The 131,677-nt window shown below is 36.7% G+C and overlaps 12 protein-coding genes, 1 long non-coding RNA gene, 1 other non-coding gene and 1 pseudogene across 35 annotated transcripts; 5 read left to right on the top strand and 10 right to left on the bottom strand.

Moving 5' to 3' along the window:
• Window positions 1-7,094: 7,094 nt before the first annotated feature.
• Window positions 7,095-8,073, bottom strand: LOC147938303 (uncharacterized; annotated as a pseudogene).
• A 4,066-nt stretch (window positions 8,074-12,139) lies between these two features.
• LOC104772992 (lipoxygenase 2, chloroplastic) lies at window positions 12,140-16,099 on the bottom strand. Its single transcript, XM_010497545.3, has 7 exons — window positions 15,528-16,099; window positions 14,606-15,433; window positions 14,417-14,502; window positions 13,867-13,977; window positions 13,460-13,761; window positions 13,085-13,351; window positions 12,140-12,989 (listed from the first exon to the last, which is right to left on the bottom strand). Exons 1-7 carry the CDS (start codon window positions 15,865-15,867, stop codon window positions 12,230-12,232), a joined length of 2,694 nt encoding a protein of 897 aa, XP_010495847.2. The 5' UTR covers window positions 15,868-16,099; the 3' UTR covers window positions 12,140-12,229.
• Window positions 16,100-25,176: 9,077 nt separating this feature from the next.
• Window positions 25,177-29,527, bottom strand: LOC104772994 (lipoxygenase 2, chloroplastic-like). Its single transcript, XM_087467100.1, has 7 exons — window positions 28,914-29,527; window positions 27,767-28,585; window positions 27,589-27,674; window positions 26,909-27,019; window positions 26,529-26,830; window positions 26,143-26,409; window positions 25,177-26,040 (listed from the first exon to the last, which is right to left on the bottom strand). Exons 1-7 carry the CDS (start codon window positions 29,263-29,265, stop codon window positions 25,281-25,283), a joined length of 2,697 nt encoding a protein of 898 aa, XP_087323226.1. The 5' UTR covers window positions 29,266-29,527; the 3' UTR covers window positions 25,177-25,280.
• A 16,916-nt stretch (window positions 29,528-46,443) lies between these two features.
• On the bottom strand, window positions 46,444-47,191 carry LOC104772991 (transcription factor TCP16-like). The gene has a single exon (XM_010497544.3). It carries the CDS (start codon window positions 47,137-47,139, stop codon window positions 46,579-46,581), a length of 561 nt encoding a protein of 186 aa, XP_010495846.2. The 5' UTR covers window positions 47,140-47,191; the 3' UTR covers window positions 46,444-46,578.
• A 1,379-nt stretch (window positions 47,192-48,570) lies between these two features.
• Window positions 48,571-51,715, bottom strand: LOC104772990 (phosphatidylinositol N-acetylglucosaminyltransferase subunit A). 12 transcript variants are annotated; one of them, XR_015566950.1, is made up of 10 exons: window positions 51,567-51,701; window positions 51,297-51,449; window positions 51,050-51,120; window positions 50,007-50,579; window positions 49,755-49,909; window positions 49,565-49,646; window positions 49,364-49,480; window positions 49,168-49,271; window positions 48,990-49,080; window positions 48,571-48,908 (listed from the first exon to the last, which is right to left on the bottom strand). XR_015566950.1 is itself a non-coding variant. In XM_087467275.1 (10 exons), exons 2-10 carry the CDS (start codon window positions 51,319-51,321, stop codon window positions 48,804-48,806), a joined length of 1,332 nt encoding a protein of 443 aa, XP_087323401.1. In that variant the 5' UTR covers window positions 51,322-51,449; window positions 51,567-51,701; the 3' UTR covers window positions 48,571-48,803. The 12 variants fall into 12 exon arrangements, 5 of the variants coding, with proteins under 5 accessions (XP_087323401.1, XP_087323402.1, XP_010495845.1 ...); XR_015566951.1 differs by having other exon boundaries at window positions 49,578-49,657; window positions 51,050-51,176; window positions 51,567-51,640; XM_087467275.1 differs by having other exon boundaries at window positions 49,567-49,657.
• A 6,864-nt stretch (window positions 51,716-58,579) lies between these two features.
• Window positions 58,580-66,071, top strand: LOC147938302 (uncharacterized). The gene is made up of 6 exons (XM_087465579.1): window positions 58,580-58,948; window positions 58,997-59,186; window positions 59,564-59,824; window positions 59,971-60,535; window positions 65,112-65,195; window positions 65,663-66,071. Exons 1-6 carry the CDS (start codon window positions 58,580-58,582, stop codon window positions 66,069-66,071), a joined length of 1,878 nt encoding a protein of 625 aa, XP_087321705.1.
• LOC147938301 (zinc finger BED domain-containing protein DAYSLEEPER-like) lies at window positions 66,024-67,362 on the top strand. Its single transcript, XM_087463790.1, has 3 exons — window positions 66,024-66,753; window positions 66,851-67,181; window positions 67,258-67,362. Exons 1-3 carry the CDS (start codon window positions 66,205-66,207, stop codon window positions 67,317-67,319), a joined length of 942 nt encoding a protein of 313 aa, XP_087319916.1. The 5' UTR covers window positions 66,024-66,204; the 3' UTR covers window positions 67,320-67,362.
• A 10,641-nt stretch (window positions 67,363-78,003) lies between these two features.
• On the bottom strand, window positions 78,004-78,110 carry LOC147938300 (small nucleolar RNA R71). The gene has a single exon (XR_015567582.1). It is a non-coding gene; the product is annotated as a small nucleolar RNA R71 (small nucleolar RNA).
• A 9,044-nt stretch (window positions 78,111-87,154) lies between these two features.
• On the bottom strand, window positions 87,155-90,655 carry LOC104773797 (putative syntaxin-131). Of its 11 annotated transcripts, none has more exons than XM_087466037.1 (14): window positions 90,397-90,655; window positions 89,462-89,831; window positions 89,311-89,361; window positions 89,135-89,212; window positions 88,903-89,037; window positions 88,653-88,783; window positions 88,454-88,559; window positions 88,251-88,339; window positions 88,098-88,171; window positions 87,979-88,021; window positions 87,827-87,887; window positions 87,704-87,729; window positions 87,548-87,625; window positions 87,155-87,447 (listed from the first exon to the last, which is right to left on the bottom strand). In XM_087466037.1, the coding sequence occupies exons 7-14, from the start codon at window positions 88,458-88,460 to the stop codon at window positions 87,310-87,312; spliced, it is 516 nt and encodes a 171-aa protein (XP_087322163.1). In that variant the 5' UTR covers window positions 88,461-88,559; window positions 88,653-88,783; window positions 88,903-89,037; window positions 89,135-89,212; window positions 89,311-89,361; window positions 89,462-89,831; window positions 90,397-90,655; the 3' UTR covers window positions 87,155-87,309. The 11 variants fall into 11 exon arrangements, 10 of the variants coding, with proteins under 10 accessions (XP_087322163.1, XP_087322167.1, XP_087322168.1 ...); XM_087466041.1 differs by having other exon boundaries at window positions 89,135-89,241; window positions 90,397-90,550; XM_087466042.1 differs by having other exon boundaries at window positions 88,931-89,037; window positions 89,462-89,901; window positions 90,269-90,541.
• Window positions 90,656-95,432: 4,777 nt separating this feature from the next.
• On the top strand, window positions 95,433-99,705 carry LOC104773796 (P-loop NTPase domain-containing protein LPA1 homolog 2). Its single transcript, XM_087465218.1, is given in 10 exon segments — window positions 95,433-95,552; window positions 95,677-95,737; window positions 95,844-95,995; window positions 96,542-96,837; window positions 97,391-97,472; window positions 97,649-98,041; window positions 98,146-98,865; window positions 98,948-99,067; window positions 99,170-99,529; window positions 99,531-99,705. Coding segments are annotated over 8 exon segments (2,145 nt in total). The 5' UTR covers window positions 95,433-95,552; window positions 95,677-95,737; window positions 95,844-95,845; the 3' UTR covers window positions 99,555-99,705.
• A 402-nt stretch (window positions 99,706-100,107) lies between these two features.
• On the bottom strand, window positions 100,108-107,874 carry LOC104773800 (phenylalanine--tRNA ligase alpha subunit, cytoplasmic-like). The gene is made up of 18 exons (XM_087464358.1): window positions 107,609-107,874; window positions 102,758-102,883; window positions 102,587-102,676; window positions 102,440-102,496; window positions 102,293-102,348; window positions 102,120-102,215; window positions 101,950-102,034; window positions 101,821-101,858; window positions 101,688-101,726; window positions 101,516-101,592; window positions 101,301-101,385; window positions 101,120-101,216; window positions 100,932-101,028; window positions 100,780-100,851; window positions 100,631-100,697; window positions 100,404-100,529; window positions 100,252-100,306; window positions 100,108-100,158 (listed from the first exon to the last, which is right to left on the bottom strand). Exons 1-18 carry the CDS (start codon window positions 107,759-107,761, stop codon window positions 100,108-100,110), a joined length of 1,467 nt encoding a protein of 488 aa, XP_087320484.1. The 5' UTR covers window positions 107,762-107,874.
• On the bottom strand, window positions 105,122-107,124 carry LOC147938299 (uncharacterized). The gene is made up of 2 exons (XR_015565795.1): window positions 106,279-107,124; window positions 105,122-106,044 (listed from the first exon to the last, which is right to left on the bottom strand). It is a non-coding gene; the product is annotated as an uncharacterized LOC147938299 (long non-coding RNA).
• Window positions 107,875-111,663: 3,789 nt separating the features above from the next.
• LOC104773794 (cytosolic sulfotransferase 5-like) lies at window positions 111,664-112,910 on the top strand. The gene has a single exon (XM_010498446.2). The coding sequence runs from the start codon at window positions 111,695-111,697 to the stop codon at window positions 112,685-112,687; it is 993 nt and encodes a 330-aa protein (XP_010496748.2). The 5' UTR covers window positions 111,664-111,694; the 3' UTR covers window positions 112,688-112,910.
• Window positions 112,911-116,006: 3,096 nt separating this feature from the next.
• LOC147938298 (uncharacterized) lies at window positions 116,007-116,629 on the top strand. The gene is made up of 2 exons (XM_087465578.1): window positions 116,007-116,048; window positions 116,162-116,629. Exons 1-2 carry the CDS (start codon window positions 116,007-116,009, stop codon window positions 116,627-116,629), a joined length of 510 nt encoding a protein of 169 aa, XP_087321704.1.
• A 565-nt stretch (window positions 116,630-117,194) lies between these two features.
• Window positions 117,195-118,512, bottom strand: LOC147938297 (uncharacterized). Its single transcript, XM_087465577.1, has 6 exons — window positions 118,378-118,512; window positions 118,027-118,291; window positions 117,747-117,822; window positions 117,516-117,658; window positions 117,352-117,436; window positions 117,195-117,264 (listed from the first exon to the last, which is right to left on the bottom strand). Exons 1-6 carry the CDS (start codon window positions 118,510-118,512, stop codon window positions 117,195-117,197), a joined length of 774 nt encoding a protein of 257 aa, XP_087321703.1.
• Between the last annotated feature and the right edge of the window lie 13,165 nt (window positions 118,513-131,677).

Raw genomic sequence — 131,677 nt, 5'->3', positions numbered from 1 at the left:
TAAAATGATCAAGATAAATAACATAATATTTATTCCCACTGATAATGGACACCGGAGAGGTCCAAACATCTGAATGAATAATTTCAAAAGGTGCAGAGACAGAAGAAAGAACTGAATCAAATGGTAATCTAGTGTGTTTCCCCAATTGGCATGCATGACAAAGAGGCATATCAATTTTAGAACTATTTATTAAACGAGAAGAAATAAGAGATTGAAGAGTAGTGTTTCCCAAATGTTCTAAATGGCGATGCCATAAGAGAGTATCAGGCACCGTTGCAAGCATGGCTTGTGGAGGTGATGAAAGAGAGGTGGCCGATGGTGGTGAATGGACCGAGTAGAGAGGACTACTGCTGTTACAGCGGAGTAGCAGGATCCGTGAAAGGTAGTCCTTAACACAAAAACTAAACGGGTCAAACTCGACATTAACAAGGTTATCGGTAGTGAATTTACGAACAGAAATAATAGATGGACACACAAGCACATTATGGAGATGAAGTGGTCGAGTTTTAGAGGGTAGAGAGGAATATCCAATGGCTTTGGTAGGAATAGAAGATCCATTACCGACAATAACCAATGGGGCGGAGCTCGAATTAGAAAGAGAATGAAGGGTACCTGGTTGGGCGGCTAGGTACGAGGTGGCTCTGGTATCCATGTACAAACTTGCATCGTTTGGGTCATGCATGGTCATGGTCCCAAAAGCAGCCGCAAGGTTGGCAGGGAGTTGGGTCGGTTGAGCCAAAAGAGCAAGTGACTGTGGTGAGTGGCCGAGGACCCCTGTCACAGAATAGGTGGTGGCAATGTGCGCCATCGGTGATCGTGGCATCAAGTGTTGTTGTGGCCAATGCGGTTATGGCGTCGGTGCGGTGAGCCAGGGTTGCTGCGTCTGCCATTGCGTGGGTTCAATGGCCAGTACGGTTGTGGCGAGGACTGACGTCCGCATCCCCTGCCTGAACCGCCAAGTCCGCGTCTGCGACCCCTGTTGTTGGTGCTGTCACGGTAGCCAGAGTAGTCTCGAGAATCCAAGTTGTGACCGTCACGGTGGTTGTTGTAGCGAGATCCAGAGTGTTGTTGACCATGGGAGGAGGCATAGAGAACGCTTGGAGATGAGGAATTGGCCGAGGTGGTCGCACCGGTACGAACCTGCTTAGAGAGACGACGTTCCTCCTCAACGAGCATGGATCTAGCGATGGAAAAGGAGGGGAATGGTTGGCGGTGTTTGATGATGTTAACAATGTTATCGAACTTCTCCGACAGACCGTTTAATATGTGCATGACAACAACGCAGTCAGTGATGGAGAGTCGACATTGGCGAGGAGATCAGAGAGGGTCTTGAGCTTCTGGCAGTAGTCATGAACCGACAAGTCACCGATAGTGAGAGATCTGAGTTCGTTGTCGAGCTGGATCGCGCGGGCCTCTTTGTTGTCGCGGAATAGGTTTTCGATGGACAGCCAGATGTCGCGGGCACTGCTTTGAGTTTTGAGGATGGTGTCGAGAAGGGAGGAGGAGATCGTACCATAGATCCACATCTTGATGATACTTTCACGTTCCTTCCAGATGGTGTCGTTAGCATTGGCAGGAGTAGAGGTGCCATCGAGATGCCCATAGACGCCAAAACTATAGCAGTGGGTCTTAAACAGTTCACGCCAAGCATCATAGTTTATTTTCTGCATATCAAGGACGAGAGGGATGTGTGACTTGATGTGAGTCACGGTGAAGACTTTGTCGAGTGGTTGGGCCATTGGAAAGAGCAGGGAAGAAGAACAAAACAGAGAGAAGAAGAAAGGAGAAAGAAGAAGAGAGACAAGAGAGATTGGGAAAGAAGGAGAAGAAGGAGGCGATTTTTTTTTTTAGGGTTTTTAGAATAATGGCTCAGATACCATGTTACTCAGTAAATTGTGAGTTGCCGTTCTATTCATTAGAGGTACAACATATATACAAGTATAGGAGAGTGCTCTCCAAGTATTAGCTATGCATAGATGGTAAGTGAATATTACATATTCCCTTAAGTATCAGAAAGCCCAAGAATTTGAATGTTTTTAGAGAAGTGTTACAAAAAGAAGGGTTGTTGTATGTATGCAGGCTCTAAAGGATGTTCATGCTGGATTATCATGATTTGCTTCTACTTCTACCGTATGTGAACAAAGTGAGAGAGTTGGATAATACCACCTTATATGCTTCTCGTACACTATTCTTCCTCAGCGATGATAGCACATTGAGGCCTATTGCCGTTGAGTTGACATGTCCCCAAAATATCAACAACCCCCAATAAAAGCAAGTCTTCACACCAGGCTATAATGAAACTTCATGCTGGCTATGGAGTATTGCTAAGACTCATGTTATTTCACATGACGCCGGCTATCACCAGCTCATTTTTCACTGGTATTAAATCTCTCATACGCAGGTTCTTTTTTTAACAGAAAATGGCTGGTCTCGGGCCAAAAAAAACTTAAATGCGCTTTGGAACTTTCGTTTTGACTGTAGAGATTGGCTCTTTTGATCTTTAGACTGTTGGAGTTTCAACATACGGGATAATGAAATATTAAAAATTACTACTGATTAGGAGGACTGGGACAATGAAACATCAAAAATTACTACACCACAATAGCAAGGCTGAAAATGAAGATGAAGAAATAAAATAGGAAAAGTGATTGCCAGCTACGTAAGTATATACTTAATCAATATTTTGATAATTATCTCCAATCAACATAGTGATCATAACGATATTAAATTCCAAGATAAACGAATGTGCACATGGTTGCAAAAGCTTATTGTGTGGTTAATTTGAAGGCATATTCATTGACGCAAATAATCTCATCAAATATTTTGTTTATATTGTGAATTCATTAATAAATAAAAAAAACTGTTCATAGATTAATAGGTAGTTGAACTTTTATTTTTTTGAAACAGCTTGGATAATAAAAATATATGCAACATAATAATGTTGATAATGTTATAAATCTGTGTTTGATTTTGTGGTGAATATAATAAATAAGTAGAGAGAAATTTATACCCGCAGAAGAATCGGGATACTGAATAAAGGAGAGATGATAGAGAGAGATTTCACTTCTTCTATAATTGCAGTTTTGAAATGTGTATTCGTATTGGTATGTTACAATGAACGATTCATCGTTCTATTTATAGAGGTAAAAAGAGAAGTTACAGTGCTTGCATAGTGACGATGGGCTCCACAAAAGTTACGTAATATTTTTCACATGTTCGCATCCATTTGTGGCTTTTGTGTTCTCCTTCTTTTATTGACTTTCGTAACACTCCCCCTTGGAGACCAGTGTCACTATGTCCCTTGTGTAATATTTTCTGTTGCCTCGTTAAAAACCTTTCTAGGAAAACCCAATGGGAAAAACCTAAGTAAGGTAAAAAGAGTACAACCTCGCAAGCTCCCCCTCGACTGATCAGGATCGCATCTTACAAGTCTTGTTGACAACGCATTCCAATGTTATGGACATGTTTCATGAACATAGTCGTGGGTAATGACTTTGTGAAGAGATCTGCAGAATTCTCGGATGATCGAACATATCTCACTTCAATGTCTTTATTCTTCACGAGTTATTGGGTGTATGAAAAGAACTTTGGAGGGATATGTTTGGTTCTATCACTTTTGATATACCCTTCCTTTGTTTGAGCAACACATGCAGCATTGTCTTCATATAAGATAGTTGGCTCTGTATTCTGATGAATTCTGCTACTTGATTTGATGTGTCGACTTATCGATCTTACCCACACACATTCTCTACTTGCTTCATCAAGTGCGATAATTTCAGCATGATTCGAAGAAATAGCTACGAGTGTCTGCTTCTGAGAACGCCATGAAATAGCGGTGCCTCCAATCGTGAACACATATCCTGTTTGTGAACGAGCTTTGTGTGGATCTGACAGATATCCTGCATCTGCAAAACCAATCATTTGACCATTTAAATTGTTAGGATAAAATAATCCTAAATCAATAGTCCCTTGAAGATAACGGAAGACATGTTTAATCCCATTCCAATGTCTTCGTGTAGGAGACGAACTGAATCTAGACAAAAAATTAATTGAAAATGAAATATTAGGTCGAGTGCAATTTGCAAGATACATAAGGGCTCCAATTGCACTTAGATATGGTACTTCAGGACCAAGTATCTCTTCATTTTCATCAGGTGGTCGGAAAGGATCACTCTCAACATTTAATGACCTAACAACCATTGGAGTACTAAGAGGAGTTGCCTTATCCATATTAAAACGTTTTAACACACTTTTAGTGTATGTGGATTGATGCACAAATATACCCTTTTGAGTATGCTCAATTTGTAGACCAAGACAAAACTTTGTCTGTCCGAGATCTTTCATCTCAAATTTCCCTTTTAAATAGTTTGTTGCTTTCTGTATTTCATCTTGAGTCCCGATTATAGTAAGATCATCAACATATACCGCGATTATCACAAATTCGGAGTTTGTTTTCTTAATGAAAACACATGGGCATAGAGGATCATTCACATATCCTTCTTTTGTTAAATGCTCACTGAGACGATTATACCACATACGTCCAGACTGCTTTAACTCATATAATGATCTTTGCAACTTTATTGCACATAACTCTTTGGATTTAGCTTTTAATGCTTCTGGCATATTAAATCCATCAGGAACTCTCATATAGATATCAGTATCTAATGATCCATATAAGTATGCTGTAACGACATCCATGAGACGCATCTCTAGGTTTTCGCCAGCTGCTAGACTCATTAGAAATCTAAACGTTATTGCATCCATAACGAGGGAATATGTTTCCTCATAATCAATCCCGGGTCTTTGAGAAAATCCTTGAGCTACAAGGCGAGCCTTATATCTTGTAATTTCATTTTTCTCATTTCGTTTTCTAAGGAATACCCACTTGTATCCAACTGGTCTCACATTTTCAGGCGTGAGTACAATAGGTCCGAATACATTTCGTTTATTAAGTGAGTCAAGTTCGACTTGTATTGCATCTTTCCATTTTGTCCAGTCATGTCTCTTTTGACATTCATATACAGACTTTGGTTCTGGATCCTCACTTTCCTCATCTATTTCCCTTGAAACAAGGTAAGAGAAAGTGTCATCAATATCATCGATTTTATTTCGATTCCATATCTTTCCAGTATGGATATAGTTGATAGAAATCTCATGATTTTCTTCAGGCTCATGATGCTCAATACTTTCATTAGACTCATGATTTGTTTCTTCCAAAATGCTTTATGCTATTTTTGGCATATCATGCTTTTCAGCTTCCTTTCGTTTTCTTGGATTTTTATCCTTAGAACCAACTGGTCTACCACGCTTTAAGCGTGTTTTAGACTCTTGTGTATTATCTGCTTTTCCACGTTCCTGTGGTATTTCAATTCTAGCAGGAACATTTGCAGCTGGTATATATGATTTAGTTACCGTTTTGGTATCAGCAATTGTATCAGGAAGTTGATTTGCAATACTCTGCATATGCATGATTCGTCGAACCTCTATGTCAGACTGCTTGGTAGGAGGATCAAGATGTAGCAAAGATGGTACACACCATTTGATATCTTTTCCTACTTGTTTATTTTCTCCCCCTAGAACCGAGAAAACTTTCTCATCAAAATGACAATCGGCAAAATGTGCCGTAAAGACATCACCAGTCTGTGGATCTAGGTATCTTATAATTGATGGAGAATCACAACCAATATATATACCCAACCTTCTTTGTGGTCCCATCTTGGTACATTGTGGAGGTGCTATAGGAACATATACCGCACAACCAAAAATCCTTAGATGGGCTATATTTGGTTCTCGACCAAATTCTAACTGCAAAGGGGAATACTTATGATATGCACTTGGTCTTATCCGAATAAGCGCTTCTGCATGCAAGATGGCATGTCCCCATACAGAGGTTGGAAGTTTTGATCTCATGATCAATGGTCTTGCAATCAATTGCAGACGTTTAATTAATGATTCCGCCAAACCATTTTGTGTATGAACATGAGCTACAGGATGTTCAACTTCAATTCCTGTTACCATGCAATAATCATTAAATGCTTGGGATGTGAATTCACCAGCATTGTCCAGTCTAACTCTCTTAATTGGATAATCAGAGAACTGAGCTCTTAATTTGATAATCTGAGTTAGAAATCTCGCAAATGCCAAATTTCGAGATGACAATAGACAAACATGTGACCATCTGCTAGATGCATCAATCAACACCATATAATAGTGGAATGGTCCACATGGTGGATGTATTGGTCCACATATATTGCCATGAATTCGTTCAAGGAACTTTGGTGATTCTTTATCAATTTTGGTTGGCGATGGTCTTATGATTAATTTTCCAAGAGAATACGCTTCACATGTCATTTTATTCCCCTGATATATCTCATTAATTTTCAGTGAATGACCATGTGAGCTTTCTATAATTTTTTGCATCATTGTAGTGCCTGGATGACCAAGGCGATCATGCCACAATGTGAAATCTTCTGGATTTCTTTTGATCACAAGATGCGATTCTATTACATCTATATACGTATGATGCAAACCAGAAGGAAGTTCTGGAAATTTTTCCAACACATGCCTTTTTCCAGATTTATTAGAAGTTATATACATACACTTCTTTCCATTCTCAGTGGCAGACTGAGTTTCATATCCTTGAAGGTATATGTCTTTGAAACTCAACAAATTCCTTTTAGAATTCGGAGAATATAAGGCATTATTTATGGAAAACTTTGTTCCATTAGGTAATACAAAATAAGCTTTGCCACTTCCTTCAATCAAGTCTGTAGGACCGGATATTGTATTGACAATAATTTTTGTTGGTTTTAACTCAAAGAAAAATCTCTTCTGTCTCAGAATAGTGTGTGTTTTTCCACTATCTGGTATACAAATTTCTTTGATATTTTTCCTTGTAATTGTTTTGTTTGAATCTTCATCCATTTCTGTAATAAAGATAAACGTTAATAATATAAGTAAATTTCATTCATAGAGAAACATATAATGGTTATACATTATCTTATTTTAAGAAACAACATTATTTTAAAACAACTGAAATACATAATACTTATATAATGGCATTACTGGAGACTATTAATCTCACTACAAGCATTTCAGTTATCCGCATGAGCGGTCTCGTCGAACTCGTTCACGAAGTCAGATGCATCGAGGTAAGATGTGCCCTCAAAATGCTCTGTGAGGTTCACTTCTTTCCCTTTTCCCTTTTGGAACTCTTTGAACAATTTGCAAAGATGTTCGGGGGTTCGACACACATGGGCCCAATGCCCTTTCGATCCACATCTATAACAGATGTTCTCAAACTTCTGTGCGTTACTTCCTTGGGACTTTTCCCTTAGGACCTTGTTCAGATCGAACCCATTTATAAGACCTCTTGTTTTGTGGGTGAAAAGATCTTCCACGTCCGTGATTAAATCGACGACCACGACCTCGATATGTTTGACTTCCTCTCTCCGGATTTTTCACATCCGTTGCATTTACTTCTGGAAATGCCTTTGCTCCCGTAGGGCGAGAGTTGTGGTTTTTGAGGAGAAGTTCATTATTCTTCTCCGCCAATATGAGAGTCACAATTAACTCAGAAAATCTCTTGTATCCGCAATTTCTATACATCTCTTGGAGAACTCGATGTTCTTTATGAAAAGTGAGGTAAGTTTTCTCGAGCATTTCAGCTTCGGTAATAGGCTTACCACAATATTTTAATTGCGATACAAACCTCAGCATAGAGGAATTATAATCCTCCACTTTTTCAAAGTCCTGGAATCTCAAATTTTTCCAGTCCTCTAATGCATGAGGAAGAGTTATTTCTCTCTGGTTGTCAAACCATTCTTTTAAACCTTGCCACAGCTCTGTTGGGTCTTTTATGTGCGCATAGTCATGCGTCACATTTTCATCGAGATGTTTTCTCAGGAATATTATTGCCTTGGCTTTATCTTTGGCAGGCGACATCTTTTCCAATTTTATGGTCTCCGACAATTCTTGCGACTCTAAATAGAGTTCCACATCTGTCGTCCATGCTATGTAGTTTGCTCCAGTAATTTTGAGAGCCGGAAACTTAAGCTTCTCAATGTTTGCCATTAGTTATCTAAACAAAAAAGCGAATAATATTATTAGCAAAATAATTTTATTTATTTTAGAATGCACCATTTATATTAATAATGCTAGCGATTACAAAGAACACAAATGCATAAAAAAGTAAACCAATGTTAATGGTAAACTCTTCGTGGGTAAATTCTCCAACGAAGAGACCATAAATACAAGTGATAATTGCAATTAAACAAATAATTAAAAACAAGCTAATCATTTTCCAAAATGAAAACTTAAACAACTTTCTTTAGAAAAATTTTACTAGGAGTGATGCGGTTTTAGATGAATGAAAGAGTAAAAATATGAGTGTATTTATAGATTGAAAATTACTGTTCATAGCCGTTTGAAAAGTGTAAGATTTTTGAAAATTTTTCTTTGTGACCGTTGGTGAAAAGTATTAAGCATAAAATAAATCATAAATTGAACAATCAATCAGTTCAAATTTAGCAATTTCAAATATATGTTAATATACAGGTGGCTGAGCCTCCTTATATATTAAATATTAATCATAATATAAATATAATTTAACGGCAATATTATGGTGACGGAGTCATCCACATAAGAACAGTAAATAAATTATGGTGACGGAGTCATCCACATTATCGGCGGCTGAGCCGTCCATTGTTATGGTGCGTGAAGCAGCCACTACAATAATTACTTATAGGGGCGGAATACCTCCCACTATAGTAACAGATAAATAATGGTGTTCTGAACAACCACTGGAAAATATATATATTTTTAACGAGGCGATGTACCGCCCGGTAGAATAACATATATAGTATAATAACATACATATTATAAATATATAATTATAACCCACCGTAGAATGATCGTGCTGATAACGTGTTATAAATAAGTGTTTGATTTTGTGGTGAATATAATAAATAAGTAGAGAGAAATTTATACCCGCAGAAGAATCGGGATATTGAATAAAGGAGAGACGAGAGAGAGATTTCACTTCTTCTATAATTGAAATTTTGAAATGTGTATTCGTATTGGTATGTTACAATGAACGATTCATTGTTCTATATATAGAGGTAAAAAGAGAAGTTACAGTGCTTGCATAATGATGATGGGCTCCACAGAAGTTACGTAATATTTTTCACATGTTCGCATCCATTTGTGATTTTTGTGTTCTTCTTTTATTGACTTTCGTAACAGATAATGTATTTTGACGAATACAAAAACCCATTTTCTTAATTATCTAAATTTCATATCCTAATCAATTATGAGAATTGAATAAGAAAGAAGTGATTTTGAAAGCACAAACGTCTTTTTGTTGATGTCGCACAATTTAAATTTATCATATCTCCACGCACAGACCATTGACACCATACGTATCTCTCTCAGTCTCATGAGAACCATATCTAGCTACGTAGTACCCTGGTCCACCTTCAACTCTATTCTTCTCATTTATTGTGTGTTTTAGCATTGGTTTTGTAGTGGTCCAGCTGAATATGACTGATAATGAAACAGTGAATAAAAAAAGAAACAAGAAATAACAGTAAGAGATATATACCTGTTAAGTTACGGCTTTTCACCTATTTTTGGCGCATCCTTCTGATAACTTCATTGGTGAGTTCTTTTTTGCTCCCAAGCTTATGATGTCTCTTGTTATGGTCCTTGTACTACCTCAAGTAGCTCTCCTCATGCCGGTGAAATGCTTAGCCATGACTATACTTTCAACATCTCCTAGTCTTAGTTTGACAGGGACCATCTCACCTTCCATTGAGATTCTCGTGGAAGAGTTATCGACATACCATGATCTCACATTTGCCATTTGCTTCTTAGCTAGTGACTCAAAGCTCTTTTGGATTAATGGTCAATGTAACCTATCTATCTTTGTTTGGCATTGAGAAATGCTTTTGTTTACCTTTGTTTTAGATTTTGGATTTATGTATCCCTCCTTTGTACTTGATATTATGTGAATGAAATCAAGTTGTTTGACGATTAATAGACCTTTTTGGTACTGATACGCAGTTCGAAAAAAATGGATATATAATTTTTAAAATAATACATGTGGGATCTAAATTTGTTATTAAACTTGTTATCGGGATCTAAATTCAAATATTTACATTTCAGTTGATGTTTTAATTTTAAAACATTTCTGTATTCACATATATGTATTTATTATTCAATTTTGTTTTACATAAAACTGAATTATTCATAGCTAAAAGTATATATTTAAACTAAGCTTATACATTTAATTTAAACCAAGAAAAAAAAAGCTTCTTAACATTAAAACCAACAAAAAAAAGCTTCTTAACATTTAAACCAAAAAAAAAAGTGATTAACAAGTGAGCCCTCAGGTTAAGGCAATTTAACAATCTTTCTTTAATCAGTGAAAACTTATTGCGGCTTTCGATTGTTATAGTTATCTCGATAAACAGGTCGATGTTATAGTCATGCTGATTTCTTTGTTCCTCCCTTGTAGAGCTGTCAAAATGGGCGGGCTGTCCATGATCTGCCCATGTCCAATTCATTATGGACAAGTCCATATTTGGAACGGGTTCAAATGGGCTTGGTCCGCTTTTGCCCACGGACAAAACTGGATGGACAGCATGGACATTGGACGGGCCATTGGTCAGAAAATTCTAAGTTAAAATCGATTTGGGGAAAATCTTAAAACCGTTTTTCACTTTCTTAAAATCAATTTGGGGAAACTTGTTCGGCGATATTCTCTGACGATACCATCTGATTTCTCTGGTGATACAATCGATTTCAGGTAAGAAACCCATCTGCTTCTCTGCATCTTTCAATTTGAGAGACCCATCTGCTTCTATGCTTCTTTTTTTTATTTTGAGGAGAGACCCATTTGAGATTTATGTTTCTTCCTTCCTTCTCTTCTTCTCTTTCGATTTTGGGAGAGACCCATTTGAGATTTATGTTGCTTAGTGTTGAGTGTTGAGTTCTCTTACTTTGAGTCATATGAGTCGTATCTGTTGATTCCTCTTCTTAGAGTTTTCTAATTGCTTGTAACTTGTAAGATTTCACATTGTTAAGATTTCATAAGACCTATTTGAGATTTATGTTTCTTCTCTTTCGATTTGTTGAATTATAGAATAACCATTGTTGAAACTTGGTTAGTACTGAAATAGTTATGTGTGTGCTTTGTTGTTTTCTGCAGTTTTAGAAGAAAAAGCTATTTTGGATTTGGCCAAGTTTGTGGTGGAGAAGGGTGTCCAAAATATGGGCATTAGTAGGCATGGTCCTTAATAGACCGGTCGTTAATGGACACAAACAGCTATTTATCCAAAATCAAATTAGACAATGTTGGACGGTCAAAATGGATGTGGACAGCCCATTTTGACAGCTCTATTTCCTTGAAACCGCTTTTGTCATTAAACCGACATCTCTCACAATATACTTTTGGAGATGATGTATATATTGGCTTCCCAACCGAATATGAGTGTGGTTATGCGGATCTTAAATGGTGCCTGTGATGTAGTAAGAGACGAGATATTGAAAGGATGGCCTCCTACATCAATGAAAATACTATTTGATGTGAATTCATGTGATACATATTACAAATTATTTCATCTCCTATGGAAGATAAAACCAGAATTTCATATACAAATAATATATTAAGCTCTCATTTCTTCAAATTCTAGAGATTTACTTTAGGGTTTTATCATGTTTTTTTTTTCTTTTTTTTTCTTTTGAAGTTTTGTTGTTCCGGTTTGTGTAATACGAGAGCCAACTAGTAGATAAATGACGTCACAATGAAATGCGTGTATTGCGTTAAAGGTTTGCAATAACAAAAAAAAATGCAATCTTAGGCTCACAAAAATCACATTCTTCTCACAAGAGCACGATTGACACAAGATACATAATCAAAGGCTACGATTACTGAAGTCATTTAACTAGTTAGCTTTTTTTTTTTTTTCTGTTTTGGTTCATTGATATAAGTTTATGTCAAATGTCAAAAAAGAAAATGACACATGTTGGTTTCTCAAATCTCATGCTGAGAAAATCTTACAAGATGTTCGAATACCTAAGAAAAAGCCAATCAACTCTAAAAACATTTGGTATTCTCTAGCAATTGAGACTTGAGATATTTATATAGAAAAGACAATGAATCATTTAGTTTATCTTTTTAAAAGACATACAGAAGAAGAAAGAAATGATGAGAAAGAAAACGTATAGATCAAATAGAAATACTGTAGGGAACACCCATTCCGGTAACACCAGCCTCAGACATGGGCTTCAAAAGCTCATACTTAACTACACCAGCTCCCGCTCTATTCTTTAGAGAAAGGGTCACATTTCTCTCATCTATCACTCCTTCTAGGTATTGGAGCCTGCCTTTAAAACGTTCATAAGCAGCAAATATAATAGGGTCGTTCGCCCAAGATGCTTCTGGGTATTCTCCGATGTACTCTTCGTCAGGTGAATGAGTTGATAAAAGATCCAAAGTGACCATCACTAGGGTCGCCTGCTTCTGAGATGGGTATGTATTAAGCATCACTTTTTCTGGCGTCTCATAAAACTCCTTTAGCTCTTCATCTGTTGGTTCTTCCACGGGCATTCTTATCCTTGTTGTGGTTGGTCGGTTGGGAAAGTATCCTCCATATCCATACTGTCCAAAATTCACAGCTGCATGGTGACCTGAGGCGACCCACGCAATCGTTGTTACCACACCAATCAAGTCATCTTGTGTTTCGAGGACAGGCCACCAAGGTTCGTCTTTCTTGTCACCGTGCCCTACGTTCCGCACTTCACTCCACCATCCTTGGAGTTCCTCGTCCGACTTGATCAGTTCTGCATCGGGATAATAGTGTTTCACATAGTCTGTCACCCATTCCTTAATTGAATCCCACAATATTAGACCGTCATTCGCAAATGGGTAGTCTGGTATCGTCAGGCGTAATCCATGTTTTGCGGTCTCATCTTCCTCAGCCATCCCCCTTGTATTGCAAATTTTTATATGTAATAAATATTTATTTCGCTTTGTAACTAAATTATAGTGGTAATATCTTTTCTTAAAATAAGCAAAACATACCTTCTGATGAGATCGGCAGGTAAGCCTTCCATGTCAAACCTCCATAATTTATCATAGACGTCTGAACTTAGCTCTACTGAATACTTCCCGGGCCAAAAACAAGTCTCAATGATTCCACCTGCATTAATAAGACTTTGGCGTGCACGAGCGTTGATCTCCATGGTGTAGCGGAAGTGAGGATGCAAAAGCCTGTAGATTGGATGCATGGCACTTAGTTGTCTATTTGCCGCTATTATGTATGGCTCCATACAACAGTGAGTCCTCAACCTGTAAATTTATCCATCTCTTACTAGTTATATCACATGCATGTAATGTAATAGATATATAACGTATATGAGGTGATATCTATTTTGAATTAAAGAGTGTTTTCAATACCAATGAGAAATAAGCTGGTGATAACCGGCGTCATGACATATAGCATGAGTCTTAGCAAGGCTCCACAGCCAGCATGAGGTAGCATCATAGCCTGGGGTGAAGACCTTCTTCCATTGAGGCTTGTTGATATTTGGGGGACATGTCAACTCAATGGCAACAGGCCTCAATGTGCTATCATCGCTGAGGAAGAATAGTGTTCGAGAAGCATATAAGGTGGTATTCTCCAACTCTCTCACTTTGTTCACATACGGTAGAAGCAAATCGTGATAGTCCAGCACGAACAATCTCTTATTCTTTAGAGCCTGTATGCATTACATGATACATTGATGATTCATCATTCATTATGAAAATAATCCTCTTTATACACAAACAGGCATTTTCTATGTAAAACATGTCAATAGTCTTACCTCGTCAACTGACATGTTTCCTTTAACTTCCTTTTCCACAATATCCCAAGTAATGAGTGAGGTGGGATCACCATAAATGGCCGGGTCTAGTGTGCTTTTCAACGGCCACTCCTGGATTTACCAACACGAGAAATTTATATTAACATCCTAGATATATATATGTGTTATTTTATATTTCTCTCTGTTTTTTTTTTCTTCTTTTGAATGGAAATATCCTCTGTTATTATTAAAGTTATTCCAAAGAAACAATTTATTATATATGGACCAAAAAAACCTTTAACATTAACCTTTGGTAAATGGAAGAAAATAATATTTTCAAGGTAGAAAATCAAAAATTATTAAAACTTAGTGTTTACTATGCAAATAAAAAGGAAGTCCTACTCTCAAAGGGTTAAACAAATAATTTTATCATTGGATATGAATCTAAATATAGAGTTTGAGTATGAATAATTTACAGTACCGTTGGAGAATAATTTCTAATTTAGCTTTAAATGATTAATTTTTCTAGCACCATGTTTAGAGTCAAAGGCATGTATTACGTGTAGCTTACTTTAACTAGTTCAATGCAATAAGGATTAAGGCCCGCAAGTGTCTGGCGAGCAAACTCGTGGTCTCGTAACCATGAAAATCCATCCCCTGAATCAACGTGAATGATATTAGAAAGTGAGTTTAGTCGCAACCTAGACAGTACAGAATTGGAATAATGTAATGGAAGATTCAAAAGGAGAGAGGTAGGTACTGTTAATGAGGACTGGGGCTTCAAACTGGAGAATATCATCGCGAGCTTCAGTAGCAGCTTTGATGAGTCTTGGGAGCAAAGGTAAAAGGCCAGCATCTTTAGGAAGCTCAATGCCTTCTTCAAAGAGATTTTGTATGGCCTTGAAGTGTGGAAAAGGCAATTGGGGATCCAACAGAACAGACTCAATCTGAGGGAACACCGAAGGAATAGCTGCCAAGATAGCCTTGCCTGTGAATGCAGTTCCCTTGGCTGTAGAGAACTCCTCGTCTCTAGGGACATAAAATTCTCCACCGTAGCGTTGCTCTGAGGAGGGGTCAGACTCACAAGGTTTGCGACCTGTCTTGCAGCGCCTTGGATATGGATGTGAAAGGCCTCCAATTACTGGACGATCAAGTTCAGGATCTTTGTCAGGGTCACCCAAATCGTTGTACACATCATAGTCGTAAACACGCTCGTACTTGGTAAATTCACCAAGTTTTTCGCGGTTATTGCCTTTTAAGGTCTCTAGCTCCTTCTTTCGGAACTGTTTAAGAGGCTCCGGTGTTTGGGAAGGCAAGTAGGACTTGTTGGAGAAGAATATCCGCATGTCTGGGTCAACGGACTTAGGGGCGATCCATGAGTCACATGTAAATGTAACGGTCCCGTCAAGTAACTCAATCTCCATCTTCTTGAGGAACAACTCTCTATGGTACTGGTTTTGAACCCTGATGGCCCCAATGGTTCCAAAATCTTCAGGCATCTCAAACTCGCACTCATATTTCTCATCAGGGGCTTCACACCATATACGTTGTGCGTAGTCTTCTACGGGATCCTTCTCTATCCCCGTCCCTGACATATGTGTACTTGGTTAACATTTAACATTATTTTATATTTATGAAACAAAAAACAACAATGTAACAAAGAAAAATAAAAATTTACTCACGTGGGTCAGTCTCGGCGCTGATAAGCTCCACAAGCAGTGATTTGCCGCGGATGTCAGCTATTTGATCGAGAGGTCTAGAAAAGGCTATGCCCCGAGACTCTTCTTGGGCTGTTATAAATCCCTTTACTTTAATTTTCGGAGCGTTTTTTCTCACTACATTACCTTCATGTTCAATATTAGCCCGTGAGGCGGTGACCTTACATCGTCCTCGACGAGGCAGCTTGTCTCTACGTCCTACAAAGATGGGGTTTATGAACGCTGATGGCTTAGGGAACAAAGAGCTGAGACTCTTTGCTATGTTCACGGTCTGGAGACTCGACGATGACTCTCTACAAAACATCTTTTTATTTATTTTTCTCTGACTTACATTCCTCTAAATCTCCAACCTTCATCTATTTATACAAGTTTAAATATTATTCACATTTTATTTACTTTCGAAAAATATTATATTGTTGATACATATGTGTTGATTGGTTAACCACTAGTGTATATTGTACCAAGGAATATACAACGTTTAAAACTCTCAAATAGTGAGAAATAACTTGTTTTATCTATAAGTCCATAACCTCCACGAAAATGTTCACGAGTGACATCTTAACTTTTAGTGTGTGTATGTGGACAAATCAACAATTGCTGCCATGTGACGCATAAGAGGACCACCATGTTAAAATTATGGACATTCATAGCAACCGCAACTAGTATCTACAATGATATCGCTAACAAGGTGGATAGCAGACGCCATAGTCTTAAAATGAAGTTATTTTCCATCTTTATGAAGTTGCAATTGTAGGGAACCTAACCATTTTTGGAGGAACCATTTAATTGTTGGTTCTGCTTATAATAAAACCAGAAAATAAAACTGTTTTGATTATAACCAATCACAGAAATAATACTAAAAGTGATACAAAAAATACTCTTCCTTTTTATACCACTCTCTCTCTCTCTCTCTCTATGCAACTAAAATAGTATTCAAGAAATCACATAGGTATTAATTATATTCTTGAGCAAAGTGGGACTGTGGGAAAATTACTTTGAGAAGTACGTGAAGATACTTGGAGAAGATTCGTGCATTCCTTTCACGCCAAAATAACATAGATGCTACCACTTGTTTTGCATGGTTTATATATATAGTAATTATCCCCAATTTTCTACTTGTTCATAACAATATGAGAATCTAAGATAACTAGTAAATTAATGTATGGGTGCGCAAATTAAAATTGATTACAAGCCAAACCACGAATATGCACGGTTTCATAATGATTAGTAAACTTCCTATTTCTTTGGAGAAGAAGAATGTTGAAGGTGCTGTTGATTTCGTCTTGGGAGAGCAATACCTATATTTTTTTTTTTACTGAGATTCGCTTCTCGTTCATCAGAGGTCCAATCTTCATGTGGTTTTCGTTTGACTAGGAAAAAGATGAGGGACACAAAGATACTGTCTTAGTGATAATTCCGATGGATAATTTGGATATATAGTGATCTGAAGGCAAGCTTAAGATACAATATTTTTCATGAACAACGAAAGTACGAAATGAGCTAGAATTGTAACATACGTTCAACTCGACTTGATGATTTTAACTTCACTAAAGTGCGGTTCGAAAATCTAAACGAAATACAACGTTGCTGATATCAACTTACCAAAAGATCCCGATTTTGATATGAGAGTGAACCTATGAGTATGACCGGGGTATAAACGTTATTGTAACCCCACAATTTGGTATAATCGCCACAAAGATGATCCAAAGGCCTGATATTATATCGCTATTTTGAAAATATGTATGTTACAATTCTAGCTCATTTGACAATTCTAGCTCATTTCGTACCGAGTTGAGATTGACTCGAACCGAGTTGAGATCGATTGATATTTTTGAACCGAATAGAAATTATAAATGGAAATATCATAGATTTTATAACGAATAATAAGAAACTCAGTTTTTGACTTCAAATATGAAACTCAGTTTGTAACGAATATTCGTGGTTTGGCTTGTAATCAATTTTTTTTCTTAATCCCACATCGGCCAAATAATAAGAAACTTCACATATTTTTTATATATAATACACTTGTAGATTAAATAAGTTAAACAACATACTTTATTATAAAACAAATTAAGCTTAAAAAGTTAAACAACATAGTATATTATAAAACAGATTTAAGCTTAAAGTAATAAAAATTTCTTATTTTATTTCTTGCAATAACATAAAAATCCAAAACTGATTTACAAGAGAATCAAATTTTAAAGGGTTGATGGACGAAAAAAATCAAAAAAAGATGGGTTGATGACGACGTATTTTGACGGATGAAAAAAATCCAGTGAATGTATAATAGGACGCACGTTTTTGTTATTGTTGCCCAATTCAAACTAATAATGGATCCATCCAGCAATTCACACCATATGTTTATATGTCAATCTCATTCGTTTTTGGTTGTGGTCCAGTTGAATTACATATGCGGATATGCCTAATTGATATAATCAGTTGAATATGCATGATTGATCTGATCATAATTGACTATTCATGTCTTGTAATTGCTAATTGTTATTCATTTCTTGCTGTACAGCAGGGGAAAATGTTTACATAAATTTTACTGTAATTTATTATTATAAAATAATAAGAGAAAATTTATTTGATTTATTCTATACATTTTATAATCTTTTACATTTAATTTACTTAGTTTTATACCATAATTTCAACCTGTCTTCCATACATTAGTACAATGTTTAAATCCGTGAATTATATAAATTTGGTAAAATCTAAAAAATTAAAAAAAATTGTATTGAAACGGTCGTGTTTATAAATCACGATTTAATTGTTTGTTTTTTATATACTATATTTAATAAAATATAACATTTGTGATTTTTAGATGTTAATAAGATGTCACTACGTCGATGTGTAATACAAAATAAATCAATAAATTAGATATAATATTCTATATATTTAAAATATAAGCAATGTTGTATATTAGTTTTAAAATATATCTATCATTATCAAACGATTTAAGGATGTAAATATTCAATTTTAGTTTTAGAAATAAAATTAAGTTTTATAATTACTCTAAATAGTTTGTTATTGTTTCTTAAGATTTCTGAAAAATTAAATGAAATCTGTTATAATTTTATGAAATAATTTCGAAAATGTTATTTAATTATTTTTATAAACCAATATAAGTTTTTCTTTTGTTAGCTATTAAATTAATTAAAATGCAATGGTATTTTCGTAATATGCCATATTAGTTGTTTGTTAAAAGTTCTAACAACATTGCTTAAATAAGTATATAAAGGTAACCAAAATGACATACATTTGTAGACTTCTAGTTGGGTTAATACATTTTATTTTCTTGAACTAAAAGAGATTTTGACTTTTTCCTAAAACTTAAGAAGTTACTGTAATTTCTAGTATTAGACCATCTTCATTGATGGTGCTTAAGAATATGTTAACAGAATATTTTAAGATTAACACAATTAAAATTAAATCAAAATACATGATAAACTTTGATCCTAATCTAAAACATTTTTAGAAATTGTTAAGCAATCATATGTCTCAGTTTATGATTGGTTTCTCATTTTCTTCTTGTTCCTCTTCCTTTTTCTCTTCCTCTTCCACATCTTGTTGATTTTGATGTTTAGCAACTATCAATGGACTCTTTAAATTTTATATTTTATTAAAAAGTTTTTAATCTACTTTTATTCAAAATTTACAATAACATAATTTTTAAGTAACATTTTTTAAATTCATTGATAGAGATGCTCATGAAATTTCTGCAATAACAGCTCTATATAATCTAATACTAGAAATTACTGGAACTTCTAATTTTAATAGGGCGCCCAATATTATATATACATAATCTTGCCCAATATATACTTTCCCGCCCTAGTTTAGGTTAGAGCATAAAGATCTTGAATTTACAACTAAAATGAATGACCATCAAGTGCTTTAGTGAAGACATATGCCAGTTTGACTGTAGAAACATACTTAGTTTAAACAATCTTAAGATGAATATCATTGTTGATTTAAGCTTGAGAAGGACTTAAAGATAGAAAGGCTGAAGGATTCCTAATCGAGTTATGATTAGTGAAAGGATAAGGATCAAACTCTATTTGGTGTTATCTAAGTTATTGGTGTTTTCATAGTAGGACTAGGATTGGTTTTACTAGATATATCTATGTCGAGCTATGACATTAAGATATAGAGATTGCGAGATTGAGAGAGAACAATTGTAAGAGAGTTTTAGTTTTTGAGAGATTTTTCTAGAGCTAATAATAAGAGAGTTATTCTTATTTGATATTTTGTTCTTTACAAAACCTGCAACCTGCATATTTTCTATATTTAGTATCAGAGCGAATCTAGAAAACAATGGCAGACGTAGAAGGAGCTATTGTAATAGCAAAACCAACAGAAGGAGGATCCTCCTCCATTCCATGTCCGATGCTAACTGCTACAAAACTACACATTTTGGGCAATGAAGATGAAGTTTGTTCTTAGGGTTAACAAAGTCTGGGAAGCAATTGATGCATAAGCCATTGACGAAGAGAAGAATGACATGGCCATTGCATTATTGTTTCAATCAATCCCTAAGGCACTCATTCTACAAGTAGGGGAGCTTGATACAGCTAAAAAGATATGGTTAGCTGTTAAAAACAGACATGTAGGAGCAGAACATGTTCGAGAGGCTAGGCGGCAAACATTGATGATTGATTTCGATCGGCTAAAGATGAAAGATACAGAGACAATTGATGATTTCTTTGGAAGAATATCAGAACTATCATCTAAATCAGCTGCACTAGGAGAAATAATAGAAGAATCTAAACTGGTGAAGAAGTTTCTTAAGACCCTTCCTCGAAGAAAAAAATATTCATATCGTGGCTTCCTTAGAACAAGTACTTGATTTAAGCACAACGAGTTTTGTTGAAATTGTTGGACGGCTCAAAGCTTATAAAGAAAGAATTTGTGATGATGAAGAACCGCAAGAAGAACAAAGCAAGCTGATGTATGCTAACACAGTTTCTAATACCGACACACAAGAAAGTTATTCTAACCAATATCAACATGATTACAATGGAAGTTACAGAGGAAGAGGCAGAGGAGTAAGATTCTCCTATAGAGGAAGAGGACGTGGACGCAACGGAGGAAGATATATCTCACAAATAACATGTTTTAGATGTGACAAGATGGATCACTATGCAAGCAGTTGTCCATATCGTCTACTCAAATTGCAAGAAACTCAAGAAGTAGAGAAAGATACAGAGATTGCAGATGAACTGATGATACATGAAGTCGTTTTTCTTAATGAAAAACGATGTGTGCCTAGCAAATTTGAGACAAGCAAGGATGGTGATAATATTTGGTACCTAGATAATGGGGCTAGCAATCACATGACAGGAGATAGAAGGTATTTCGACACACTTGATTTAACAGTCACAGGAAAAGTAAGATTTGGAGACGATTCCCGCATTGATATCAAAGGCAAAGGGACTATAGCTTTTGTTGATTTGAATGGAAAACCAAGAAAGATGACTGATGTTTACTACATTCCGGGATTGAAAAGTAACATAGTGAGTCTTGGTCAGGCTACAGAAGCTGGATGTGATATTCGATTGAGAGATGGATACTTAACAATGAAGGATTGTGAAGGAAAACTACTTGTGAAGGCAAAGAGATCCCTAAATAGACTTTACAAAGTTTGAATGGGCTTGAAGGATAACACATGTTTGTATCTAACATGTGTAAGTGACGCAGGCAAGTGGCACGCAAGGATGGGTCATGTTAACTTTGACACCTTGAATTCTATGATTTTAAAGAAATTGGTTTATGGAGTCCCTAGTACTGCACTTGAGAAGGAACTCTGCAGTTCATGCTTGTTTGGGAAGCAATCACATCGGGTTTTCCCACAAGCAACATCATACCGTGCAACTAAGAAGCTTGAGCTTATACATGTGATCTCTATGTTCCAATTACACCATGTACAAGTGCTGGAAACCGTTATATATTTGTTCTTATAGATGACTTCTCGCGATACATGTGGACGATATTGCTAAAAGAAAAGGGAAATGCTTTTCAGAAATTTAAGAGCTTCAAAGTAATGATTGAGAAGGAGACAGAGAGTAAAATACAAACTTTGAGAACAGATAGAGGTGGAGAGTTTGTATCTAATGAATTTAGATTATTCTGTGAAGAAAATGGCATTCAGAAACGGTGTGGTAGAACGACATAACAGGACATTGATGGAGATGGCGAGAAGCATTTTGAAGCATATGCACATGCCAAACCACATGTGGGGAGAAGCTGTAAGACATTCAACATATGTCTTAAACAGAGTTGTAACACGGTCTCTCAAGGATAAGACACCGTATGAACTCTTTAGAGACAAGAGACCAAACGTTGATCATATTCGGGTTTTCGGGTGCATTGGATATGCAAAGGTTGACTCTCCACATCTTAATAAGCTAGACGACAGAACTCGCATACTTGTTCATCTAGGGACAGAACATGGATCAAAAGCCTATCGTTTGGTCGATCCTCACACAAAGAAGATTATTGTTAGTAGGGACGTTGTCTTTGATGAAACAAAAGGTTGGGACTGGAATGCTGAATTTGATGATGCTATGAGAAGAAGAAATGAAAGTTTTCGAGTTATGACTGGTACGTTTGGAAATCATGGACTACACGATGACAATGAAGCCTCTGAAAGAGAACAGATCGATGAAAAACAGAGGAGCAGCAGAAGAAAATGATAGTGAAATTCGAGAAAATAACAAAGAAATAAGAGAAGATGATCTCATATCAGAAAATTTGTCTCCGGTTCAACTAAGAAGATCTCAGAGGGAGAGACATACTCCAAAGTATCTCGATGACTATGTTCTCCTGTCAGAACAGGAAGGAGAGATGTTGCTCTTAAGTCTGAACAACGAGCCAAGATGTTTTGAAGAAGCAAATGCTTCGAAACATTGGATACACGCTTGTGAAGAAGAAGTTGGCTCGATTAAAAGATTAAAAACGTGGGATCTTGTTGATTTGCCGATTGGAGCAAAACCAATTGGTCGCAAATGGGTGTTCAAGCAAAGAAGAACTCAGATGGTAGTATCAATAAACACAAGGCAAGACTGGTTGCAAAGGGATATGTACAACAATATGAAGTTGATTTTGATGAGGTATTTGCTCCAGTGGAAAGGATTGAAACCATTAGATTACTCATTGACTTAGCAGCAGCACATGGATGGGAGATACATCATCTTGATGTTAAAACAGCTTTTCTTCATGGTGAGCTCAAGGAAACTGTTTATGTCTCACAACCTGAGGGATTTGAAAAGATTGGAAGTGAGGGAAAGATTTACAAGCTAAACAAAGCTTTGTATGGTTTATGTCAAGCACCTAGAGCCTGGAATAACAAACTAAACACAATCTTGCTGGGATTACGGTTTGTTAAGTGTTCAAAGGAGCCTTCAGTCTATCGCAAAGAAGTTGGTGAGCACTTGCTAGTCGTTGGAGTTTATGTTGATGATCTATTTGTTACAGGCTCGAGTCTAAGGACAATTAACGAGTTTAAGAAAGAGATGTCGTCGAAGTTTGAGATGAGCGATCTAGGCAAACTGACATATTATTTAGGCATTGAGGTCTCACAACAACAAGGAGGAATAACATTGAATCAAACTCGTTATGCGGAAAGAATTCTTGAGGAAGCAGGGATGAGAGACTGCAATTTAGTACATACACCAATGGAGAGTGGACTGAAGTTGTGTAAAGCTGAAGAGGAGGATGAAATCAATGCAACAATGTACAGGAAGAATGTGGGGTGTCTTCGCTACATGTTGCATACGCGACCTGATTTATCTTTTTGTGTGGGAGTTCTAAGCAGGTACATGCAGTGTCCAAGAGTTTCTCATGGAGCAGCTATGAAACAATGTTTGAGATACTTAAAAGGGACTGCAACTCTTGGTTTAGTTTTCGGCAGAGCAAAGATACCAAGGATCATAGGCTATAGTGACAGTAGTCACAATGTGGATACGGACGATGGCAAGAGCACCTTTGGACATATTTTCTACTTAGGGGAGAGTCCAATAACCTGGTGTTCGCAGAAACAACATGTCGTAGCACTATCCTCATGTGAAGCCGAGTTCATGGCTGGAACAGAGGCAGCTAAACAGGCCATCTGGTTGCAAGAACTACTTAGTGAGATAACAGGAGCTCCATGTGAGAAGGTTACAATACGATTTGACAATCAATCAGCAATTGCATTGAAGAAGAATCATGTGTTTCACGGCCAGAGCAAACATATCCATAGACGGTTTCATTTTATAAGAGAGTGTGTCGAGAAGGGATTGATCGAGGTAGAGCATGTTCCAGGGAATGAGCAGAAGGCAGACATTTTGACGAAAGCACTTGGAAGGATTAAATTCAAAGAGATGAGAGATCTTATTGGAGTTAGTGATGTGAAGAGTGAAGTCAAGCTTATAGGAGAGAATGTTGATTTAAGCTTGAGAAGGACTTAAATATAGAAAGGCTGAAGGATTCCTAATCGAGTTATGATTAGTGAAAGGATAAGGATCAAACTCTATTTGGTGTTATCTAAGTTATTGGTGTTTTCATAGTAGGACTAGGATTGGTTTTACTATATATATCTATGTCAAGCTATGACATTAAGATATAGAGATTGAAAGTTTGAGAGAGAACAATTGTAAGAGAGCTTTAGTTTTTGAGAGATTTTTCTAGAGCTAATAAAATGAGAGTTATTCTTATTTGATCTTTTGTTCTTTACAAAACCTGTAACATGCATATTTTCTATAATCATCTCATATAAAATGAAATTCAAGTTTACGTTTTTGTACGTTTATGAAACACCAGATTTAGCGGTCGTATGAAGCGCATATTTGCTATCATAATAATTATCCATCGTTTGTGGATGTGATATATGCCTATTGTTCCCAACACACTCTTAATCCACTTCAACTCCCTCAAGGCCTCAACGCATCAAACATAATATATTTCTTTATTGACTCCACGACACATGACCACCAAATTGTACTAGGAATATTGTATGTTCGAGTATTCGGGAAGGGTCGATTTCAGATCAATTGTATTACGTACGGTTCGGGTTTTAAGATTTAGGTCCCAATTCTTTCCAGAAACAATTGTAGAAAGAACTGGATTGTGGTTTGCCGCTGGAGCAATTCGTCTTGTTATACTTGATTGTGCATACCCACTTGCACTCAATAACTCATTTATTAGTTTATTTTATTTGAACAAACAAAAACTAACTTATTATATGACAAATGTACAACTGACCATGTTTAATTATGTTCCTGGGCATTTTATCTCCTCTCGCATTACTTTTCCCCACCTTAAAAACTAGAACCACCAATCAAGTTTAAGAAAATATTTTTTTTCCAAGATTTTAGATAAATTTTTGTTTAATTACCTGTTGATTATTTTTAACTTGTTAGTTCGGCCAATAAGATAGGAAAACTCTTTGAACTAAAATTTGATATTTGGATTTTTCAAATAGAAAATTATATATTTTAAAAACACTAAAAACTAAAACTAAGATAAAATCTTGTACTAGTGTATGCTTGTATTTCTTTTGATTCATCACGTTATGCTACCTAATAAAAACCAAGTGAAAACGTATAGATTCAATATAAATACTGTAGAAAGACAATTTATTTATTCTAGAAAGACAATTTATTTATCTAGAAAGACAATTTATTCTTGACCACATTGGTAGAAAAAAGGAAGGCAATTGAGAGAAAGAAAATGCATACATTAAATAGAAATACTGTAGGGAACCCCCATTCCGGTAACACCATGCTTAGAGGTGGGCTTCAGAAGCTCATACTTAACTACACCAGCTCCCGCTCTATTCTTTAGAGAAAGGGTCACGTTTCTCTCATCTATCACTCCTTCTAGATATTGGAGCCTGCCTTTGAGACGTTCATAAGCAGCATAGATGATAGGTTCGTTGGCCCAAGATGCTTCTGGGTATTCTCCGATGTACTCTTCATCAGGTGAATGAGTTGATAAAAGATCCAAAGTGACCATCACTAACGTCGCTTGTTTCTGAGATGGGTATGTATTAAGCATCACTTTTTCTGGCGTCTCATAGAACTCCTTTAGCTCTTCATCTGTCGGTTCTTCCACTGGCATTCTTATCCTTGTTGTGGTTGGTCGGTTGGGAAAGTATCCTCCATATCCATACTGTCCAAAATTCACAGCTGCATGGTGACCTGAGGCGACCCACGCAATCGTCGTTACCACATTTATCAAGTCATCTTGTGTTTCGAGGACAGGCCACCAAGGTTCGTCTTTCTTGTCTCCGTGGCCTACGTTCCGCACTTCACTCCACCATCCTTGGAGCTCCTCGTCCGACATGATCAGTCCTGCATCTGGATAATAGTATTTCACATAGTCTGTCACCCATTCCTTAATTGCATCCCACAATATTAGACCGTCATTTGCAAATGGGTAGTCTGGTATCGTCAGGCGTAGTCCATGTTTTGCGGTCTCATCTTCCTCAGCCATCCCCCTTATACCACAAATATTTTATATAAAAAGATTTTAACTAGCTTTGTAAATTATTTTTTTGGCATGGTGATATTTAAAAATTTAAAACTATTTTTAAAAAAACCTTCTGATGAGATCAGCAGGTAAACCTTCCATGTCAAACCTCCATAGTTTATCATAGACGTCTGAACTTAGCTCTATTGAATATTTCCCTGGCCAAAAACAAGTCTCAATGATTCCACCTGCATTGATAAGACTTTGGCGTGCACGAGCGTTGATCTCCATGGTGTAGCGGAAGTGAGGATGCAAAAGCCTGTAGATGGGATGCATGGCACTTAGCTGTCTGTTTGCAGCTATTATGTATGGCTCCATACAGCAGTGAGTCCTCAACCTGTATGTTTAACCATATCTTTACTAGTTACTAAATATCACATGCATGTAATGTAATAGAATTAAATAAAAAGTATATGAGAGGATCATTTATTTTGAAATAAACAGTGTTTTCAATACCAATGGGAAATAAGCTGATGATAACCAGCGTCATGAGCAATAACATGAGTCTTAGCAAGACTCCATAGCCAGCATGAGGTAGCATCATATCCTGGAGTGAAGACTTCCTTCCATTGAGGCTTGTTGACATTTGGGGGACATGTCAACTCAATGGCAACAGGCCTCAATGTGCTGTCATCACTGAGGAAGAATAGTGTTCGAGAAGCATATAAGGTGGTATTATCCAACTCTCTCACTTTGTTCACATACGGTAGAAGCAAATCGTGATAATCAAGCACAAACAATCTCTTATTCTTTAGAGCCTGTATGCATAACATGATACATTTGATCATTCATTCAGGAAAATTTCCATATACACAGTAACATGTCAGTAATCTTACCTCATCAACTGACATGTTTCCTTTAACTTCTCTTTCCACAATTTCCCAAGTAATGAGTGAGGTGGGATCACCATAAATGGCTGGGTCTAGTTTGCTTTTCAACGGCCACTCCTGGAATTAACAAAGATCATCTCTAATAGTTAGATCTATTTTATTACAACCTGTAGATTGCAGTTGCGCTAATGAATTTCTCTATGTTTTCATTCCAAATTTTTTATTTAGTCGTATATATATATATAGCATTAATTTTTAAATAACCGTGTACTTAAAAAAAATAAAAATTAAAAAAAATTGTTCATTTTTTTATGTTCTCAATTTAGAATTGTTCAATAAAATTACTATATTATTAAATTAATGGAATGGAAATAAAACTTCATTAGAAAAGTGAATAACTAGTACTTTTTGCAATCATCATCATTAATATGTTATCCCACAAATGATTTCTTTTGGGTAACTATTATCCCCAAATGATTAAATGATCAATTTTGTCCTTTATTTCTGTATAAAATTTAATCATATCATTTTATAAAAGTGAAAAATGAAAAAAAATATTAAATGTTATACTCTGAAAATAGAAATATTAATTAATAGTGCTATTTCACATTATTTTAGATATGGATATTGCTTTATTGGAACAAGCGAAACAAAACTAATCATTTAAAGGCGTATATGTAGCTTACTTGAACTAGCTGAATGCTATATGGATTAAGGCCTGCAAGTGTCTGGCGAGCAAACTCATCGTCTCGTAACCATGAAAACCTATCATCTGAATCGATATTAGAAAGTGAGTTACGTTGTAGGCTAGAGATTATATATAGTTGGAATAATATAATGGATGACTAAAAAGGGTAGGTATACTGTTTATGAGAACTGGGGCTTCAAACTGGAGAATATCATCGCTAGCTTCAACACCAGCTCTGACAAGTCTTGGGAGCAAAGGTAAAAGGCCAGCATCCTTAGGAAGATCGATGCCTTCTTCAAAGAGATTTTCAATGGCCTTGAAATGTGGAAAAGGCAAATGAGGATCAGACAGAATAGACTCTATCTGTGGGATCACGGAGGGAAGAGCTGCCAAGATGGCCTTGGCTGTGAATGAAGTGCCCTTAGCTGAAGAGAACTCCTCGTCTCTCGGGACATAGAAATTAAGCCCGTAGCGCTGCTCTGAGGAGGGGTCAGAATCACAAGGTTCGCGACCAGTTTTGCAACGCCTTGGATACGGATGTGAGGGGCCTCCAATAACCGGACGAGGATCAGTTTCAGGGTTTCCCAAATCGTTGTACATGTCATAGTCATAAACACGCTCATGCATGGTAAATTCACCAACTTGCTCGCGATTCTTGCCTTGTAAGGTCTCTAGCTCCTCCTTCCGAACCTGTTTAAGAGGCTCCGGGGTTTGGGAAGGCAAGTAGGACTTGTTGGAGAAGAATATCCGCATGGCTGGGTCAACGGACTTCGGGGCCACCCATGAATCACATGTAAACGTAACGGACCCGTTCGGTAACTCAAGCTCCATCTCCTTGAGGAATATCTCTTTATGGTACCGGTTTTGAACTCTGATAGCCCCCACGGTTCCAAAGTCTTCAGGCACCTCAAACACGCACTCGTACTTCTCATGAGGGACTTCGGACCATACACGTTGTGCGTAGTCTTTTACCGGATCCTTCTCCATCCCTGTCACTGACATATGTATACATGGATAACATCATTGATTATATATATTAATGAATCTACTTTTAGTTCACTTCTTATATACAGTATTATCTAGATGTGATAGCTAGCTGCTTATTTTCAAAAATTAATGTATGATAAATCATGTAGTAACGCATCATGTAATGTTACTAACAAAAAAATTCCATGTCTCTAGTACTGGTTGAGAAGCACATGCATAGTCTAAGTTCTTTTTTTTTAGGCCTCTAGTCCTGTCACAAATGCTTATATCTATTTACTTTAAATTTAAACTTAAAAATAAAACCAGTTAACGGAAGAAAAAAAACTATGTACTCACGCGGGTCCATCTCGGTGCTAATAAGCTCGACAAGAAGAGATCTGCCACCGAGATCAGATAAATGATCGTGAAGTCTCGGCAAAGCTACGGCATCCAGCAACGATTCTTTGGCCGTTATAAATCCCTTTACTTTGATTTTCTTAACGGACTTTTTCATTATATCACCTATCTTTTCAATATTAAACCGTGAGGCAGTGACCTTACATCGTCCTCTGAGGTTCGGACGAGGCAGCTTGTCTCGACGTCCTGGTGAGATGGGGTTGATGAGTGCTGGTGGTTTAGGGAACAGAGGACTGAGACTCTTTGCTATGTTCAAGGGCAGAAGACTCGAGGACGACTCTCTACAAAACATCTTTTTTATCTCTTCTATATTGCTTACATACGTTTTCTCTACAATGCATCTATTTATACAAGTTTGAATATTATATTTCTAAAAATATAAACTTATAAATGTTTTGATAAATGAATACAGCTGTATTTGATAGAAGTAGAACAGACACGAGTATATATTTTGATAAATGAATAGACAAACGTTTCAAAATGTCCAAAGAGAATGGTACTGTACTACATTAATGTTCATGACTATACACGCATGTGACACAGAGGTCCACCGGGTGAAAATTATGGACTTCTATTGCAATTTAAACAGTATCTAAAAGTAGGTAAACAAAATCAACAAATATTTCTAAAACTTATGCTGTTAAGCTTGTTGTAAAACAGAAAAAAAAAACCAGTACTCATTCCCAAGAATGCAGCTCTTTACCATGGTTATAAATTTTCAATTATAAGAAGAAAACTATCTTTATTTTTTTGAGGAACCATTAAGGTTTTGGTTCTGCTAAAAATAAAACCCAAAAAAAAAAAAAGTGTAGGTACAGTCGCAGAGGGTAGAGCCAAAATGATAATCTATACTATGAAAGATGGTTAACTCTCTCTATTTGAGTGACACGTCAGCAGTGGAAAGAGTGCCACCTGTCTATTCTCACTAAAAGTAAGCATACTTTTAAAGGAATATGAAACATCTTTCATATCTTCTGTTCTTTTTTTATATTACAAACACTTTCAATATTTAAATAAAAAATTAAAGAAGCTTAGAACATGTCCCAAGAAAATAGATGCATCACCAAAAGACAAAAGGACATCGGGAGTGAATCAAAGTACCACTTCTTCCTCTTGGCTAAACCATGAATGTATGAGCATATGGTTTAGGCGTTATAATTTTGTCAATAGTTTGAAGAGTTGCAGCAGTGACAGAGGTATTGGTTAATATTGTATAGAATTTCATGAAAGTTTATCCCTAAAGAAATAGAATTTTATATATAAAGAAGATATGAGTTTTGTTCACTCAAATGGAAGATAGTTGAATAAAACTGTAGAATGTTGGTTTAGAAAAATTTATACTATGAAAGATGGCCAATTCTCTTTATTTGAGTGACACATCAGCAGTGGAGAGAGTGTCACATATTTATCCTCACTAAAAGCAAGCAAACCTTTAAAGGGATATGAAACATCTTTCATGTCTTTTATTCTTTTTTTATATCACAAACACTTTCAATATTTACATAAAAAATTTAGAGAATTTTAACATGTCCCAAGAAAATAGATGCATCACCAAAAGACAAAAGGGCATCGGGAGTGAATCAAAGTGCCACTTCTTCCTCTTGGCTAAACCATGATTGTATGAGCATATGGTTTAGGCGTTACAATTTTGTCAATAGTTTGAAGAGTTGCAGCAGTGACAGAGATGTTGGTTAATATTGTATAGAATTTCATGAAAGTTTATCCCTTAAGAAATAGATTTTTATATATAAAGAAGATATGAGTTTTGTTCACTCAAATGGAAGATAGTTGAATAAAACTGTAGAATGTTGGTTTAAAAAAATATAGAGACAAAGAGGAAGATAGTCGAATAAGTTCATGACAGGTTTTCATATTCTAATATTTAAAAGTTATCAAAAAGAAAACTGAAAATTCTTATTAAAAAATAAATTCTAGAGTTATATTCAAGAAACTGAAGAGCTAACATAAAAGGAATATGTCTATCTTAATTATATTTATTAAAGAGTTAGCCAAGCTGCAATTTTTCATAAAAGGGAATGTTAGTGTTTCATAGAATATAATTGAGAAGCTTAAGTATGAAATATTTAAGCATTTTTTAATGAATGTAAAATTTATTCAACCAAAAAAATATTTGTTACAAAATATGCATCATTAAATCAAGCTTTCATTTAAAATATTTTCTTATGAAATTTTAGACAAGAATTATAGAATGTTTAAATCTATACAATGAAAGATGGCCAATTCTCTCTATTTGAGTGACACGTCAGCAGCGGAGAGAGTGCCACCTGTTTATCCTCACTAAAAGCAAGCATACCTTTAAAGGAATATGAAACATCTTTCATGTTTTTAATTTTTTTTATATCACAAACACTTTCAATATTTACATAAAAAAATTAGAGAAGCTTAGAACATGTCCCAAGAAAATAGATGCATCAACAAAAGACAAAAGGGCATCGGGAGTGAATCAAAGTGCCACTTCTTCCTCTTGGCTAAACCATGAATGTATGAGCATATGGTTTAGGCGTTACAATTTTATCAATAGTTTGAATAGTTGCAGCAGTGACAGAGATATTGGTTAATATTGTATAGAATTTCATGAAATTTAATCCCTAAAGAAATAGATTTTTATATATTAAGAAGATATGAGTTTTGTTCACTCAAATGGAAGATAGTTGAATAAAACTGTAGAATGTTGGTTTAGAAAAATATAGAGACAAAGAGGAAGATAGTTGAATAAGTTCATGACTGTTGGTTTTCATATTCTAATATTTAGAAGTTATCAAAAAGAAAACTGAATGAAATTCTTATTAAAAAACAAATTCTAGAGTTATATTCAAGAAACTGAAGAGCTAACATACAAGGAATATGTCTATCTTAATTAAATATATTAAAGAGTTAGCCAAGCTGCAATTTTTGATAAAAGAAAATGTTAGTGTTTCATAGAATATAATTGAGAAGCTTAAGTATGAAATACTTAAGCTTTTTTTTTGAATGGATGTAAAATTTATTCAACCAAAAAATATTTGTTACAAAATATGCATCATAAAATCAAGCTTTCATTTAAAATATTTACGTTTGAAATTTTAGACAAGAATTGTAGAATGTTTAAATCTCTCAAAACAAAGTTGTTCATGCATGTATCTAATAATTCAATTACAAAACGAGAAAATCTATGTGAAGTATTAAAACAATCAACATCAAATTATACTTTTCAAGATTTCCACAATTAAAAAAAACGATAAATTCTACATAAAAAAGAATAAATTAGTAGTAAAATTGTTTAAAAACGGTAAGGCATAAATCCGTGCAGAGCGCGGGTATTCATCTAGTTTTCTTAATTAAGCAAAGTGGCAGATTTATTTGAGAAGATTAAGTATATATTAACACCATATATGTTTATATATAAATTGTTGACAATTATCTTCAATCTGCATAATGTTTATAGAGAATCCAAGATAACTAATAAATGGTTTACACATATGCATATTAATTCATGTATGGGTACGGAAAATAATTCAAGTATGGGAGTGCAAAATTATGCATATTAATTCATGTATGGGAGTGCAAAATTATGCATATTAATTCATGTATGGGTGCGCAAGATAACATGTATGGGTGCGCAAGATAACATGTATGGGTGCGCAAAATAAAGTTGATTACACTTATGTACGTACATTTATAAGTTTATGAGATTAGAATGATCTTCTTTCACAAATACAATTTTCTTGAACAGTCATTTGGGGATAATCAACCCAAACCAAATCGAGATAGAAAAAAACTGAACACGAAAAAAAAATGACAAAAAAAGGAGAGTTGGTTAATTGTTGATTTGATTAATGATCAGCAAACATCTTTGTTTGTTGGACAAGAAGAATCGTGAAGGTGCTACGATTAATTTCTTCTTGTCAAAGTATTGACTTACAAAAACATATTTTATTATATTTTGAGGTCCCTCTCTCGCTTACCATAGATACAATTTTTTGGTGGCTTTAGTTTAACAACGAATAAGGCAAAGGTAACGAAGATCCTTTGCCTTCATACGGGATTTAGCATCCCCGACATACCAATCTAAATCGAAAGTAAATCAACTACTTAAACTGGGAGTTCGCTCAAGACAGCGAGATAGGCCTGTGAATGGAAGCCCGACGAGGTTGGCAGTCCAATGAGGTCGATCCGCCGACCTTCGGAAACCGCCAAGTATTTGGAAAGTTGATTTATTTTGTAATCTAAGCTATCATATAAATAGAGGGGCATTCCCTCCTTGTAAGCCATCCAACAATCAATACAATAATCCTAGTTCTTGAGCGAAACCCTAACTTGTTTCCCAAGAGATTTCAATTCCTTTTTATTTCTTAGCTTTAATTCAGTTTTGAGAGAGAGTTCTTTATTGAATTTGTTTCCCCCTTCAAACAAATTCATTGTGTGAAACCTAGTTGTTACAATCCTGTCTGGAGTAATGACTCCAACGGATATATATATATATATATATATATATATATATATATATATATATATATATTGATCTGGAGCTGATGATGAACACAAAATTTAAGATATAAGTTTTTTCTGGAACAACAGGTTCAAAAAACGACTTGAGCGTAAGTTTGAATCAACTTGAAGATTTAAGGTTCTTTTAAGTGCGATTCGACAATCCAAAAAACAAACGGTATTGTGGATATCAACTTACCGAAAGGTTCCAATTTTGCTAGATATGTCGTTGATGACTCTACGACCATATATAAATGATGTTGATGACCTAATAGCTGGGTATAAAAGCCACAAAGATATCTGACGACGAGGTATAACGTCGCTAATTTGGAAATATGTCCAATCTCATACATGTTTTCCACGTATAACGGTATAAGCTTGTATGGAAAAAGTGTCGGTAGATCAACACTACAAGAAAACAGGCCATTTACGACTGCATTTGTAGTCGTTTCGTAGTCGCTATTTCATAAATTACGACTATTTTACGACTAATCACTGTTGTCGTAAAACGTTAGTCGGTAGGAAATTCAGTCGTAATTTAGTCGGTAAATAGCGACTACGTTACGACTAATCCACGTAGTCGTAAAAGTAGTCGTAAGGTAGTCGTAAACGTTTACGACTGTTTTGTGACTAAGTTACGATTAATTAAAATGTGAACAATCGTTGTGTACAGATAGTCGTAAAGTAGTCAGTAAACATTTACGACTATTTGCTGACAGTTTAACGATTAATGCGATGTGAAGGAGATTAGTTTGAGAATAGTTGTGATATAGTCGTCAAATGTAGCGACTACTTGGCTACTACGAGACGACTATTTGACGACTGTGTTGCGACTATGTTAATCTTGATTTAATGACTATTTGAAGACTATAGGGATTAAAAACCAGAATCTTTTTTTTTTGTTTTGCTTATAACTCAAATTTATAATCAAAGAAAGCCTTAAAATTTGCATTTTTAATTACCAAAAGTTAACCATAATTGTAATTAGTACACCACATAAGCCATTACAAAAAGAGAGAACCATATTTTTGTCACAACCAAAAGAGAGAACCTAACACTATGATTCTCTTAAGTGATAAGGAAGAACACATCATCCCAAATTGTCAAGTTCATTAGAGTAAGAAATAGAGAGAGATACGTAGCCTAAGAATTAACCTAAGGAGGAGATGCACTTTATGTAGGAGGGTCGATGGGTGCATCACTTGATTCAGACTCATGGAACTCGAGAAAGGCCGGATCAAGTTTCTGCATGAACTTTTCCAAGCGATCTATCTTCTTCTGTTGCTCAGCCACAACTTTGGAATGTTCTGCTTCACGAGCAGCAAACTCAGCATCACGTTTTGTCGCATAAGCAACTTGTTCTTCAATGATCCTTTGAGCTTCCTTCATTTGCTCTTGCAATGCTACAAACGATGATGACTGTCCTTGTTGATGATAGCTGCTGCCATTGAGAAGACCCTGAAGATGATCCTTGAGGCTACCGAGCCCAAAAATATTACCTCGTGAATCCTTCTCGGTGGACTGAGAAAAAAAAAAGGTGAAACTGTAAATAGAGAATATGAAAGTTAAAGATTCTTTAAATATAGATTGTGAGAAATGTAACTTTATCTGAAGAAAGATTGCAGTATAATCTTCTGCTGTGAGCTCATGAACTTGTGAAGGATCTGACTCAATCTCAGATAGCTTAGCTTGTAAGTTTTTCTCATAAGTTGTAAAGATCTTCTCAGCCTTGCGATCCACATATGTACCATCTGGCTTTGTATGAGTTTCTTTGAAAACCTCACCGAGACTCACTGGTCTCCCAAGTTTTTCTTCTGGTAAATAATCAGTCAATATTTCACAAACCGAATCCACTAACTTTCCACTCATATTATAATCTGCCTTATTTTGCATGACTCTAGCAGCTAGGGATAATTGTGAGTGACCTTCATGGCAACCATCATATAATGGATTTTTTGCACCTTCTAATAAGTCATAGAATTTCTTGGAATGGTTAAGTACCGGTTCCTCGACATTCTGATAACTACCATCTTGATGATAATTATCTTGATGATAATTATCTTGATGATAATTATCATCTAAACTTATGTTATAACGAAATGCATCATTTACCATATCCACATATCTATCTCCTACCACATTACCCACTTCTTCATTCCCACTTACAAACGTCGGATCTACATAACTCGTTCCTATGCCCATATTAATTTCTTCCCCATGTTTATACCAAACATAATAATCTGGCATAAACCCATAGCAAAAAATATGATTCCAAATTGTACCCCCTGGAAGACGCCTACCGTTTTTGCACTTATCACAAGGGCAGTGAAACTTACCACCATTATTTTGTGCTAAACGCTGACTATTTGCAAAAGCCATGAACTCCTCTACCCCGGTGCTGAACTCTTCCGTGAAATTTCCCGTCACTTCATCAAGCCTCTTATACATCCACTCCCGAAAATGACTATAATTAGAACTTCCCGCCATTATTAAAGATCTCTCACTCTTGTTTTTTTTTTTCTCTTTTGATTTTTTTCTCACTCTTGTTTTTTTTTTCTCACTCTATTTTTTTTCTCACTCTCAAAATTTTTTTTGTTACTCTCGATTTCTTTCTTGCTAATGCTCTTGCTTGTGGTGTGAATGAAATAAGAAAGGAAGGTGTGGTATATATAGAGAAATTTGGCGACTGAAAAACGACTGTAAAACGACTCTGATGTGACTCAAACTAACAGTCGCAACAAAACAAAGCTTACCAACCCCACAAACGAAAAAAACGTGTTTCTTTTTGGCCGACATGTTTGCGACTCACCTCAATAGTCGCTTAGTAGTCGCCAAATATCCGACTAACTAATTTAGTCGTATGTTAGTAGCCAAATTAACGACTCGCCGCAGTAGTCACCATGTAGTCGCCAATTTAGCTACTGTTTGCTGACAAAATTACTTTCTTGTCTTTCAGTCGTAAAATAGTCGCTAATTAACAACTACTGAACCAACTATTCATTTCAGTCGGTAAAAAACGACTAATTTACGACTAAGTTTTAGCAGTTGTAAAGTAGTAGTTAAACAGTCGGTATATAGTCACTAAATTTGGCGACTACGAGTTTAGTCGCCAATCGTAGTCGTAAATTGCCTGTTTTCTTGTAGTGCAATGAGATTGATTCAAACCAAAATCCAGATTTGAAAATAGAAATAACAGAGTTTTTGATTATCATAATTTTGTAAAATTATCTTCATATGTGAATAATATTATTTATCTTAATTTAGATAATTACGTTTAATCATATCTCTATATAAATCGATCTATATTTTATGAGAGTGTACTAACACATTTGTGTTTTTACTTTTTATCAATCTATCAAAATCCATTATCTTGATCAATTACTAAAAAATAATCAAAAACTGTTACGTTATTTATACTTCTTGTCTCGATATGATAAAATATATTAAATCAAGCACGTTTTTGTTGTCGTTGGTCAATTCAAATTAATAATGTATATATCCACATACGATTTCGGATGATTTTCCAAGAGCATGGTACTGTAGTACGTTAATGTTTACATCTCAACATCTTATGTGTTCAATTATTTCCTATAATTTAATGTTTTCCGAAATTACACTACACACATAAAGGAGGGCCACCATGTGAAAATTATAAGAAACCTTACTATCTTTGGAGGAACCATTTAATTTAGTTTTTGGTTCTGCTTAAGAAGAAAAACCAAAAAAACAAAAAACAAAAAAATCATTTCGTTTAACTGGCTTTGGCCTAACTTCAATTCGGATATGCCGATAATGTGAAAAAATGTTGTCATGAGTTTCTTTTTAATAAACAAAAAAAAGTGTATTAACATCTTAATCTATCTGCTTGGCAGACAACTCCTATGTGATGAAACCATAGACAAGATACATATATATATAGAATGTTCAAGTTTCAACCATAATAGTATGCAAGAAGAGATGAAAAGTTTTGAGCATTCGCAGAGGGTAGAGATCGCTTCTCAATGACATTCTTGCGCAATGTGATAGAGGTGCACGTAATCTGATCAATGCTTTTTTTTTTGTTCATATATTTAATTTTATAAATTTAGAATCTCTGTTCGTAGGTTAATATGTAGTTGAACTATTGTTTTCATAAAAGAAAAAGCTTGACTTAGAAGTTAGAAGAGTAGTAAATTTAAACGGTTGAGATGAGAGACTTGCTAGATGATGATGTATTTTGACGAATACAAACATCTAGTTTTGAAAAAGAAAAAAAAAATTGTTGTTATTATATTTGTTGTCTTCTAGGGAAGTGAGTGTATGAAAGGACACGTTTTTGTTGTTGTTGCCCAATTCAAACTAATAATGTACCCTTGGGACAGTTCACACCATAAATTTTATCTGTCAATCTCACAAGATAGCATGACACTCATTTATTGTAGTGGTTCGGCTGATGCATGATTGATCTGATTAGTTGACCATTCCTGTTTTCGTCTGCATATATGCTAATTACCAATATGTAATACCATATTAATGGCCTAGTTCACGGACCAGACCTGATTGAGAACCATGAGGAGTTCAGCCATGACTTGTTCCACATTCTTGACTCATCAAAAGCACGAATCAGAGTGGAATCATCCATAGACCGGTTTCAGACATGATAGTTTTTGATTTTCTAAACCGGCGGATCTTACATTTGCCTTATTTGGAACCTTCTGGTTTTGAAAATCTTCATTCTCATGTTTGGCGTCCAGGAGAGTATCTAGTATCTACAACAACAAGAGGATCCTAAGATATTTTTTCTCAATACCAGAGTCGCGGAGAAGACAAGCAGCCGGAACCTGGAGTTCCCAACCACTCAACTTGTAGCGAGTAATTAATCTGTCCCGAAGCACCACCCACAAAAGTAAGGCATGTTAAAGGTTTTTGAGCAAACCACACTGTCTTGGACCAAGAAACGGAACCAACAACTAAATTCAAGGTGCTGTTAGCCTCCAAGTACTACAACTGAAAAACGCAACTCTAGTTTGATATGGAAAGTTATGTGAAAATAAGCAACACGAAATATTATGATAAGGAGAAATACTAAAGATTTACGATTAAAAGATTTAGTTCTCTAAAATATTTTAGGACTATTACAATAATAGAAAGGTGTAACTACAAAAAAAACACACACACACACACAATTTACATGTGGTAAAATCATATCTTGAAAAAGTGTGGAAAATAAAGCGATAAAGAAAAGACAATATTACAAAATAAATAGTTATGATATAATACAAAGCTCCATTAAAGAAGATTTTGTTACTACGAAGAGACAAAAACAATAAAATTAGACTAGAGTTTTACTTGTAGTACACTGCAGGACAATCTTTTTAATAACTATTAAGAAAAAAATATATGATGTATTTAGATTATATAATATGTTTAATTAATATTTGGATTTTATAATTTTAGATGGACTGTATTTTTGTGTTTGGTACTGGTTAAGATTGGCGTAACACCTTTCTCATTAACTCGTTTGATATCAGACTACAATATTTTGTGTATTTTAGTAAACTAATAAGTAAAAAACTATATAATCGTATTTATGTAAACTCTAACCCACTTTATAACATGTTCCGCAAGAATTAACATTTTTAAAAATGTTATAAGTATCTAAAATATTTAAATTATGAGTACTTATTTTAACAAAATTATTGTAAATATGTTTTTTGGATATTATAATTAACAACTTTAAATTTTGATCTCATTCAAACGGCAAAAGTTTAATTATGTAAATTTTATAAATAAAATGTCACTTTACCAAATATACTTCCAAATTAATAATAGGGGGATGTAAGTAATTTAGATTTACAATACACAAAATATAATACCCGTGCTAGATTATATTTCTTCACCAAGAAATGTACCTGATCCAAAAGCATAAACATGAACATCTAAAAGCATAAACATGAACATCCAAAAGCATAAAGCCATAAACATGATAAACATCCAAAAGCATAAACATGATACACATCCAAATGACCAAATCTAGAATGTTTCAAACACAATGACACAAAGGCTTCAAACTCCTTCTCCTTCGTTGCCTTCTTCGATGAACTCATATGGATCGACAATCTCTTCAAATCCTCTAAGCCAATTTCTTGTGCAGATTAAAGCTTGGACATTAGAAGGAAGGAGTGAACTCCGATATTTGCTTAAAACTCGACTCCCAATGCTGAATGATGATTCTGCAGCTACAGTCGTAACAGGGATGCTAAGGATGTCACAAGCCATAGAAAACAGTTCTTGAAAATGGTTTGCATTGTCCTTCCAATATTTCAAAACATCCAAGCTCTTAAATGCCATCATGTCCAAAACCGGTTCATCCAAGTACTTGTCTAATGCTGACTTACCATTAGCACCAACTGTTTGGGAGATGAAAGCATAAAAGCCCCGAAAAAGTATATAAACATAAGACATTCAAATTATGATTCAAAACCGATCACACAAACAGCTCAAAACATATCAATACAAAAAATAATCACAAGACACAATCGATACAAAACACTTACATCATATCCAGGAAGAATGTTTTGCTCCATATTGTTTGACTTTGAATTTCCTGCTGCTGTTTTTGTTGGGTTCTTTTTATAAACCTCAAAAAGCTTCTTCAACTTCTTACGCAAGTGATCCACCCTTCCTTTACTAGTTGACGCATCTGAAGTTTTGAAGTAATACTCTATATAAGTAAACTTCAATCTAGGATCAAAGACCGCAGCTAGAGCAAGTATGTCACTATAATCCTCCCAATACTTGTCAAATTTCTCCTTCATAACTTTCACCATATCACAAATAACTTCATCATACGAGTCCTCCTGAGCTTTCAACCAAGTTTCAATTTTCCATACTTGATTGAAATACAAATTGGCAGTTGGATAGGATGAACCAGAGATCAGATTCATCATCTCTGCAAATGGGGTCAAGAGCTCAAAGATCAACTCTACTCGTGACCACTCTACATTCGAAGGAAAATTCTGATAACTTGTATCAATCTCTGCAAGATGGCGAAGTGCTTCCTTATGTATGATTGCTCTTGAGAGCATAAGGTGAGTTGAATTCCACCTAGTTGATACATCTAAAAGTAGTCCACTCTTAGCTTCAATTCCCATTGTTTCCACACAGGTTGGAAAGGATTGTTCTCTAGTCTTACTCACCCTCACATACTTGACACTATCTCTGATTTTCTCTAGAACACCATCAATCACTTCTAATCCCTTTTGCACAATCAGATTCAAGATGTGTGCAGCACATCTCACATTAAAGAACTCTCCATTACACACCAAATTTTTCCTCAGCTGCCTCTTGACAATTCCTTGCATGTTGTCATTTGAGGATGCATTATAAACAGTAATTGTGAACACTCTATTTTCTATTCCCCAATCTTTTAGCAACGCCAACACCTTTGTAGCTATTCCAGCACCTGTATGTGGAGGAGGAAATGCACAGAACGATAGGATTTTTGTCTTCAAATTCCATCCACTATCGATAGTGTGCAGTCAAACACATGTATCCCTCTATTGTGATTGCCCTCCACAAATCTGTTGTTAAACAAAACCTACCCTAAACTTCATCCAACATCTTTCTAAGCTTCAGCTTCTCTTTCTCGTAGATCTTTGAGCAATCAGCAGCCGCAGTATTTCTTGACCAAAACTCTATGGTGGAATTTGCATACTGAAAAGCCTCCCTAATTCTTCTGTACTCAACGAAAGAGTAAGGCAAATCATGTTCAATGATTGCCAATCCTATCATCTCCCTAAAAACCAGCATATCTAACTTTCTATTTCCACATGAATGCATGTGACGCAAAAGAGAGTATTGGTGCCATTTTTAAGAAGATCGATGCAATATTTATGCTCACAATGGGTGCATCTAACATTACTCCTACCATCATCTAATTTATCTCCAATAATCTTAAAACTTTTTCAACACCTTGACCTTTTACGTTTACCTCTAGTCTTGTTCTCAGTCTTGTTCTCAGTCGTACTCGCTAGTGAATCTGCAGGTTGCTCTTCTACACGTTCTTCTTCATCTAGATTCATATCCTGCTCTAACATTAGCATCTCATCTCCACTCATATAATCATCTTCAAGGTTTAGAGTATCACCCATCTGAAATAACCAAAACCAAAGAATTATTTCATTAGTTCAAATAGCCAAAACAAGCTAAACAACAGTTACCTAATTAGCATTAACAAGCTAAACCAAAGAATTAACATTCCAAAGCCCTTTGCTTTGGCATTGCAGATGTATGGTTAAGGTCGCAGCATCAGTGAGTAAGAACCCTTTACCATAGCTCCCTAAACAAGGTATTAACTTCTACCTAAACAATCCATAAAAAAGGACCAGAGAAGCTATATATAGTTGGAACTGATTAAGCCCTTCTTCCCTACTAGCAACCAAGATCTGATTAGTTTCTAAGAGGGTACTAAGTTCTTCAAAATGGCTCAAGGAAGTCTCTGTTAACTACGTAACATAGGTGCAAATAAGCTGATGATAAAACAAGTATAATGAAATGAAACATAAGAAGATAAAGGCAAAAACACTCACTCGTCACCAAAATCTACAAACTTTGCAAGCTAAGATAGATCAGAGATTGCGGCTAAAGCTATGAAACACAACATGAAAGAACTCAACACTCAACAAAATTTGTCTAAGATACAACACTCAACAAAATTCTAAGAAGAGGAATCAACTGAGATTTCAAACAGATACGACTCATACGACTCAAAGTAAGAGAACTCAACACTAAGCAACATTAATCTCAAATGGGCCTCTCCCAAAATCGAAAGAGAAGATGAGAAGGAAGGAAGAAACATTAATCTCAAATGGGTCTCTCCCAAAATCGAAAAAGAAGCATAGAAGCAGATGGGTCTCTCAAATCGAAAAAGAAGCAGAAAAGCAGATGGGTTTCTTACCTGAAATAGACGGAGATTGAAGGAAATCAGATGGTAACGCCGGAGATTGAAGGTAATCAGATGGTATCGCCGGAGAAATCGTCAGATAATATCGCCGAACAAGTTTTAAGAAAGTGAAATATAAATTTTAAGATTTTCCCAAATCGATTTTGACCTAGAATTGTTTGACTAATGGACCGACCAATGTCCAGATTGTCCAACTCGTTTTGTCTGTGGGCATTGTTGGACATAGACCATTTAAGTCCGTTTCAATTATGGGCTTGTCCATGACCAGTCCATGATGAATTAGACATGGGCTGACCATGGGCAACCCGTCCATTTTTATAGCTCTAGTCTAAGTGGTAAACTGATGTCTTGTACATGGATTAGAAGATTTACATCAGATAAATACAAAAGTGCATCATTTCTGTTACGTTGGAAAGCAATAATTAATGGTGCAACTAACTCATAAATATATAATTATAAGTAATCAATTTTTTTTGGAATTAAAGGAAAACAGAGTTTTACAGCTTTAAATTAATATATGAAAATTAAAATGATAGGTCCACTTACTAATAGTGATTTTGAGGAAATAATTATCTAGTTTATACAGACCAAAGACCGCTAATAATTATCTAGTTTATACAGACCAAACAAAGTAAGGTTTGTTTTTTTTTTTGGTGACCAAGTAAAGGTTTGTTAAAACATTTAGATGATATGGCAATTTAAGAGAGATGTTTGAAAAACTGGTGTGGATACGTGAGAAATCTCAAACTCATTTTATTACTTTAGCGTGTATAAATGGAAAACAAAATATGTGTGTGCCTTTTGAGTATCCGTTGATAATTGAAATAAGAGTCAATTTGATTTTTTTTTCTGTTTTTTGTTATTTAATTATAGGATGAACGTATTGCATTGCGGGTCCTATTTGAATGAGCCGAAAAAATCCATTATATTATACCACAAATTTTTGGGTACGGCGTAATACTCCTCACTGTGATTAAGGCTCGGACGGAACAACCTTTGCGACTGCTGGCCAACTAAAACCCATTATTTCGTCAAGGGAATAATGAGGCACACCTAAGAACCGAGAAGAAAATGTCATATGAAGATTGATTCTTTGTCAAATGGGAAAAATAGTATTGAAGGAAAGGCTATCGGCAATATCCCTAAGTTGGTCGAGGAACCCATAGGTAAGATCTTAGGACTAGTGTTAACTAGGAAGCCTTAGCTGGTCTAGGGAATTAGGAAGGGTCAAGGAAAATTGGACTAAGGCAGGTTGGTACGGGTTAAGGCAATGGTTCACCATGGTAGTACTAGCGGACTTAGGCTGCGTTAGGCGATCCGGACAGTGGCGGTACATGCTAACACGGGTCACTATCAGTGATCTGGACGATGGTAGTACCAGCTAACGCGGATTGTTATTAGTAGCCCGGACAATGGTGGCACTGGGCAGCGCAGGATGGCTATCGGTAAGGTGGATAGTGGTATCACCAGTCGATGCGGGTTTCCCTCGATAATATGCATGAATGAAAGAATGGTCTGGTACGTATCATTCTCTTAGGCTGGTACGCGAGCAGGTACCCTTATGTATCACCCACCAGTTTGGTACCTGGTGGTCGGACACGGCTGTACCGGTACGCTAATGGACTGACGGTCGTGATGCAAGGAAGCTAGCTAAGGAATGGACAGCCAGGATCGTCCCAAGGTGATGCTTATCCGATCAGCCTTCATCCTTATCCATATGGCCATGAAGCTTATCCGCTGAAGTCGTCCCTATCAATTTCCCATGTGTTGCCACCGGAGCCGCGAAGGGTGTCTGCCATGTATCGCGCCAAGGGCCGCCCAGTACCACCTCCTGCTTGGTTAAATCGACTTTGGGAGGCTATATAAACCCCCCCCCCCTTCCCGGTTCATTTTCTCCTCATACCCGAAATCCCACTAGAAAAACTTTAGAGTTTAGGAGGAGCGCGCGGAGAGCTGCGAAGCGCTGGAAAAAGCTAGGTGAGTTCCCGATTGCGTGGAGTAGCGCATGAACAGGCTAGTTTAATTTTTGTTTATTTTATTATTTAATTGAGGTTAGTCTTAATTACTTGATTAGTTTAGGATTAAGCTAGTTAAGTAGGACTAAGTTAGTTAAGTAGGATTAAGCTTATTAATTAAGATTAAGTTAGTTAATCATGATTAAGTTAGATAAGTATGATTAGGTTAAGTTACAGTAAAACCTCTATAAATTAATAAAGTCGGGACCATGAAATTTTATTAATTTATAGAGGTTTTAATTTATCGATAAATTAATAATTATTAATTTATAGAGAGACTTTCCTAATATGGTAAAAAATATTAAAAATAATATTTAATCTTTATAACTAATATTTTTATAAAATCAATTACAATGAAAATAACAATTATCATGTTTTGAAGATAGCACTCAAAGATTTTTATATAGTAAAAATATTAAAAATAAACTCTAATAAAAATTAATGTGTAGATATATACATATATTTAGATAATTTTATATAATTCTTAATTTCTATTATTGATGGGAACATATATTTACAAAAGAGTTTCAAAAAAATTATTATTTTATTATATTATCGAATAGTGTCCAAAATTACACTAGTCCCAACTTGGAACCGAAGAAATTTATTAATTTATAAAGATTATTAATTTACCGATTATTTATTTATAGAGGTTCTACTGTAATTAGGATTAGTTTTAGTTAATTAGGATTAAGTTAGTTGTTTAGGATTAAGTTAGTAATTAGCGCTTAAGCTGTACTGCTTAGTGTTTAGCATTAGGATTAGAACGGTTTAGTAGTCATTAGCGCTTAAGTGTGGAACTACTTGGTTATTGTTGTGTGATTAGTACGCGATTTCTTGTGTGACTTGATATTCTTGTTTGTGATATTGTTTGTTGTATGATACTTGTGTGCATCATGTTAGGTACCACTTGCATTGTTCCATTAGTACATGATCATATTGCATTGTTGATATAGCATCGCGATGGTATAGTCGTGATGCTGGACGTTTTGTCGCATTGCCGTTATGCTGTCTGATTGTTATATTATTTGCTTGCATGTTAGTTACTATCATGTAGGTAGCTAGCATTAGGCGAATCATGAGGATCTCATCCGTCTAATGTGCGTTGCGTGTAACTCTGTAACGTTATGGCTTACGAAGGTTCGGAGCGGTTCATGCCCGGCCGGATGCTACATGACGATGTAGTATGAAGGAATGTGGATCTCTTTTAGACTTTGTGTCTAGGGGTGTCAGGCATTGCCTTGGGAGATCATTTATTCGATAGGGGCCCAGCTTAGGGTAGAAGCATGCATATTCATTATCTCCGTTGCATATTTAAATTCGAGTCTTCATGCCTTGCATTTCGTTGCTTGTTGCATTATATCAATGCTTGTTGGTTGAATTCGTATTGCTTGCTGCTTGGGGATGGGTAGATGGGTAGGATTTCCTTAGGTAGATTGTAAGATTTCCTTAGATATCGACCTTACTAAGTAATGCTAGATTACTTATGATTCTACTTCAATTTTCCAGGAATCCTTAGCTGAAAGATCTCTGTAGTAGAAGCAATGTGACCTAGGTGAATCAATGTAGGTTTTACAGCTTTTGTAAATTCTTACTATGTATATTATGTACGGTTTTCAAAAGGATCCGAAAGCTATATAAACGTTTTGGTAACGATTTTCGCGTATACTATACATATGTAAAGACTCGAATTTTTCAGAAGCTAAATTGTTATTCCAACTGATATTAAGTCTAGTCCGGACTTAACACAATTCTCGCTCACGGTACGGGTTGCAAAGCCTTAGGCCGTGTTCGAGAGGTCGGATGCTCGTGGTTAGATGACCAGGGTGATTAGATTTATTCCAAAAGCTTTGGTTGGCCGACTACGAGAGTCCTACGTAGCGCTTCCGATTTGTTATTATATCTAGGACGGGTCGGGGGTGTTACATATGGGGTTTTAGATTTCTTGGGATGTGTTAGCGATGAATTTTTAAAACTTTATCTTATAGCTATTTCAAGTTTCAACTATGGTTTTGACCTATAGTTTCAGGTTCTTAAAACTTTTATCTTATAACAATTATTCATCTTAAACTTGAGAAACATGAAGAAAACCAAATGCAAATAGCAACCAAAAGTAAAACCAAATCAAGTTGAACATAGAAACAATCTCTAATGCCAATTAGTATTCTCGAGGGATGGCATAGGTTTGAGCAGCCATCCCCATCTCCTCCTCATCAAACTCATCATCCAGTGGTTGTGGTTGCGGCTGCTGGTGAGGCATTGAGTTCTCCGGAAAACTAGTTGAATGACCATAATCAGTACTCATCGTAGCGGCTGGAGATACTAGTCCATGATGACCAGTAATATTCTCTCGTTGATGGGCTTGGCTAACAACAGCACTTTTGTCCGCATAATGGACAGAGTTATCGATAGTACAATTGTTACCAAAACTTAATTGATTCATATTACTTGAATTATGAATATTGATACATGGGTGGATGCAATCACTCGAGGTGGTGTTGACACCATGGCCCGTGGCGGCCAAGATGTCTGGCTCGGCAATACGGAGGAGCCAACCTACAGTTTCGCCGTCAGTCTTGAAGCCTAGCTCTTGTGTCAGCTGAAAAACTTGAGAAGCACAGCCCACCGGAAGCCGGATGCGACGGTTACGATCCCTGGATGAAGTTGGAGTCTTCCTCGCCTTTCCTCCAATGTTATTTTTGTTGTTTCTCAAAACCATTTTTTGGCTCAGATTTTTTTCTTTTTTAAGTGTAAGTTTGTGGTAAACTACATTTCTTGTACATTGTTTTATATTGATGATTTACATAAGACAAATACAAAATAATGGTGTAACTGACTCATAAATGTAAAATAATATATATTAAACTGTATATGGTATTAAATAAAAAAATAGTTTTATAGCTTTAAACTTATATAGGAAAATTTAAATATAGGTCCACTTACTAATGTCAATTTTGAGGAAATTATTATCTAAAATTGTTACAGACCAAAGACAGCTAACATAATACATGTATGTATCACACAATATTCATGCATCTTATCTCTTTTTTTTTTTTACATATTAAATCTTAATTGTTTTATGACTTTTTATAGAAATGGATGATAACTCCAAATTTACTTCTCTATATAGTCTGTATCACCATTTACAGTTATTTGTTGTTATATAAGAAATATAAATTAATCAAATATAAAAAATAATGAACAAAGAGCAGAAAAGAAGAACAAATAACGTTTGATATTGGGATTGGGTTATTTCTTATATTATGCGTCATAAAGGTAGGTTTAGCCGTGTCTCTTATATGTGTATTGCTTTGGTGAATGAACAAGAAAGCATATCTTATGTTCTTACTGCGGATCAACTAGGAGATTTGTTAACCAAGGTGACTCGTGATCACACTTTGATCGCTTAGTTTCCAAGTTGAGCCTCATTAATCTTCATTCTCTAACTAGAAGGGGAGTATTTGGCCATATCTGGAGTCGTATGTGTTATGTCGTTATAGACATAGGTTTTTCCGTCTTTCTTATATGTATAGATATGATTGTATTGCCTTGGTGAATGAAAGCATACCCCATATTTCTACATCTGATTTGAGAATATGCATTATATATATGCATCATATATATGCATAGTATATATAGCATATAACAAAATATTATGATTTATAAATAATGAAATTATGATGGTTATTTTATCATTTCCCAAATCTATTTTTTATTTTGTGTGAAAGTGAGAGAATATGTTTCTTTTACTTGGTTTGTATAGGAGATTTGCCTTAAACGGATACATTAGAAATACAAGCTGTTCCATGGGTGTTAATTATGTTCATAGGGTAACAACTATTATGGTGTTACACATATGACATAGCCCATGAATTGCCTTATTAATCTATTATTATGGTGAGAGCTCATTTATTTAACCCATCAATCCACCCAAATCAATATACTCAACCCACTAGGATTGATGTAGGTTGGATCGACCCATGCATGTTGACTAATTTTGACAACCTTAAATTCCATTTGATTTGCGTTAGCATGCTATTCTCGAAACGATTGGCTCATGATTGTCACTGATGTACAAACCAATTCTGAACTTAATACTGTACACGACAATTTCCTCTAAAGATACATAATAATGTTAGAATACTCAAAGTAATCCAAAATCAAATTTCTTTCCTGAAGAGTATATGGACTCACTGCTACATCATCGTCTTTACCTTTTCCATAGTTGTTTTTGGTTTGGCAAAAGACAGAACTTGTAAAGAAAATATGAACACTGTATAAATTAGTTTATGGAGTTACTGATGTCCTAAGAAACAATGAATCTAGGGCTCACTTCTAATTTCACGCAACAAAATGCCACATTCGACGGAGATGAAACTCGACTCACTCATTTCTCACTTTATCTTCTTCCTTGAGACCATCAGATACTTCGATGCCTCGGTGATGGCAAAGACGGATATCGGGAGCCTCCTCAATATCTTCATCAGGCTGAGGCAAATTCCATTAAATTTGGAGACATTACATTTTGTAAACACAAGGACTAAAGAATATAAATAAACGAGAGATCACCTGCAGTAACTGAAGTAACCGCCAAAGCAAGTAATCGAGGATCATAACCATACAAAATAGCTTCCCTGCCCAAGCTCCACATGAGAGGAACCTAGAAAAGATCAGATATACATCAATAACTAAGAAAAAGGAGGGGGTGGGGTTTACATTAATCTATATGAGTAACAATATAATGTACCGAGATAGACGTTCCAGAAGATTCCTATTTGAACACTTCAATGCACGGTCATACACAATCTCAGTTCTTTTAGCAACATCTTGCCAACTGTAGAGCTTCTTCATCTAGTAGCAAGAAGCAAAAACAAAAATTAGGCTTTGAAGAGACTCTAAACTTTTATAAATAGACTGAGTCTTTGAGCTGAAGTAGAACTCACTCGATTGTGCATCTCCTCGGGGTTAATACTTGGGAGTATTGATATTGCCTTCTCAATTGCTCGTACCATATCATCCGGATCTGGTTCAGCAAGTACAACCATGTCATCTGGTAGGACCTGCAAATTGGGAAGAAAACTTGATTTTTTCAACAATGAGGATGAATCCAAAAGGCAACGAAGGTATTCTAGGAAATGCTACACGCCTCTGGGACACCTCCAACACGAGTGCTGACAGTTAATAATCCGCAACTAGCTGCCTCCAATATAGCTATGCAGAAGGCTTCTGTTAAAGAACTGTCAGAGGATCAAGATTGTAGTAGCAGTAACTGATAAAAACTAATTCCAAAGTTTTGTGAATTTTATACATTAAAAAGTGTATGAATCAGCACACCTGTTCAAGAAAATATGACCGGTTACCAAAACAGAGCGTACACGAGAATGTGGCACTGCACCAAGCATTTCAACTCTATCTTGGAGAGAATGCTTCTCTCTCATTTCCTCTAATCGCACATGTTTTGGTCCATCTCCTCCAACTACAAAACGAACCTTTCAAAAACCAAATAAAAAAATAAGTAAATGCCGATACCAAAGAGAAATGGCAGAATGGTTGATTACTAATATGGTGCTGGGAGTTTAAACTCACATTGGGGTATAAACGGCATACTTCTGGAATAACTTCAACAAGCAAATCCGCACCTTTACGATAAACCAATCTACTTATGACAACTATAGTGATGATATCAGTACTGGGTCGAACAGAAGCAGGCTTGAACATAGCAGTATCAACAGCATTTGGTATCATAAAAACCTTTGCTGGGGACAATCCAGACCTTAGAACCGTATTCTCCTTGCTCGTGTGTGAAACACAAATCGCTTGGTCTATATCTGCTAAACTGAACTGTAAAACCTTGTTCATGTGGATACTCCCAACATCAGAAAACCCATACAAGGAATGATCTGTGAACACAACTCTATAGCCCATCGTCCTGGCATGCATTAAAGCTTCATGACAAAGCGTAGAGAAAGCTTGATGTCCATGAACTACCGTGATTTTCTCGCGTCTAAGTATGGTCCTTACAATGGGAAGTGTTCCGTAAACTGTTGGAAATGTGGTCTGCATAACAAAAGGTCTCCAAGGTACATAATATACTTTGAGTCCACCAGTCATATATCGAACTCCAGTACGGTTCCCATAAGCATGTGTCATAACCACCACCTGCAACAAAGGCACCAATACCTCAAACCAATTCCCCAAAGAAGAGAATAACGAAACTTTGGGCCCAAGCTCTCTCCTATCACACTAGGCTACATTACTTGATTATAGTTACTAATGATAAAGCCTGAAACTGAAACTAGACTTATACTCCCATCCTATGGAACTAGCGCTTCGAGAATTTGATTCTGCCATAACTAAAAACGCAAAAAGACATGAAATTTTTGATCTCACACTGACCTTGTGGCAGACGCTATAGAAGAAACTAAAAGCACCAAACAAGAGAAGGTTGCAAATTTGGGCCCAAGCTCCTATCACACTAGACTACATTACTTGATTACAGTTACTAATGATAAAACCTGAATCTAGAATTTTACTCCGATCCTATAGAACTAGCATAGAAGGGCTTTGAGAATTTGATTTTGCCATAACTAAAGGAAAAAAAGACATGAACTTTTTGATCTCACACTGACCTTGTGGCAGACGCTATAGAAGAAACTAAAAGCACCAAACAAGAGAAGAACGCAAATTTGGCCCCAAGCTCCTATCACACTAGGCTACATTACTTGATTACAGCTAGTGATGATATTATGATAAAGCCTGAAACATGAATTTTAATCACATCCTATTGAACTAGCATACAGGTTTATGAGAATTCGATATCGCTATAGCTAAAAATCGCAAAAGGTATGAACTTTTAATTATTTAGAAGACACTGACCTTGTGACCGAGCTTTAACAAGCATTGAGAGAGATAATAGATATGATTCTCGACACCACCAAAGTTTGGGAAGAAGAAATCAGAGACCATTAAAACCCTAAGCTTTGGTGGTTCCGCCATAGATTAAAAAAAACTCAAACCACCGGATTAGTTCTAACAACAAAGCAACCAAATTAGAAAATTAGATACTCTAATCGGAGAACGTTACACATTTTTACGTCTCAAAAATGGAGGAGTGAAAATGAAAAAGAAGAGAGAGAGACGACTCACGGGAAAGAATCGCGGCGGAGCAAAGTGGCTGACGAACACAAAGCGATCGAAATTGATCGGACCACCAGTGATGTAATCTTAGGTTTAATCTCGGTTCGCTTATAATCAATTTGGAGAGGGAGGGTGGGCTTCGTGTTTTGGAAAAGCCTAAGAGAAGAAGCTGAGGCCCATGAAGATATAAAAGTCTAAGTGGATAATATTAATCTGGAATTACATTTTTAAATTTAATGTAAAAGTTGACAAAAACTACATCAAAATAGCATTAGAAAGATGCATAAAATACTAGTTTCTGATTAAGAATATAATTGTAATTAAAAGTAGCATATTTAAATTAATTATTATTATTTTGTAAAAACTCACTTTCTCTCTCTCTCTAAATAATTATGGACAAAGACTCAAAACTAATGTAACAACCCGTCCCGTGGACCCCACTAGCTCCCCGCTAGCTATCCCAACGGACCATCCGTGACCCTGCTAGTCCCCCGCTAGCCATCCCAACGGACTCCAAACTGCTTCTGCAGGGCATCGATCCTAACTCAATTGGTGGCAACTTGTACTGTGGGAAGGTTGTTAAAGGGTGAGGACCAGGGTTCGAGGAATGCCTGGCTAACAATAACCTACTCGTGGATTGGGATATCCACAGTGATGGATTAGGATCGATGCCTTGCAAGACCAGCTTGGAGTCCGTTGAGATGGCTAGCGGGGGGCTAACAGAGTCCACGGACGGTCCGTTGGGGCAGCTAGCGGAGGGCTAGTGGGGTCCACGGGATGGGTGGTAACTTGTCCTGTGGGCAGGTTGTTAAAGGGTGGGGACCAGGGTTCGAGGAACGCCTAGTGCACCAATAACCTACTGGTGGATTTGGATGAATAGTTTCTATCCACGGTGAAGGTTAGGATCGATGCCCTGCAGGACTAGCTTAGGGTCCGTTGGAACGGCTAGCGGGGGCTAGCAGGGTCCACGAACGGTCCGTTGAGGCAGCTAGCGGGAGGTTAGTAGGGTCCACGGGACGGGTTGTCACAATTAATATTTAAAAATTATATACCAATCAAGATTAAAAAACCTAAGATTTGATATCTCACTATATTTGGAAGTTTTTTTTAAGGATTTAGAATTATAATTATATTTTATCATCTTTTTTTAGTTGTAGTTTCAAATTACTTTGAAATATTATATAATACATATAATAAATGAATATGTAATATGTAAATCTAATTTCACTTATGTTGTGATTCAACTTATTTAAAAGAAATGCATAGTAAATGGGAAAAATAGAAGTATGTTTAACGTCCTACATTGGTTATATAGTATACCATGAGGCAGCATGTGGACTTATATTAAATTCGATATTTGTATCTACTAAATAAGAAACATAAAGCTATATTAACATATTTGAAGTACATTTTGGTTTATGCCTTTTAAGTTTTACTTATTTGATTTTTTTTTCAACACTTAACCCCTAAAACAATTCTATAAATAACATTGTAGAGAAACTCAAATACTAAATTTTCTTAAATTGACCAACATTTGTTACATTTATTGCCATAAAATCTTAACAACATCTATACATTCCGATTTTTCCAAAAACAATTCTACCCATTAAAGTTTTAACCCATTAAATATCTAAAACTATTTTTATGGATGCTGAAATCTCTCAAATTTAAATGATATACAACAGATTTTCCATAACAAAATTTTAGAATCTCCATAATTATATTAACATTAATAAATTTCCTAAACCGAAAATCCAATTACCAAATGTCACATTAAATATGTTGAAAAAACCCCCATATAATTTGGTTTATTTTTTATTTTTTGAGGAATTACCAAAAAATTAAAACTCTATTAATTATCATAAACTATATATATTGACATGGAAAAATTATAAACTATAAAAATATGCTAATTTAGTAAAACAATTAACATAATTAAACTTGATAAAAAAACTTATTTTGATTTTTTTTTTACGCAAAAACTTATTTTGATTTTGGTGAGACGGATTGGCATTAATCCCATATAGGGAGTTAAGTGGAATTGTTTTTTTTTTAACACTTTCAGATGTGTAACAGAAGATAAATGTATTACTAGACTATACATATACCACACGGGTTAAAACCTTGAAAACACTAGACTATACATATATTTTTAAAATTAATAAAACAATAATAAAATAACAAATAAATACAATATAAATTTTAAATTTTTAAAATTATAAATATTGTCCCGCGGTGTACCGCGGGTTAAATCCTAGTACATTTGATATTTATGAGCAACGAAGTAATATTTTAAATAATTTTATGTGGTATTTGATTTAAACATAAAACTAGAATTGGACCCATGTTAAAGCACGGACTAATATTTTTTTGTTTATTTTGTAATTTTTCTTTAAAGTATTAGATATGTGGATTGTTTTTTTTGTTTTTTTTGGATCAATCAATATGCCATGAAATCATATGTTGAATATGACTTATAGAAATAACATCTATTTTGTAAGACCTATTCTACAAAATCTAGATTTTGACCCGCGGTATACTGTAGGTTAAATTATTTGGTAAAAAAAATTTGTTGGTTAATTTTTTTAGTGTTTAAAATTATATATTATATTTTGATTGTTAATTCCATTACTTAACCCACAACATACTGCATGTTAATTATTTTGTTACAGTAATAATTAATCAATTTAATTAGATATGTCTATTAATCTAATTTTCATATTGTTAACAAAATAACGAGATGATATTTTACCCGTGTAGCACCGAATTAATGACATTTTAAATTTATGTTAATATCTACTTAAACATGTATTGCCATATAACCCGTCGTGTGATATTTTAATTTGTTGTACACTCAGAAAAAACTTCATAAAAGTATAAATATATTATTAAATTTAAAATGTTTTAATAAATTATTTTTTAGAAATTGAAATACTTATTATATTTGAAATTCTTATAAAGTGTAAATATTATTAATATCTTAAACATTTTATAAAAATTAAATGTTTTAATAATTAAAATATTAATAATCTTTAAAATTTTTAAAAAGTTTAGACATTTGAATTTTAAAAGTTATTAAAAGTTTAAATTCTTTAAAATAAAGAACCATAATAAACTGCATAAATTTTTTAATTTTCAATGCCTGATAAGCCAAGGCTTCTGCTCATTCGTATTCAGAATCATTTTAATCTCTTTTTTATCGCATGACTTGGAATATTTGCCTAGTTTAGGTGATATGGGGCATTTTGTACATTTTTTTATTCATCAGTTGAACAATACATGTCTGTTTAAAAAAAATTAAATTACATCATATGGAGTAAAATATCATAAATTTTATTAACTAAGTATCTTATATAAAAATTTTAAACTAATTTAAACATAAAATCAAATAAAAGTGAAAGAAGAATCACATATTTTTGTTTTAATTAGATTGAGAGATTTCCTTATCTTTTAAATGCTACCTATAATTTATTTTATATATTACTATAATTAACTAAATCCATACTATCCTTAATTACCAAAAATCAGATTAACCCGTATATTATATTATGATACACTTATATCACAAGTTTATAACCAAAAAATCATATATATATGTATATATCCCCTATATATTAATAGAGAAGCACACTCTTGAAAAAGCTGATGTGTCGCCGCCAGAGAGATCTGTGCACCTTTTAGCAAAATACCCTTAAATTTTCTAATTAATTACATTAACATGCCATTATATTAAAAAGCAATTAATTGAATGATAATTAGATGTCATCATTTCTCACACAAATTCAAATGTCGCATATTAAAACTAATAAAATAATTACATACTATTTTAAGGCAAAATTTCACTAAAATTTACTTACAAATATACAAGTCAAAGTTATACTGATTTCTTAAAATCAATATAAGTAAAATATTTTAAAATGGCTATAAAAACATACAAGTCAATATCCCCTATATATTAATAGAGAAGCACACTCTTGAAAAAGCTGATGTGTCGCCGCCAGAGAGCTCTGTGCACCTTTTAGCAAAATACCCTTAAAATCTCTAGTTAATTACATTAACATGCCATTATATTTAGAAAAAACATTAACTGAATAATAATTAGATATGTCATCATTTCTCACACAAATTTTAAATATCACATTTTAAAACTAATAAAATAACTACATACTATTTTAAGGCAAAATTTCACTAAAATTTATTTATAAATATACAAGTCAAAGTTATATTGATTTCTGAAAATCAATATAAGTAAAATATTTTAAAATGGCTATAAAAACATATCAGTTAATATGAAGTTAATAAAAATAAAGAACATATCCCCTATATATTAATAGAGAATCACACTCTTGAAAAAGCTGATGTGTCGCCGCGAGAGACATCTGTGCACCTTTTAGCAAAATACCCTTAAATTTTCTAATTAATTACATTAACATGTCATTATATTAAAAAGCAATTCACTGAATGATAATTAGATGTCATCATTTCTCACACAAATTTAAATATCACATATTAAAACTAATAAAATAATTACATACTATTTTAAGGTAAAATTTCACTAAAATTTACTTACAAATATACAAGTCAAAATTAAATTGATTTCTTAAAATCAATATAAGTAAAATATTTTAAAATGGCTATAAAAACATATAAGTCAATATCCCCTATATATTAATAGACTTCTGTTCTCTCAAGAGGCGATGCGGAAGGTGATGGCAGGTTTCGTGACCGCCGACACGTTGATTTGTTCGTTTCTTCTCTTCTGAGTGTTTTTCCGACAAAAATATACAGGTTATCGGTTGTTTTTGACGGTTGCTCTCTGTGACAGTTATCTGTCGGCGGTTTCCTTTCCCCGAAATTATTGTGGGATAACTGTCATGAGAAACCGCCATGGTCAAAACTATATAAATGTGAAGGATTTTCGTCAAATTTTAACAAGTTTCACTCAACGATCTTTGTCGTCTCACTAAAAAGTTCTATTAAACAAGACACCATGAGTGACAACGTCCATAAATCCCTGCAGAATCTCGATTTAGGGATTAATGATACTCCAATAGCACTACTTTCTGCCTTATGTGGGAGAGCGTTTAATGAAAATCGTTACTCGATTATTGTTACAGCGGTGAACCCGAAAAAACAAAATCTCCGTGCAGTGGTAGGACAAATGCCAAGAATCTGGGGTCTGGCTGATGCTTGTCGAGGAAGAATACTTGGAAATGGGAAACTCTGTTTATTTTCAAAACAGAGGAGGCGTTGAATCTGGTACTTCGTCGAGGGCCGTGGGCTATTTAACGATTGGATGCTGACAACGCACCGATGGTTCCCAAACATCTCTGATGACGACATGAAGTTTATCCCATTCTGGATACAAGTGCGAGGGATCCCACTACTATTTCTGAACACGACTATGGTTAACTACATTGGCAACCATGTTGGCGATGTGGTTAACACAGACTTTGATGAAAACGCGAACTTAGTCGAGTTTGTAAGGATCTGTGTCAACTGGAACATAGATCAACCGCTGCATTTCCAAATAAACTTTCGTTTGGTGGAGACGAGAACACCATTCTGAAATTCAAGTACGAACGACTTTGTAACTTCTGTACGAAATGCGGATCACTTAAACACGAGGCGAAGGAATGTCCTATTTCTTTTGAAGATCAACCAGACGATGACTAGAATAAGAACGAACAGGATGATGGATATGATGGCTATGAACTAGACGAATTGGATCCTCCGGAAAGAGACAACGACAATTGTGGTAAGCACGCTTCTAAAACCAACACTCTACAAACGATTGAACCATTTGATGATATCCCAGGAGTTGGAAAAGGTGTCAATAACCGCGAGTTCATCATCACTGAATCGGATGTTTCCTCTGTGCCAAGTGTGTTTGAGGATAGTGATCTGACGGCAGAGAGACTTCGTTATCTGTTCACTAAGTATGCAAAAGACAAAAGCAAATTGGAGACCGCAACAACTGAACAGAGACGTACTACAAACAATGGCATGTTAAACACCAACAGGAGCCACAAGGAGTTGGAAAGCTACTATCAAGAATGTGAGGAAACAGAAGATCTGATGGTCCTGAGTTAGATCAAAAAGAAGGGGAGGGTTGAGTCTGCAGGCTCCTGCAGCGGAACAACAATGGACGGAGGCACGGGGGCCCGGTACCCTCTGCCTCCATGAGAGTCGTCTCATGGAACTGCCAAGGCATATGCTCACCTATGACACAATCTCGCCTTCGGCATCTTGTTCGTATTTTAAAACCTAGTTTGTTATTTCTGTGTGAAACTTTAAACAGTTGTTCAGTTGTGTGTGATTTTGCTTCTGTATTAGGATTTAATAATGTAATAACACAACCTCCTCAAGGAAGGAGTGGTGGTCTAGCTATTATGTGGTCAGATGATGTTTCTTTGTCCTGTCTGTATCAGGATGAAAGAATTATTGATGTACATATTGACTATAATAATATTAGCTTGTATTTCTCTGGTGTGTATGGTGATCCAAATCCCAATCTGAGACATTTATTTTGGGATCATCTAGTAGAGTTAAGTGAAACACGAAATGGTCCTTGGTTGCTAGCAGGGGATTTCAATGAAATATATTCAACCAAGAGAAGATAGGTGGACCATTAAGAGAAGAATGGACCTTTAGAAGGTTTAGAAACATGTTGTCGACTTGTGACTTAACAGACTTAAAGTCGATAGGGGATCGATTCTCATGGGTGGGAGAGAGGAGAAATCATACTATCAAGTGTTGTCTTGATAGAGCAATGATCAACTCTCAATACTCTGCAACCTTTCCATCTGTAGAAGCAGAGTTTTTGGAGTTCAATGGTTCGGACCATAAACCTATACTTATAAACTTCGAATCAAAACAAATCAGAACCCACAAGCCCTTCCGTTTTGACAAGCGATTAACAGACATTGAGAACTTTGACAAAGTGGTGGACGAAGGTTGGAATTCTTGTAACGCACAAGTTCGCTTCCATCTGTGACCAAATATCAAGTTGTAGGCGAGCTATGTCAAAGAAGAAACATGTATCAAATATAAATGCGAGGAAGAGGATTGATTACTTTCAAGCTGCTGTAAACAAAGCTATGGAAAGTCTCAATAGACAAGAGAGGAACAATATTCCAATTTTACAAAGGGAATTGAGTCAAGCATACAGAGATGAGGAATATTATTGGAGGACTAAAAGCAGGAAACAATGGTTATCAATGGGAGACCGTAACACATCATATTATCATGCCAGTACGAAAACTAGATACTCGAGGAACTACATCACGACAATACAAGATGAGCATCAAAACATTTATAATGGTGATGAGGAAATAGGTCTCCATGCTCAAGATTACTTTACAAAGATGTATACTTCAAGTTGGATTCCTGTATCACCGATTGACTTTGGAGATTTTTAACCAACGGCAACTACAAAGATAAATGAGGCTCTAACCAGAGAGTTCACAAGTGATGAAATTCTCGAGGCACTTACATCTATTGGTGATGAAAAAGCACCAGGACCTGATGGTCTCACTGCTAGGTTCTATAAACATTACTGGAACATTATTGGAACAGACGTTGTAGCAGAAGTTAAGGACTTTTTCGAGACATCCTACATGAAATCAGGTTTGAATCATACCAACATATGTATGATCTCGAAAATAACAAATGCACCATCTTTTTCAGATTACAGGCCAATTGCTCTTTGTAATGTTCTTTACAAAATAATATCAAAATGTCTGGTAAATCGACTTAAAGAACACTTAGACAACATTGTCTCTGATACGCAAGCAGCGTTTATACCGGAAGGTTGATAACAGACAATGTATTGATAGCACATGAGGTCATGCATTCCCTTAAAGTCAGAAAAAGAGTTTCAACAAACTATATGGCCATTAAGACAGATGTGTCTAAAGCATACGATAGAGTGGAATGGAACTTTTTAGAGGTTACGATGCGACTATTTGGTTTTGATGATAAGTGGATATCATGGATAATGGCAGCAGTCAGGTCGGTTAGCTATTCAGTGTTGGTTAACGGCTCACCGCAAGGATTGATCAAACCAGAGAGAGGAATACGACAAGGGGATCCCCTATCCCCTTACTTATTCATTCTCTGTGTAGACATCATGAGTCATCTTATTAAAGTTAGAGTTCAAGATGGTGATATAAAAGGTGTGAAAATAGGTAATGGTGTTCCAACGATTACTCATCAGCAGTTTGCAGATGATTCTCTGTTCTTCTGTCAAGCTAACTCACGAAATTGTAAGGCAATCAAGGAGGCATTTGAGGTCTATGAATATTACTCGGGACAAAAAATAAACACAGCAAAATCGTTAATTACCTTCGGATCTCGAGTACATGGGACAACACAAAACCGACTGAAACATATTTTGAATATCCCAAATCAGGGTGGGGGAGGAAAATATTTAGGTCTCCCATAGCAGTTTGGAAGAAAAAAGCACAGATGTTCAAATACATTGTTGATAGAGTCCAACAACGTACATCCTCATGGAGTACCAAACGATTGACAACAGCAAGCAAAGAAATTATGTTGAAGTCTGTAGCTCTATCAATGCCTATCTATTCAATGTCACGTTTCAAATTACCTCTTGGTGTTGTTGATGAGATAGACTCAATATTACAAAAATTTTGGTGGGAGAAAAGTAATAGTGAAAGAGGTATTCCTTGGATAGCATGGAAAAGACTGCAATATTCAAAAAAGGAAGGAGGACTTGGACTCAAAAACTTGTCTAAATTCAACGATGCTCTCCTTGCAAAACAAGCTTGGCATCTATTACAGTATCCAGATTCTCTGTTTGCTCGAATAATGAAAGCAAGGTACTATAGAGATGATTCTATTCTTGAAGCAAAACCCCGAAGCAATCAATCATATGGATGGTCTTCCATTTTAGAGGGTCTAAATCTTCTTAAACAAGGTATAAGATCAATGATCGGTGATGGAAACACAACCAGGTTAGACGTTGATAATGTCACGACAGAAAATCCACCGAAACCTATACGAAGTGCAAATTCAAACCCTTGGTTGTTTAAAGATCTCATGACAAAAGTTGGCAATCGGCGTTTCTGGAACCAAGACAAAATATTGTCAAAAGTTTTTTAAAGACCTTTATCTACCTATACAAGAAACACCTGATCGACTAATTTGGAATTATAACAAGTCGGGAGAATACACTGTAAGATCTGGATACTTGTTAAGTATGCATAATCAAGACATGACGGCTGCTCAAGGACCAATACCTCACGGGTCTGTCTCACTTAAAAACAGAGTTTGGAAACTGAAAATTTTGCCTCAGGTTAAACATTTTCTTTGGCGTTTGATGTCAAAAGCACTACCGTCTATTACCAGACTCAATACACGGGGGTTGAACCTTGATCCTATATGTCCTAGATGCTTCCAAAAGGATGAAACAATAGAACATATTCTGTTTTCGTGCTATTATGCTAAAAAAGTCTAGGATCTGTCCAATATACCTATCGATGTTTTTTTGACAAGAAATTATGACACCGAACAAATCATTACAGCTTTTTTAGATATGGATCATATGAATGGGATGATAGATAACTCTTTTTTACAACCCTTGTGGACTATGTGGCATCTCTCGAAAGCTAGAAACAAATTTATTTTTGAAAACCGCACAGTATCTCCTAGAATTCTAGCACTTAGAGTCAAGAATGATGTTCATGACTGGTATTTATATAATCCTCAGGAACCAGTATCCTCTACCGAACAACAAAATATATCGACTTGGAAAAGACCAAGAAACACATCAATAAAGTGTAATTATGATGTTGCATTTGATAAATACACTAATCAAGCAACAGTAGGATGGATTTGGAAGAATTCAAATGGTGTATCAAGGGGGTGGGGTTCACAAAAACTAGGATCAGTAATGTCCCCTCAGCAAGCGGAAGCCAAAGGACTATTATCGGCAATGCAACAAGCCTGGATCAAAGGACATACTCATATCAGCTTTGAAGGTGACTGTCAAGTACTTACAAGGATACTAAATGAAGAACAGAATGACATTGTAACACCCGCAAACCAATTTGAGTGTTTTGGGTGAGGGTGTCGATCGACACCAAGGGGGTGTCGGTCGACACCACTGATTTTCTGGTTCGACCAGATTGAGTTTTTAATTGATTTGGACCGGTTTGGTTTAGGGAAAACCATTAAACCGTGATATTTAAGTGGGAGAACGACCTAAGTCGTGTTTTGTTGTTGCCTAGCCACTGAAAACAAAGAGAAAGAGGAGAAGGAAGAGTAAACTTGATTTTGGTGTTCAAAGCAAAAAGGAACAGAATCGTCAGGGTTTGGGAGAAGGAGGATCTGTATACTCAAATCGTTTTGAAAGGTATTGAGTTTTGGTAGGGTTGTAGCTAAGAGATTTTCGTACACTCTCCTTTCTACAGAACTGAATTTGGGTTAATATTCTAGGAGATATCGGCAGTCTCGTGGGGCGTTTCTTCCCTGTCGCGGTTTGAGACCATCGTGAGTTTCGGGATCGATTGCGGTTTCATCTAAGATCTGATCGTGCTGAAATTTTTTGGGAAGCTTCGTGACGCCTAGGAATAGCTTTTAACCGGAGGGATTTGATAGTTAACGGTTTATTTTCATTTTAGAAGGTGAGTGCATGACCATGGCTAATCTAAGCCTTTGATTCCCTTGTTCTTGCTTGTTGTTGCTTGTTTGTGTGTTTTTCTTGCTGGGGATTGGTTGTTACAGGTTCCTATGGAGGTATAGGCTTGGGTTTTGAGTATTGGACGATTTGGAGGAGATTTGGGAGCGAGATTCGACTCTCGACTTCGCGCGGATCGCAGTTGCAGAGGAAGTGTCGATCGATACCACTTGGTGTCGGTCGACACCAGCAAATTGGGCATCGATCGACACTGTGGGGTAGTGTCGGTTGACAGCATTGAGCCAGTGTCGGTCGACACTAGGCTGGTGTCGGTCGACACCTCTCTTCCACCGAGACGATGTTTGATTTCCTGGTTTGTGTGTTTGTTTGTTGCTTGTTGTGGAACTTTGGAATCATTGTTGCTTGTGTGTATAGCCCAGTAGATGGGAGGATTGCCTCACTGAGTGTTTATCAAATACTCATGCATCTCAATTTGTGTTTGTGGTGCAGGTAAAGGCAAAGTGTGAACGTGGAATCAAGGCGATGAAGAGGAGGATGTTCTTGTGATTCGCTTGGTTGTCTGGCTTCTGTTAGGGTGCTAGAGTTGAGTCCTAGAACATTGTTTAGGAGTGCTGGTTATTTGATTTATGCTGTTTGGATCATTAGTTTGTGATTGGAATTAATACTAGTTATGATTTTATTGGTTATTGGTTTATTGGATATTTATTGGTTTGTTATTCCGCTGTTGATTGTGAATGTGGTTAGGTGGCTAGTGGGTATGGGACCACTAGTTGTAGTTTATTTATTCTATTATTATTATTATTATTATTTATTATTAAAAAAAAAAGGGGTCGGTCGTTTCATTTTGGTATCAGAGCCCTTACAGTTCTAGGTTTGGGTTTGCTAGGTTTCTGTTGTGATGTTTTGGATTGCATGCTTTGATTGATTATGTGAGTTAGTCAATTGTGTGTGGCATGGAGTCATAGAACATCCTCTTTGAGCCTTCAATGAGATTTCACGGTGAGTTATTGTTATGTTTCTTTGTGTGGTATTGATTTGTTTTCTACTTGTTAGCCTCTGTTCTTGGAAGATCAGTGGTTAAGGTGTTTGAGTTGTTGGTCGTGGACGGGGACGTGGTCGTGGTCACTGTCGGGCGGGTCCCGAGGCCAGCGAGTGTGTGGTCCAGAGTTCCACGAGGAGGTACGTCAGAGGGTCGCAAGCATATCAGGAGGGACCAGAGAGGATTAGCCGGTGAGCGTGCCGGGGGTGCTGGGAACCCAGGTGTGGGGTTGCAGCAGGTGGAGCCCAGGGTCGAGATGATCGCTTGGCGGATCTGTTGGCGTGCTGTTGGAGCAGTTACCGAGAGGGGTACCAGTGTAGGCTCCAGTTGTGCCGCATGTGGCGGGGCGCAGTCGAGGGCTGCGGATGTTGAGGATTTTTCACCTTATGTTAAGAGGATGGAGCGGTTATAGATGACCGGTATGAGATTGTTTCTCAAGAGGTATCGGGCCTAGAGAGGCGGATAGGTGGACATATGCAGTTGGAGCAGATATTTCTCTGCTTGATAGTTAATCTAGTTGGATATTATAAGTTGAGTGGGCAGGTGTAACATTGCAATGTTATACTCGGACCACAGGAGGTAGTTGTGTCGAGAGATGTTTATAGTTGTTAAGGATTGTTGCTCCTGAGGGGATGGTGATTCCCCTGAATACCGATAGCTCGAGGGGCTGAGGGCTCCGAGAGTGGCAGAGGGGATGTTGTTCACCAGAGGGGATGAGTAGTTCCCCTAATACCGAGATCTTGAGGATTGTGGTCCAAGAGTGAGACGGTATAACTCGAAGACGCTGGTCTGAGAGTGAGATCGGTATGACTCGAAGGTTGCGACCTAAGAGTGGAAGAGTTGGGAGCAAGCAATTCCTAGGACGTGAGTATGAACATAACGATTGAATGTAGACCTCGAGAGATTGACGGTAGTTTAATCTCGGGTTTTGGATGTGTTGACCTTTGGGTAGTGATGTTAAAATGGGCTTAAGGCCCGCGGGTCTTATGGGGCTCTGTATAGTTTTTTTAGACCCGAACCCGTTTAGAAAACCAATAATTTTAATTGGGTACACCCGTTTAAGCCCGTTTATTAACGGGTCTTATTTAAAATTAAATGGGTAGCCCGATAACTTTTTTTTTTTGAATTCTCGATGTAAACGACAACGTTTAGTGTTAGACGGTCTAACTTAGACCTAATGTCAAAACTCACAACCGCGAAGCATAATCGCCACCTCCGTCATCTTTTGCTCTCTGATCCCGGCGAATCTTTTCGCCACCGTCACGCCACATCCGACTCGGAGGCTCCGAGCATACACAACTCTTTTTCTCCACTGTCACGCCATCGTCACGCCACCATTAGAGGGTTCACGAGGTCTCTCTCTACTCCTTCAGTTCTGTGTTGTATACTTGTATGATTCATATTTGCTTTGTGAGTTTTACAATTTACTATCGTAACTTCGTGGGTCTTGTGTTCATTGTTGGACCCTTCAAGCAGAAACCCTTTTTCTCTCGCGACGGCGACTTGCGATTCGCGAAGCAGAAACCCTTTTTCTCCACCCACCGTCACGCCACCATAACAACAGATTCAGAGGTCTCTAATCTCTAATCCCTCAATTCGAAATTGTATGCTTCAGGTTTGATTGAGTTTATGGAGATTTGTGAGTTTATGGGTTCCCTTGGTTTCTCTTAGCTCTTTGTCATTTCTTTCACCTCATTGATGCTTTCGGTTTTATTATAGGTAGAGGAAGATGGTAACAAAGATGGTTCATAGAGAATAGAGAGTGGAGTTTTCAGCAGTGTTCCTCATTGATGCTTTGGTATGTTATTCTAGTCTTTGCTTATTATGATTTCTTATTGTTCTGTGATCTCAGGTTTTTAACGGTTGATTCAATGAGTTACTTGTTTCAGGTAGGAAAGTCTCTTGATTTTAACGGATCAAAGTACTGGAAAGCAAAGTATTGGCGAGGTAAACGGACTTTAACTTGTTTGCGTATTTGTTATAATCTTGTTTGATGCTTTTTAATTTGATGCGTGTAATTGTACCTTTTATCCAAACAACAACACACACACACGTTTTGATATTTCAAAGACTAAAAAAAAACTAATATATGCAGTTTTGATATTTCAAAGAAGTATTGAGTTTTCAAAGAAGTATTGAGTTTTCAAAGAAGTATTGAGTTTTCAAAGAACTTGTTGAGTTTATATAGTCTATATAATACTGTTTACAAGTCTATATAATACTGTTTGCGATGGAGGTGTATATAATACTGATTATTGTTGTGTATATAGTCTATATAATACTGTTTATTGTTGTGTTTACTCAACAACTTGTTGAGTTTATATAGTCTATATAATACTGTTTACAAGTCTATATAATACTGTTTGCGATAGAGGTGTATATAAGTCCATTCTGTTTTTACAGAATGGACTTAGAGTCTCAATACACAATAGCATTGCTCAATGCTCAGAATGACTATATTGCTATGAATGAGGAAGATGCTCAAGATGAAGACATTGAGATGGATGAGGGGGAAACAGAAATTGAAGAACCAGTGCAAAGTGACACAGTGTCTCAAGCATCAACTCAAGCTACACGAAAGAGACGGTTAACTTCAGTGTCTCAAGCATCAACTCAAGCTACACGAAAGAGACGGTTAACTTCAGAAGTTTGGAAGGAATTTGTATCAGTCGGGATAGAAGAAGATAAAAAGGAGAGAGGCAGATGCATCCATTGTGGTGTTGTGAGATGTTGTGAGATGTTGTGCTCATGTGTTGAACCTCATAGTGAAAGCTGGTTTAGATTTAGCAAAAGACATCTTGCACAATGTTAGAGAGAGTGTTAGATATGTTAAAGCATCTCCTTCAAGGAAAGAAGCTTTTGCAGCTTGCGTACAGAGAGTTGGAATTAAAAGTGGAGCTGGTCTGTCAAATGATGTTGAGCATCGTTGGAACTCTACATATGAGATGCTTGCAAGGGCTTTAAAGTTTAGGAAAGCATTTGTTAGCTTGCAATGGTATGATACAAATTACAAGACATTGCCGTCAGAAAATGAATGGAACCGTGGAGAAAAGATTTGTGAGTTGTTGAAACCGTTCAGTGTCATCACTACACATTTTTCAGGATCGAAGTATCCCACTGCCAATGTGTATTTCACACAAGTATGGAGAATTGAGCTATTGTTGAGGAAATTTGCATCTTGTGATGATGAAGGTGTTGAAAACATGGCTAAGAAAATGCAGAAAAAGTTCTCTAAGTACTGGAAAGCTTATAGCGTAATTTTGGCCATGGTATCTGTTTTAGATCCAAGAATGAAACTGCAGATGATTGAAATGGCTTATGATAAAGTGGATCCAACAACTTCTAAGTTGAAAAAAGATGAGCTTAGAGCAAATTTGGTTAGGCTCTACAAAGATTATCAAGCTAAGTCTACCGGAAATGCTTCAGGTGTTTCAACAGCTCCAACTCCACATGAGTTAGTTTCTGAATCTCCACTTGATGATGATTATGATTATGTAAGTGTACTTTCTTTACAATACTAATTTTGCAATAATTTTGTATCATAATTTTACAGTTTGACTAATGATAATGATGATGTGAATCTTTATGCAGGATCTTTTTGAGCTTGAAAGAAACATTGGAGTTGGGGTGGAAAATACAAAGACACTTTTGGATATCTATTTAGATGAGCCAAGACTAGAGAGGAAGTCTTTCCCGAATTTGGATGTTTTGTCTTATTGGAAAGACAACCAACATCGACTTGGTGATTTAGCATGTATGGCACGTGATTTGCTAAGTATACCCATCACCACAGTTGCCTCAGAGTCTGCGTTTAGCATCGGATCTAGAGTGTTAACTCCATACAGAAACCATTTACTTCCAAAGAACGTTCAAGCTCTATTGTGTACTCGTAACTGGTTAAGAGGATTTGCAGAATATGAAGGTAACTTACGAGTAAGACTTAGCAACTAATATGTATCTAATTCAGTGACTTAGCAACTAATTCACAGCTTTAATAGGTAACATAGAAGACGAAGAAGATGAAAAAGATGCTCAAAATACAGGGAGTAATCAGGATTAGTGATGAAGCTATTCAAGCATCTCATCACTAGCTCAAAATACAGGTTTGTTAACATCGTTCTTTGCTAATACAGTAATACCATTGGTGATTTTGTTAATCTTTGCTAATGCCACTAGTGATGAAGCTAAACTTTAGCTGTTAAAGCCATTGTTCTCTTGGATGATCATGTATTCATGTCTGTTATATTTGTGTGTGTTTCAGCTGATATGGATTATCTTAAAGGATGAAGAAGAATGTTTCAGTCTTCAGAGTTTGCTACTACTTCATCGTTGTGTTCATCAGTTCATGTTTCTAGTAGATTATTTGGGTTTTAACTTGATAAGTTGATGTAATGTTACTTTACTCGTTCTGTTGTTCGTTCATATGACTTGTAGAAAAAAAATATCTCTGTTGCTGTAGAAAAAAAAAACACTAAGCTAAATGGGTAAACGGGCTATTATAAATTTCACGGGCCTAAAAGGGTAGAGTTTAAACGGGCTCGGGTTTAAATGAATATTAAAAAAATTATGTGAAATGGGTTCGGGTTTAAACGGGCCGGGTTTAAACGGGCCGGGTGCACCCATATTAACATTACTACCTTTGGGACAGGGTTTTATGACCAGAGCGGTTATGAATGTTTGGCTGTGCGCCAGGATTGTGAGGCCGGTGGTGCTGGAGTCCCGAGAAGGGGAGTTACAGCAGGTTTGAGCCGGGAAAGGCATGTTTGCCAGATACATAAGTTCACGAGGAGCCTTCATGGCAGGATAAACTAATTGTTGCGACGATACTGGATGAAGTTCATTGGAGATGGACAGGGTTGCTAGATTCAAGGTTTTGGTAATCTTGTTGGAGGGAATAAGTCAAGTGGTTTGAGCTAGCTGCCTGCAAAGCATTTGACGCGGTGAATCAAAATATGCGAACGTATGGTACTTGTTTGTTTTATTACGCTCGTATTGATGATTTACTGTGGAGAATTGCCAAGTGAAAAAGCTATTTCTGGAATAAGTTACCTTGGGGAAGTTTCTCTAAGTGGCAAGTTACTAGAGGTTCTTGGACGAACAAGAGGGTTGATATTTAGGTGGCGGTGAGTTGATGTCGGCATACTTGAGTATTTGTTTAGTTGAGCTGAGGAAGCAACTAGAGGATTTATGGAGCAAGGGATTTATACATTCTAGTGTATCACCGTGGAGAGCACTGGTGTTATTTATTAAGAAGAAGGATGGGAGTTTCCGCTTGTGCATTGACTAATGGGGTTTGAACCGGGTCACTGTCAAGAACAAGTACCCTCTTCCCAAGATTGATGAGTTGTTGGATCAGTTGGGAGGTGCTACTTGGTTCTCCAACGTAGGTCTGGCGTCGAGTTATCATCAGATACCGATAGATGAGACAGATGTGAGAAAGGCGGCTTTCAGGACGAAGTATGGGCATTGTGAGTTCATGGAGATGCCTTTTTGGGTTGACTAACGCGCCAACAGCGTTTAGATTGATGAACAGTGTGTTTCAGGAGTTTCAAGACGTGTCTGTCATCTTTTTCGTCGATGATATCCTGGTATTTTCTAAGAGTCCAGAGGAGCATGCAGTGAATTTGAGGGCAGTTATGGAGAAGCTGCGGGAGCAGAAGTTGTTTGCTAAGTTGAGCAAGTGTAGTTTTTGGAAGTGTGAGATGGGTTCTCTAGGTCACATTGTGTATGCAGAGTGAGTTTCTGTAGATCCGGAGAAGATTCAGATTATCAGGGATTGGCCTAGACAACAGAATGTCACTAAGATCAGGAGTTTCCTTGGTTTGACAGGTTACTACAGGACCATGAGATGAAGTCTCTGGTATGAGAGACCAGTGCTTTGAGCTTATGTGCTGTTTCACAGGAACCGTTGGGTTTGGAAGCAGTAGATAGAGCAGATCTTCTGAGTAGGGTGTGGTTGGCTCAGGAGAAGGATTTGGGGCTGGTGAATGCCTCTAAGGATGTGGATTCAGAGTATCAGGTCTCAGATAATGGTACTATCTTGGTGCACGGTCGGGTTTGTGTGCCCAAGGATGAGGAGTTGAGACAGGTGATTCTGAGAGAGGCTCATGCGAGCAAGTTATCCATTCATCCAGGAGCGACTAAGATGTACCGTGACCTCAAGAGGTACTATCATTGGGTCGGGATGAAGAAGGATGTGGCTAGTTGGGTTTCGAGGTGTGATGTGTGTCAGCTAGTGAAGGCTGAGCATTAGGTTCCTGGCGGGTTACTGAAGAGTTTACCCATTCCTGAGTGGAAGTGGGATATGATCACCATGGATTTCGTGGTAGGATTGCCCGTGTCACGGACCTTTGATGCTATTTGGGTCATTGTGGACCGGTTGACTAAGTCTGCACATTTTCTGGCCATTAAGAAGACTGATGGAGCAGCGGTCTTGGCTAAGAAGTATGTGAGAGAGATAGTCAGATTGCATGGGGTGCCAGCGAGCATTGTGTCTGATAGAGATTCTAAGTTCACTTCGGTGTTCTGGAAGGCATTTCAGGCGGAGATGGGCACTAAGGTGCATATGAGTACAGCTTATCATCCCCAGACAGATGGACAATCTGAGAGGACGATCCAGACGCTGGAGGATTTGCTGAGGATGTGTGTATTGGATTGGGGTGGCCATTGGGCAGATCACCTGAACCTGGTAGAGTTTGCTTACAACAACAGTTATCAGGCGAGTATTAAGATGGCTCCTTATGAGGCTTTGTATGGGAGACCATGTCGTACACCAATATGCTGGACTCAGGTGGGGGAGAGGAGCATGTTTGGTGCTAGTATTGTTCAGAAGATCTCAGAGAAGATTCGGGTTCTCAAGCTGAACATGAAGGAGGCTCAGGATAAGCAGAGGAGTTATGCTGACAGGAGGAGGAGAGATCTTGAGTTTCAGGTAGGAGACAGAGTGTACCTTATGATGGCCATGTTGTAGGGTCCGAATAGGTCATTGTCAGAGACTAAGTTGAGTCCGAGGTATATGGGTCCATTCAGAGTGATTGAGCGGGTTGGACCAGTGGCATATAGACTGGAGTTACCTGAGGTGATGCGTGCATTCCATAAGGTTTTCCATGTGTCTATGTTGCGGAAGTGTCTCCGTGAGGGTGAGCAGGTGTTGGCTAAGATTCCTGAGGATCTTCAGCCTAACATGACAGTGGAGGCGAGACCAATGAGGGTTCTCGAGAGGAGGATCAAGGAACTTCGGAAGAAGAAGATTCCTTTGATGAGAGTCTTGTGGGACTGTGATGGTGTTGAGGAGCAGACTTGGGAGCCTGAGGCAAAGATGAAGGCAAGGTTCAAAAGGTGGTATGAGAAGCAAGCCGCGACTTGAGCTTGTTTAGCCTAGTCCCATCTGTAATCCGTGGCTGGAGCGGGAATGGAGTATTCCAGCCCATCTCTCTTGTTACTCGGTCGCTTGGGGTGGTTGGTTGTGCGACTCAGTAACAAGATGAGGTGGTGTTGGGGTACAAAGTTTCCGTGAGGCAGGGTTGTGAAGGAAAGTTTCCTGAAGGAGAAGTTTCCAAAAGTGGAAAGTTTCCAAAAATGGAAAGTGCTAAATATGGAAAGTTTTATGGGAGTTAGAATTTGTCCATTTTAGCTGTGGAGAGCCTTAAAGGGGGCTTGTGTGTGGCCTCAGTGGCGGACTTTTGAGTCAGTGTGCCCGTGGGTGGCGGTCTTTTTAGACAATGTGTGGTCTTTGTGACGGGCTTTTAAGCCAGAGTGTCTTTGTGACGGTCCTCTTTAGGACATTTGTGTGGCCTTGGTGGCGGTCCTTTCTAGGACATTTGTTTGGCCTTTGTGGCGGGCTGTTTAGCCAGAGTGTCTTTGTGATGGTCCTTCGGGACAGATGGCCTTTATGGCGGGCTGTTTAGCCAGAGTGTCTTTGTGACGGTCCTTCGGGATAGATGGTCTTTGTGACGATCCTTCGGGACAGATGGCCTTTGTGGCGGGCTGTTTAGCCAGAGTGTCTTTGTGACGGTCCTTCAGGACAGTTGGTCTTTGTGACAGTCCTTCGGGACAGATGGCCTTTGTGGCGGGCTGTTTAGCCAGAGTGCCTTGGTGGCGGTCCTCTTTAGGACATTTGTTTGACCTTGGTGGCGGTCCTCTTTAGGACATTTGTTTGGCCTTGGTGGCGGTCCTCTTTAGGACATTTTGTTTGGCCTTTGTGGCGGCCCTTGTGGCGTGTATATGATCCTTGTGTGGTCATGAGGTATTCCAGTGAGGGAATATGTGGTTGGTAGGACATTAAGATGTTTTTACGCGAGCCACGGGAAGGAAACCCGGATAGGGATAGGACTCAGACGTGTTCAGAATCGTTTGCTCGCGACTCTTGGGGGACTTAGGTTCTCCTAGTACTGCCATATTCAGAGACTTTATGGCTCGGGCGTATGGTTGGTATATCGACTTCGGATGGCGATCCGGGGGCGCGCTGTAGGGTGGCAACCCGAGAGACGAGTTTGGACTTTTCCTTATATATTATGGCATGCGGGCTTTGGCCTGATGAGGAGCCAACATTTGGCATGCAGACTTAGGTCTGATGAGGAGCCAATAAAACTCAAGGTTTAGGCCTATGAGTAAAGGAAAGTCCAAAAAGTCAAGAGCAAATGACGCCTGGAGCGTGAGTCTATCGCCTAGAGGTGACCTTCTGTAGATCAGTCGGAGGAGTGCGGGCTGTGGAGACGGTTGCAGGGGAGTCCTTGGCTGATGGTTGTTCGAGATTCGAGGACGAATCCAGTTTGGTGGGGGAGAATTGTAACACCCGCAAACCAATTTGAGTGTTTTGGGTGAGGGTGTCGATCGACACCAAGGGGGTGTCAGTCGACACCACTGATTTTCTGGTTCGACCAGATTGAGTTTTTAATCGATTTAGACCGGTTTGGTTTAGGGAAAACCATTAAACCGTGATATTTATGTGGGAGAACGATCTAGGTCGTGTTTTGTTGTTGCCTAGCCGCTGAAAACAAAGAGAAAGAGGAGAAGGAAGAGTAAACTTGATTTTGGTGTTCAAAACAAAAAGGAACAGAATCAACAGGGTTTGGGAGAAGGAGGAGCTGTATACTTAAATCGTTTTGAAAGGTATTGAGTTTTGGTAGGGTTGTAGCTAAGAGATTTTCGTACACTCTCCTTTTTACATAAGTGAATTTGGGTTAATATTCTAGGAGATATCGGCAGTTTCGTGGGGCGTTTCTTCTCTGTCGCGGTTTGAGACCAGCGGGAGTTTCGGGATCGATTGCGGTTTCATCTGAGATCTGATCGTGCTGAAATTTTGTGGGAAGCTTCATGACGCCTAGGAATAGCGTTTAACCGGAGGAATTTGATAGTTAACGGTTCATTTTCATTTTAACAGGTGAGTGCATGACCATGGCTAATCTAAGCCTTTGATTCCCTTGTTCTTGCTTGTTGTTGCTTGTTTGTGTGTTTTTCTTGCTGGGGATTGGTTGTTACAGGTTCCTATGGAGGTGTAAGGCTTGGGTTTTGAGTATTGGACGATTTGGAGGAGATTTGGGAGCGAGATTCGACTCTCTACTTCGCGCGGATCGCAGTTGCAGAGGGAGTGTCGATCGATACCACTTGGTGTCGGTCGACACCAGCAAATTAAGCATCGATCGACACTGTGGGGTAGTGTTGGTCGACACCATTGAGCCAGTGTTGGTCGACACTAGGCTGGTGTCGGTCGACACTAGGCTGGTGTCGGTCGACACTAGGCTGGTGTCGGTCGACACCTCCCTTCCAGCAAGACGATGTTTGATTTCCTGGTTTGTGTGTTTGTTTGTTGCTTGTTGTGGAACTTTGGAATCATTGTTGCTTGTGTGTATGGTCCAGTAGATGGGAGGATTGCCTCACTGAGTGTTTATCAAATACTCATGCATCTCAATTTGTGTTTATGGTGCAGGTAAAGGCAAAGTGTGATCGTGGAATCAAGGCGATGAAGAGGAGGATGTTCTAGTGATTCGCTTGGTTGTCTGGCTTCTGTTAGGTTACTAGAGTTGAGTCCTAGAACATTGTTTAGGATCGCTGGTTATTTGATTTATGGTGTTTGGATCATTAGTTTGTGATTGGAATTAATACTGGTTATGATTTTATTGGTTATTGGTTTATTGGATATTTATTGGTTTGTTATTCTGCTGTTGATTGTGAATGTGGTTAGGTGGCTAGTGGGTATGGGACCACTAGTTGTAGTTTATTTATTTTATTATTATTATTATTTATTATTAAATAAAAAGGGGTCGGTCGTTTTATACATATCGATTGCAGGAGTTTTATAAGACATAAGATGGTGGCAGACACAATTTAAATCAGTTGAATTTCTTTTCACAAAACGATGTAATAATTCAGTAGCTCACTTGCTAGCAAAATATGGATGTCTAAATAGTACTTATTACTTTGAATGTTTTAGACAACCTGTTTGGCTAACACAACAATTGTATCAAGAATATTTGAACTCATCAATATAATTCATTTTTCGACGAAAAAAAAAATAATAGAGAAGCACACTCTTGAAAAAGCTGATGTGTCGCCGCCAGAGAGCTCTGTGCACCTTCTAGCAAAATACCCTTAAAATCTCTAATTAATTACATTAACATGCCATTTTATTTAGAAAACAATTAACTGAATAATAATTAGATATGTCATCATCTCTCACACAAATTTTAAGTATCACATATTAAAACTAATAAAATAATTACATACTATTTTAAGGCAAAATTTCTCTAAAATTTACTTATAAATATACAAGTCAAAGTTATAGTGATTTCTTAAAATCAATATAAGTAAAATATTTTAAAATGGCTATAAAAACATATCAGTTAATATGAAGTTAATAAAAATAAAGAACATATAACTTATTAAGAAAATCATATAAAAATGAAATGTTATTTTTATGTTAGTATTATTACCATAATAATTTAAATAACAAGCTTTCAATAGTTATTATAATTGGTTATAAAAAAGAAGTATATTACCCCTGAATTATCTCCAACTCATTAAAAGAAACTTAATTCTCAAAAAATATAGATTTAATTTAGAATCCAATTGTTACTAACATATAATAAAATTAAATAATTAATTTAGTATATGTTGTTATGGTTATAAGAAACATGCAAAATTGTTATGATTACAAGATAAAACATAAAGATATGAATTCGATTTTTAAACCACACAAAAGACATATTGCAATAAATAATAATATTTCATCAATACTTTCTCTACCATAAAATCTCTTGCACATTCAAAGATTTCACGGGTGAAACGTATTTTTTACACGAAAAAACATAGCTTTGAATAAAGAAATAAAAAACTTTAGTTACATATTATGTTTGACACAAACATATATTGGTTCTAAGATAATAATTTGACTTATAGGAATTTTATTTAAATCGATTTATTCCACACATAGTGCGGATCGTTACCTAGTATATCTATTATATAGTCTACAAAAAAAGTCATGTACTTCCAAAATAATATAATAGGGATTTCTTGTAAATGCTATATAATGTTAACTAGGTAACAACCCGCACTATGTACGCAATAAATCAATTTAAGAAAATTTTTATAAGTAAAATTATTATTCTAGAACTAATATCGGTTTGTGTCAAACATATTATGTAACTAAAGTTTTTTATTTATTTATTCAAAGCTGTGTTTTCGTGTAAAAAATACATTTCACCTGTGAAATCTTTGAATGTGTAAGAGGTTTTATGGTAGAAAAAATATTGATAAAATGTTACTCTTTATTGCAATATGTCTTTTGTGTGGTTTAAAAATCAAATTTATATCTTCTTATGTTTTATTTTGTAATCATAACAATTTGCATGTTTCTTATGTAACCATAACAACATATACTAAATTACTCAATAGTTTAATTATTTAATTTTATTATATGTTAGTAACAACCGGATTCTAAACTAAATTTTCTGAATATAATCTAATAATATTGATTTAATATTTTTGATTAGAATATTTAAATCTTTTGAGTTAGTCGGTTTGTTGATATTTTCTATAAATGATGGATTATTACAAAACAAACCACTATAAAAAATTAATGAAATTCCAAAATCAATGTATTCGTGTAAGAATACATTTCACCCGTGAAATATGTGAACGTGGTAAAGAAATATTTATAAAATGTTACAATTTATGGCAATTTATATTTGGGTGAGTTACTAGAATATTACATAAAAGCTTCCTTTTTACAAAAGTAACACACAATTGTTGGTAATTACTAGAATAAACTTTGTACCCATACTACCCTTGAAACTAGTGTTGAGAAAAAACGTAATTACGGCTAATGCCATTAGTGGAAAAAAAAAATATTGGGAACTGGGAGAAAGTCTACTGATTATTTGAAGGTACATTTATATAGGTGGCTGATTAAAGGTGTACGTCATATATTTTTGGTACACTTAGTTGTAATCTTGGTACACTTATCGGTCAACGTAGATGGTACACTTAGTTGTAGTGTTGGTACACTTATCAGTGGACGTATATGTGTATCAAAAACTAAGTGTATCAAAAATATCTGACGTACACCTTCAACAGTCAATATGACCCAAAAGATATTTATGGTAGATGATAACACTCTAATTTACATGTTTTAGCATCCCTTTTTGTCCATATTTTGCATTGTTCATACCTCTAACTTAGCATTTTTAGACCATTTACTGTAGGAATCAAGTTTTAGAGCATTTAGGGAGTTGTATTTCTGCATTTGCATATATTGGATGAAAACAGGTGCTAAAGAGCCAAAAATGGGTCAAAACAAGGACAACTCGAGCATGTACCCGAAGGAGCCATCGAGCTACAAGAACAAGTCCGAACCCCCAACACGATCGAAGAGGATCCAAGAGCGCGAAGAGCAACCCAAAGATCCACCCGAGGAGTTACCCGACTCAAGCCTCGTGCACCCCATCGAGTAGACCATCGAGCAGGTCTGGGAAGCTAGGTCAAATGGGTTTCCATATATAAACCCCCTCTTTCCCTAGCTCGCAAATGAGCACGCCGCAGACCCTCAAACCAGAGAGCGAGAGCTTCTGTGAGAGAACTGAGCGACTCAACATATTTTTCTTGTTTTTGCACTTTTATTTTGTAGTTTTTCATAGATCTTTGATCTCTACTCTTTTCTACTCTACTCTATCTTTTTATTAATGTCATTTTCTTTTATTTCTATGGCTTTATCATTCGTTTCTATGTCCGAGTAGTGTAGCAAAGTTTCTAGGGATGGGATAGATGATTAAGTGTTCTTGATCGGTTAGGATGTTTTAGTTGATTGTTATGATAAATAAATTTCCTTCTAGGTTGATGTTCTTAATGCGGTCAACAGACGGACAGGTTGAGACTAGATCTAGGGCGTTTATAATGCTACAGGCCGAAAGGAGTAGATAAATGCTTGATTAGGTCAATACTAGAGGTATACTTAACTTTGAGTGACAAAATCAGATAAGTCTAAGTATATTGACAAAAATGAATTGTTCTTAATGCCTACTTGTTCATATTGCTAGTGCGACAGTGTGGTAGTATGTTCAAGGTTGATTGTTACTAGTGCGACAGTGTGGTGACAAGGTTTTAGAGGTTCATTGTCTAGGAAATAAATGCTTGAGGCATGTAAGGCATCCGTATCGGTCTAGAACACTTAGGATTCGATTACCCCCATCCTTAGGAACTTTCGTATTTCATTCATTGCATTTTCCTTACTTACTCGACTACTTACCCGATCAGGTACACGATAACCCCACTCGATCCTGTACTCGATTGCTTGCATCGAGTGCTTAGGTCATGTGGTTTACTTGTTTATATTCTCTTGCTTTGTTTATATTAGGATTATTAGAACCAAACCCCCTTATTGCTTGGCTTGACTTGCTTGATTCTGATTGCATCCTATCTGCTAGCATACCAACCATTTGGATTGATAACCCTTTGTACTACAACTGCATAGGGAATTGATACCCTTGGTGAAAACTAGTCTATCAATTTGGCGCCGTTGCCATTTGGTTGTTTCTTTTTACTACGTTTAGGATTTCAGGACTTACTAGATCAAGTTCGTTTGTTTATATTTGTTTCGGATACTGACTTGTTTGCTTTCATCTTTGTTTTTTTTGAATCTCAGGTACCAAAACCCGAGCAAACACCCGACCCGACACTCGATCACCTGATCGAGTTGATTCTCGAGTACACACTCGGAAACTTGCCTATGCATGCAAACACGATCCAGAGGTAGCCAGAACCTGAGTCCTTACATCGACACCATCGACAGACCTCGGCTACTCAGACGACAGCAAGTTCAACTGGAAATAGAAACCATTGAGGAGACGATGAATAATCAGAACGGTCCGCCAGCTCCTCAAGCAAGGACCAATATAGGAGCAGGAGATGCTCCGACTACTCACACTCAGAGGAATGGCATTGTGCCACCAGCTGTGCAGAACAACAATTTTGAGATCAAGAGTAGTCTCATCCAGATGATACAAAGCAACAAGTTTCATGGACTGCCAATGGAGGACCCACTGGATCATCTGGATGAATTTGATAGGCTCTGTAGCCTAACTAAAATAAATGGAGTCAGTGAAGATGGGTTCAAGCTCAGGCTTTTCCCATTCTCTTTGGGAGATAAAGCACACATCTGAGATAAATCGCTCCCTAAAGAGTCCATCACCACTTGGAAAGTGTGCAAGAAGGCATTCCTGGCCAAATTCTTCTCAAACTCCAGAACCGCAAGGCTGCAAAATGAAATTTTCAGCTTTGTACAGAAGAACAACGAAACGTTCAATGAAGCTTGGGAACGTTTCAAGGGGTACACAACTCGATGTCCACATCACGGCTTCAGTAATGCTTCATTGCTGAGCACACTATACCGAGGAGTGGTCCCCAAGATACGGATGTTGCTGGACACCGCAAGCAATGGTAACTTCCTCAACAAGGATGGTAATGAAGGTTGGGACCTAGTTGAGAACTTGGCTCAATCTGATGGCAACTACAATGAGGAATATGATCGCTCTGTGTGATCTACAGGAGAGGAAGATGCCAAGTACAAGAGGGACATGAAAGCCCTCAATGATAAGCTCAATCAGCTCCTCAACCAGCAGAAGCATGTCCATGCTATATCAGAGGAAGAGCAGTTTCAACAGCAAGATGGGGAGAATATGCAGCTAGAGGATGTTCACTACATCAACAACCAAGGAGGGTACAACAGAGGGTACAACAACTTCAATCCGAACCCAAATCTATCATATCGGAACCCGAATGTTGCAAATCCTCAAGACCAAACCTACCCATCTGCAGTTCAAGGGAACCAGACCCAACAGAAGCCTTTTGTCCAGTACAACCAAGGCTATGCGCCTAAGCAACCATACCAAGGCACCTACAACCAACCACCAGGATTCCAACAGTACCAAGGTCCACCGAACCAGTCATAAGAAGCCGAGTTACGAGGTCTTATTCAGCAAATGATTTAGCAACAGGCTACAGCTTCTATGGACATCGCGAAACGATTCGCGGAAATGAGCAACAAAATTGACTCAGGATACAATGACCTCAATGCCAAGTACGAATCACTCAACACAAAGGTTCGATACCTCGAAGGCCACCACAACAGGAAAAGCTGTTCAAAACCCCAAGGATTATGCGACTGCTCAAGCCATTTTCCTGGATGATGACTATGAGGACTACCTCACTGGAGACAGTGATGATGGGGAGGATGTGGATGACTCAATGAAGAAAGAGGCCAAATACTATATATCCGAGTATGAACCCGAGCCTTCACCCGAAGAGACTGATCGAGTTGATGATCGAGCACTGGTTCGAGAATCACAAACTAAAGAACAACCCGAAGTGGAACCCGATGACCTACTCGATAGTGTTGATCGGATGATGCATCGAGTAGATGTTGAGAAAGGAGATCAGCCTCAACCACCTGCACTGGTAGGAGGGGAGTTAGAGGAAAGGTTCAGTGCTGCACTTGACATCCAGTTGGAGACGCTTGCAGAGCGAATGGCTAAGCGCAAGGCTCCACCACCTAAGCTTTTGCCCCCACATGAGCTTCAGCAGGAAGCTGCAAAGGAAGCAGCTAGATTGGAGGATGAGGTTAAGGAGGCTGTCAAGGAGATCGGATTTGAAATTCTGAGAAGTGGAATTTGTTTAGATCCCGAGGTAAGAACTGAGGAAAAACTTGAAGATCCTGGCTCTTTCACATTGCCATGTTCAATAGGATTTCGGATTTTCAAGAGCTGTTTGTGTGATCTTGGAGCTTCGGTCAGCATTATGCCGCTTTCAGTTGCTAACAAGCTGGGATTCACCGACTTCAAACCAAGTAAGCAGTATCTGGTTCTAGCTGATAGAACGGTAAGACATCCGATAGGCATTTTGGAAAATCTGCCCCTAAGGATTGGGAGACTGGAAGTGCCTACCAACTTCATGATCCTGGATATGGATAAGGTACCGAATGATCCACTGATTTTAGGAAGACCATTCTTGGCAACAGGTGGTGCGATTATCGAAGTAAAACGAGGCAAGATCAGGATAGAACATGGTGAGGACTTCAAGATGGAGTTTGATGTGAAGAAAGGGGCTAAGAGACCAACCATAGAGGGTCAAGCTTTCTCCACCAGGACCAAACAAAGAAAAATGCTACATCTTAAAGAGGTCAACACTACATTTGCCATGGAACCTGGACAAAATCTGGCAGATCTTCTGGACCAAACTATTGCAGTGGAAGGATTCCAGAACCTTTTCCACACGGATCCCATGCTTAAGGAGCATGAAGAGTCAAGCTTAGTGACTTTAAACAACCTCACTTGGGAGGAAGTCCCAAAGGTATCTTTTAGTTTTAGTCTATTTGCTTTATTTTCTTTTATTTAATTTTTCTATTTTTGCAATTTTATAAAAAAAAAAGAAGAAAAAAATGGAAAATTGGGAAGAGGGAATTGGTAAACTCGAGGGTCAACTCGACACCGTACTCGACGCGCCTGATCGTGTCCCTGCTCGGGTAGCGAGTGGAGTCTGAATTCCACAAGCCAAGCCTACTCTCGTAAAAGCCCACCAACCGAAACCCTAGCCTATTTAAGGAGGTCGAACCCTTCTCCCTCCTCATCACCGATAAGTCTCCCTCATTCTCTTAAGCTTTTCAATTTCCATAAGTTTCTATTCTTCTCTCTCGATTCCAAGCTCATTCGATTTTCTTTGGAGACTAACCCTATTAATCCCAAGAACTAGCTTTTCTTCTTCTTCTCAAGTAATCGATATGGAGCCAACCGCTAGAACCTACCAAAGGAAAGGAAGAAGATCCACCTCCGCCGCTGCTACAACCGGATAGAGACGCTGCTGAAGTTCAACAACCCCAAGGAAGAGGAAACGTTCCACATTCCCGACCGTTAAGTGGACGTTAAGCCTCCCCAACCCAATGCACAACTCGATCCACCACCCGACCTGATGCTCGAGTAACCCATCGAGTAAGCCCCCGAGCTCGCTCACCGAGTCCAATGGCGAGTGCTGTCCGCCGTTCTCCTTGACGTAGGGACCTGTCTACGTCCGAAAAGACACTTACCGACCCTATGGAGGTCGATTCTGATGCTGGAGGAGAAGAACAAGGTGAGATCCAAACCTCTCGATCAAGGAGTAGAGCCGCAATTGCAAGGGGGAAGAGACCGGCTTCGGAGAAGGCTGAGAAGGTGGTTGAGAGAGCAGTGGTTGAAGAAGATCAACACGCTGAGGAGGAGGAAAGAGAAAGAGAAGAGGAGCATAGAGAGAGAACCCGCCAAGCCTCGCGGAGGCTTAAGCAAAAGGAAGTCGACACTCCGGCTAGACTATTCAAGGTCTTCCGGAAGATGAGCTTCGTTGGTACCCGATACCCTCACCGTGAGACAATGAAGCAATTGGGAATCGCTAGAGACGTCGAGTTTTTGTTTGATATGTGCCACCTGGGCAATATGATGCGATCCCATCTAGAAGCTTATGAAGAGGAGACGGTCCACTTCCTTTCAACCCTGAAGCTGCACTATTTCGAAGATCACCCGACCCTACTACCCGATGGGGGGATCGGGTTCATCACCTTCTCCGTTCAGAACACGGAATATCGGCTGACTTTCAAGGAGATGGAGACGCTGTATGGCTTCAAGGCTGGTAGTGGGGAAGGTATGGAGGTCAGCAAGGAAGAGATGAGATCCCTATGGCTGACAATAGGAGACAAGCACTCCTACAAGTCCACGAGCTCCAAATCTGCTCAAATAAGGAGCCCCGTTTTAAGGTATTTTCACAAGTCCCTCGCATGCACTCTTTTTGCTAGAAAAGATACTGGGAATGTGAACGACCATGAGCTTCAGTTATTGGATGTCGCATTGTGTGGAGTTTTGGATAGTGCTGGGGATAGAACACCGCTAGTAGGAGACATAGCTGATACTGGTATGTTGTTCGTGCTACTCGATCAATTCCTGTACTTGAAATCTTGGGCTGTGAAAATGAGAGAAAGAGGCGGAGAGATCTCTATTGGGGACTAGTTACACCAATCTTAGTGGCATGCGATGTGCCCTTAAAGGGAATTGTCCACGAACCAAGGTGGCTGGATACGGACTACCTCGTGCTGGCGAGATTCTTGGCCTATGAAAGGCCTAATGACATGACATTGTTCAAGTTTGTCCATCCAACCGCCGGAGCTGCTCAAATGGTTTTACCCAATGCTGCATACACCAAGGTTCGGTTAGGGCGCAACATTGACTTCGCACCACCATTGGAAGAGCTGTACAACCCGGAGGAGGAATCCGAGGCTGAGAAGAGAGAAGAGACCGGGCAGAGACAAGGAGATAGCTCGGAGGAGTTTGATTTTGAGGAGTACGCATGCTCTCAAAAGCAACCAGTAGGAGTGAGGGATGCTCACAAGAGAATTGGCTGGCTGAAGAAGATGAACAAGTTCCTGGTGAAAAAGGTGAATGATCTTGCCGGTTCAGTGAAGGTAATGGGAGGTCAGATCAAGGAGTTGCAAGATAAGGAAAGCTGTGCCTCAGCTCCTACCTCGGCACAAGCACCTACATGGATGGGGAGAAGCGGACCACTAGGAGGAACTCGAGGACTGCCACCTCCAGAACCTCAAAGAGCATCATTATACGAGCCCCAAGCTGAGGAGGATATCACCCGACCAGAAGCATCGAGGAAAAGCCACTCTGACGCTTACCCGACACCCAATCCGATGGGGTACACGATGCACTATCCGATGCACTATCCGATGCACCCATCGAGCACCCAATCAGATGATTATACTGGAATTTTTCCTCCTCCATACCAGATGCCATACACGATGCCGTACACGATGCACCCTGCGAGTGGATACACCGGTGATCATTTTGGGCCTCTTCCGCCATTTATATCCTACTACCCGATGCCCTACCCGATGAGCTACGCGATCCCACCCTCGATCAACACCTCGGATGCTGGTCCGAGCAAGTCGTCTGTACGCATATCTGAGCTCTCCAACGAGCAAACACCGGCACCTGCTGAAGCCGGAGACGACCCTGGCTATACGTTGGCAAGCATGGAGGCTGCTGCAACCTCCTTCTTCACCAACCCATGAGGTACCAATTTCATCCAACACTTGTATATAACATTGCATTTAGTTTCATCTTATTTTGTGTGCTTCTTGGATTTTTTTTAAACTTTTATTTACACAGGGACTGCGTAATTTAAGTTTGGGGGAGGGTCTTAGAATGTATTTAACATTGTGTTTTATTTTCTTATTTTTGTTATTTCAAATTTTTGCATGCTAGTTTTATTCATTTGAGTCTGCATCTATGTGCATTAAAAAAGCCAAAAAAATTTGAAAATTTTCAAAAAATAAAAATAATAATAAAAAATAAAAAAAAATAAAATAAAAGAGTGTTCATGTAGTTGCATTTACATATTAGGATTGAGTCTAGTTTGTTTCATATAGGATTGTTGCATATGCATCTTAGGGGACAATGATTAAAACCACCTTATTTAAAATCAAACCTTAGGATTGAAGCTATAGCCCTTAATCACAGTTCATTGTTGCTAGATCAGTCTTTGGAAAAAAATGAAAAATCTTTGCTTAGACCCTTTGTGTCGATTGAATGCTTCCTCCACTTGCTTGAACATTAGAACATCTCTATATTATTGAATTTAATTTGAACTTTAATTGTCTTGCTTATGGAACTTGAATACTTGCTCATGGTAACTCTAAACTCGGGTTAGCACTCCACTTTCTACCAATCTTTTCGTTTAACCCGATTCATTTGTCCTACCCATGAACCCAAACCTTTCTTTCAAACCTTGTTGTGAATTGTTGAGTGAGGCCTTTTTCATTGTGCTATAGGTTGTGAAACCTTGAGAGTATTGAGAACGACAAAGAACTGCCTCTTGATTTAGCTAAGTTAGATTTGAACTAGCTAATAGATTCGGTTTTGAAAGATAGGTGGTTAGAATGTTTATTTGGGGATGGGTTGTGGAATATAAAAAAAAAAAAGAGAAAAGTCCCTAAGGTTAGAATTAATTAGCTCTAAGTCTCTAAGTAAAATAAAAAAAAAAGAAAGAAAAAGTTCTTGCTATAGTCTCCTAGAAAGAAAGAAAAAAAAGAATATATGTATATTAGGAGTTTAGCAAAGAAACAAAAAATTAAAAAAAAAAAGGAGATTAAGAGCTAGAATTTTAAAGTCTAAAAGTCTAAACCTTAGGGAATTAAAAAATAGAGAGAGTTAAAATCAAGGGTGTGGGTAGTTAAATTCTAGGAGGTTTAAATAAATAAATAAAAAATCATTATGAATGTATGAGAAAAGGGTAGATCATCAAGAGTTAAGCTTTGTATGCCCAAATTGTTCTCAGTCTTAGATAGTTTTCACAACTGTCTAGCATTCCACTTTTTGAGAGAAACCACCTAAAGAATTTGCTTGAAACCACCTTATCAAAAAGCCTTACCCTTGAAACCGATTGAGCTTGATTCACCTTCCATTTGCAAGAATTCGCCAAACACTTAATTGAATGTGAAAGAGATGTTCCTTATCTTTAGTTGGAGGTTGAGCTAGATCGATACATGGCAATAAGCATAGAAAAATATTTGTAAGTATGTTGATTGATCTTAGCACCATTAAACTATCTTTAAGGACTATAGCTTGCATCCTTCGGTTAGCATCTTAAGGTTATGAGTCCCCACTTTCAAACCGTACCTTCTTACTTACTTGCTAGAGGACTAGCAAGATTTAAGTTTGGGGGTCTGATAACACTCTAATTTACATGTTTTTAGCATCCCTTTTTGTCCATATTTTGCATTGTTCATACCTCTAACTTAGCATTTTTAGACCATTTACTGTAGGAATCAAGTTTTAGAGCATTTAGGGTGTTGTATTTCTGCATTTGCATATATTGAATGAAAACAGGTGCTAAAGAGCCAAAAATGGGGAAAAGCAAGGATAACTCGAGCATGTACCCGAAGGAGCCATCGAGCTACAAGAACAAGTCCGAACCCCAACACGATCGAAGAGGATCCAAGAGCGCGAAGAGCAACCCAAAGATCCACTCGAGGAGTTACCCGACTCAAGCCTCGTGCACCCCATCTAGTAGACCATCGAGCAGGTCTGGGAAGCTAAGTCAAATGGGTTTCCATATATAAACCCCCTCTTTCCCTAGCTCGCAAACGAGCACGCAGCAGACCCTTAAACCAGAGAGCGAGAGCTTCTGTGAGAGAACTGAGCGACTCAACATATTTTTCTTGTTTTTGCACTTTAATTTTGTAGTTTTTCATAGATCTTTGATCCCTACTCTTTTCTACTCTACTCTTTCTTTTTATTAATGTCATTTTCGTTTATTTCTATGGCTTTATCATTCGTTTCTATGTCCGAGTAGTGTAGCAAAGTTTCTAGGGATGGGATAGATGATTAAGTGTTCTTGATCGGTTAGGATGTTTTAGTTGATTGTTATGATAAATAAATTTTCTTCTAGGTTGATGTTCTTAATGCGGTCAACAGACGGACAGGTTGAGACTAGATCTAGGGCGTTTATAATGCTACAGGCCGAAAGAAGTAGATAAAATGCTTGATTAGGTCAATACTAGAGGTATACTAAACTTTGAGTGACAAAATCAGATAAGTCTAAGTATATTGACAAAAATGAATTGTTCTTAATGCCTGCTTGTTCATATTGCTAGTGCGACAGTGTGGTAGTATGTTCAAGGTTGATTGTTACTAGTGCGATAGTGTGGTGACAAGGTTTTAGAGGTTCATTGTCTAGGAAATAATTGTTTGAGGCATGTAAGGCATCCGTATCGGTCTAGAACACTTAGGATTCGATTACCCCCATCCTTAGGAACTTTTGTATTTCATTCTTTGCATTTTCCTTACTTACTCGACTACTTACCCGATCAGGTACACGATAACCTGTATCGAGTAATACCTCGAGCTGTTCATAGTTCACTTGCATACTCGATCACCCCACTCGATCCTGTACTCGATTGCTTGCATCGAGTGCTTAGGTCGTGTGGTTTACTTGTTTATATTCTCTTGCTTTGTTTATATTAGCATTATTAGAACCAAACCCCCTTATTGCTTGGCTTGACTTGCTTGATTCTGATTGCATCCTATCTGCTAGCATACCAACCATTTGGATTGATAACCCTTTGTACTACAACTGCAGAGGGAATGGATACCCTTGGTGAAAACTAGTCTATCAGTAGACTAATGGCCTGTTGCGACAGATTTATGCGACAGCCTCATCCTTTACAGATATTTTTGGTATACTTTGTTTGTTTTTCTCAATAGTTTTCGTAGTGTATTGGTAGACTTCTAGTTTGTGGTAGATTTAGCAGGCATTTTTGACAGCTGTAAAGTCTTACCAAAATAATACGAATTTGTTTGAGCTGGCAAAAACAGTCTAGCGTTGCGATAGACTTATTGGGGATAGATCTAAATACGTTTGCTGTTCTTCCGATTAATGGTGTTCATGTAATAAAGTTTGTAGCAGATTCATCAATTGTGTTCTGTTTATTGGCCGGAGCAAACGTCTTTTTCCTACTCAGTTTCGGAAATCTTTCCTCTGGGTTCATCCATGGAAGAGCAAGATATCGTTTCGAAAATCTATATAACTCACTTTTTATAGGTTTTTAATTTAGAAATCAGATGTTGAGATGAAAATCTATAATAGTTGAGTAAAAACCCCACAAGTGAAACAAAAAAAAATAGACATAAGTCGTGAAAAAATAAAGTGAGGCAAGGAAAATTAGGATTTTCAATCGTATGTTAGAGGTAGAAGATGAGGATATTCTGGTAATTTCGGGTTCATTAAACCTAAAATCGAACGTGTACGTACATATAAATATGTACGTACATATGAATGCATACGTACGTAACGTTCTTGAGATTAGTTTACATACATAAAGTCTTTTGCTTAGTGTCCATAAATCCGTTTTAATGAACGATATAGCTGATCATGCATCTTATGCAGATAAACTTCTTACTCTTTTGGGTTCTTTATTCCGTAAATTGTAGCTGATCATGCATCTTATAGTTCACTAACTTTTGTGGAATCTATATTTTACAAATTCATTATACGTCAAAACCTTCTCAAAGATATCAGTATTGCCTCCGGACGCCCTATGCATCGAAGGACGGACAACTTATGCAGCAAAGGATGCCCGTTATGCTTCATCCTTCTCTGAGGTCTTCCTTTGAAGCAAATGTGAAGTTTGAGGTATCTTTTTCTCTTCTTTTTCTCATCTTTGTAAATCTGATTAAGGTTTCTTTTATCCTTTTTCTAAAATAGTTTTTCTGGATTTGTTTTGACACACTACAAATATAAAAGATAAAGGTATATTTCAACAGAGTTTTAATACACATTTGCTGTCTCCTGATTCACATTCATATTCATTAGGCTGAGATGTTCACTGAAAATAGTTAATTCATTAATCCGGTCAAAAGAATACATCATTTTCGTAGTGATAGTGGAAGGTCAATAGTATGAGATGTGATGAATACACATATGCATATATATTGTTGTATACAGAAGCTCCTGAAGCAGGGAGAGAGAAGAGAACCTTAGGCACCACCATTTTTCTGTGTCCATGGTTTGAGAACAGAGATAACAGTAATGATAATGATGATAAGAAGAATAATGATGTCCATGGTTTGAGAACAGAGATAACGTTCCTGAATCTCGGCCAGCGTATCCATTATCTGCACAGAGCCAGCAAATAACCTGACTTGAGTAGAGCCCGTTATAGTTGTCTTGTTGAACAGGAGGTAATCATCTGAGTGCGGGAACTTAGTTACAAACTTGTCCTCGTCCTTGCTCCCTGATCGTTTTCTGGAATATCTGCTCACTGTCTCCAGTTTCGATCAATCTATCAACTATCTACACACCCAGAAATTGACTATCATGAACTGATTCAATAGATTCTAATCAATAAAATTAGAGTTTTTAAGTCCTTGCCTCTTCATCAGCTCGTTGACCAGTCACTAATCATTGTCAAGCATTAGAACAGTGAAAAACAATTAGCTCTGTGAAGATCATTAATGGAACTATTGAATCTTCAGAGAGATTTTCAATTCAAACCTGTGAACACACGCCTCTCTACAACTTCTCTGTATTCGTGTTGAATGTTCTGTCTAAGAGTCTGCAGATAACAAAGGTAAGAGCTAAGGATAACTTTCTTAGAGAGCTTTTAACTTTTTCAGAATTTGCTTAAAGCCCTTCTTTAAACTTACTTGGAATTCAGATATATTTTCCTTAAATTTCTTCTTCACCGCACTGCCGAAGAAAAAAGTGTTAAGGACGACTGAAAGATACACATAGCCATTCTTGAGTTTTAAAAGGCAAAACTCACATAGTTGTGGCTGTTCTTGTTCTGTCTATACCTGTTCCTTTCCCACAACTCGGTTTAGTACGGTTCTCCAGATTCTGAAGAAATCAATCTGAGTGTGAGACAAGATGAACAATAGATCATAAAAACAGATGCAACACATCTCTAAACCCTAACCTCTTGATCCAGTTCTTCGATCTTTCCTTTAATGAAACGAGAAATTCTTCCCACTTCATCAACATCTCTCTCCATCCTCTGTTTGATTGCTGCAGAAGAGACAAAAAAATATAGGAACCAAGTTTCAGTTTATCATCTAAGATTCTAAATCATCGATCAAGAACATGCGTCAGAGTTTCCAATTCGAACTCGTTAAGGTTTACATTTCATAGTAGGAGCCTTAGTGACGCCTTTCGTCTCTTCGTGTGCCCCTTGAAGCTTCTTGAGATGCTTGTCAAGCTTCTCATATTGCTTTTCGATTTCTTGGACCTGGACATGAGATATGATCTTAATAACTCAATAAGCAGCATACACATGTAACACGAATTGAGAAGAGTTTGCAGAGGGATACAAAAGCTTTACCTTTTTGAAGAAACCAGAGAGCTAATGAATTCACATAGAAATATAGTTTAAAATCATAAAATAAGGCTAAACCAGACATACGAGAACAGGAACAACCAGCATCATTATAAACTCCACTTCGTCGCAGGTCCCTACACAATAAAATTCCAAGTTCAAGCAAATTGTTTTCAAAATTTAATATGAAGAGAAACACTGATCATTAACAAATTTCAAAGCAATACAAGGAACAAATAATAACACATAATCATACATAAGTGAAGGATGATATGAAATCAAGCCTGGAGGTGTTCTTCTTCTTCTGCATCGTGGAAGTTGGATCATAGAATGGTGTCGTTTATGGAATTAGTTGTTTATGCTCTCTACCTTCAATGATGATCTCCTTGACCTGATTCACAATATAATTAAACCATTAAATTGTAACTGAAACCAAGAATAAAAGCAAAGTCATCGATCAAATCAGTAGAACCATTTTATGTTGTTACCTTAAGCAAGCACGTTGGTGACGATTGTGTTCTGAATCAATGAGAGAGAGAGAGTCAAATAAATCAATCAAAGCCCACCTGTTCCACAGAATCAAAAAGAAACAGACCTATATGTCCTAACTCAGTCAAAACCATATAGATTTATAAGAAGAACACACACAAAAAAAGATACATACCTCTCTCTGACTTGTTTGCTCTCTCGTCGCCATTACAATGCTTCAACGATTCTAAGAATCAAAAGACAAGAAAATGTAAATCACACACCACATCTCAGTAATTAAAAAAAAGAATCATGGAGATTTAGAAGAAGAAGGAATAAGTCCTGACCGGTTGAGTAGTAATTTCGAACCATCATCATGTTGCTCTCTTGTCGCCACTAGAACGATCTCTCTCTGTCTCTTTCTCTCAAATTTGTTGGGTTGTAACTCCTAAGGACAATATTTTTCAAGAGCTGGGATAGACTCACTTTGAGAGATGTAGAGGAGCTTAAGAGCCCCACGAAGTTGCAAAGATGGTCCTCCATGGTAATGTGCGTGATCCACGGGTGAAAAGATGGTCCTCTAAACTTTTATTCGACATGTACTCATAAACCAAAAGCCTCTAGATCCCAGTCTCGCCGTCCTCTGATGAGTTTCACAACGTTCTGATGATTCACTACCCCTAGAAACTGAACCTCTGCTAGCCATTGCTTGTGACCCTAAAATACACCATTTAACCACAGACAAGGGAAAATTCAAAAACATTTAAAGAAAACTTCAGAATTGACTCTAAAGAAACGATGTAAAGGGGCATCGATTGAACAGAGAAATAAAAAAATCACACTGAAACAAAAACCACAAACAACCGAGAAATTTTTCTCAGAACTTGACGAAGAACATCAAGAGAATTTACCAGAAAATAGTTTGCGTTTGACGATATAACAACATTAAAAATTTGTTACAAAAATGAAAAAGAAAATGGAGGAGAGCGTTAATCTGGAGAAGGAAAAAAAAAAGCTTTCGATCAAAATGTCAAAAGAAAAAAAAAAGGTAACAAAATCAAAATAGTAGTAGTAAACTAGCAAAAACTTGCGTAGTTCGCAAGATGCCTAGTGAAGAAAAAAAAAGTAGGAGAAAGAAACGAAAGTAAAGAGACGAAGAAGATCTCCCTGAAATTTTCCCAGCCCAAGAAAAAAAATTATTCTCAGAAAGAAAATAAAAACTACATCTACAACTTTGTTCTTCAAAGAGAAAGTGAACAGTGAATCCACATAATAAGTCCACCTCTGATAATTTTCTTTCTTTTGCCATGATTTTAGTCAAAGAAGATGAATCAAATTAGAAAGTGAATCAATCTCATGTTTTTTGCCAACCCAAATTTAAGAGAATAAAAAAATCAGGAATCAATCCTTGAAGGTTTTTGTGTTCCTTATCTCTTGAAAATCAAAGACAATTTTAAATGTAAAAGGCATTATCTGTAATAAAACACACAACTCAGATATAGAAGTAATTTGCAAACTTTTATGTGTTATTTGAGTAAGTCGAAAATCTCAATGTGTTAGTCTAATAATAAACCTACTTTTATTTAATATTCTAGGTAATTTCCCTTTATATTTTTGTGTGTTTTAAAAATCAAATTTATATTTATGGTTTATCGAGTAACTGTAACAATTTTACATAATCTAATAATCACTCATTTTAAATATATTATGATTTTTTTTTTGCGTACTAAGTTTATTTATAATGATAAGGGTTATTGTCTCATTCCTTTTTAATAGCACATTGAACATAGATGAATATACAATTAGAACGTATATTCATATTCGGTTATCAATATTTCCATTTTTAATGAATAATCACACTTAATGTTGAGATTAATTTGTTTATATACTTAGATATATATAAATAATCACACATCATGATATATCCTAATTTATTGTCATTTTTATATTTATTTATGAATATATATAAATCTATATTTATTGGGAATTAAGTTTCTTTTAATGAGTTGGAGATAATCCAGGAGTAATATACTTCTTTTTATAATCAATTATAATAACTATTGAAAGCGTGTTATTTAAATTATTATGGTAATAATACTAACATAAAACTAACATTTCGTTTTATATGATTTGGTTAATAAGTTATATGTTTAATAAGTTATATGTTCTTTATTTTTATTAACTTTATATTAATTGATATGTTTTTATAGCCTCTTTAGAGTATTTTGCTTATATTAATTTTAAGAAATTAATATCTGTATTGATTTCTTATTGATTTTAAGAAATCAGTATAACTTTGACTTGTATATTTGTAAGTAAATTTTAGTGAAATTTTGCCTTAAAATAGTATTTAATTATTTTATTAGTTTTAATATTTGATATTTAAATTTGTGTGAGAAATGATGACATATCTAATTATTATTTAGTTAATTTTTTTTTAGAAAAATATAATGGCATGTTAATGTAATTAAGTAAAAAATTTAAGGGTATTTTGTTAAAATGTGCACAGAGCTCTCTGGTGGCGACACATCAGCTTTTTCAAGAGTGTGATTCGCTATTAATATATAGGGAATGTGTGGTGTATATTTGGTACAATGGGAACATGTATTACTTCCGTATTAACGTTAGAAATATAATGATCGTAGTCTATTGGGGAAATTTCAACAAATACTATTTTTGCAATATTATTTTTTAAAAATACCCTATCTTTCAAACTTTACCAAAATAGCCACTAAAAATTTGCAAATTTTCAAAATTTGTGTGTAAGCTTATAAATCTATACACAAATTACCTTTATATGTGTGTTAATTTTTTATTTATATTTTATAAATCTAATATAAATACCTTTTTAAAATAAAAGATAAATATTTTAAAATGAAAGATAAACTGTTTAAATTTTTTTAAAAAATCTTATAAACCTTTTAAAAATCTTGTAAAAACCTTTTAAAATGTTTTAAAACTTCATAAGTATTTAGATCGAGTCTAGAAGTAGTAGTTATTATCTAGAAATATCTTGTGAACAATATAAAACTTTGTAATTTTTTATATTTAAAAAGGGTATTTTAAAAATAGATAGATGAAAGGAGTATTTTTGAAAAGAGATACACCAAAATGGGTATTTCTCAAAAAAATTTGATATATTTTAATCATGAAAGATAATTAATTCAGAAAATTAGATACCTATATATTCATATTGTCTATCATAAATTTGTAATGTTTTATATTACAAAACACAATTCAACAAACACAAACTTTTTACTTCTCCTACACCAATTTACTAACAATTCCACAAATTTTTAAGAAAAAAATTAGTCGATTTGACAATTGTTCTATCAAAGATTCTCCATGAGTTTTTCTCAATTCCGTTTTCCCATATGCCCACAATCTTTGATCATGATTTATCAATGTTTCATGATTTATATTTCCCGCATTTGCCAACTATTTACTTTTCTGGCTCTTAAATTGTTTTCTGACTTTCTCATTTTATTTCTCATTTGGAAACTATATTTAGATTTTTTTTTGCTTCATATGTATCCTTTTGAATTTGCTTTGGATCGTTGACTCGTTGTCTCAATTTATTTTACAGGAAAATAATCGAACACACCGTTTCATATTCAAATTCAATATTTTATAGTTTAAATATAACGAAATTTGGAATAGATAGTCAAATAGAGCATAAACAAATGAACAAACGAACGAACGAACAAGCGAACGTATAAACTGATCTTAGACATACTAATCCATTCACCACTACCTAATGTGGCTGGTATCATATAGTCTACCATCTCTCATCTAACCGGTACTGCACTCTCTTGATTATTATGAAAACAATATATAAATGATTAGACAATTTTCTTCTCATGATGTCTTATTTAATTTAAATTTTAGTAGTAACATATAAAATGCACACAATGACGATTCTAATAAATTATTGATCCAGTAAGAAATTAATATGAATTTTTTTGACTAAATCCATGGATGGCTTAAAAACTTCATGGATGTAACGTTCGGAATTTTGTTTTGTTCTTTAACGATGGAACCCCACTTCCTTTGTCCTTTAAGATTCTTGCCCGACAAAGTACAAACCATTCGCAGAAGAAAAATGTTCAACTTTTTATTACCATTGTTCCCACACGAGATTTACACTTCTACCACTTATTGATTCTTGCTTATTAGTTATTATGGTCCACACGGTGAATCTGAATCATGTGATTTGTCATTACATTAGCTTTTAGATTTTCTTTTTCTTTTCCCTTAAGTAATAAGTTTTTTTTTTTTTTTTTTTTATCTCAATAAAAGTAGAGAGAAAAGTCGCGCGCGTGATACTCACTCGCGGCGATTTTTTCTCTCCCAACAACTTCTTCTTCTGATCACAACCACGTGCACCGACGGCGGGTCCTCCGTCAATTCCGGTGACGATGAGGACCCTTCAACCCATGGCGCTTCATCCGCGACCCCGCATCATCTCGGCGACACCATGGAAACAAGATCAAGGGGGCAGTGGAAGGGAGAAGCATCTGCGCGATCTCACCGGTAAAGAGCTCTATCGGCGGAATAGCGACGCAGAGTGGAAGAAGGTGGTTCACGGCGAGGAACGGCGAAGGAAGACAGGTAGATCTGGGGTCGGAGATTCTGGAGGCTTCGCTGGATCGGACTCGATAGGAGAGGTAGACTCCGATCTGGCGAGGCTAAACCACCGTCGAAGGTCTCTTTTCTACTCCCTACTGTCTTCTCCTTCACGACCGAGCAAGAACTCTCCTCAACGACGACGAGATCGATGCTCTTCCTCCTCCTCAACGCGGCTCTACGGTGGCGGGATGGACAACGGATCTTGGATCACCATCTCCGTTCGGCTACCGTCGTCCAGGCTTACCGGAGGTCCTGATCCGGTAAGCATCCGCAGCTTTGTTGGACGGCGGCTACAAACGTGTTTTACGTTTGTAGATTAGGGTTTTCAGCTTCGGTTTGGTTCGATTTGTAAACCCAGTCGGTTTTGTATTTTCATTGGTTTAGTTTGGTTTGGTGTAACGGGTCGGACCCTTAGGGGATTTTGTATGGGTTTATATCCGGAAATAGCCCATTGGGCTTATATCTTTAATAGAATACCCTTTAACAAAAAAACAAAAAAAAAAAAGTTTTTTTTTTAGTTTCCACTAAAACTTCAATTTGCCATGATTCTTTTTTGCTTCTAATTTTTGGGTCAAATTAACTTGTTATGATTTTTATAGTAAGGATACCGTAAATAAATTACACAAAAATGAGTGGAGAAACTACATAAATTAAATATTTCAAACCAATAATTAATTTCAAAATTTCAATTTTTATATTAAAAAGGTAAGAGATACATTCATGTGATCAAATGATGAATATTGATTTTGTATGGTTTTAAATTAAATTTTTCATTCCACTAATGTACTTTAAGAAAAAAATCCAAAACTTATTTATAGTTTAGAATCTCAAACTCTATAAATATGGGTTTTATCATCATCACAAAAAAAAAAAAAAAAAAAAAAAAAAAAAAAAAAAAAAACTCAATACAAAATTCACGTGTCTCTGCAAATCAATTCCCATAAGACTTGTGCAAGGAATACTCTTGTGAAGGTACGTACATGCACAATTGCACATACTCTTCTCTCGATAGACGTAAACTCAATATCTTTTTGTTCTTGTTTTGGCAATCAAACTCAATATCTTTTTATATTTTGAAATTCATACAAACCTCAAAGTGCATATATATATTCGTAAAAACAAAAACACAAAACAAAAATTCATGGTGTTTTCTTATTTTTGGTCATCTATTCAATTGATTGATAGCTCTTTTCTTCAAAGGAACGATTATCATTGATCGAAAAAAAAAAAAATGCATTGATCTTTAATTTTAGGGTTAGATATCGAATCCACTTTTCTAGTTACATACATACTTGTATGAGAGTTAATTTCTGAGAAAGACCATCTTACAAACCCAAAACTATATAATTATCAATAAACCCCTCTACTTTTATTATCTCTTAAACTCACACACTTAACTTTTTCCACTCTAAATTACATCCTCTAATTTCTAACATATTGTATCTTGTTTTATTTATTTTAGTGAGTTAAAATTTTTCCTAATTGGATTTATCAATCTATTGAGTAATGGTTTCTTCAAAATCAGATTCCAGTTGAGTTGAGTGACCGACAAAAAAAAAAAGATATTTCATAAACTAAGAGGGGCAATTTGATATAAAAACAAAATCTAGGGATGTCTTTATCAAAAAAAGTAAGATACTGGGGTTGATTGAGTTCATAAAACAAAAACCAAACGATATATAAAAAGTGTTTTTTTTTTTTTTTTGGTTGAGTCTGTGAAAGAGAGAGAAAGAGAGAGAAGAAGGTATCTTAAAGAGAAGTCGTGAAGGCTCTCTTCTCGAACGATGCGTTGAACAAGGGAGAAAGAAGGCGAGTGAGACCAACCAACCTTTAAAACAATGGCGAAAATATCTTTCCTCTCTTCTTATTTTTCTTCTTCTTCTTCTTCTTCTTCTTATCACGATCCTCATTATAAACCCTAATTTTCTCACAGTTTCTTTCCTCTCTAACAACTTCTCCGATCTCCCATACCATTTTTTTTTCTCCGGCTAGGGGTAATCGATTGATCTGCATTTTCCGATTTTGTCCTCTCATTGTTTGAATTTTTCTCTGGATTTTTTTTTTTTTTGGTTCCGAATTGTTTTTTTTTTTGGTTTGTAGAGATGACGGAGGCGACGAAGGTTTTGTATATAGTGGTGCGTGACGAAGAAGGTGATGATGATGATAATGGAGATGATTCGTTTCGGTATACGCGTCCTGTTTTGCAGAGTACTCTTCAGCTTATGGGATGTAAAGCTCGTCACGCCTTTAAGGTGATTTCGATTTCAACATTGTTTTTATTCAATGTTGTTGATTCTCTTATGTGTATTTTTTTGTATGTCTTGTGTTTTTTTTTATTTTTTTTTATTTTACGGAATGCGAATTGAGGTTGGATCAATGATGTGTATAGATCTAGAAAGGAGTTAAGAGTGATTCTTTAACATTGTTTCTTACTTGTCTCGTGCTAAATTTTATATATGTACTTGCCTGAGTCTGTTTGTTTATCTCTGATTTCGAAATTGAGCTTGCTGCTGTGAGAACTAATGCGTGTATGGAAAGGACAGGAATTTTTTTTATGCTCATAGTCAATTTCAGGGTTAGAGTGGTTTCTCTTCAATTCTATTTTGTCGAATAGGACTTACGTTTTATGTAAAATTTCTTTTCGTTTCCCTGGAATGATTTGTTCTGCATGTGAATGAGTTGATATTTGCTCCTTCAGAAATTAATTTGGTGGTCGGGGGAAGGAGTTTGTGGGGAAGGAGTTTTTTGTTCCTTGATGTATTCCTGACAATCTGTATATTTTTTTTCTTTGTTGGCAGATCAGCCGTAGGGTGTTTGAGTTAATAAGAAGTGAGGGATCTTGTAGTACCTCACCAGAGCATGGGAAGGAACCTAAATTCGCAAAGGAAAATGGTGGTTCAACTTGTGTAGAAAAACTTAATTGTTTGGTTGCTGATGATGTTGACAAGAATAAAAGTAAACCATTTGAGATGTACAAAAGACGGACAACTGTTGTTGTTTCACGAGAAATATTCTTAGATGTTGTGTGTGATGCCCTGGCTGAGTACAAGTACGTTGGTCGCGACCAAAGGGCAGATTTGATTCTGGCATGCAGGTAAATTTCTTAACTTTTGGAATATATCTTGATATGCTATGTCAGGAAAAGTGATGGCATATGGAATCTGCATATGTCTTTGGTTTTTGTCATAATTTCTTCTTCTAAATGCATAAAATATATTTATGTGCCTTTCTAAGATATTCTGTAGCCTTTTTAGTTTTTATGGCTATCTAGCGTATCTATGATATGAAATAGTAGTCAGACTGTTTCTATTGAACGGCCAGTAAAGAGATGTGATTTTGCACGTAGGTTTCTTTTATTATCGTAAAGTCGTAGCTAGTCATGCACATGCTTTTCCTATATGTCAACTGTTCTCTCATTTTACTTTAGATTTTTACATAGTTGTATTTGGTTTGTGGTTGTCTATCTGTTAATGCCTATGCTTATATTTAGCTTCATACTTTTCCATGGACGGCTGTATTTTTATTTGTTATCCATAAAATTCTGCTGTGCATTGGATTTGCTATTTCCCACTCATATATCATGTCCTGACACTGTCGTTTTTCATCTTTTTTACACATTGTTCTACAACTCTTCTTATCTCTTGCAGAATCCGAGAAAGGAAAGAATCTGTAACTGTTTTACTCTGTGGCACCAGTGGCTGTGGTAAATCTACATTGTCCGCGTTGCTGGTAAGTCTCCATTCCCTCTGTTTGTATGCTTTAGATCGACACTTAGAAGCTCTCTTCTTCTTTTTGATATATTTGACTCCTTATGTACTTCCCATTTTTTCAGAGTGAAAGATTGTAAGTTGTATCTGATTTCATTGTGTTCTTAATGAGATGCAATATGTAAATATGTGTTACAGGGTAGCAGGCTGGGGATTACTACTGTGGTATCAACCGACTCTATAAGGCACATGATGCGGAGCTTTGCTGATGAGAAGCAGAATCCTTTGCTGTGGGCTTCAACATACCATGCTGGAGAGTGCCTTGACCCTGTGGCAGTTGCTGAGTCAAAAGCCAAAAGAAAAGCTAAAAAGTTGAAAGGCTCTCGAGGTGTAAACTCCAATACCCTAAAGACGGATGCTGGATCAAACTCAAGCACCACTGAGTTGTTAAGTGATAAGCAGATGGCTGTAGAAGGGTATAAGGCACAAAGCGAGATGGTGATTGACAGTCTCGATAGGCTCATTACCACATGGGAAGAGAGGAAAGAATCCATAGTTGTTGAAGGGGTCCACTTAAGCCTTAACTTTGTGGTAAGTCTTATCTGTATCCCAGTACACAATGTGATCATGGCTACTACTAGAGTACTAGGTCTTTTAATCTAACTTTTTTTCTTTTTTCTTTTTTCTTTGTGCAGATGGGACTGATGAAAAAGCACCCTTCGATTGTTCCCTTCATGGTGTACATCGCCAACGAGGAGAAACACTTGGAACGGTTTGCAGTCCGAGCCAAGTACATGACATTGGACCCAGAAAAGAATAAGTATGTAAAATATATACGTAACATCAGAACAATACAGGATTATCTATGTAAACGAGCTGACAAACATCTCGTTCCTAAGATAAACAACACAAATGTCGACAAGAGTGTGGCAACAATCCACGCGACGGTCTTTGGTTGCTTGCGTAGACGTGAAACAGGAGACAAGCTCTACGATATAACCACAAACACCGTTTCTGTTATCGACGACGAGCACAGGAACCAATGTGCAGCTAATTCATTAAGTTCCAAGGGAATGTTTCAGGTGATCCAAAGACAAGGCTCCTCTAGGCGTTTTATGGCTCTTTGCAATACTGATGGTACTGTTGCAAAAACTTGGCCTGTTGGAACTGTTGATAAGATCAGGAAGCCCGTCGTCGATACTGAGACAGATGGTAGATCAGAGCATCAGCTACATAAAGTTGAACCAGTGAATCTTCAGTTTGGTCACTTTGGGATCAGCGCATGGCCCAGTGATGGCGCAACTAGCCATGCCGGGAGTGTGGATGAGTCAAGAGCAGATTTAATTGAAACCGGCAGCAGGCATTACTCTTCTTGCTGCAGTTCGCCACGGATATCTGATGGGCCTTCAAAAGAGGTACATTCTACACTAATCAATGTGTAAAGACGTAATTGTTTTGCATTTTGTGAAGGTTGTTTACCATGTCCTCTCCATGCAGCTGAAGGAGGACCAGTCTGTAAATGGGAGCGATGAAGATGAAGAAGGCGACGATGATTTTCCTGAGCCAGATTCTGATGAAGATCTCAGCGATAACAACGACGAACGCAACCGTGACGAGGTAACCAAATCCTGATTCCTTGGGAGGATGTTAATTCCATTTATCATGTTTTTAGTGTAGCTTCCCGTTAGTTATAAGACTCTTACATTCATCTTAAACCAGGTTGGATCGGTGGATGAGGAATCGACAAAGTCAGATGAAGAGTACGATGATCTGGCAATGGAAGACAAGAGTTACTGGACAGACAACGAAGAAGAAGAATCTCAAGACACAATCTCCATTGTGTCCGAAAACAACCACAAGGAGACTACAAAGCCCAACAAAGATGACAAATACTCCCAAAACCTCGATCTCTTCCTCAGGACAGCGAACAAGCCATTAACTGAATCCCTTGAGCTCACAAGTGAATACGGGAACAGAATGCGAGTACCCACCTCGGATAAAGCAAAGACGAGGAAACGTTCTCTTAGTATTCCGGCTCTCAGAAAACATTGTTCAATCATAGATGATCAGATTTTGGCTTAATCAGACCGATCCAGTTCCTTGAGTGCATCGTGACCCCTTTACCTGTGTTGTTTTTTTTTTCCTTTCCGTTTTTTTTTTTTGTTTTAACTTTTCAAGTAACTTTTAACCTATCAGTTAGCTTAGGTTTCTAAAACTGATTGAAGTGTTTAAATAAAATTTGCTAATCTTACCCATCTCTGCACCATTCTACTCATTCTATATTGGTTTTTGTGAAACTACTTACCAAAGAATCCTAGTTAATGTTTCTTCTAATCACTAAAATTGATGTGGTTTTATGTAAAAACTGTATTATGTGTGATTTTGGGTACTTACTTTAGATTCGTTAACTTTTGTCTGGTTAAATTATGACACATACTTTTCAGGGGGTAGAGCTATAAATTAATTCATGTATCATTTTACTCTGCAAGGTATTTGGCATTAAGCAAGATCTTTTTATACCATACATCAATAACCAAACAAACATAGGAAAAGTAAGATTGCATTGTATGCAATTGAAGTCGAGTATGCACAAGAGGTGATAGGAAAATGACTCAAAGAGGAGACCATTTTGAACCAAGTAGACGATAAAATCTCACTCAGATTCCAATTCGGCAAATTGGATTCCGTTTAATGAGACCGAGATCCACCTGTGACAGAAAACGAAATGTGGATTTGAGTATATATGGCAATGGAATGGCTAACTAAAAATGTCTTTAAAAAGAAAAACATATTGTAGTTACCTTGTGTCCGAACAAATCTCGTATGTTGTCGATACCATATAATATCATTGTTGGCCTGGTTGGTTTTATGAACACAAATCAAAAGAAAAGAAATATATATCAGCAATGAACACATGAGATGTTGTTTGTGGGTGAAATTCAAAAATCATTACCTTTCAAGCCCAAGACCCCAAGCTATGACTTGGACATCTTCAGGTAGACCCATCGGTCGGAGCATTTCGGGTCTGAACATTCCAGAATTTCCAATCTCCACCCACTTCCCTAACTTTTCATGGTAACTGAAATCCAGTAACAACAGACAGGGTTATCTCTCGGTAAATTAATAAAATAGCTTAGTCTACACATTATTAATTTATCATAGTTTTCATCAGTAGTTTACCTGAAGATCTCCATACTTGGCTCAGTGTAAGGGTTGTAAGCTGGCTTGAACAGCAGCTTTGGCATACCTAAAAAAACATAAAAGCATGAGATTTTTGTTTCTCTCTCGAGTGTATGAGTACCAAACAGCGAAACTAAGGAAGCGTTTACCTAAGCGTGCGAAGAAGTCTTTTAGTACACCAATCAGGTCTCCCAATGTAAGTCCCCGGTCACATATTAAACCTGATCAAAATATGAGACACCATTAATATGACAAATTCATTAAAAGTTACCGAACCAACTGAAGCTAATCAGTACTATACCTTCCATTTGATGGAACTCTGCTAGATGGGTCCGATCAACAGCCTCGTTTCTGAACACACGATCAATCGAGAAATACTTCTTCGGGACAAAAGGTTTCTACAGACAGATACAAAAATTTAGTAAACAGAACACAGTTATGGAATTGAGAATTGAAACGCCTTAATATGCTATGATAGTCTAGTCAGACCTGTGCTAGTGCATAAAGCATTCTAGAAGAAACAGCTGTTGTGTGAGTTCGGAGAAGGTTCTTGTTTGCTTCTTCTCTCTTCCAATCACAATCATACCTTCAATGCAAAAAGTTCATGCACGTCAGAGTGATTACAAAATTAGTTGTGACCAGAAATATACAAGTCATTATTATAACTTACCCTCTTGATCCATATCCACCAGACTCATGAACACGTTTTACCCTCTCAACATAATCTTCCGGAAGTGTCCTTGTCGTACAGGGAGCTACAGCAAAAAAAAAAGATTTATTAGATTGTCATAATTGGGATGTCATCAAACAACTGAGACTATTTTTTATTTTTATTTTTTTTGGACAAAAAAAACAACTGAGACTTAAGTACTCAAAGATTCGAACCTTTGAGAAAGAAAGTGTCGTGAGAATCACGAGCAGGGTGCTGCTGAGGCTGGAACAATGCATCAAAATTCCAGAAGCTACAATTGTACAAGGAAACAGGTTCAGATCAGTACAAAAATAGCATCTACCTAAACAAGTGTCTGTAATAACATCTCCCTAAGCTTTATCATACCTGCTCTCTACAAAATTATTTGTTGGCATCTCTTCAAACCTGTTACCACAGAAAGGCTCACCATTAACATTAACCAGCAATGTAGATAAATGAAAAGAAAAACTACATTATACATTCCAAGAGTCTCACTCACCCCATCTGAACAAATATGTCTTTGAACTGCTTCCTCACCTGAGACAGAGTTTAAGAAGTTTGTTATTAAGTAAAATAGCCTACTCAACAAAAGTGATCATACAATAATTTTTTGTTGTTGTCAGCTTACCTTGAGAAGAGGGTGAAGAAGACCAGCCTCAACAGGAGCTCCTTTAGCATTGAAGTTATACTCTTTAAACTCTAACTCTTTCCAGCTGCAGGAGAGTATACCATACCAATGTTATTGTAATAATTTTAACATATGTACAGTTGAAAAGAGGCAAGGGAAATAGGACAAAATTTTGTAGATTTTCTCGAGTCAAATCGGTGGACACTATCCTTCTCTCGGGAGCATAGTTAGGACCTTTCTTTATGGAACAAAACCCATTCCACTTCCTGAAAACATAGAAAGAATAAAAACATCTTGATAAAAAATAACAAAGTCGAAACAAAAAACAAAAGAATCAAATTACACTTCTTTGATGAGATTTCTGCCTTTGAGAAAATTGATACCGTCTTTGTCAATAACCTGAAAGGTAGAAGAAAGAGACACTCAGTGATAAAAGCAAACGCAACATATATAGAATTCTCTCTACTTAATTAATGTACATGATACAAACCTTCCCTTGTTGTATCTGGAGAAGCATTCTTTTCACTTTATCTTCTACATGTTGAACCTACAATATAATATGATGGCTCATGAGATGGAAGCTATTGATGTAAACTACAAGAAACTTAACAACTTCAGAACAGTCTTTTAACACTACCTTCCTCGAGACTTGCTTGTTTTCCAATTCCAACCACTTGTATTCTTTAGCATATTTCCAAGCAAAATCCACCGATTTGCCTAGCTTTTTCTGTAAAAGCAAGAATTTTTTAAGGACGTTTCTATCTAAATAGCATGACTAAATAAAAGTTACAAATCCCACAGTGATTACCTTGAGTTCAACCATTAATATGCTACCTTCTTCTGGTACAGCTAAGAAAAGTTGTACCTCCGGTGATCCTTGTGCAGCATACTTGTCTCCTTCTTCAGTCAAAACCCATGTCACCCTCGTAATTTCCTGTAGATATAAATACTCAGATTAAAATCTACTTAATTAACCTTCTTTAATGGACATTTGCAAAATTAGACCCCTTATTTGAGTCAATTGCAAAATTGGACCCCTCTTTTTCTCTCTCCAACATTTGCCACTTTCTCCCTACTAAATCCTCTGCCATTCCATGTATTCACATAAATGCCATTATTTCTGATTTATTTGAATTTCTTGCGAAAATGTTTATTACATCCATATCCTCATCTTCTTCTTTTATTTACGGTTGTGCCACCGCCATCAATTTTACAACCACCATGAACAACCAAATTTGAAGCTCTTAATGCTTCAACAACCCAAATTTGTGAGCTTAAATAACACCCAATGCTATGAGAACTTCATTTTCTTCCATCTCCTCTCCATTTTAATCTAAGAAAATTTGCAAGTGCATTTGTCTTGTTATATGTCATGATTCTTGGATAGTGATTAAATTGGTGCTGGGTTTCTTCTGTGGTGACTAAAGACGACGTCCTCGGTGCTTGACATTGCGAAACAACCACCGATAAAGTTATTTTCCGGTAGATTTCATGATTTTCCTTGATTTTTTTGCGAAAGTAGACTTCATTTGTTAGTCTAACCGTCATAATATCATGTAAAGTCTACTCTGTGGTCAATTTTGCAATTAAAAATTTATCGAGTTTCGAGCCCGTAGACTGCAATTTCAGTCTCCTTAATTTCATTTGAAAACAAAAAAATATGGTTCAGACTGCATTATAATCTTTCCGTCAGATACTTCATTTGCAGTCTACTAAGGTGTATTTTTGCAATTGACCAAATTCTTGACTTTTTAGTTATGACTGCCAGACGAAGTCTTCTTACGATAATAAACGAGTAGACTTCCATAGTGACTATTTTTGCAATTGACCAAACTATCTAAGCATTCACCGTAATATTAATATATTAAAAATATATTAAAATAATTAGTTGACTGCAAAAGAAGTCTACTATTTAAAAAATGCAATTGTTGGTCAATTGCAAAAATGACCACGGCAGACTGCAAACGAAGTCGTCATTAATGTAGACTTCATACGAAGTCTACTTGGCGAAAGTCAAACTTGGTCAATTGCAAAACTAACCACGACGAAGTTTACTTTTTCTGGTTGACGGATAGTTAAAGTCTACTTAGTAGACAGAAGTCTACTGTAAAGTCAATGGGTTGGTCAATTGCAAAAATAACCATAGTCGACTATATTTGAAGTTAACCGGTTGAACTTTTCATTGAAGTCTACCTTGTTTTATCTATTTAATTGCAAAACTAACCAAAAAATTAACAAAGGAAGACCACAAAAGAAGTCAACCGGTTATGGTAGACTTCATTCGCAGTCTGCTTTGTAAAATTGTAATTGCAAAAATAGACCCCAAGAAATAGACTTCATTTGAAGTTATCCTCGTATAGTCTTTTTTATGTCTACTCGTTGATGTGAACATGAAGTCAGCATTATTTGAAAACCAAATTATTGCAAATTGGTGAATAATTTTTAAGATTTTTTTGTTGTATTCTTTGATATATGTTATGTACTTGCTTCTATATGTTTTTGACATGATTATATATTATACATATGGAGAAATCAAGTTTTTGGTTTTCTTAGGCAGTTAGGTCATTAACTTAGACTTATTTTTGAAGTCAACGTGTTGGAGTTCTGTGTGAAGTCTGTATAATTGAAAAAGTCTTTAATTGAATTTTTTTTATCTTTTATAAAAAATTTATATTCATTTTCTTTTTCTATTGATATTTAAGTTAAACTTTTTCTACAACAATTCTATCTCTAACTTTGCGATTGACATGTGCGTGGGGAACTTTGCGATTGACATGTGCGTGGAGAACTTTGCCAAGTTCAGTGCTTGCTATAGCTGGAGTTAAACCTCCTATTTGCATGAAGTTTCTCTCAGCTTCAACTAATCATAGAGTCGACAAGTTCCTGAATGGATCCTCTTAGGATTTTAAATGCTCAATGTGATATGATCTGTTGAAGAAGTAAAGTGTAATGATGTTTCAATTTTGGCAAAATGTGATAAAAGGTATATTGTCTTGATCACTCAGTTTAGATACATGAGAGACGGTTTGTTTTTGTTGTATTAAAATGAGCAGATTATTTATACATAACTCCGTGAACACAAACTATCGATTAAGCAATGATGAATCCATTATCCAATTCTTGCTTTGTGCAATGTAATCATCGGTCTCGTAGCAATTTGAGAATTTCAGAATTCAATGAACATTCACCATATCCATAAACTCCAATTTGAGAATTTCAAAATTCATACATAAAGGGAACCAAATTAACCAAATTCATCCATAACACCACCAATAATGCAACATAAAGGGAACCAAATTAAGAAAATTCCATTAAAATTCTCTGGAATTCTCAGTTAGTTCTCAAAGACGAAACTTTTACAATAAAATGTGTATCGTGTGTGGACCTTAAAATAAGAAGATTGAGGTTTCTTGCTTTTTCCTTCCCATCTTCACCACCAAAACTCTACAGCTACCGGAGAAGCAAGTTGATGAAAACCAGTTCAAGAGAGAGAACATTTTTCTCATATCCTCCTTCACTAGCTTCAGCTTCATTAAAAATTCTTGACAACCGTTGCTATGTCAGTTTCAGAACCTGCAAGTTTGAACCATGGAGCATCAGGTGCGACGTCTAAGACATGAGTCGTGATGGGTAGCCTACTTCTCTTGGGAGCTTTGTTTCAGCTGCAACATTCAAATGCCCTCCTATGTTTCCCAGCTGAAAATGTCACATAAAAAACAAACCCACACACAACTTTGACAAAGAAAGGATTTGTTAAATCATATAAATGATGAAGACAAGACTAAAAAGTCTAAACCTAATTAACTAGATGCATCAAACTAACTATTGACCATTTTTAAAAATCAAAATGTCATAAAATTGCAGGCCAAAGCTCTCAGTCTCTCTCACTTGTAACAAAGCCACTTAAGCTTCTCCAATGGGAGAGCAAGCTCCATGGCTGCAACAAGAAACATCATCAAATTATTTATTTCAACTTACAAATAAATGGAAATATCACAATCACTATGATAGGTTCTAATGAAACCACAATCGTCTCTTCAGTTATAACATTAACATCAGACCAATCTCAAAGACCTCCCTCCCACTATGCTTGTTCTGTAGACCAAGGAAATAAATGGTGTTATAAATCAAACCTCAGACGATGGGGTTTATGAAACAAAACACCAAACAACTCAATAATCAACACACTGCAACAAACGATAATGATGCTCTAAGCTTCACAACTAGCCTTCCACACAACACAACAAAGAACACCACGACAACAACCAAAATCCCGATCCAACCAATGCTTAAAGCACCGGAGGACCACAAGCCGAGGAGAGATCTTACCGGAATGAACACAAAGTCCATTGCCACACCGGAGAAGAACCAAGCCGCCACTCGCTCCGATTCAGACTGCACCACCAGCGACCCACACTAGGAGCCGTGACCCAAAATTGAGACACGACATCAAAAAGACCACGACGGCAAACCGCAGAGAATCAGCCCCGGAATGCACCACCTTAACCAACCTTCGAGCTCCACCACGACACGAACAACGAGGAGACGAGACCACCGGCGAAAAGCAGATCTGAGATTAAACCGACGGTGCACCATCGGGAACCAGATCTGAGCAAGAGACCCGCCGTAGGAGAAGCGCAGACCCGTCCAAACACCTCAACAAAGCCATTACCAGTCTAAAACTCGAGATTAGGGTTTGGACAGCTAAAAGTTCGATCTCTACACCATGTATGATAGAGAGAAGAGCTGTAGATGGCGAAGATGAAGAAGAAAGGTGATTACGAAGATGATTTGATGAGTGACAGATTTTTTCAGTTTCAGAATCGCTTATCGCCGCCAGAGAGAGAGAGGCAGAAGTTGGAAGAGAAAGAAATGAAAATTATTAGGGTTAGGGTTAGTGAAAATTAGGTATATATAACTCGGTTAATTAAAACCGATTGGTTATGTGTCTCGCCAAACCGAACTGGGAATCGAATTACCAAATTAATTTTGCTGATCGGTTTGTTGATCCTCTCATAGATGCTGTCGAAAACCGAACATCTCGGTTTAATCGGTTCGGTTCTCTCGATTCTGACCGAACGCCCAGGACTAATTATTAATAGTTGATGGCATAGAAAAGTCAACCACCAATAGTCTACAGAGAAGTCTACTTAAGGAAACCCTAAATCAAATAATTTTAACCTAATCAGCTTTACCTCCCTTAATTTTACTAGTTTATATGTAAAATTATTTTATTACAATGCAGGAAGTCTATGTGGTTATTATTTCATCAAACGGTTAATCAAATTATTTTTTATAATTTTTAAAATTAATATTTAACCTATAATTAAAAAGGAGACTTACTTTGAAGTCTCCCTTTTTACGTCAGTTTGAAATCAAGTTTAAAGATATCTATTGCAGACTTCATCGGGTTAAATCTGTCATTTTGGCTTCTGTTTTTTGTTTGGTCGTGAGGGGGTCAACTGTAATTTCAGCACCCTTAGTGGTTATGTTTCTTGAAAAACGAATATAAGGTCTACGTTCTCTTTTAAATGCAAATAAAGGTACTAAAAATGCAATTGTCCCTTCTTTAATTATGATAGAGAACCATGTACGTTCTCTCCTTCGTCCGCATCGAGACGGATACAAGATCTCTAAGATTACGATAACGCCGACGTACCTGAGCATCGATGTAACGAAAAGCCTGGAGCCTTTTGATGACGTTCTTGACTTGATCATGATCAAGGTTGTGGTCGGAAGAGAATTGACCAGAATCAGGGATCTGCGAACTGTTTTGTAGGAACCCTAGTATCGTTCTCTCTGTTTCTCCCATAACCTCCCGAAATATTGGAATACAAGACAAAGGTAGCTTGTGTTATGCCAAAAGACCCTGGTGAGAGTTGCGCGTCATAAACAAAGCCAAAACGGTGCTCTTCGTTAAACAGATCAAAGGGAAGAAAACTTTGTTTGTAATCTATATTAACATTTTTGAAGTACATTTGATGTTCTACCCTTTTATTTATATTTATTTATAAAGTTAATCTCTAAAAAATTGCACAGAAAGACAAAATCAAAATGCCTACCAATTTGGTTTATTTCCTAAAACAATTTATATTGTCTACCAATTTGGTTTATTTCCTAAAACAATTTATAGATTTATAAATTTATTACACTTAATAACATATGCAAAAAATACACAATATTTTTTCCTTCTAAAAATCAGATTCACATATTTTATGTTTCACATTATTGTCTACATCACTATACCATTAAATAGATGAAACAATATTTTTTAGATTAATCGGTTTAATTTAATCTAATCCTAAATTAAAAAAATGCAATGAGAAAAATGTTTTAAAGTGATAAATAAATAAATAATTTTTTTATTTTTCGTGAAATATAATTTACTTCTAATAATTAAATATGTTATGAAATTGATAATTAAATATATTTCTGGATTTTAATTGCTGATTAAATCTTTGATTTTTAAAAACTAATAGAAAAGAACATTGCCTTATATTTATGTATATAATGAGATGTAAAGGTATTTAATATTTATTAAAAAAAAGTACAAGAGCTATGTGAGAGCGACACATCAGCTTTGTTCCTAATGATTTATTTATACGCTATGATTAAGTCACATTGTTCCTAATGATTTAATTATTTTACACAATCTTAGTGAAATCAACTTGATTTTATATGTCAAATATTTTAATATTAATAGTATTAGAAAATAATAAAATAAGGATTTAGCCCTTGTTAGCACAAATTTAATGATATTTTACTAATTCTAACATGTCCTCTTTATAACTCATCTATTATATAACCATATTATATTTTAAACTGTTTTAATTTTACATATTCGTAATATTTTAAAATTTTATAAGTTTAAATATATTAATGATAATATTTAAATAAATGTGAATTGAAGTTCTTCTTACGTTAAGAATCAAAGCTCACACGTATTGGAAAACAAAATGGGAATCAAATTATTGTTTTATTTGTTTGCAAATGATTCAGAGATCTTCAAAACACAATAGAAGGTGTGATTAAATATATCATAGTTTCTGTTTCCATATTGATATTGCTGTAATTTTTTATAGTTGGAATGTAATGTAAAATATTTAGGAAACAAAATCTGAAGTAATGCTATTTTTGGAAATATTTTAGGGATTAATGTTATAAATAAATTTTTAAATAAGCAAAACTAAAAGGGCATAACACAAAATGTAATTCAAGAATGTTAATATAGACTAGATTTTAACTCACGGTACACCGCATGATAATAATTTTATAACAAAAAAACTAAATTTTATAAAATTATATTTATTTGTTAATTTTGTTTCTTTTGTTTAGTGTTTAAGATTGTATAATTGTAATCGTTATTTCTAAAACTGGACTAGTTGTATATGGCAGACACGACAGAACAATTATTTAGTTTTATTTATAATAATGTTATTATTTAACCATATCAAATTTTAGTTATTAAAATTTAAATTCTTAGTACTTTTAGATTTAACCCGTGAAAGAATGATTCTTACATTATTATATTTTTAAAATTTTAGTGTTTTTAAATTTAACCCTTATGTTTAATATTTTTTAGATTTAACCCGTGAAATAATTATATCCGTAAAATTTATTATGCAGTACTAGGATTTACCCCGTGGTACACCACAAGTCCATTTCTTTTATTTTTTTGTTTGTTTTATAAATCAATAACCCTGTGCATTCTGAAGAAATTAACAGTCAAATATTTATAACAAATAGATCAAAATTTAAGTTATATTTATGTGTTAGTTTTGTTTAGTGTAAGATTATATAATTGTATTTGACTATTAATTATAGGATTTAAACCACAGTTTACCGCAAAATAATTTGTTCTCTACATTATCATAAATTACTCAATTTTAATATATCTAATATTATAATATTGATAATATTAGCAAAATAATGAAATGATAAATTATCTGGTAACACAATATTAATGATAATTAAATTTATATTCATATTGATCCAAATCATTCGCACAATATCATTTCATTGTGTGTTATTTTAACTTTTAATTGTAAATATTCATTATATATTAAAATAACTCAAATGTAAAATAATATATATCTGGAAATACTTGTTTGGTTACAAAAATCCTAAAACAGTTTTTAAAATATATATACGTTTATAAAAATTCAAATCACATCATATGCTAAAAAAAAATCTAAAATTTTATTAATTTTATGTATTAAATAGTAATTCAAATAATTAAATATAAGATTAAATAAAAGTGAAAGAAGAATTTTATTTTAATATAACATATTACTTTAAATTAGGTAGATAGATTTTAGGAAATTAATATTATCAAATAAGGAAATGATTGTATTTGCTTGTAAGGATTGTAGAGAATTTAGTTGGGACTTGTTTGGATATAAAGATAAGAGAGGATGGTACAAAAATGTACTTCAAAAATGTTAAGATAGATACTGCGGATTAAATTATATTATAAATACTCCAATTATTAGATTTAACCCGTAAAATAATTATTTTTACTTTTTTTTTATATTTAGAACCATTAAAGAATTTAATTGTTCATATCAAACAATATAATTATTATTGAATATTAGAGTTTTTAGAAACACAAAAAGATATCAAAACTTATTACACCAACTTAAATTCTTTTCCAAGTTCAAATATTTTACGGGTGAAACGTATTTTACAAAAAATAAACGCAAATTTGAATAACCGAAAAATAAACCTTACTTACATATTTTGTTTTACATAATGAATTTTAAATCTCAAATAATAATTTTAATATAATATTTTATTTCAATCAATTTAACCCGCACTATGTGCAGGTTGATAGCTAGATGGTGTATTCAACTTGACATTTTAAGTGATTTGTGTAAAAGTTACAAATCATATGTTATTCAATCATGGATTTTAAAAAATCTCCTGAAATCCACTGTTATTGAACTGATGATTTTAAAATATACTTTTAAATCCAGTGTTATTCAAAACAGTTTATGGATTTGGATTTTAATAAGTTTTAGGGATTCTGGAGGATTTAAAAGGATTTGTTTAGTTAAAAATACAAAAATCCAAATCTCATAGTTTTAGGTGGGATTTGAAAGAATTTTACCATAAATCATATCAACTTCCCTAAAATCTATCAAAATTCCAAATTTCTTAAATCTCATAAAATCCTTCAAAATCATTGTTTCAATACACCCCCGTTACTCTTTAATTAAGTTTGATACTTTTATTAGACGAAACCATATACAGGATATCAATTGACTCCTAAGTAGAAGTTTAGTTCCTACAATGTTGGGCTTAAGCTGAAACCCATTAAACCCAATTTTATTTTAGCCTGATGGCTCCTAATGTTTAACATATAGTTTTTGAGTTAGGTTACTTGTGAGATTGTTTTTAAATAAAATTTTTATAAATAAATAAATATTAATTTCCACAACCCAAAAGTTTTTTTTTTTTTTTTTTTTTGTCAAACCCACAACCCAAAAGTTATGGTAGTATGTTTTCATGTTTCTACAGCCCAAAAAGGAAGAAAACAGAAATAGGCGGTATAGACTTGAAAATATGTATGGCTGATGTGGATTTAGATCAAAATATGATTGTGGGAAAACTCCAAAACTACAACCAACCAAGCCAAAAAAATCCTAACTACCACAACAAATCCTACCAACCACCATGATTGATTAACAAATATTACTAGCTAGCTTCATTATTATTCGCTTTAGAATATCAAAACACGTTTGTAATGGATGAGCAAAAGATTTCGGTGAACTTGAGAAATGAAGAGTTAAACGAAGAAATAAAGACTCTCATCTCTTCACTTCCTTCAGACAAAGATTCCAGTGGAAAAGATGTTTCTAAGTACCAAGGATGTTGGTATACTCACCATGCTCTACAAGCTGTCCTCAGTTTCCAAAAAAACTTCAAGCCTCAAGACACCGATGTCATCGTTGCTTCGTTCCCTAAATGTGGTACGACTTGGCTCAAAGCACTTACATTCGCACTCCTTCATAGATCAAAATACTCTTCTCTTCATGATCATCATCATCATCCTCTTCTTTCTGATAACCCGCACGTTCTTGTACCCTATCTTGAGATGAATCTCTATTACTATAGCGAAAAACCGGACCTAACCAAGTACTCATCGTCTCCAAGGCTGTTTTCGACACACATGCCGTTACATGCGCTGCAAGAAGGTCTCAAAGATTCCACTTGTAAAATTGTGTATATGTGCAGGAACGTGAAAGACACTTTGGTTTCATATTGGCACTTCTTTTGTAAGAAACAAATTAACGATGAAGTAATAAGTAGTTTCGAGGATACGTTTGAGTCTTTTTGCAGGGGAATCAGCCTTTTTGGACCTTTTTGGGATCAAGTCTTAAGCTACTGGAGAGGAAGCTTAGAAGATCCCAATCATGTGCTTTTTATGAAGTATGAGGAGATGAAAGCAGAACCTCGTGAGCAGATCAAGAGACTTGCTGATTTCTTAGGTTGTCCTTTTACTAAGGAAGAAGAAGAGAGTGGATCGATGGATGAGATTATAGACCTTTGCTCTCTACGTAATCTGAGCAGTTTGGAGATCAACAAGACCGGAAAATTATACAATGGTAGAGATAACAAAACATTTTTCCGTAAAGGAGAAGTCGGTGATTGGAAGAATTACTTGACTCCTGGCATGGAGAACAAAATAGACATGATCATTCAAGAGAAACTTCAAAATTCTGGTTTGATATTGTGAGTATGTTCTTTTCTCCCATGCATATTGTAATAAATACTACATTATGTTGTTGTTTATGTTCCTTTGATGTAAATGACTCTATAACGGAGATAACACTTCGTAATGTTGTTGTTATGTTTTTCTTTATGCTTTCGATCTTACTTTTTATTTTGCATATTGGCTATTGCCTAATGTAATGTATCTCATCTTTACCGATATTGTGCGTGACATCTATTGAATTTTAGCTCCTTTTTCATGGGCTTAAAATAAGTCCAGTTATATATAATTATAAAATTAGAAAGCAAAAATTTAGAAAACTCGGTTAGACGGACCAGGTATTCAGTAATAATTAATGCTGAATTAATGTTAATGTTATGTCATATTTTAAAAATAGGGTGAGTTACTAGAATATTGCATAAAAACTTCTTTATTACAAAAGTAACATACAATTGTTTGTAATTACTAGACTAACACATTGTACCTATATTACCCCTGAAACTAGTGTTGAGAAAAAAGTAATTACGGCTAATGCCATTAGAAAAAAAAAACATTGGAAGTTGGGACTAAGTCTACTGATCCTTTGATGGTAGATTTATACACGTGCACTGATTAAAGGTGTACGTCAGATATTTTTGGTACACTTAGTTGTAGTCTTGGTACACTTATCGGTCACTGTAGATGATACACTTAGTTGTAGTGTTGGTACACTTATCGGTCGACGTACATGAAATCGATTCGTTAGATTAAGTTGGTAGAGAAATTTTCCTTTGATGATAGACTTTTGTTTTATGCGCGTGTAGCGGCAAACGTAACAGGGTGGGAAGATATTTATGGTAGACTAATGGCCTGTTGCGATAGATTTATGCGACAGCCTTCTCTCCTTACAGATATTTTTGGTATACTTTGTTTGTTTTTTGAAATAGTTTTTGTAGTGTTGTGGTAGGCTTCTTGTCCGTGGTAGATTTAGTAAGCAAGATTGACAGCTGTAAAGTCTTACCAGAATAACACGAATTTGTTTGAGCTGGCAAAGACAGTCGAGCGTTGTGATAGACTTATTGGAAGAAGATCTAAACACCTTTACTGTTCTTCCGATCTATGGTGTTTGTAGCAGATTCATCAATCGTGTTCTGTTTGTCTGCCGGAGCAAACGTCTTTTTCCTACTCAGTTTCTTTAATCTTTGATCTCGGTTCATCCATGGAAGAGCAAGATATCGTATTGGCGTGTGGGAGGTGGAGGGTAGACAAAAAGCGATGGTTGTTTGATGTTGATACTAGGAAAGGGTGCAGGATTATAGTTGCCGATAAAGAAACAAAGTTTGAAGACTTTACTGCTATGGTGTACGATGACTTTGGTTTCTGTGAAAGAACTTCCGCGATAAAGTTGAGCTATATGTTAGATAGATATAAAAAAAGCGGATGTTATATGCCACCGGTGATTGTTTCGAATGGTTGGCAGTTTCAAAACTTTCTCAAACAGCATAGGAGTGAACTCATCCGGCTATGCGTGGAGATCGAAGCTAAATCTGGTGAAACCTTGTTCGAGAAAGTTAAACCGAAAACCCCAGAACCAACACCCAAGACCCCTGAAGTCATTGTAGATGATTTCGTAGGTGTGGCAGAGGAAATGGGAGAGAAAGATGATGAGTACGAGAGTCGGAAGGAAGACGGTGAAGATAATGTAGAAAATGATCTAGATGAAGATGAAGCAGATGACGAGGACAACAGTAGATTTGATTACTGTGACGACAGCGATGGTGCAAGTTCAGGGGATGAAGATTATCTGCTGTACCCCAACTTCGCCCCGGATGAAGCAGAGGAATCATTGGACGACGGACCTGGGGGTGGGTCTTGTATAGAGGAAAATGTGTGTAACACAGAATCAAATAACCGTACCCGCAAGACTAACTCTGCAGCTGATGCAATTGAGAAGGAGGTTCGCAAAATAGAAAACGGAGGTGGTGATATTGCTGTGGGGGATAAGTTTGATAGCAAAGAAACGTTGGTGGCAAGGTTGAGGGTGCTGAGTGTATTAGATAAATATGATTACAATGTTCGATATTCAACGCTCGTTTTGTTAATCGTTGAGTGTTGGGTAAAAGGTTGTAAATGGAGAATACGGGCTTCAACCATGGGTGATTCGTCGGTGTTTCATATTCGCAGATATTGTCGTGAACATACTTGCTCTGTTACGGAACGATATGGCCGTAGCCGTAATGCTAAACCACCAATCCTAGGTCAATTATACAAGGATTATGTTGGTGGTGTGGGAAGTTCTGTTGTGCCAAATCTTGTTGGGGATGGGCTCAACCTACGATATGGTGTACAGGTTGGCTACTGGAATACTTTAATATGTTTGTTTTATGGTTGGCTCTGTGAGTGTACTTGTTTATAGGGTGTACAAACAGATCGTAGCTTAAGTTTGTTGAGTTTGTCAGAAATTAGTTGATTCTATGGCCTGCACTGCACATATATATAATTCGATCTAGTTGATATTGTTTAGTGCTAATGTCTTTTACTGACCATTTTCATATAATAGCTTGGCTACTGGAAGGCACATCGTACACTTATAAAGGCGCGGGAGTATGTTAGGGGTACACCTGAAAGTGGATACGCTGAATTACCAGCATATTTATACAGGCTGAGGTCCTCTAATCCGGGGACCCTTACTAGACTGGTCGTTGATGTAGAAGACAGATTCAAGTATGTTTTCATTGCGATTGCTGGATGCATTAAGGGTTTCAGGTATATGCGGAAAGTTGTAGTTGTAGATGGAACCTTTTTGAAAGGTGAATTCAAAGGGACTCTTCTGATAGCGACAACACAAGATGGGAATTTTAATATTTTCCCTCTGGCGTATGCGGTTGTTGATACAGAGAACGACGTGTCGTGGGAATGGTTCTTTACTCAATTAAGTAGTGTAATTCCTGATGATGAAGAGCTTGCACTGATATCTATCGCTAAAGTGTACCTCCTGGCAAGTCGAGGAATCTGCACTTATCATCTTCACAAGAATATTATCCTGAGATTTAGTGGGAGCGAAACATTCCGGCTGGTAAAAAAAGCAGCTGCAGCGTACCGTGTAGTTGATTTCGAAGAAATCTTCCAGCAAATTCAAGAAGCGAATCCGCAACTACATGCTTACTTGGTTCGTGCAGATGTAACCAAGTGGAGCAGGGCGCACTTTCCTGGTGATAGGTACAACTTCACCACGAGCAACATTGCAGAATCGCTAAACAAAGTACTGAATCCTGCCAGAGCCTATCCCATTGTAGAGTTACTAGAAGCTGTTCGGAATATGTTGACACGTTGGTTTGCTACAAGGAGAAAATAAGCTGCCGCAATGCCAACTTTACTCACCAAAGGAGTGGAGAACCTGTTAAAGGTGTGACATTCATTAACATATCCATCGATATATATGTTAACGAAAGGCATGAAAAATGTTAGTGGATATGTTGTGTTTTAGTTATATGAACTTACGCTTTGATTTACTCATAGGCACGTATTGAACAGTCAAGGCGTCTAAAGGTTCAAGAAATTGATGAAGATCGATTTGAAGTAAGTGGTGGTAACTCAACGCATGTTGTCAATCTGAGGTATAAGAGGTGTTCATGTAGGCGTTTTGATCTAGAGAGGATGCCATGCGTACATGCTATCGCAGCCGCATATACGGCCAACGTATCAGTTATAAACCAGCACCATCCATACTTCCGCAGAGACAGCCTCTGCAGTGGGTATGCGGAGGCGATAATGCCGATAGATACATCCTGTATCGTTCCTACTGATATTACACCGTCCAGATGTAAACCGCCTTTTGTTAGGAATCCTCCAGGAAGGCCAAAGATGACGAGGAGGAAGTCTTTTGTCGAGGTTGCGTTGGAGACGAAGCGGCCCCGCAAACAGCATGCTTGTTCTCAGTGTCAACAGGTTGGCCACAACCGTACAACATGTCCAGCTAATACGTAGTGCATGGGCGACAATAGACGTGTTATCTTTTCTTGGCGAGAGGATAATACTCTTTTTTCCTAAGTGCCAACATAGCTTTTTGTAACATGTTTATGATGGCCCTTTTTAATTGCTAAGCCCACATTTTTGTTTAACTATAATTGTTGGAGAAATTGTTCCCGGCTGCCCTAGATGGGCCTATTACTCGTGTGGGCTTTTTAGAAATCTCAAGCAAACGGTTTTCTGTTTGAATAAGAAGGTTTTTAAAGCGAAATATATCTGTTTGTGGGCTTTATATGGTCCATTAGAGAAGACATAATGCGATGTTTGGATAGTGTTGACATGTTCACTTATCGTAGATAACTATTGTTATGTACGTACATATATTGCGGAGTACTAAATTTTATATTTTGTTGACAAAACATAACCATATATTATCCATAATCAGCGTAACATTGGGTTCACTCAAAAGTACAAACACACCGGGGAAAAAAAGTTAATAAATTGCATAGATCTGTGCCGGTTCTTTAAATAAATATGCTAAACTCCCTGAGTTCTCCCTTTCGCCCATCTAGTTCCTTTATTCTCAAGGTACTGCATTCTCCCCTACGTGCTCCATTATATGTTCTATATAGTAACGTCCAGCGATTTCAGATCTGCGGTAAATATAGAAAGTGTATTAACGTATTTGACAGTAGCAACAAATACAATTAGATATTTTAGTAGGAAAACAAAGAGCTTACATCTCCTTGTGATGTTCCATTCCCTCGAAATCTGGTTTTATATAGAACAGCGAAGAGGCGGTTGTGTTGACGAGGCAAGGAGCACCTTCAGAACATTTACAAAATTAGTTGTATATGGTTTCACAAGGCTGGTTTCCTTATCTGATCTATCAAATCGAACATACCTTCGTAGCTTCCAACCTTCCAGAACCGCAAAATACAAAAGACGGGTTCGGATGTAAAAGTAAGATGACACCCGAGTGCTTCCCAAGCATTTATGAAGCGAGCAGCATAATCATCTAGGGCACGACACTTGAGGGTTTCATTCCTACGATTTTCTCATGTTAATATTGAACGGGCATACGAAAAAACTTTAAATGTAAATGTATTGAAAAGATAGCACAAATCTCCTTTACCTCCCATTCAGTAGGGTGAGGACAACTTCATTGGCCGCATTTGCCCCCTCGAGCAATCTTCTGTCTTCCACCCCAACTACACACCCACAGACATCTGATTCGGGGTAGACACATACTTTAAATGTTACGACCTATGTATTTTGATATGAAATTGTCTACTAACCTATTTATTTAGTATGAGGCCTAAAAACTAGTGATAATCACAAATATATCAATTAGCAAACGTTTGTTAACGTTGTTTCAAACGATTTGTGTAATTGAAAATTGAAGATAAGCGTACCGAATGATATGGGATGGGTAATTCTCCCTCGAGATATATCACCCAAATCTTCGAAACGGAAGTAGTGTTTTTGATTCACCGGTGAGAGCAGGCCCATCGTCGACTCATCAGTAAATTTGATTTGGAAAGGATGATGTGTATTCCTCTCCCTAAGTGTTGGCTGGATGACCTTGAAATTCCTAATTTCATACCAATCACCATCATAGATATACTTCCTTTTTTTCTTATAGGTCCCTGGTAAAAACGCCACCTCGATTGTGTCACCCTACAAATTGCATATCAATTGTGTATAAGACCACTGCGTTGGTTAACAACTTCGTGCAAATATTTTTCAAAGCAAAGTGGACTAACCCGTGTATCAGCAAGGAGCAGAACCCGCTTCCAAAAGAACTCAGTAACATACCACGAATTCAAGACCTTCGCTTGGATAATCCAATTCGTTTTTCCTGGTATAAGATCAGCGATGGCATCAACTCTAAACTCCATGGTTTTTTTCTGATAATTTCGTGTTACTCGTTTCTACCCTGGGTTTGGAAAGGAGAAAGGGTGATGCTATTTAAATAAAACAAAATGTCGCCAGTAGTAGTTCCGTCTTTCTACCGACTCCCCATCTCTCCTACTCTAATAAGCGCGACTCTTCGCTTTCTTTGTTTTTCTTCGGGTTTATATTTCAAATTTACTTTAATTCGTAGTGTACGTACAGACAACTAATTACGTTTTGTACGTGGTTTTGTTTTATTTTTATTGTTGATGTATGCTTTCCCCCCCCCCCCCCCCCAATGGTTTCTTAATTACGTTATGGCGCCCACCCACTACGACAACATTGGAGGTCCAATACGAAAGATCAAGTATTGTTTACTTTTAAATTGTTTATCTCAGTAAGTCCGATGTAATATTTAAATTTTTAAATGGGGCCTCAACGCAAACTCTAAAATTGAGGCCTTATCTTTAAGAAAATAAACAACAAATCCATACCGAATGGGCTTACTAAAATTGAGGCCCGATACCTATGTATCATAGAGATGTGTACACATCAGACTTCACCAACCGAATGCACAGTTGTAACAAAACAATACATTTCTCGTACCAAACGTAAGCACCCATGTACCCACACACACTTTGTTGTACATACACAATAGGCAGATATATCAATTGTGTATAGTTCTTTTGCAAGATAGAACAGTTAAAAAAGGAAAGGAACCAACATCAATTGGTACATGCTTAAAAATAACTAGAATCGAAAACCATCGAAACAAAAGGCCGGATTCAGTGCGCGTAAACCCTATGACGTAGATATTAGTACGGCGTTTATTACAGAAGACATTTAGATGAAACGTTTAGGGCAAAACATCTAAAGAGATAATATCACTAAAGGATCTCAGATATAGATTTCGCCAACCACCAAAGGCCGCAATTGTTGCACACCATGTCATAGTCTCGATACTTGAGAGAGTACAGACCATGCTCCAATAAACACAATTTAGCACATTCCGGAGAAGGGATCAAAGGGGCAATCGGATAGACGAATGTATCCTTGTACGTGTTTTGTCGCGCCGTCTGATATCTACCCAGCAACATGAACAACTCCCTGCCCAAAATCCTTGTTTGAGTTGTATTTAGTTGGTAGTGGTATGCAAAAAACAGGTAAAGATAATGACCCGCCATGTCGAGGTTCCCATGTAACATAGAAAAAAACCCACATGCTAGTGTGGCATCATCTTCTGCGGGTACGTTACGAGTTAGAAGTGCAATACCTCCCTCAATGTCGCTTTCCTCGGCAACAACCCGGAGACCTTCGTAATAGATTGCCTTTTTGTTCCCAGCTTCAAGGCATTTTTCGAAGATACGCCGGTGCATCCCTTCCTCTCTTATTCTACGATTTCGATGATGTAATTTTTGGAACCAAGAAGGATGGCAAGTAATGCTGGAGATGTTAGCATCCTTGAGAACTTGAGGCATAAGCGCTGTTTTGACTCCCCGAGGTCCTGCCTTGACTATTGGAGCTAGGTAGTTCAAACCATCTACTGCGAGAAACCCGAAGATAATAATCAACATCTCATCTGGTAGATGAGGCATTTTTTGAGACGCAGACGCCAGCTTGCTGTGGTTCACATGTAGGAACTGCAACTTGTACAGAAGGGTGTTTGAAGAACTCAAAGTTCAGGTTGCACTCAGTGGGACTGGTAATTATAATTTATAGAACGCTAACGAGATACTTATTTCTCTAACACCATACCCGTTCATTGTTGTAATGTGCCGAAACATACGTCACTTACTACTGTTTAATTAAAACTCGCTGAGAAATAAATCACATCACGTTTATGGTAACACGACTTTGGGGGTAGGAGTTGTCACTTCGTCCAACCTACTGCTGTCATGTGTACCCTGAGTAGAGCCTAGCGGAATTTAAGAGAAATAATTATCCAAGTAGTGTATAATGCATTTGACATCCGTTATTATGGTGGCGCCACGTAGATACGTAATAGAAGAATCTGCGTCAGAAACCTTTATTTATATTTAATCTGCATAATAAAAATTGCATGAAGGGAGATAATGCCCGAACTATTCCTTCCCATTCTACATACACGCAATTTGCAAACTGTAATACGTACAAGGCCTTAAAGTATAAACCTTTGTACATACACTAAACGTACTTACTCTTGAACGTACACTGAAATTTTAAACGTTGTTATTACACTAACATCTTTCAGGTTGTGTACGTCTTAGTATTATATTTAATTGGTTTTGCAATGGGAAGGTACGAGTTATATAGTTTTATATTCATAAATCATCTCCGATGGTCACATTTAGGCACCCAACGTCACATTTAGGTACGAGTTATATAGTTTTATATTCGTAAATATAGCCTAAATACGTAGTAATCATTGTTCCATACAAACCATGTGTGAATATATATAGAATGCTAACCAGAAACATATTTAGTTCACACTGTGACCAGATTTCGTAACTTAGTAATGATTACAAATACATCATATTAAACGTACTCATCAAGACACATCACATCCCTCTACTTACTTGTTAAACAACTCTTCTACGTCTTCGCATATACGACTTTTGCGGGTATCAGTTGTCACATCGCAGTTGCCAACTGGTGTCATGTCTGCCACTGAGTTAAGCTGAGCGGGTAGTGAATAATCGAGATTGAGATAGTAGATTATACTAGTAGACTTCAAATCCGTAATATGGTTATGACACGTGTAAACTAATAGGGGATGTGGGGGATCATATATGGTTATGATGTAAATGGGCCTAAAATATTAACGGCCCATTAATATTCTCAAAACGACACTCCATCTATTTTGTTAGTGGATGTTTTAAAATCTTAATAATTAATGGTTTGATGTCACCTCGCCATCTGGTCTTAAAGTATAAACTTACACTATACGTACTTACTCTTGAACGTACATTGAAATTTTAAACGCTGTTATTACACTAACATCTTTCAGGTTGTGTACGTCTTACTATCATATTTAAGTGGTCTTGCAAAGTGAAGAACAAATTATATAGTTCTATATTCATAGTTCATCTCCGATGCCTTGGCCACCTTTACACACCCAACCACTTACCATTATTAAACAACATAATAAGTATCGATAGATACCGCGTTCTTATAAAGGATACAACATTAGGTGTTACATGAACCAAGTTTAGTACACCAGGAGACATTCTAAACTAAAGCCGGATTTATAGTACTTACATGGATTGTAGAAGATTTAAGAACTGCGTTGATAACAAGATATTCGTCAGATAGTACGTTAAGGGCGAAACATCTGAAAGATAAAATATACCTACAGGATCTCGCATATAGCTCTCGCCAACCACCAGAGGCCGCACTTTGTGCAGACAATGTCATAATCGTCATACCGGAGAGAGTAGAAACCATGTTCCCGTAAACACAATCGAGTACATTCCGGTTTAGGGATAAAGGGAGCAATAGGATAGACGAATGTGTCCCATTATATGTTTACTCGCGCCGTCTGATATCTACATAGCAACCGAAACAACCCTTTGGCCAGAAACCTTGCTCGTTCCGATTTAATTGGGTAGTGATGTGAATCAAACAGTTCAAGAAAATGAGTAGCCATCTCGCAGTTCCCAACTAACATTGAAAAAAACACACAAGCTAGTGTCGAGATAGGTTCCGCGGGAACGTTACGAGTTAGAAGTGCAGTACCTTGCTTAATGTCTTCCACCTCAGCAACAACCCGGAAACCTTCGAAAAAAATTGCCTGTTTGTTGCCAGCATCTAGGCATTTTTCGAAAATACACCTATGGACCCCTTCATTTTGGACTCTACCATTTGGGTGATGTGGTGTTTGGAACATCGTCGGATGCCAGCATAAGCTGAAGATGTTAGCAACCTTTAAAACTTGGGGAGAGAGGGCCGTTTCTACACCTCGATGACCTGCCTTCAGTATTGGAGCAAGGTACTCCAAACCATCAACTGCGAGAAAGCCGAGGATTTTAATCAATATTTCATCGGGTATCTCGGGCATTTTTCCAGTTGCATGCGGCATTTTCACTAGATTTTTCTAAAACAATGTTTCGTATGTGTTGCAACTTGTGGAGGGTACTCTAAATAAAGGGAGAGTTGTAGTTGGGAGTTGCAGGTTTTTTAATAATTTATGGCAATGAACGGCGACATGCATAAGTGCGGTTTTTAAGCTTTATTTTTTTAAATCCGCGTTATGTTACCAATCAAGAAATATTCTGTATTTTTTGTATTTTTTTTTTTTTTTAAATTACTGTTGCGGTTTCCAAAACAATCAATTAACCCATGAACCGCATATACTTTACCCAACTACCATTTACCCAGCGGTTTAATAAATTCCGCACTGAACAAAGCAATAATTTGATTTTTCTTTTTTATTTAATACTAATACAAGTTACAAATCAGCACATAATTCGACATAGAGAGAGGTCAAACTATAGCCTAAATACGTAGGAATCATTGTTCCATACAAACCATGTGTGAATATATATAGAATGCTAACCAGAAACATATTTAGTTCACAATGTGACCAGATTTCGTAACTTAGTAATGATTACAAATACATCATATTAAACGTACTCATCAAGACACATCACATCCCTCTACTTACTTGTTAAACAACTCTTCTACGTCTTCGCATATACGACTTTTGCGGGTATCAGTTGTCACATCGCAGTTGCCAACTGGTGTCATGTCTGCCACTACGTTAAGCTGAGCGGGTAGTGAATAATCGAGATTGAGATAGTAGATTATACTAGTAGACTTCAAATCCGTAATATGGTTATGACACGTGTATACTAATAGGGGATGTGGGGGATCATATATGGTTATGATGTAAATGGCCTAAAATATTAACGGCCCATTAATATTCTCAAAACGACACTCCATCTATTTTGTTAGTGGATGTTTTAAAATCTTAATAATTAAATTAGTGGTTTGATGTCACCTCGCCATCTTGTCACGCAGTTATATCAAGTATCATTTATATCCATACCAAATACTTCCCCAACGATATCAACAAGTTCGTATTATAAAATCGTTTGCATGCACAATGTGCACATAATACTTTCACTACAAATATGACCAACCCAAATCTTCCTGACGATCTGTTGGCGCGAATAGCTAAACTAATGGCAGCAAAACACTGGTGGTACATGCAGTCACTCCTACGTTCGGGAAATAGAAGCAAAACTATAGTTTACCGTCGCGACGTCTTGAAAGAGGCAAACATCTTCAACATGTGCAGTGACCCCGATGATATCATGTTTGGTGGTCGACACAGGAAGTTTTTTGAAAGGTGCCTTGATGCGGATAATCCAACGGCCACATATTATGAAGACCTTCGTCTTGCAACAAAAGATGGGGACATTGAAGGGGCCGTAAATTTACTCCTGCGTAACGTACCAACACATGCCGACGCTACTCTTGCGTCTGCCATGTTGTGCATCTGTAAAGGGTCCGGAGTCCAGGCGGGTCATTTGCTTCAGCTGTTTTCTATAAAACACTACCCACTTGACTCCAAAGAGGTTGGAGATATGTGTGAAGAACTCATCACTGAGCTTATTCAATATGGAGCATCACACAATACAACTTATGGTGTGTTTTTTGACTACCCTGATGATGGGGAAATAACAACTCCTTTGTGCGCACTAAAATGCGCGCTCTCAATGAGGAAGAAAGACGTACTCAATATGGTGGGCCCTTACAAGCATCGTTGCAGGAAATGCACAATCTGGTGGTGCGCTCGCCGAATTAGTCAAATGCTTTGGTAGTTGTAACGAAACATGTTTGCATTTCCTCGTTTCCGTGTACACCTTATCTCCTATCAATTCTAATTTTAATATTAAACGAAGTATTTTGTCAGCGATGCACCTTTGCATAATAAGGCAAGCTAATAAAGGTAACCACGAACTTTGTTAGATGTGATAACTGGCTATTAGTTCCATGAAAACTAATAGTTTATCGAATATCTTATTCTGTACATGGCTAAGACCTTCATCAACAGTTACATGCCCGTGTAGGTTGAATTGAATTGTACCCTTTTATACTTAAAATTGAAACCACTATATTTAATATATAATATAGGGAAATTAACAATGTGTTTGTATCTATTAGTAGTCGTATTTAATGCAATGACATGTTGCAATTTTTAATGCAATGGCCAACTGATTTGACGTCCATATAAGTCAATTTGAATCGATATGACTTGCAGGGTTGTAGATGTCAAATATCAGTTATGTAATTTTACTTATATACGTACACGAGTACCAAAGAACCAACAGAGCTTGTTGGATACTTTTGGCGTGGCTAATAAACAGAATTAAATCATTACATTTTTATATAAATATATTCCTATACAATCAGTACATTTTACTGTTAAATACCATCGAGTTAATTACCTGTTATAGTGAAAATAAAATTACCACTGTTCTCACTATATATAGATGTGTGTACGTAAGACGATGTTTTATTCCCTACACACAGCAAATACCATCCACAGCCTATATCGTCTCCAACAAAAAAAAAAAAAAAAACAATGAACACCCCTCCGAACGAGATATTCCTGGCCATCAAGCTGCCAAACCCTACAAGCCTCCTTGTCAATTTTATACCCGTATCTGTCACTCCTATCCCCGCCTTGGTCGAGGCGCTGAACACTGTCGACCTCCAAACTGTTCAACTTTGTCCGTTCATCACGTGGCCACAGTTCATCACTATGGAGTCTAAGTTCAGGCCCTACTTTGAGCTTATCCTCTACAGGGGCCACATCGTAGCGAACTATCTTGAGGGCGTCAGGCTAGCTTAAAACTCCCCCACCTTTGCTGAAGGTATGGCAAAGCTACGCTATTTTGCACCAACGGATCCGTATGCGAATTTCGCTTATGTGCTGTTTGCAACGTTTACCGGCCAAGTGATGGAGGCCGAGGCGTTTGGCAATATTTTCTGGTTCATGGTCCCTCACATGAACACCGCCGTTGAAGTCGCTGGCCTGGTTATGTTCCATGTTGCGAACCTCCATCTCCGTGGTCCCCTTTTTGATGTGAGATCGTCGCCTTCTCTCCTCCACCACCGTAGGTGTACTTGCAGTAGCTACCTCACCGGGTGTAAGTCCTGTTTTTTCTACTGGTATGCACAGGAGTTGCGCTCGTTATTTTAAGATCCTCTTTTCATGTTTTTATTTTTTTGCGGCTTAACCTTACTGACGACGTTTTCAACTAGGTTAATGTACAAATATTATGTACTTGATGGTTGTTTTTTTCTTTTTGGAACCTCGAACCGTTATCCGGTGTATGCCGGAGTTTATTTTATAATCAACGTATGTATTCTATTTAGTATTATCCCGCCATCGTACACGGTGCCACACCTATGTATTTGTGTACGTACAACGTAACAGGGCATCGTACATAAATACATAGTTGTACACGGTTCCAAACTAGTTCTATTGTGTGTGACGTGTACGTACACATGGACTAGTCCCGTTCATATCGTTCTGTTTTATTTAATAACATACCCTACAAATTATCGATGTACGTACCACCGCTCATATAAGTTCACATGTACGTACCAGACGTATACAACAGCACATTAAAACAAAAAAAAATAAACTTTAAAGAGCAGCCATTGGAGATTATAGAACTAAAGGATTTCACATATAGATTTCGCCAACCACCAAAGTCCGCAATTAGTACACAAGATGTCGTAATCTCGAAAGTTTATAGAGAAGAAACCGGATTGGATAAAACAAATGGCGGCACAGTCCGGGTTAGGGATGAGGTGAGTAGATGGATAGAGGAATGTATCCTTGTACGTGTTTTGAAGTGCCACCTGGTATGTAAACAACAGGCGAAACAGAGACTTGCCTACAAATCTGACCCCATGCGATTTGAGAGGAAAGTGATGTGCATCAAATAAGTGAAGAAAATAAACCGCCATCTGTTCGCTTCCATATAACATAGAAAAGATACCACATGCCAGTGTTGCCTCAGGGTCTGGGGGAACGTTACGAGATAGAACAGAAATGCCTCGCTTGATGTCTCTCTCCTCCGCAACAATCCGGAGGCCCTCGTAGTAGATTGCAACTTCGTTTCCAGCTTTGAAGCATTTTTTGAATATACGCCTATGAATCCCTTTATCTTGAGGGCCACCATTTGGGTCGTGTGACGTTTGGATCAATAACGGATGCCAACAGATGTTGTAGATGTTTGCATCCTTTAGAACATAGGGGTCGAGCACCGTCTTCAGTCCTCGCCGACCCGACTTTAAAATTGGAGGTGCAACAGCCCATCTACTGCGAGATATGGGAGCTTATTGTGTGCTTTCGCCATTTTTTCTTTTTTTTTTAGATTTCGTTATCGGAGCTATTATATATGCTTCAACAATAAAGGAGGTATGTTGTGAAATTTGTATATATACTGTACAATATAATTACTCTGCGTGTCCTTTTAGCACAATGCATAATGAAGAATAAGTTACACAGAGTAATTAGTTGGGAAAAGGTGTACGTAATGCTTACGCAACATCATACTGGTTCAGACGATAAAGGTTTTTCTCTCGTCGTCTCGGTAACCAAAAATATATACTGTACTCGTTGGGCAAAGTTTATAATTATTACTTGCTTAAAAAGTGATCAGTAAACACTATGATGAGATAATAGTCATTTGAAAATATAAGTAAAGAATGACTTTCCACAAAAGAAGATGTCAAATCCCTGCATGTACTTGTCGTATTTAATGCTATAGCTATTGGCTGTTCCGGACGTCAAATTGGAAAGTTGTGTAGTTCGTATATAATTTGACTCAAATCCGGTTTGTAGAAAAAGACACGTTTCCGTACTAGCATATTTTACAAATAAATTTACACGAGTTCTCTAACTTTATATAAATCAAATATGTGGCTGTTCAAGTGCAGATCAAGGGCGAAAAGCATCAAGTCCTGTCATCACTTTATAAGTTACCATTCAAGATAGATATTATTTTTAACTGCAGTTTATTTGTCTTTTTTTGTGGTTAATGCATGAGAAATACATGCATAAATTGTATACCTTTTTATTATGCTCTTCACCCTTAATCTAGACCTGAACAGCTAAATATTTGATCTCCCTTTACTCTGCTTGTAAATCTGAAACCGCTAATAACCGAATATTATTTAAAACAAGCCCGAGTAAACCATCTCTTAAAGTGTTTATCACAATTATGGTACAGGGTTTCGAATTGAGGGAAACATAATTTTGGTCTATCGATGCTTGTTAATATTTATGAGTTTAATGGTTAAGGTGTGGGCTTAGCGATATCCTCTTTCGTTTTGGTCGGGATCTCGTTATTAATTTATGATTCCCGGTTATTTGTTAGTCTTGTAAATATACAAACTATACATATGTACGTATACTACATTGGAAAGGTACGTACATTTAGGGTCTTATTAAACGGACACCATGGAAAGTTGAAAGGCCGTGCCGTTTCGAGATTTCGCTCTCCGTAAATATTTAAATTGCTCTAGACCTTCGTCAATTCCTAACACAGTTTAAAGTAAGAGATATCCAAAATCTGAGATCACCATGAGCTTCAGAACCGATCGTATTGCTGAACTGGACCGCGAGAGAAGGAATTGGTGTTGGTGTATCCACGCCAAGGTGTTGAACGCTTGGTCGATTCACGAATGCTTTATAAAACGAGTTCTCCTCCTTGTGGACGAAGAGGTTAGTTGAACAAGTCTTTCTTATTTCGCTAAATCCAACAGTTTTTGATGTATAACAATTTATCTGTTATGAAGGGTTCCACAATCGAAGTGGCGTTTCTACAGGGTGAATACCCAAATATCCCGCCAAACCCTGAAATCGGTTCCTGGTACGATATTCGGGAGTTTAAATTAATCAATCCAACTCTCAAGGAGAGGAATACTCATCACCCATACCAAATCAAGTTTACGCATGAGTCAACCATGGATGTGATCCAACCTTTGAATCACAAAAATTACTTCCGCTTCGAGGATATCGATGATATAACTCGTGGTAGAGTTACTCATCCCGTTTCTTTCGGTATGTTTTATCTATAATTTCTTTAATATGTATATATTAATGTCCGTGGAATTATGAACTTGCGATGGTTGCTGAGATTCATTTAGTGGTCGTTTGGTCAGTTGAGGACGTTACTTTTAAGTGTATCATCTGCAAAAGTACAAAATAAACGTTACATCCCCATTTTATTTCCCCCCCGTTAGATGTTTGTGGGTGCATCGTAAATGTGGACGTCATAAGAAGACGTTACGATGGCAGGTGTATTGAAGTTGTCTTCACTCTCCTGAATGGCAGGTTAAGGACCTATTATGCTATAGACATAGTAATATACATATATATATATTTGAACTTCATAGGTTTAAATTTGAAAGCAACTGTGCGTTAATGCAGGAATGAAAGTGTCAAATGTCGTCTCACAGACTTCTATGCCCATCAATTCCTCTCTGATTGGGAATTAAAGGGATGTCATGTTCTCCACAAATCCGAGCCAGTGTTTTGTGTCTTCCGGTTCTTTAAGGTTGGGAGTTATGAAGGTTTGTCAGATGAAATTGATATTATGATAGAAGCAAGTACATGTAATTTGTCTATCAACTCAATTACGTAAATGTGTGTAGGCGTACCATGTCTTGTACACACCGAAGCGTCTTCTAAATTCTTCATTCGAGCAGATTTCGAAGGACTTCGACATCACAAGGAGATGTAAGTTGATATTATATTAATACTTGGTATGAAAGCGTATGTGTTCTTATCTGTTCACAGTCTCACATGTACATTTAATTTTTTAAACTTATAGAAGTGAGTTTTCTGCACAACACCACATTAACAATGTGATGGGACACGATGGGACAACAATTGAAACAATTGCCCAAGAAGGAGAAAGCTCCGGAACCCATACAGAATCTGCACAGACGTTCGTCAGACTGTCCGCAGAATGAGGAAAAACTGACGAGAAATAGAAATCAAAATGTTGTTTTCTATTTCAAATATTGGTTTATTTTCGTGAGAATATGTACAATGGTTTTATTGTTAAAACGTACTCTATCCTTTTTATTTTATATTCTAATAATTATTGAAATTGAGATAGAAAATAATATGTAGAATTTTGAATATTAAAATTGTTATTATTAGTAGCTATTTCACAAAAATATTAGAAAATGTTCATTTGTTTTTGGACATTAAATAAAGTAAAAGACTTGACCGAATGCTTGTACTATCTCCTAATAATAAGTAGAATCTTTAATGTTGTATTGTCTTATCAGAAGGATAATTTATTCCCCACACCATAGTTGATGTACGTTGGGAGTCATAATATATTGTGGTAGTCGTCTACGTACAGAAGCTTAAATAATCGTATAATGAATACAAGTGAATAGCAACCCTTTGGATTGATCTAGTTGAGAGGAAGTGATGATAATTACGTAACTGGATGCACATCAAATAAACATAATGATGAGAAAACTATCATATCTAAGCAACAATAAATACGACTCTCTTCGAAGTTGTCACATCAGAGAACTTACAAATGTCATAGTCTAGGCTTAGAGTTAGCTGATGGTTGAGTTACAGCCAATATTTAACGAATTCGAATATAATGAATTTGAAATTCGATTATACGAAACTGACACGTGGTTCGCACTACTTATTTGTTTTAGTAATTCTAATCGAGTAGGCGTGCATGAGAGCTCATAAACCTAAAATGGGTTCCTTCGTAATTAAGTAGTTCACAATAGGGTAATTTAAAACGACGTCATATAGAAACTAGTATAAATTTCCAGGATTTTCGCCAAACTCCCCAACCACCTCTCACATCGTAGGTTTTATTAGTGGGCAGGCGGCAGTTTCCGTCTATTTGGTTCTGCACATACTGCACATATTGCTATTAACTTCCAAAAAAAGGCGACTTCTAGCCATAAGAAGACTGATCTGCCAGACGAGATCTTGATAAAAATAGCCAAGCATCTCGTAGTTGATGGGTTCTGGCGAGCAGGCCCATTATTAAAGGCTGGTCGGCGAGGAGTGGATACGGTGCTTGCCCTAGAAGTTCTGAAGGTTGCCAGCATCTACCAAATCTGTGAACATCCTTCTTCATTCCAAACGACAAGGAAGCCAAATGGTGAACTCCAGGAAGAAGGGATTCACAGGCGTATTTTCGAAAAATGCTTGGACGCAGGGAACAGAATAGCAATCTACAACGAGGGGCTACGGATCGTTGCCGAGGAGCGAGACATTGAGCGCGGTATCGCACTACTAAAAAACAACGTTCCCGAAGATGCCGAGTCCACTCTCGCATGTGGAATTTTCTCTATGTTATATGGGGACGAGCAGATGGCGGTTCGTTTTCTTCACCAATTTGATGCACATCACTATCCACTCCAATCAGAGGGAGTACGGCTGATCAGGGAAGATCTGTTCCAACGGTTGAGTATGTTTAAGACGGCGCGTAAAAACACGTACAAAGATTCTTTTGTATATCCCTCCAGTTCGTTGATCCCTTTCCCGGACTGTGCCATGAGTAGTTGTTTGAGATGGGGCAGGTTATCGACCGACACACGTTATTATGACATCATCTGTGTAAATTGCGGAGTGTGGTGGGTGGCCAAATCTATATGTGAAATCCTCTAGGTGTATCGTCGGTTCCCTTCTGAGTTGCGTTTCACCTCGCCACGTATGTTTCATTAGATAATTAAATTACTATGTAATGAAGATGTTAATTAACGTGTATGCCAATATCTGTCGTTTTGGTCGTTTTTCTCCTTTTGTTCCGAAAATGTGTACTAGATGTCGTATTGCTCCTTATATTCCAAAAAAGGTTTAAAATGGCAATTCCCTAGCTTCGAACCATCCATATAGACGACGTGTTCTTAGTTTAACCGGGCAAACACACAAAACTATCAACAGTGCCGGCCCAACCAATTCTGCCCATTAACAAACAGTAGGAAAAAAAAAGTGCCTACTACAACTTTACAAGGGCTCGAACTCGTGACACTGAAGGACAGTCAAGGCCAATCCTACCACTGTACCACCGCACCTTTTTTGATATTAATTCCCCTAAAATCGCTAATATAATCTGTAGCATAAAGCCCTTGATTTACGGGCTTTATTAAAGGACCGGCACTGTATCAAGC

This window comes from Camelina sativa, chromosome 9 (assembly GCF_030686135.1).
Source record: "Camelina sativa cultivar CO46 ecotype springtype chromosome 9, ASM3068613v1".
In the NCBI taxonomy this organism is placed as follows: Eukaryota; Viridiplantae; Streptophyta; class Magnoliopsida; order Brassicales; family Brassicaceae; genus Camelina; species Camelina sativa.
This window is presented reverse-complemented; position numbering and strand designations above follow the sequence as displayed.

Bases quoted from the DNA above. Each gene is read 5' to 3' on its own strand.
- LOC104773797 (XM_087466034.1), bottom strand. From the start codon at position 88,973: ATGATCCAACTTCCACGATGCAGAAGAAGAAGAACACCTCCAG. The intron at 88,784-88,930 runs GCTTGATTTCAT...TTTATTGTGTAG, and splicing joins AAGAAGAAGAACACCTCCAG to GGACCTGCGACGAAGTGGAG. The intron at 88,560-88,733 runs GTATGTCTGGTT...TCTCATGTCCAG, and splicing joins TGCTGGTTGTTCCTGTTCTC to GTCCAAGAAATCGAAAAGCA.
- LOC147938298 (XM_087465578.1), top strand. From the start codon at position 116,007: ATGCCAACTTTACTCACCAAAGGAGTGGAGAACCTGTTAAAG. The intron at 116,049-116,161 runs GTGTGACATTCA...ATTTACTCATAG, and splicing joins GAGTGGAGAACCTGTTAAAG to GCACGTATTGAACAGTCAAG.
- LOC104773794 (XM_010498446.2), top strand. From the start codon at position 111,695: ATGGATGAGCAAAAGATTTCGGTGAACTTGAGAAATGAAGAGTTAAAC.
- LOC104772990 (XM_010497543.3), bottom strand. From the start codon at position 51,416: ATGGCGGAACCACCAAAGCTTAGGGTTTTAATGGTCTCTGATTTCTTC. The intron at 49,658-49,754 runs GTGTGCTGATTC...ATCCTCTGACAG, and splicing joins GGTCATATTTTCTTGAACAG to TTCTTTAACAGAAGCCTTCT. The intron at 49,081-49,167 runs GTACATTATATT...GATCTTTTCTAG, and splicing joins CTTCTGGAACGTCTATCTCG to GTTCCTCTCATGTGGAGCTT.
- LOC104772992 (XM_010497545.3), bottom strand. From the start codon at position 15,867: ATGTTTTGTAGAGAGTCATCGTCGAGTCTCCAGACCGTGAACATAGCA. The intron at 13,978-14,416 runs GTAAGCTACACG...TGGTAAATCCAG, and splicing joins ATTGCATTGAACTAGTTAAA to GAGTGGCCGTTGAAAAGCAC. The intron at 12,990-13,084 runs GTATGTTTTGCT...TTGCAATACAAG, and splicing joins CCTGCCGATCTCATCAGAAG to GGGGATGGCTGAGGAAGATG.
- LOC147938297 (XM_087465577.1), bottom strand. From the start codon at position 118,512: ATGGAGTTTAGAGTTGATGCCATCGCTGATCTTATACCAGGAAAAACG. The intron at 118,292-118,377 runs GTTAGTCCACTT...TGCAATTTGTAG, and splicing joins TGCTCCTTGCTGATACACGG to GGTGACACAATCGAGGTGGC. The intron at 117,437-117,515 runs GTATGTTCGATT...AATGTTCTGAAG, and splicing joins GAAGGTTGGAAGCTACGAAG to GTGCTCCTTGCCTCGTCAAC.
- LOC104772991 (XM_010497544.3), bottom strand. From the start codon at position 47,139: ATGGTTTTGAGAAACAACAAAAATAACATTGGAGGAAAGGCGAGGAAG.
- LOC147938302 (XM_087465579.1), top strand. From the start codon at position 58,580: ATGTCAAAGAAGAAACATGTATCAAATATAAATGCGAGGAAGAGGATT. The intron at 59,825-59,970 runs GTAAGGCAATCA...ATCCCAAATCAG, and splicing joins TCAAGCTAACTCACGAAATT to GGTGGGGGAGGAAAATATTT. The intron at 60,536-65,111 runs GTTAGACGTTGA...CTGTGATCTCAG, and splicing joins GGTGATGGAAACACAACCAG to GTTTTTAACGGTTGATTCAA.
- LOC147938301 (XM_087463790.1), top strand. From the start codon at position 66,205: ATGCTTGCAAGGGCTTTAAAGTTTAGGAAAGCATTTGTTAGCTTGCAA. The intron at 66,754-66,850 runs GTAAGTGTACTT...ATCTTTATGCAG, and splicing joins TTGATGATGATTATGATTAT to GATCTTTTTGAGCTTGAAAG. The intron at 67,182-67,257 runs GTAACTTACGAG...CAGCTTTAATAG, and splicing joins AGGATTTGCAGAATATGAAG to GTAACATAGAAGACGAAGAA.
- LOC104773800 (XM_087464358.1), bottom strand. From the start codon at position 107,761: ATGGGAGAAACAGAGAGAACGATACTAGGGTTCCTACAAAACAGTTCG. The intron at 102,216-102,292 runs GTAATTTGATTC...CTATGTTTTCAG, and splicing joins AGAAATCTCATCAAAGAAGT to GAAGTGGAATGGGTTTTGTT. The intron at 101,727-101,820 runs GTGAGTGAGACT...CTGTGGTAACAG, and splicing joins GACATATTTGTTCAGATGGG to GTTTGAAGAGATGCCAACAA.
- LOC104772994 (XM_087467100.1), bottom strand. From the start codon at position 29,265: ATGTTTTGTAGAGAGTCGTCCTCGAGTCTTCTGCCCTTGAACATAGCA. The intron at 27,020-27,588 runs GTAAGCTACATA...TGTTAATTCCAG, and splicing joins ATAGCATTCAGCTAGTTCAA to GAGTGGCCGTTGAAAAGCAA. The intron at 26,410-26,528 runs GTATTGAAAACA...TTAAACATACAG, and splicing joins CATCAGCTTATTTCCCATTG to GTTGAGGACTCACTGCTGTA.